The sequence below is a fragment of the Apodemus sylvaticus genome, chromosome 1, assembly GCF_947179515.1.
Source record: "Apodemus sylvaticus chromosome 1, mApoSyl1.1, whole genome shotgun sequence".
NCBI classification, from domain to species: domain Eukaryota; kingdom Metazoa; phylum Chordata; class Mammalia; order Rodentia; family Muridae; genus Apodemus; species Apodemus sylvaticus.
The window spans coordinates 170,306,375-170,426,106 of record NC_067472.1 but is presented as its reverse complement, the minus strand read 5'-3'; the positions used below and the strand labels follow the sequence as shown (position 1 = coordinate 170,426,106).

Sequence of the window (119,732 nt, the reverse complement as noted above, 5' to 3'; positions counted from 1 at the left end):
AACACACTCAACATACCATCCTCAGAGACTACACACACACACACACACACACAAACACCCTCACCATACCATCCTCAGAGACTACACACACACACACAAACACACTCACCATACCATCCTCAGAGACTACACACACAAACACACTCAACATACCATCCCCAGAGACTACACACACACACACACAAACACACTCAACATACCATCCTCAGAGACTACACATACACACACATACAAACACACTCAACATACCATCCTCAGAGACTACACACACACACAAACACACCCAACATACGATCCTCAAAGACTACACACACACACACACACACACACACACACACACACACGAACACACTCAACATACCATCCTCAGAGACTACAAACACATACACACTCAACATACCATTATTAGAAACTTCACACATACACACTCAGCATTCCATCCTCAGAGACTACACACACACACACACACACACACTCAACATACCATCATTAGAAACTATACACACACACATTCAACATACCATCCTCAGAGACTACACACACACACATACACACTCAACATACCATCCTCAGAGACTACACACACATACACACTCAACATACCAGCATTAGAAACTATACACACACACACACTCAACATACCATCCTCAGAGACAACACACACACATACACACACCATTCATTGCCACACACCACTGATTACTGTCTCGTCAACTGTCTTCATGACTACCCATGCCCCGCCACCATCCCCTGCTGCGTCCTCAGCACCCAGGGCAAGAGCAGTGAGGGGTAGGCTGTCCGCAGACCGCAGACCACCTAGAGCAGATGGAAGGCTGCCCAGAGCTCTGCGCTCTACTGGGCAGGGCCCCTGTCCCCACAGTGCCCCCTTGTGAGAACCTGCATGGCTGAGAGATCCCCACCACCTGTTCCCACTGTAGCCTGGGCGCTCGGGGCTCTAGGAGCATTGACAGGATTCTCTCTAACGTGTGACCGTCGTGGTTATGTGTGTAGGCTCAGGGGAAGAGTCTCTAACACAGGGCAGGGACAGTAAGTGGTCCCCATAGGCTGGAAGAGGAATCTTCCCACTTGATTTTATTTAGATGGATTGCTTAGTTTGTGGTGCTGAGGGTGGAGCTTAGAACATTTTGTTTTTCTTAAATCTGCAGTTACCCCAAATGGGCTGGACTCCACACTCTAACTGAGCGTGTGGCCCCAGGGTTACTCTGGTCTGGTGACAGGCCACCAGGCCCTGGAGAAGTTGGGGTGTGGGAAGCAGAGTGTGGATGGCCACCCCTCCGTCCCCTCGTCTTCTCCGGAAGCTGGGCTCCTTAGTGCGGAAGCTCCCTTCCCCATCCCATCCCCCTCCTGCCCATAGCCACCCTCAGATGCTCACGACGGTCTCTACCTTGCTGCTGCTGCTGCGACGGCTGGCGGTGGCAGTGGTGTGTGTGTGTGTGTGTGTGTGTGGTGGCAGTGGTATGTGTGTGCATATGCATACCTGTGGTCAGAGTCCCATCCTTTGTGTCATTTGCTGGGAGCTGTCCACCTCACTTTTGAGGCAGGGACTCTCACAGGCCTAAAACTCACCAAATCAGCCAGGCTGGCTACCCAGGCGACCCTGTCGCCATTTCTCTGTGCCAGGATCACTGTCGTGAGCGACACACCTAGTTCTTTATTTTGCTTTCTCCCTGCGGAGTGATCTCCGTGGATGACTTCCTCAGGGAAAGGCCTTCAGACCGTGTGTGCATTTAACTTAGCAAAGTACAGCTGCCTCCACAGAGGCTCTATGCAGTCCTTCCACCATGACCACTGGAAGGAAAAGGAAGGTTCAAAGACCTCCCATTTGAGGATTGGCCCAACCGCCAGCATCCCACATCTAGCAGTGCGTTTCCCATGCTGCCTCTGCACAGCTATGGCTAGGGAAGGAATTCCCCCACACCCTCTCCGTGAATTCTGCGTAGGTATTTACAGTGTGGTCTCAAAGAGGATGGTGAGACACGCTGAAGTGCCCTATATATGACGTTGAACTCTTAGTAAGGTGTGGAGCTAAAGAACTGACTAAGAAGGCTGAGGCAGGGGCATTGCCAGGAGCTTGAGTCCAATGTGGGCTATCTAGTGAGATGCCATGTCAATCAATTGCTCAATCAATTTTACTGAGATTTCAAAAATAGGAGGAACTCCAAATGATTCCCTAGTAGTAATATTTTAAAACTTTTGAGGGAGGGGGTCTGGAGCCATGCCCCAGCTGTTAAGAGAACCTGCTGCTCTTGCAGAGGACCTGGGTTCAGTGACCAGCATCCACATATTATGAGAACCTCCTAACTTTAATGTCCTTTTCTGACGTCTGAGGGCACCAAACACACACATGGTACAAATACACACACACAAGCAAAATACACATATACATAAACGATTTTAATTGCTTTTGCTTTTTTAAAGGGTTGTTCTTGCAGAAGACCTGCCTTCAGGTCTGAACACCCACACAGCGGCTCACAACCACGTGCAACTCTAGCTCCAGGAGGGGCTGACATTGTCCTTTGGCCTTTGTGGGCACTGGACAGAGGTGGCATACATACATGCATACACACATACACACATACATACACACATACACACATACACACATACATACATACATGTCAGAAAACACCATCCACCTGATGATAAATAAATCCTTTTCAATGTTTTTGTTTGTTTGTTTGTTTGTTGAGACAGGGTTTCTCTGTGCAGCCCTGGCTGTCCTGGAACTCTCTCTGTAGACCAGGCTGGCACTTGAACTCATAGAGATCCCCCTGCCTCTGCCTCCAGAGTGCTGGGATTAAAGGCATGCGCCACCACCCAGCTAGAAATAAATCTTTTAAAGAACCATTTCCCAAATACTACCCATGCTTCTCTCTCAAGGCTGCTCTTTGTGGGGAATCTAACTCCTCCTTCGTGTCCTGTCTTCTCAGTGTTTGCTCACTGAGAGCCTCCAATCCGCAGGCAGGACAAGGGACTGGAAGGAGCGCAGGACAAGCCCAGTGTGGTGGCCAAGGCCTGGCTTCACTGCGCCTGCCTAGAGACCCCCAGTGAAGGGCTGGGTGTGGCTCAAGGGTGGAGCCCTGCTGGAGATAGAGGAGGCAGAGGCTGCCTTCTGCTGCTGACAGCACCTCCTTCCCACACCTGTCTTGGGGGGGGGAGGGTCACACACCCCCTCCTGCCACTGAGCTGTGCTGGGTCAGGTCTTTTCTTCTCCATTCCCTTCTTTTTCTTCTTTGAGGTAGGGCTTCATTTACCTCAGGCTGGCCCTGAACTCACTGCACTGCAGAAGACAGGCTTGAAATCCTGATCCTTCTGTCTCTTCTCCTAAAGGCTGGGATGACAAAACAGGGCCACCACGCCTAGTTTATACAGTGTGGGGATAGGAGGCGGTGAGCACGTTACCAGCTGAAGTGTCCCAGCCCCACCCCTGACACTCTGTGTGTGTGTGTGTGTGTGTGTGTGTGTGTGTGTGTGTGGTATGAAGTGTCTGTGTTTGATGTATAAGTATGTGGAGCGTATGTGTTTTTGGTATGTGTGTGGCATGTGGTGTGTGTGTATATGTGTGTGTGTGTTTTATGTATGTGTTGTGTATGTGTGTATGTGTGTGGAGTGTGATGTGTGTATTGTGGAGTGTGTGTGTGTGTGGTGTGTGGTGTGTGTGTGTGTGGTGTGTGTGTATGTGTATTTTATGTATGTGTAGTGTATGTGTGTGTGTGTGTGTAGTGTATGTGTGTATGTGTGTGGAGTGTGGTGTGTTGTGGAGTGTGTATGTGTAGAGTGTATGTGTGTGGAGTGTGGTGTGTGTGGTGTGGAGTGAATGTGTGTGTGTATGTGTGTGTATGTGTGTGTGTGTGTGTGGTGTGGTGTGGGCTGAGTGCATGGTGTGCGGTGTGTGTGTGGTATGTGTATGGTATGTAGTGGTGTGTGGTGTGTGGTGTGTGTCTGTGGTGTGGTGCATGTGATGTGTATATGGTGTTTGTGAGGGGTGTGTTGTGTGTGTATGTAGTATATATTGTGTATGCATGTGGTATGTATGGTGTGTGGTGTGTAGTGTGCATTTTGTGTGTGAGATCCTGTTTGCATGTGTACTTATGCATGTGTGGAGGCCAGAGGACGACTTCAGACACCAGTTCTCTGGTAGCAGCCACATCCTGTGAGGAAGAGTCTCTCAGTGCTTGACGCTCAGCTCTCAGGCCAGGCTCCCCGGGAAGCAGCGAGCTCCAGGGATCCCCAGCCTGAAGTGACAAGCACCTGCCACCACACCTGCCTTCTTTTTAATGGATTCTGAGAACCAAACTCTGGCCCTCCTGCCAACTGGGCATGCACTTTGCTGACTGTGGGTAGGGAGAACTGAAGTAGAGTTCTATTTCATAGCCCAGGCTGCCCTGCAACATCCCATAACCCTCTTGCATGGCGGGTCTACAACCATGAGACAGCTTGCCTGCCCTTCCTGTGAGCTCAGGGCCATCCCATCCATCCCGTGCCCTGACCCTGTAAACACTGTGACCAAGAGGTTCTCCAAACGCTGGCACCGGCCTCCTCCTGGGGCTCCTCCCTCCTCCTGGGGCTCCTCCCTCCTCCTGGGGCTCCTCCCTCCTCCTGGGGCTCCTCCCTCCTCCTGGGGCTCCTCCCTCCTCCTGGGGCTCCTCCCTCCTTCTGGGGCTCCTCCCTCCTCCTAGGTCACCCTCCTCACCAGTTCATCTACCCATCAGCCCCCATGTGCTGTGTCCAGGGACATATAGGGTCCACTCTCAGCCTCAGGTGTATTATGGAAACTGCCCAGACCACACACACACACACACACACACACACACACACACACACACACAATTCATCCTGGGTGAAGCGAGGATAATAAGCGCCGCTGTCAGAGCTACTGAAGTCTGGGGGCTTGGGCGTAGGGGCGTGGCCCGGTTGCAGAGGCCTCACCCACAGCCTGGCTGTGTGTGTCCCCAGCATGGCATGAAACAAGGCCTTGGTGGCCCTCACCTCTCATCCCATCTCCCTTGATGCAGCTGCCACACTGGACACTTGGGACTGTGGTGTCCCGCAGCTCCTGATGGCCTCTGCCTGACGGCCACGCACTCCTCACTCTAGACTTAGGCCCTGGAAGTCAACGCAGGGAGCCATCTTTCCCAGCCTGTGTTTTCTCACCGTCGAGGAAGGAGGAGGGGGACCAGCCGTGCAAGCCCTTCCTCAGCACAGACAGAACACCGAGAGAGAGAGAGAGAGAGAGAGAGAGAGAGAGAGAGAGAGAGAGAGAGAGAGAGAGAGAGAGAGAGAGAGAGAGAGGCGCTGAGGGGCGGTGCCTTAGTCAGGAAGTAGAATTAGGTCTCAATTTTCTCAGCACAGCTCCTCCCACTTCCTAGTTCAGGTCCCAGGCCCTGGCCACAGCCACAAGGGAGGGAAGGAAGGAGACCAGTCCACGCCTGGGTGACTAAGGTGCCAATCTGGTGCCAACACATGGCCCCAGCCATGTGCTGTCTGTCCTCCCAAGACTCCTGTGGAAGAGGAAGGCATCTTGTCCAAGGATAAGAGATAAGCACGAGATGCTGCCATTGAAACAGCTGGGGTTTTGTTTTTGATTTTTGATGTGTGTGTGTGTGTGTGTGTGTGTGTGTGTGTGTGTGTGTGTGTTGTTCTGTGGGTATAAATGTGTGTGTATGTGATATGCATATATATGTATGTGTGCACTGTGGGTGTATTGTGTGTGTGTTTGTGTGGATGTGGTGCGCATGTGTGTGTGTGGTGGGTATATGTGTGCGTGTGTGCTGTAAGTATATGTGTGGTATTTGTGTGTGATGTGTGTGTGGTGTGTGTATATGTATGAGTGTATGTGTTTGTGTGTGGTGTGGCAGTATATGTGTATGTATGGTGTGTGCATGTGTGTATTATGTGTGTGTGCAAGTGTCTGTGTAAGCATGTTGTCTGTGTATGGTGTGACTATACACATATATGTGTGCTATGTGTATGGTATGGTGTGGTGTGTGTGTGTGGTATGGTGTGGTGTGTATGCGTGGAATGGTGTGATGTGTCTGGTAAGGTGTGGTTTGTGTATGCTGCGGTGTGGTATGGTGTGGTGTGTGGTATGGTGTGTGTGGTATGGTGTTGTGTGTGTGGTGTGGTGTGTGTGGTATGGTGTGATGTGTGTGGTGTTGTATGGTGTGGTGTGTGTGTGATATGGTGTGGTATGTGTGGTATAGTGTTGTGTGTGTGGTGTGGTATGGTGTGTGTGTGGTATGGTGTGATGTGTGTGGTGTTGTATGGTGTGGGATGTGTGTGGTATGGTGTGGTGTGTGTAGTATGGTGTGGTGTGGTGTGGTATGTTGTGTGTATGTGTGTGGTATGGTATTGTGTGTGTGGTGTGTATGTGGTATGGTGTGATGCGTGTGTGGTATGGTGTGGTGTGTGTGGTGTTGTATGGTGTGGTGTGTGCGTGGTATGGTATAGTGTGTGTGGTATGGTGTGGTATGTTGTGTGTATGTGTGTGGTATGATATTGTGTGTGTGGTGTGGTGTGTGTGTGGTATGGTGTGGTGTGTGTGTGATATGTGTGTGGTGTGTGTGTGATATGTTGTATGTGTGTGGTGTGGTATGGTGTGGTGTGTGTGTTGCATAGGCCAGAGGTTGGCATAGGGCGTCTCCTTCTGTCCCACTCCACCGTTTTTACCTGAAGTTCACTTACGCAGCTAGATTGTCTAGTCATCCAGCCTCGGGTCAGCCTGCATCCTCCTCTCTGCGTGTAGGGGGTTTTGTTTGTTTAGTTTTTTTTGTTTTTTGTTTTGTTTTGTTTTTGTTTTGTTTTTTGGATTTGGTTTTTTCAAGACAGGGTTTCTCTGTGTAGCCCTGGCTATCCTGGAACTCACTCTGTAGACCAGGCTGGCCTCGAACTCAGAAATCCGCCTGCCTCTGCCTCCCAGAGTGCTGGGATTACAGGTGTGCACCACCACCGCCCGGCTCTCTACATGCAGTTTTTTAAGTGGGTTCTAAGGATCAAACTCAGGACATCACGCTCTGTGTGGCCCGCACCTAACTGGGTCAGCCAGCTCTCCAGTCTCGTATCCTTTAAGCTGGAAAACAAAAATTTGTGTCACAAAACTGAAACAACCGCAACCTCATAAGCTTGCTCAACCTTTTTGCCTGCTTCATTACATTCAGCACGTATGAAAACAATTTATCTTAATAGCATTAGGATGAACGGTCCACTTAATCATTTTCCTACCACAGTTAAATTTTTAATAAAGGATCTCCTGACAGCTTGTTTTCTTAAAAGCCCTAGCAGAACACAGTGTGATTTGCTCAACGCCAGTCCCGGTTGCAGACTCGGCGAAGTCCGTGGTGCCCTCAGAAGCCAGGCTGGGGAAGGGCTGGGGCCAGGCTCCCTTGCCTGACTCTCCACCGCTCCTCAGCTCTTGCAGGGAACCAGGCAAGAATCCGCAGTTCTAAAGGACTAGGGGACAGATGTGGCTAGCTGGGGTCTGTCATTCCAGAACCTGGTCCCCTTTCTCCTTTGTCATAGCAACGTTGGGTAAGAGGCAGAGGGCTCCTTGCTGCAAGAGTCAATCACCATGGTGTCTGTCAATAGTATGTCTAGGGTTCTCTTGGGGACAGAACTGATGGGATAGACAGACAGATAGACAGACAGATAGACAGATAAGACATGTTAGAATGGCTTACAGCCTGTGGTCCAGCTAGTCTAACAATGTGGTCCAGTCTGTCTACCAATGGAAAATCCAAGACTCCAGTAGTTGTTCAGTCCATAAGACTGGAAGCCTCAGTTGCGCCTCAGTGCGCACTGGGATCCTGACAAAGTAGACTTTAATGCTAGTGAAGGAACAGACTTGCCAGCCAGAGCAAGCAGGCAGAGAGGGCAGGCCGCCTTCTTCCGCGTCCTTTATATTGACCATGCCATTTTGGGCTTTCCCTGGGGACAGATGTGGACAGGACAGACACAGTCCTGACTTCAAAGAAACCATAGTACGATAATTAATCACCCATTCGGTGTGATTGCGGAGCTTCCGGCCTCAGTAGCCCAACACCATCTGAAGGCGTGGCCCAGATTACAGGTGCTTCTTCCCACTTCAGATTAGAAGTAGGTCTTTCCATTTCAAGTGATTTAACTAAAAAAGAAGAAAAAGGGAAAAGGGAAAGGAAAAGGAAAAAGATCCCTCTGAGTTGTGCCCAGCCACTCGAGTTTTAGTTAATTCTAGGTGTAGTCAAATTGACAACCAAGAACAGCCATCATAGAAGCCTTGTGACTCTGACCCCAGCCTCGGAGGACATCTGGAGTGTTTCAGATGCTACTGGGGTACTGAGGCCCATCACCCCAGCATGCTGGTACTGCCACAATTACACCATTATACATTATTAATTACCATACTGTGGGCTCTGTCCTGTTCATATCTGTCCTGAGGGAAGGCCCAGAATGACACAGAACCTCTCAGAACATCCATCAAAGCCAGTGTGGTGGTGCCTGCTTGGGGCACCAGGGCACTCCAGCCAGGGCAACTAAGAAAAAAGACAGTGTTTGTCGTGGTCAGTGTTCTATTGCTATGAAGAGACACCATGACCAAGGCAACTCTTATAAAGGAAAACACTTAATTGGGGCTGGCTTACAGTGTCAGAGGTTTAGTCCATTATCATCACTGCAGAGGGGCATGGCAGCATGTGGGCAGACATGGTGCTGGGAGTTATACATCCTGATTAGCAGGCATCAGGGGAACAGACAGACAGACAGACAGACAGATGGACACTGGGCCTGACCTGAGCATTTGAAACCCAAAACCTAGTGATACACTTTCTCCTACAAGGCCACACCTCCTCCAACCAAGCCACACCTCCTCCAACCAGGCCACACCTCCTCCAACCAGGCCATACCTCCTCTGACTAGGCCACACCTCCTCCGACTAGGCCACACCTCCTCCGACTAGGCACACCTCCTCTGACTAGGCCACACCTTCTACGACTAGGCCACACCTCCTATGACTAGGCCACACCTCCTAATCCTCCAGTAGTGCCTCTCCCTAATGACCAAGCATTCAAATCTGAGCCTGTTAAGGACCATTCCTGTTCACGCCACCACAGTGTTTCAAGGGCAGCCACTAGAGAGAAAAGGTCAACTATCATTCTAAAGCAGTAGAGGGTGAATGGAATCATAAGAAATCCAATCCACAGGAGAGGCGGGAAGATAGGTGCACGCATTGGGCAGCGTGGTAGAAGTAATTCCTGTGTGTTCAGGGTTACAATAAAAGCAAATGAGCTAAGCTTTTTACCAAAAGGCAGGGACTTGGGGTGGGCTTTGAGTTGAGTTCCTAGAGTGATTGCCTATGATGCGTTAAGCCCTGAGTTCAATCCCCAGTCCTGTGTAAACCAGTCACTTACAGTTCCAGCACTTGGGAGGTGGAGTTCAAGGTCTTCATTGGGCACAAAGTAAATTTGATGATCTTGGCTGAAACTCATAATCCTGCCTTCTTGAACTCATGGCAATCCTCCTGCCTCAGCTTCCCAAGTGCTGTCACTAGGCTTCGCTCTCTGGCATTGTCTCCCACACTGAAAGATGAGCAGGCAGTCACCAGCATCCCTGCTGCTGTCTAGCAAGGGTCTGTGTTGATAACGTTTCTCCTGTTATCAGAGAGTATCTGACAAGCCACTTCAGGGAAGAGGGTTTATCTTGACTCTCGACCCACAGTTCTCTGGGTGCTGTCCAACAAGTCGGTAAAGGCATGGTGGCAGGAGGGGGAGGCAGCTAGTCACCCCGTATCCAGTCCAAGGGTGCTCAGCTCAGGCTCTTTTCTTCTGCCCAGAGCTCCCCAGAATGTAGAAGGGCATCACCCACAGTCAGGGTGGGTCTTCCACTCCAATCTAGAAACCCCTCCCACATGTGCCGAGTCTTGTCCCCTGAGTGACCTAGTTCCTGTTAACTAAGTACCTTCCACATCACAGGGTCTCACTCTCCCTGGCCTAGTCACCTTCAAATCTAGCTCAGTAACCTCAGCATTGCACTGAATGCTGTGCACGCAGACCTCATCGCCACGGTCTCCTCACAAGACTCAAAGTAAGTCCAGACAGGAACATGGCCTGTCAAACCAGTGGCAGCCAGTGTAATGGGACTGGGAAAATCTGTGATAAGTGGGACCATGTGGGCTAGGTGAGCAAGCAGATACCAGAGATGGCTCTCCTGGGATTCCCGGGGAAGAGGAGACCATCTCAGGAGAGTGCCAAGAACTCAGAGTACGACCAGTGAAGGGGACCCATGTGTGTCCCTGGTGTGAATGGAGCAGAGGAGAGGTGTGTGTGTGTGTGTGTGTGTGTGTGTCTGTCTGTCTGTCTGTCTGTCTCTCTCTCTCTCTCTCTCTCTCTCTCTCTCTCTCTCTCTGTGCACATGCACACTGAAGTCACTACGCTCAGAACTGCGCCTTGGATGACTCTGGCCACCAACTGCAAAGGAAGATGTTGGGGAAAAAGCAGAAGCCAAAATACAGGACAGGCATTGATCATGATCTGCTAAGTTGAAAATTTAGAACCAAGTATTTCTGTGGGATTGCAGTCACTACTCATCTGACCACTGAACACAGAGCCTCACATATGACAGGCAGGCGCTCTACCACTGAGCCACACCCAACCCTTCACTGGGAGAGTCTAGGGAGATCCACTACCACTGAGCCACACCCCCAGTCCCTCACTGGATTAAGCATATATTAGTAGGTCCAAGCCTCATGACTTCCTGGTCTCTGGATGTGGGCTTTCCTAATCTCTATCTGACCCACCTACCAGGATTAAACATCATTGGGATTGGTGATCCCAGCACACACCTGTATTCTCAGCTACTCAAGAGGCCAAAACAGGTGACTTGGCTCCAAGGCGAGGCCTACAAAGCAAAATCCTGTCTCAAAAAATTCCAAGGTTTAAAGTTTAATCATCTATAATTTTGTACACATAGAAAAGTAGATTGAGAGCTGGAGAGACGCCCGGCACTTAACAGTACCTGCTGCCCTCGCAGAGACCCTGGGTTCAGTTCCCAGCATCTAGTTCCAAGGGATTCAACGCCCTCTTCTAGTCTCTGTGGGTAACACACACACACACACACACACACACACACAAATAAATATTTTTTTTCTAAAAGGAGGAGGAGAATGCGTGGGCGTGCTGAAAGGCTAACACGACTGAACTCATGTGGTCCAGGCTTTTTTTTCCTTGTTGTGTAGATTTCCTTAAAAGGAGCACAGATGATTCCCACCACAAGAAAGAAGGGCTTGTGACTGCTTGTCCTGTGTGTGGTTCGGACTGGGTACCCGCCTTCGCAGTGTGTCTTGAGGGACCGTCTTTCCTCTTCAGCCCCCTTCTCTGTCCCTTACACTTGAAACCTTAGTAGACCCCTGCCAAGTAACCCCCCTCAGACTCCCGGGAGTGCTGGGATTAACTATGTGCATGAGTCCCCACGCTCTGCTTTCCCATCCCTCCTCATCTCTTTCCCGTAAAACCACAACAGCTCCATGAGTCATCAGGGTCCCAGGCTGTTGGTCAGTGCCCTCATGGATGTCCTCATGAAATGTGCTTGTAGCCCAGTGGCACAGGGAGGAGCTGGGGGTGTGACTCTGTGCTCTGATGAATCTGAGGGCCCTCTAGGCTCGGGGTTCTCCAGCACTGAGAAAGCGGGTGTCCTACACGGGAGTTCTGAGAGGGGCTGATTTCAAAGTCATTCCATTGCAGAGGGGAAGCTCTGCTCTCATAAAGCCAGAACCAACGGGGACGGACACACAGCCACACGGGCACCTCACACCCGTGAGGGATACAGCCAAGACATCCTCCAGAGCAGGCATTCCTGCTCTGAGCACGGAAAGGGTGGAGGACTTGGCCTTGAGAGGTAGTAGACTGGAACCTGGAGCCTGAGGAACAGCAGGTACACAGGCTCGGGGGCAGCAGTGAGCCTGCAGTTCTGAGGTGCTTGTCAGAACACGTGATACAGAGAAAGCATGAAGGAAGGGGGAGCGGATGGCCGGGGGTGGGGGGGGAATGAACTCCTTCAAGCCAGGACCATGGCTCCTTAGGGCATCTTCAGCTGGGATACAGTTGGTAGAGTGTCTGTCGGGCATGCAGAGAGTCCAGGGTTGCAGCCCCAGCACTGCTGAATAAATCACATGTTGGAGAGGGTCTGGAATCTCAACACCAGGTAGTGGAGCAGGAGGATTCGGAATTCAAGTCATCCATGGCTACGTGCAAATTCTAGGCTAGCCTGGGCTACATGAGACCCTGTCTCAATAATTTTTTTTTTTTGGTATGGGACATCACTGTCCCTGGTCATCTAGGTATGCAGCTTGTATGGGGTAAGGGAATATTGTGGCGAAGTGTGAATGGGGACGTGCCGGGTTTGTACATCTAAACACCCTTGCAGGAGATGGGGGAGGGGTGGGGATGGGGGGCGAGGTGGAGGTAGGCATGGAGAGGAGACACAGACTTGAAACAGTGAAGGAAGGCAGGGCTTCAGGGCTGGTGACCTGGTGCTGCAGGTGCTGCTGTGATGAAGACTGTGGGTTAGCAGGGCCAGGGCTCTTCTCCCTAGGGTGCCACGCCCTCAAAACCCGTGAGGAGCACAGTCAGGAGCCGGATGTGAAGAGGAGACTCAGGAAGCCCCAGCAGCATGAGCGCATGGTCGCAGTCTCTCGGCAGCTACCTGCCTTCTGCCGCCCTCCCTCAGGGGTTAGACCCTGATCGGTGGTCATCGGTGACAGGCCCCACAGCCAGGGAGGCAAGGCGGGGCTGGGAGAGGACTGTGGTGTCCCTTACAACTGCAGCCTCGGTCCCTTTATCTGTCCATCAACACAGCCAACAAGAGGGAGGCAGGCCCGCCCAGCTCAGCACCCAACAAACCCGGTAGTGACTTGCTCTCCTCTCCGCCTTTCTGAACAGAGAAGTGTAGGATTGTTGAAGGGTGGACGGCAGGTGCATATGGGAAGGATCATGGACCACAGAAAACGCACCAGGAAGGCAGGCATGGAGGCACAGGCTGTCATTCCAGAGTCAGAACCTTGGCGAGGAGAAGTTTGCCGCCTGTCTGGGGAGCTTAATGAAACCCTGTCTCCAAATACAAAATCAAAAGACAAGCTGGGGATGGAGGATAACTGAGAGCGCCTACCTAGGCTCCCCGGTGAGGGAGGGGCTGGGGCGTGGCTCAGTGGCTGTGGACCATTTAGAATGCTCCAGTGAGAGGCAGGGTGTGGTTCAGTCATAGAGCCCCTGTCCTGCACGTTAGAGGCCCTAGGTCTTGTCCTTAGCACCCCATAGTGATGGCTGAGTCTCACTGTCCTGTGTGAACGGGAGAGTCCCGCTGCCCCCCCCCCACCCCCCGGCTTGTCAGGTGCACTGACACTGGTGTCCCCGCAGGTGATCCGCACCGACACATTCAAGCACCTGCGACACCTGGAGATCCTGCAACTGAGCAAGAACCTGGTGCGCAAGATCGAGGTGGGCGCGTTCAATGGGCTGCCCAGTCTCAACACACTGGAACTCTTCGACAACCGGCTGACCACAGTGCCCACGCAGGCCTTTGAGTACCTGTCCAAGCTCCGGGAGCTGTGGCTGCGCAACAACCCCATCGAAAGCATCCCGTCCTACGCCTTCAACCGCGTGCCCTCACTGCGCCGCCTGGACCTGGGCGAGCTGAAGCGACTGGAGTACATATCGGAGGCGGCCTTCGAGGGGCTGGTGAACCTGCGCTACCTCAACCTGGGCATGTGCAACCTGAAGGACATCCCCAACCTCACAGCACTCGTGCGCCTGGAGGAGCTGGAGCTGTCGGGGAACCGGCTGGACCTAATTCGCCCCGGCTCTTTCCAGGGCCTCACCAGCCTGCGCAAGCTGTGGCTGATGCATGCCCAAGTGGCCACCATCGAGCGAAACGCCTTCGACGACCTCAAGTCGCTGGAGGAGCTAAACCTGTCCCACAACAACCTGATGTCGCTGCCGCATGACCTTTTCACGCCCCTTCACCGCCTGGAGCGTGTCCACCTCAACCACAACCCCTGGCACTGCAACTGTGACGTGCTGTGGCTCAGCTGGTGGCTGAAGGAGACCGTGCCCAGCAATACCACATGCTGCGCACGCTGCCACGCGCCCGCCGGCCTCAAGGGCCGCTACATCGGCGAGCTGGACCAGTCGCACTTCACCTGCTATGCCCCGGTCATCGTGGAGCCACCCACAGACCTCAATGTCACCGAGGGCATGGCGGCCGAGCTCAAGTGCCGCACAGGCACATCCATGACGTCGGTCAACTGGCTGACCCCTAACGGCACGCTCATGACGCACGGTTCCTATCGTGTGCGCATTTCCGTGCTGCACGATGGTACACTCAACTTCACCAATGTCACCGTGCAGGACACGGGCCAGTACACGTGCATGGTGACAAACTCGGCCGGCAACACTACTGCCTCGGCCACGCTTAACGTGTCGGCCGTGGACCCTGTGGCTGCGGGAGGGCCTGGTGGCGGGGGCCCGGGGGGTGGGGGCGGTGGAGGGGGCGCGGGCGGCTACACCTACTTCACCACGGTGACCGTGGAGACGCTGGAGACGCAGCCGGGGGAGGAGGCCCAGCAGCCCCGAGGTACTGAGAAGGAGCCCCCGGGGCCCACGACTGATGGCGCGTGGGGCGGCGGCCGTCCTGACGCTGCAGCCCCGGCCTCGGCGTCCACCACGGCACCGGCCCCGCGCTCCTCGAAGCCCACGGAGAAAGCTTTCACGGTGCCCATCACGGACGTGACAGAGAACGCGCTTAAGGATCTAGACGATGTCATGAAGACCACCAAAATCATCATCGGCTGCTTCGTGGCCATCACCTTCATGGCCGCCGTGATGCTGGTGGCCTTCTACAAGCTGCGCAAGCAGCACCAGCTGCACAAGCACCACGGGCCCACGCGCACTGTGGAGATCATCAACGTGGAGGACGAGCTGCCCGCCGCCTCCGCTGTGTCGGTGGCCGCGGCCGCCGCCGTGGCTGGAGGCGCGGGCGTGGGTGGGGACAGCCACCTGGCCCTTCCGGCGCTGGAGCGAGACCACCTCAACCACCACCACTACGTGGCGGCTGCCTTCAAGGCGCACTACGGCGGCAACCCAGGAGGCGGGTGCGGGGCCAAAGGCCCCGGCCTCAACTCCATCCACGAACCTCTGCTCTTCAAGAGCGGCTCCAAGGAGAACGTGCAAGAGACACAAATCTAAAGCCAGGCGCCCGAGACGCAGGACGCCTGCCCGAGATGCTCCTGCTTGCCGAGCAGCCCTGGCGGCGCCTGCGCGCCCTGCAATGGGAAAGGACCTGGAGATCAGGAGAGGTGGCCCCGCCCTCCGCCTTGCCGAGTCCTCTGCCCACCTGCCCTGCCCGCCACCTTCCGGGGGGGTTGAGGAGCTTCTTCGAGGGGTACCCTTTCCCCTCATCCCAACAACCCTCCTTTTATGCCTCTTTCGTTTTCTTTTCTTTTTTTTTTTTCTTTTGCAGTTTGACGCCCGTCCTTCCCTCCTACTCCTTCACCCTCAAAACACAAGAGACAGACAACTTCACCAGAGCCCAGGGGGCAACTCCGACAATGTCCCCAACAGCGAGCTCCACTCGCGGCCCTGGCCGGCCCACCCCACCCCACAGACTCTTTTGATACTGAAGGGAGGTTTGCGTCAATCACTACCTGCTCTGTAATTACTTTAAAAAAAAAAAAAAAACACGGAAAAAGTAAAAAAAATTTTTTTTGGTCATGAAAGTATTGAAGAGAAAGAGAGCACAAAGCCCCTGTGGGTGGGACAAGGAGAGAATGGGTACTCCAGTTACAGCTCTGGGGCTCTCCATCCCCAAGATTCCAGAGAGGAGGAGCAGGCTCGCCCAGCTCACCGCAGCACGGTTCCACCTGCCCGCTGCCCTTCCAGGGATCTGCTGGGGGCTCCGGAGCTGCCCTGCCCTTCCGTGTCTCTGTATTTGTCCTCATCTCGAGCTGTTGTTCCTTTCTGACTCTGGTGTCTCCCCCAACACACACACACACACACCACAGAGCACACAACCCAAGCTAAAAGGGCCCTAGACCTGCAAAGCATGGAGCGGCAGAACTGTGGGGCACTGGGGTGCTGAGTGCTGGGAGCCCAAGGCCACACTGGCAGGGCGGAGCTCCCTTGAAGTGCGGGCATGAGAGCTGCACCCCAGCCTCCCCCGCGTGCTCCATGTGTGCCTCCCCTGAAAAGGGATGCCATCATGCTGTCCAGGAGCATGGCCAGCAGCAGAAGCTCTCCTCACCGGACCATCTGCAGGCACGGCTGTCCAGGAAGGCCACCACTGACAGTCTGGGTGACACTATTGAGCAAAGGGCCGTGTCCTCACAAGAGTCCCCTCCATTTCACACACACCCCTGGCTACTTGGGAGACGACGTTTGTACAAGGGGTGCACAGAACAAACAGGTCTGGACCACATGAGGGACACTGTAAGCAGACCAGGGCACATGGGCGGCAGAGTCACCTGCAGCATCCACAATTACCAAGGACAAAAATGTTCAGCCAGGCCAGGATTAGTGCTAGAGTGGGGACATTAATGACATTTCAGAGTGGCCGTGTGTCCAAGGTTTAACCTCCAGAGAACTAAAGTTACCCAGGAGGTCTGAGAAGGCCTAGGGAAACAGAGGTAGCCAGTTCAGCACACAGCACCTGGCCTCCTGGGCCGGCCTATGCAGCCTGACCTGTCATCCACACATAGAACTAGACCCTTTGTGGACATGAAAGGCCCCAGGGTGCACGCCTCTACCAGGGATGGGAGAGCAGGCATCTCCCCTCCGACTCCTGCACACTGTGCTCCTGCCCTCTTCTCCCTGTCCCCACCTCTTAAGTGCCCCCAGCTCTCCATCTTCTCTCCCTCCCATTGCTAAGGGATTCTTTATCTGTGACAACTGTCAGGTTCTGGCCCTGTCTCCTTCCCCATCCGGCTCTTCTCTGCTGATGGAGCTGGGACAGAGCTGTTGCGCATGCACTTTAGCTTCTCCATCTTTTCTGCTTTCTCTGCAACCATCTCGGCTAGGATCCTGGTTACCATGGCAACACTGCGGCTGTACCAGGTGGCAATGGGGGCAGGGAGCTGGCCTGCTGCAGCCTGCCACATCCCATGCCAGGCCTGCCAGCCAGTGGCTGAGCTCACCATGGGACACTTAGAGACTCCCCCAGCCATGCAGGTCCCTTCTTCATGGATGGGACAGGAGACAGGAGGGGGGCAGGGGACCAGGAATACAAAGAGGCCTGAGAATGCAGCCTCGAGGTGGCATGAATGTTGGACAGTTAAGGTGAGCTCAAGGGCAGTTAGCCGCTGGAGTGAAGGACGGGACTCCAGCTAGGACTGAGGGGCACGGAGGACTGGGAAAAGCAGGACACAAGCGGGTATGCAGGACCACAGCCATTCCAGTCAGAGCTTTCCACTCAGAATGCAGGGGGAAAGGAGGTCAAGAGGTCTATAAGGAGCCTGGTGGAAGATCTAAGGTCCTGTCCCCGGTTCTTCTCCTATCCCAAGCAAAATGCAGTCTCCATGACAACCTGCTGGCCAGCCTGAGGAGAGGGCACTGCAAAGGGAATTTTCTACCTCAACAGTAATGAGAGAACATGGGCTGTCCTGGAGGCAGTGGGGTAGTGGGCACACAGGTCCAGGGCAAGGCCTAGCTTCCAAGCCACCATGCCAGCCAGCACGAGGGCAGAGGGCTCCAAAAGGATGCCCTCCCCATCCTGCTCCCTCCCTCAGTGGAGAGAGTCAGGGGTCAAAGTCCAAAGATCATTCACTGTCAGATCTGACACAGCGGATCCCCCACAGCAGGATAGCGTGTTAAAGACCATGGCCACCACTGTGGCCCCTCGAGTTCCTCACAAGGTGGGGGTGGTAGGCTATGGCCGCCTGGGTGAGTAAGAACTGGCCTGGGGCCTCCCTCTGTAGCCTTGTTCCTAAAGTTCCAGAAACATCTGTACTCCCACATACCTTTCACCCCAGCCTGCCAGCCCAGACTGCCTTCTACCCACTCAACCGGGCCGCTCTGTCTCTCTCTCTGAGAGAGTGCTTATCTCTGGGTGTCTGCCTCTCTCCAGGTCTCTCTGTCCTTTTTCTGGGTCTCCACGGTCTGTCGGTCTCTCCCCTTCCCCTCCCCCTCCTCTCCCTCTCTCTCCCATCTTCCGTCTTTCCTCTCGCTCTCATCTCTCTGAATGTGTCTGGGTCTTTGTCTCTCTATGTCTGTCTCTTTCTAGGTCTCTGTCCCTCTCTGTGTGTCTCTGTCTCTATGTGTCTCTGTGTAAGTGGAACATCTCTGTCTCTCCTCTCTAAGTTTCTATGTATTCTGTCTGTCTGTCTCTCCTCTCTGGACTTCTGTGTATTCTCTGTCTCTTTCCGGGTCCCTGTCCACCCCCCCCACCATCTCCCTGACCTGGGAGGGGGTCTCTGCACTTTCCTCGCTCCCTAGCCCTCCCTTCTCTGCAGGCCAGTCCCTTGTGTCCCGCCTTCTGACTCAGGGACCAGAGCTGGGCCTAGAACTTGTTTTTGTGTGGAACCGTGACCCTGGACGAATGGCAGGGAGCGTGCCCCCTGCCCTGCAGCTCCAAGACCTCACTGCCCTTGAGGGAAGGTCAGTGCCTCACAGGAGCCTTCCCAAAGCTGTGTCCTGCCTCCCAGGGTCAGACAACCCTTTGACCCTTTCTGAGTCTCCCTGCACATAAAGAGAACCTAGAATGCACCCACCACCCCACTTCCCAACCCCCACCCCCAAGCCAGAATAAGCCTTGATATCCCTCCAAACCCTGAGGAACCTGAGAGACAGGAGACCTGATTCTTCTCCGAGGCCCTCCCCTCCATGTCTCTCTTTTAGGCACCCTGACCTTGTGGTAGAAGTGGCCCATCCAAAAATAATCCATGAATCCGGGGCACAAATCCTTCGCCATGCAAACCTTCTGGTGAGCCTCCTCCCCCCTCAGTGAGCCTCTCTCTGTGTTGGCTGCATCCCACCCCCCAGCAGTGATCTTGGTCTTGCCTCTCTCTACCATCCATGTCCCAAGGTGGGATCCCCCTCAGCTCTGGCTGACCGGACCACAGAGCAGCAGCTCCTGGAGGCTTCAAACCACTGGGGCCACACTGTGTTTGTGGCCCGAGGGGCCCTGTGGGGGAGTGAAGACATCAGCAGACTGGATGCAGCCGGAGGCCTCCAGGTGAGAACCCTCTGGGCTTCGACCAGAGGGAGCATGTGAGAAAGAGTCTTGGGTCTCCTGAACCTGCCATTACTTCCAGAGCCTTCGAGTCACCATGGCCACACATCCTGATGGCTTCCGGCTGGAGGGACCCCTGGCTGCAGCACAGTGTAGTGGGCCCCGCACAGTGCTCTATGAGGGCCCTGTGCGCGGGCTCTGTCCCTTGGCCCCCCGAAACTCTAACACCATGGCAGCCGCCGCTCTGGCTGCCCCCAGTCTAGGCTTCGATCGTGTCATCGGGGTGCTTGTGGCTGACCTTAGGTGAGCAAAGAGACTGGGTGTCATAGCTGTGTACGTTCTGGATGAACTGACCGCCCTCCTCTGCTGGCTGCAGCCTCACCGACATGCACGTGGTGGATGTGGAGCTGACAGGCCCACCAGGACCCGCAGGCCGCAGCTTCGCTGTGCACACCCACAGAGAGAACCCAGCCCAGCCTGGTGCTGTCACCGGCTCTGCTACTGTTACAGCCTTCTGGCGCAGCCTACTGGGTGCGGCCAAGCCCCCCCACCACCACCCACACCCCCACACCCCCCACCAACGACCCTTGGCGTTTGTGCTCTGCAGAGCTCCCACGTTGAGTGTCCCACCCCAGTTTTCTGTCTTTGCTCATCCTTAATTCTCACTCTCAGGCTTTATGAACTCCCCCTCCCCCCCCCCCCCGCTCTACTTTCTCTCAGCGTCTGGGTCCCCCTCTAGGTCTCTCCATCCACATCTCTTTCTGAGGATCCTCTTTGGGTTGTACCACATTACCATTTTCAAAACCCACGTTTACCATGGCCACCTGCATGTGTCTGTGTTGTCATCCTAGTTTTTCATTCTCCCCACAGGCTGCTGTCAGCTCCCCTCCAGACCTGGGATCCACCTCTGCTGAGTCTCCTCCCCTATTACCCTTACAGTCACCTTGACTACTATGGGTCCCAGTAAACATCAGAGTTCTGCCAGCTGTTCTGTTTGGCCTCTTTGGTTCCTTGTCCCCACTTCTATGACGTCACGCTTCAGATAAACACTGTGCATGACGCCATAGCAGCAGCGTGTGAACGCATACACAAACCAGCCCTCTGAAAGCTATCGCGAGATCACTAGTTACTACATCTCCCAGAAACCTCTAGGCAGCAGTGAGCTCTGGGAGAGAACGAGAAGCGGCTGCGTCGTCCGATGGGAGTTGTAGTCCCTCGCGGCAGAGCGGCCCCGGAGGACTTCCGGACTGCGCGTCCTATTTAGACGCCCTACAGAGGCCTTCGGGAATCGCAGTCCGGCGCGCGCAAGTCGCCGGGAGCTGTAGTCCGTGTCGCCTGCTCAGTCAGCGTGGTACCACCCGGTCCGTCGCCGCCTAGGGAATGCGAAAGCGGCCGGTCCCGGGGAGCGCAAAGGCCGGCGGGGTGAGGGCCAGGCGGGCGACAAGCAAAGGCGGGTGGGAGCGTGCCTGGTTGCCAGGTGACAGGAAGAGGAGAGGGGCCCCTGTTGCTTAGTAACTGGGAGAGGGCCTTGTTGCCAGGTGAAGGGAGGAGAGAACCCTGGTTATTGACGAGGGGAAGTCTTTCGTTGCTAGGCGACCAGAAGAGACCCTGTTACCCAGAGACGGGAAAGGAGGAGTCCTCCACTGCTAGGTGATCAGAAAACGGACCCGGTTACCAAGCGGGTGGGGTTGTTCTGTTGCTTGGGAACCAAAAAGGTATTGTTTCCTAGGGACAGAAAGGGCGATGGTCCGTTGCTAGGTGATGATGATCCGGATCCTTTTGCTTGGAGACATGTAGGGGGTGGGTCTCTATTGCCAGGTGAGCAGATAAGCTATTACTCCCCCGACCCTCAGGACTGGGCTCTAAAGGTGTCTCTGTGCTCTGGAGACAGCCTAGGAAATAGGGTAGGGGCCTCGCATCCTCCTAAACTAGCCCCAGTGCCCATCTCAATGACCATTACCCAGGGACACAGGAATCTAGAGAACCGGATGACCAAGATCCGAGGTGCCTAACACCTCCTTGTCCCACCCGCCAGCAGGAGCTGAGGCGGGCATGTCTCAGGCGCCGGAAGCGAGACCGAGTCCACCCTCAGTGTATCACGAGCGGCAGCGCCTAGAGCTGTGCGCCGTCCACGCTCTCAACAACGTCCTCCAAGAGCAGCTCTTTAGCCAGGAGGCTGCCGACGAAATCTGCAAGAGGTGACTGTCACTGTGTCCTGGCCCTGGAAGACTGGGGCTCAGAGAGGCACGGGAGACTGCCTGGGACCCTAGCAGGGGCAGGGCTCAGATCCAGGAGCTGTTGCCCACTCTCCCACCTGCTGCTTCTCACAGCCTCAGCCCCAGCTCTGGCCTCAACCTCTCTGATCTGAGCCTCTGTCACAACCTCCCAGCTGTCTGTCTTTCTCCTCCTGTCCACCCTACACAGCCCCGCAGCTGCCTGCCCCCTCCGCTGCTTCTGTCCCTCTCTGGTTCCCCATGCTCCTAGGGAATAGCCCAGGTCCCTCAGGCTGAACTCCGAGGCCTTGAGTGCTCCAGCCCTTGCTGCCTTTCTCCTTCTCTGCTCTCCTAGGCCCAAACAGGCTGTTTCCGTGTTACACGGGGCTTTTTTCTTCTTGGTCACTTGGGTACTCTCTTAAGAAACTTTCCTAAGAATCTCTCTCCCCATTCCCACATCTAGGCCGCAGGGTCCTTCCATGAGCACACAGACACCCCAGCCTGTAGTCCTGGCCCACACCCAGGGGCAGGCCTTATCCACAAACTTCAGATTTACGTTAGAAGATCCGCATCTCTCCTGGCACCAGCTCTTTCTCCAGGGACATGCTGAACAGCTAGAGCTGAGGCAGATGTGATGAGGGGAAGGGAAGCTGTGGACACGAGTGGGTCCCGTCCGGCAGAGGAGCAGGGCCACAGAGCTGGGGAGAGCTAGAGGGAAGGCTTGGGCACAAGGGGCAGTGGGGTGGGTAGCGGCTAAGAGCGGGCGCTGAGGCTGTGCAGTGCCTGCCTGCCACTGGAGGAAGTGGGAGTCTGTCCTGGGGTGGCAGGGCACTAGGGAGGGTGCTGAGCAGGGTAGGACAGGGTATTACCAAGAGAAAGAGCCACCCCGTGTCCAATACAGTAGCATGAAGATAACTGTCACCCAGGGACTCTGAGCACAGTCTTGGGTCTGAAGGCCCCTCTCCCAGAAGTGACGTCTGAAGCTGGTCTGGAGAGAGACCGTGATGAGGGGAAGGATGGAGGAGCCTTTGTTCCGGGCACTTGGGAGTCACGGGAGAGGTGGAAGTGGTGAGGGGCCGGAGGTGGGCTGGAGGGAGAGACTAGAGCCTGGGATGGGTGGAAAAATATAAGAAAGGCCTTAGCCGTCCAACAGTGCAGGGCTCCGGTGGGAGGGAGAACAGGACGGGAGGCTGAGAAGCTGTGTGGGGATTGAAGAGAGACGCATCAGAGGCCAAACTCTGGTTCTCTCCTATCATGGGGGAAGGTGGAGGCCTTTCTAGGATTTCAAACCTTGGCTGTGTCCCCTCACCCCCAGGCTAGCCCCTGATTCCCGGCTGAACCCCCATCGCAGCCTCTTGGGTACCGGCAACTATGATGTCAACGTGATCATGGCTGCCCTGCAGGGCCTGGGCCTGGCCGCTGTGTGGTGGGACAGGAGGAGGTAGGGCCTAGGCTGTGAGCTGCACTGGCTCTGGGCGCGTGACTTGAAGGTAGATAGGGGAGGGTTGAAGGTGGATAGGGGAGGGTTGAAGGTGGATAGGGGAGGGTTGAAGGTGGATAGGGGAGGGTTGAAGGTGGATAGGGGAGGGGAGGCTATGGCAGATGGGGTCTGACTGAATGATGGATTGAACTTATAAACTTGGTACCAATCCAAAGGGGACTTAGTGACTTAGGGGACTCATGAGCAACTCATGGCTAAGGTGGGAAAGACAGAAGTTAGGTCATGAGTGGTGGAGCCATCCTGTTGGCCCGAGGCAAGACTGAGTTGGAAGCCAGCCTGGACTGCATATGGAGACCCTGTCTCAAAGGGCAACAAAACGTTGAGGAGCCGGGGCTCCATTGGCGGAAGCTTACCCAGCATATACAAGGTCAGGATATCACCCCAGCACTCTATAAACTGCTGTGGTGGTTGATGCACATCTGGGATACCCGAGACCCCGCCTAAGCAAACCAAAGCTGGAGTTACCAGATAAGAGAGGAAAGGGTCAGTGGGTGAATGGACGCTCATTCTGGGGAAGGAACCAGGATCCAAGTGCCTCTGTGGCCCACAACCCAGACCTGGGTGCCTCGGGCTCATGCTGTATCCCTCCCCTCCCCAGACCCCTGTCCCAGTTGGTCCTGCCCCAGGTACTGGGCCTGATCTTGAACCTACCCTCTCCTGTGTCACTGGGGCTGCTGTCTCTGCCACTGCGCCGCCGACACTGGGTGGCGCTGCGCCAGGTGGACGGCATCTACTATAATCTGGACTCAAAGCTACGGGCCCCTGAGGCCTTGGGGGACGAGGATGGAGTCAGGTGAGTAGAGAAGAAAGGGACAGGCTGGGGCCAACCCTGGAACTGCCCTGCGAGGAGATGGACCCGCCTGGACTGCTGAGACCTCCACCTTCCACTCTCCCCTCAGGGCCTTCCTAGCAGCTGCCTTGGCCCAAGGCCTGTGTGAGGTGCTATTGGTGGTGACCAAGGAGGTAGAGGAAGCCGGCCGCTGGCTGCACACTGGCTGATCCACTACCTGGGAACCGCTGCCTGCTGCCACAGTCCTAAGTGTCCAGTGCCTGGAAAGGGCCTGCACCCCGGGGCTCAGGAGGCCTGCACCCTGCCCTAGGGTCCCCACTCCCCCCACCACTGCTGCCTCAATAAATCTGCTCTTTTGTTATCTGTGCCTGGGCTCAGCTCCTGGGATCGCTCTCAGTCAAAGGCCAGAACCCACAGGGAGACAGAAACGAAAACTCAACATGTCGCCTTCCAAAATCAGAATATAAGCTAAAGCAGTCCCCAAAGATGACCATGGGTCCAGCAGCCTGTGACCACACCCCTTGACTTCCCAGGTGCTGGGGAGCTGGGCAGCAGGCAGGACTGGCTATAATCAGCTCCCTCGGGAGCAAGGCTCCTGGGTGTGGTGGGCGGTTGGGTGAGGTCACAGGGCCCTGAAAAGCAAGAGAAGGCCAGACTCGGAAGTCGCTGATGTGCCCAGAGTGCTGCGGCTCCTCTGTCACCAGCAGTTATTTGGGGATGTGCTGACTGACAGGTCTGTGTATATAGGGCAGAGTGGAAAGGGACTGGAGCCAGGGGGAGGGCCCAGACAGGAGCACCCTGAGTGACCCAGGTAATAGCACCAGAGTCACAGAGAGGGGAAGGACATGGCCAGACCTGCCTTTGAGGCCCGCGGCCTGTGGGAAGCAAGCAGAGAGATTGCCCTCAGCTGATGGGGCAGGCCTGGGCAACAGGGACCCAGGAGACCCATTTGGGGATTATAGGAGAGGAGGGGCCCAGCTTGGGGCATGACCCCACTGTGACCAGGATCTACCCTAGTAATTAATTCATCTGGGGACGCAAGCCACACCCCAATACCACGCTAGTAAAAGGATTCAAGGCGCTGCCATCATGTGAAGGACATAAACAGGGCAGATCCCAAACTAGCCATGATCCTTCGGCCTCAGCCACCCAAGTGCTGGGATCACAGGTGTATTCCACCACACCCCACTTCCCCATCCCTTTCCACGGCTCTGAAGACCCTCTGGGTCTCTGGGTGGGCCTCTCACCTTCCCTATGCCTCTATCTCCCTCCTCCCCGCCCACCCTGTCCACCTTCACCCCTGCCCCACCTGTCCCTGTCTAGTCCCGGGTAGAGGACAACTGGCAGGACTCCGAGTGTTTCTATTCTTGGCCTGAGTGGTGCAGCCTGTGACAGCCCAGGTGCACCCTCCACTGTGACCAAATAAGGTCCTAAACGAGCCTGTGGAGGGACGGGAGTCAATGCCGCCTGTTCGCCTTTAGTGCAGACTTTGTGCCCCCACTGACACCTCACTCCTGGGAGCACCCTTGGCCCTAACATGCCTGACAAGGCCTGTCCTGAAGCTAGGGGTTCACGAGGCTTCACTGCTGTGGGTGGGGGCCTCCATGCTGACCCCCAGGGGCCTGGGGCACAGGCCATGAAGAGGGAGGTTGTGGCACAGCCGCCTGTGCAGCTGTCGCTGCTGGTGCTGACAGCTGAGGCTCGATTTAGCTGCAAGGCCCGGGTCTGGCCAGATAAGGTGTGGAAAGGGGCAGGGCCCGCCCCTGGGATGCCCCTTAAATTGCAGGGCTTTGGCTAGGGTTGGGGGCGCAGATACCAAGGCCAGGTGAGACGGTCCTGCCGCGCTGGGGCCCACAGGCGCCCGGTGTCTCCACCTGTCTCTTTGCCTCTCCTAACTGGGCTCCTGCCTCACACTCTGTCTCTTCATCTCCATCTTTCTGCCTCTATCTCCTTTCATATCTGTGTGTGTGTGTGTGTGTGTCTGTTGTATTTCTCTGTGTCTGTCTGTCTGTGTGTCTGTGTGTGTCTCTGTCTCTCTGTGTGGGTGTATCTGATTTCCCCTGTCTCTTTCTCTCTCTGCCTCATGCCATCTGTTTCTCTCTCTCTGCCTTTGTGTCTCTCCATCTTTCTCGCCGATTTTCTAGCCCCCTTCACCTCTCTGCCTTTCTCCATCTCTGTCTCAGCCTATTTTTCCTGTCTCTGGTGTTCTTCCGTGTGTCTGTCTGCCTCTTGATCTGATTTTCCTTCTCTTTGCGTTTCTCTTTCCATATCTGTCTTTGTCTCTCTCTTGTCTCTGCCTTTGTCGCTTTCTCTCTCCATCTCTCTGTCTCTCTTTGATTCCCCCCTCTCTATCTCTGCCTGCTTGTTCCCCACCCTTCCACCACATTTTCGCATTTTCTGTTTTCGGGTCTCTCTTCCTCCCTCTCTGCTGGGGCCTGCGCCCTGTGTTCTTCCTGAATAAAGCTGGTTCTGTCCTGGCTCCCCCCTTCTCTGCCTCCGTCTTTCCTTCCTCCTCTCCCCCCCCCCCGCCGCCCACGCCCAGCCCCAATCCTGGTTGAAGGGCTCAGTCCTGGCATCTGGGGCATCCCCTCCTGCCCTACAGAACAGGACATGGGGGTGGAAATCAGGGACTCAAGGCCAGAGAGGCAGAGAGCAAGTCAGCCCAGATGAAGGACAACAGGTCATGGGAGGCAGAGGCCAGGCAGCGCCTACTCCCGCAGCCCAGGCTCCCCTCCCCCTCGAGCCAGGCTGTGCCAGCACCAGGACAATGAACCCTTGTCTCCTACCCTGACAGCTGGGGGTTCCTGACTCCGCCTCCTTCAGAGGGGCCAGTGGCTCTCTGCTCTGCCCTAGGCAGGGGAGTGACCCTAGGGACCAGGCCTGGGGCATTTACAACCTCCAGCCTCCCGTCCCTGCCTGAGTGAGCCCCAGGGCTCTGTCACTCTTCTGGTTACCCTGGGTGTTTGGCCACCCTTTTCTGTGTGCTGCCTCTGCACTTCCTGTCCTAGCTCTGCTGTCCCTCTACTGTGGTCCTTTCTCCCCTTCTGGGATGCTAGGCCCCTCCTCACTAGAAATCTTGTAAGCACCTGCTGGGTAATGGGTCCCAGACTCCAGACTCCTCTCCTCCTGAGCCTGCTCCCACCCCCATCCCCCACCCTTGCCCATCCCCACACCCCCACTCCCCCACACCATCTCTTATTTGTCTCCTCCCCTTTCTCCCCTCCTGGGAGAAGGAATGAACACACCTTGAGCCCCTACTGTATACCAGGGACTCCACTAACTTCTTTACCTCATCACATCTTCGCCCTCCCCCTCCTCCCCCTTCCTCCCTCCTCCCCTTTCCTCCCCCCTCCCCTTTCCTCCCCCCCCCCACTGTTTTCTCCACTCTCATCCAAGACAAAGGACACATTTATTGAACACAGTTCTGGTAGCATTCTCTCTCTTGTCCCCCATTCTTCACTGACACAGGTCTCTGCCAGCCTCTGCTTCTCTCTGCCTGGGGAATATGGGCATACATTGGGCACCAGCTGTGTGCTGAGCTTTTTATAAACACTTCCTTCTCTTCCCCTTCTGTCCTCTGCTTCCTACTGGCTCCCCTCACCCCGGAAAGGGAAGGGGCACCGATTGAGCACCACCTGTGTGCCAAGCCACCCACCCCTAAGCCTCTCTTGGCTATCTAGCTCCTCCTCTCCAGGGGAAGCGGCAACTATTTCAGGCAGAGGGGTGAGGGGTCCTCTGGGAGCACGGTGAGGGTGAGGATGGGCCAATGGGCTTCAGGGCTAAGCAGGGACCAGCACTCCCTTCCAGGAACTGATGCAGAAACAGGCTGGTGGAAAGAAGGAGTGGCCCCCACAGCTGGCCTGGGTTACTTCCCTGAGGCCCTCCACCCCCCATGATTCTCCATCTGTGCCTCTATCGCTCTGTCACGTGCCATCTTCCCTTGACCTCTTCCCATCTCTGCCCACATGACATGGCTACACGAAGGGCCTCGCATTCAGCACAGTCCCTGATGTGTGGGTACCCTGTCATCACAGACACTGCAGCCTCCCCACAGGCCAGCCATGCCTCCTCCCCCTCCTCCTCCTCCCCTCCTTCACCTCCTCTTCCTCCCCCTCTTCCTCCCCTCTCTCCTCCACCTCTTCCCTTCCTCCTTTTCCTGCTCCAACTTCCTCTTTTCCTCTTCTCCATCTTTCTCCTCTTCCTTCCTATTTCCTTCTCCTCCTGTACTTTTATCTCCTTCCCCTTTCTTCCTCCTCCATCTCCTCTGCCTCCCTCTCTCCTCTTTCATTTCTTCTCCCTCCATTCTCTGCCTCTTCTCCCTTGTCTTCCTCCTCTTCCCCTGCCTCCTCCCTCTCTCCCTCTCTTTCTCTTTCCCTCTCCCCATGTTCTTTTGCCCCTCCTTCTCCTCCTCCATCTTCTTTTCCTGCATCTCCTCCTCTTCTTCCTCCACCCACACTTCTTCATCCTCTCCACCCCCATCTTCTTTCTTTTAAGATTTACTTATTATTATATGTAGGTACACTGTAGCTGTCTTCAAACATACCAGAAGAGAGAGTCAGATCTCATTACAGAAGGTTGTGAGCCACCATGTGGTTGCTGGGATTTGAACTCAGGACCTTCAGAAGAGCAGTCAGTGCTCTTAACCTCTGAGCCATCTCTCCAGCGCCCCCCATCTTCTTTCTGCTCCTTCACCTTCTCCTCTTCTTCCTCTGACTCCTCTTCCTTTTTTCTTCTCTTTATCTTCCACTGTTTTCCTCCCTCAGAGCCTCACCTGCCCCTTTCCCTCCCCCTCTGCCCCTATTACATCCTCTGCTTCCTCCTCTCCCGCCTTGTCTTTCCTTGCCCTCTTTCATATTCTCCTTCTCTTCCTCCCTCGTTTCTTGTTTCTTCCTCCATTCCCTCCATGTCTTCCTTCTCCTCTTCCTCCAGCATATCTTCCTCATATCTTACGCACTCTTCCTTTCTTCCTCCTCCCCATCACACCCTTCCACATGTCCTCTCTCCTCGTCCTCTGATTTCCTTTCCGTCTCCTTTTCCTTCTCCATATTTCTTTCTCCATCTTTTCCATCTCTTTTCTCCTCTCCCTTCTCTTCTTCTTAGTCCTAGATCTGCATTTTCTTTTTCTGCCTTCCTCCTCCATAGTCCCCCTTTCCTTCTCTTCTAACCTCGTCCTCATTTCTTTCTTTCTCCTTTATTCTCCCCTCCTGATTCACCCTTCTCTTTTCCTTCCGTCTCTTCCTTCTGCCGGCTGACTTCCATTCCTCCTCCTGTCCCCACCCCTCTACTTCCTTCTCCCCCTCCATCTCCTCCTCTTCCATACCCTCCCTTTCATCATCTTGTCATTTTCCTTTTTCTCTCATTTCCTCCTTCTGTCATCTCTTTCCCTCCTAATTGTCTCCTCCCTCTCATTCCCTGTCTCTTTCTCTCCTTCACCTCCTCCCTTTCACATCCTCTTTCCTCTTCCTCCTCCTTCTCTTCGCCCTTCTTCTCTTCTTCCCTCCTCTACTCACGTTCTCTTCCTTTCCCTCACTTCCTCAGTCTTTGTTCTTTCCTTTTTCATCTCTTCTTTCTCCTTTCCTTCTCCATCCCTTCTTTCTTCTCTTCTTCTGCCTTCATCTTCTTTCTTCTCCCTCCTCTTGTCTCCTCCCTCCTCCTCTTCCTCCCTCCTCCCTCCTCCTCTTCCTTCCTCCTCCCTCCTCCTCTTCCTTCCTCCTCCCTCCTTCTCTTTCTCCCTCCTCCTCTTCCTTCCTCCTCCCTCCTCCTCTTCCTCCCTCCTCCCTCCTCCTCTTCCTTCCTCCTCCCTCCTCCTCTTCCTCCCTCCTCCTCTTCCTCCCTCCTCCCTCCTCCTCTTCCTTCCTCCTCCCTCCTCCTCTTCCTCCCTCCTCCTCTTCCTCCCTCCTCCCTCCTCCTCTTCCTTCCTCCTCCCTCCTCCTCTTCCTTCCTCCTCCCTCCTTCTCTTTCTCCCTCCTCCTCTTCCTTCCTCCTCCCTCCTCCTCTTCCTCCCTCCTCCCTCCTCCTCTTCCTTCCTCCTCCCTCCTCCTCTTCCTCCCTCCTCCTCTTCCTTCCTCCTCCCTCCTCCTCTTCCTTCCTCCTCCCTCCTGCTTCATCTCTTCTCCTGTTCTACCTCGTCCTCTTCATTCCCCTCCTGCTCTATCTCTTCCTCTGCTTCCTTCTTTTCCCTCTCTTGCTCCGCTTGTATCTCCATCATCTCATCCTCCTGTCCCCCTCCCTCTCCATCTGTTTCCTCCTTCGCCTCCATCTCTTCCCTCATCTCTTCTTCCTCTTTTTCACCTCATCTTTCTCCACCTTCTTCTCTTCCTCCCTGTTTTCTTCTACCTCTATCTACTCTTCTTCCTCCTTTATGTCTTCCATTTTCTCTTCTGCCACCTTTATCCTCTCCTCCTTCCTTTGTCTTCCTTCTTCTCTTCCATCTTTTCTTCCTCTATCTTCCTTCTCCTCCCCTTCTCCTCTTTTTCTCCTCTATTTTCTTCTCATCATTGTCCTATTTCATTCTTCTTCCTCACCCTTCATACCTTTCTCCTCTATCTTGTTCTTCCTTCTACATTTCCTCTTCCTGCCTACTTCCTCCTCCTCCTCAACTCCTAGACTTCATCTCCTTTTTCCTGTCTCCTCCTACTCTTCTATATTCCTTTACTTCTCCATCTACTCCTCTTTTCCTCCTTCATCTCTTCTTCCTTTCTTTCCATCCATATCTTTCCTCCTCCACCTCTTTTTCTTCTCCATCGTTCCCTCTGCCATCTTTCTCAATTTCATCCTTCTACTTCTCTTCCTACCTACTTCTCCCTCCTCCTCTTCCTCCTCCCCCATTGCCTCCTCCTCAATACCTGCTTCCTGCTCGATCTTCTCTTTCTCAGCTCCTCTTCCTCTTCCATTTTCTCCTTCTCTGCCATCTCCTTCTCCTCCTCCATTTCCTCAGTGTCTCTTGTTCTTCCCCTAGCTCAGCCCCTCCTCCTCCACCCATTTTCACCATTTCTTCCTTCTTTCTATCTTTCTACCTCCTCCTCCTTCACCTTGTCTCCTACTGCTCCTTCACCTCCATCTTCTCCGTCTGTCTCCGTCCCCTTCCGTCTCCTTTTCCTCCTTTTCCTCTTTCTCCTCTAGCTCTTCTTCGTCCATCTTTCTCCCCAGCCTCCCCTCGTCCCTAACTCCACAATCTGCTCACTCCTGTCACACTCCATCTCCCTCTCCATCTTTTTCAGTATCCTCCTGTCCTCCTTCTTCTCATCACCTCCTCTCCGGTCTCCTCCATCTTTTCCTCTTTCACCTCATCGCCCTGCCCCTCCAGCCTGTCTCCTTTCCCTTCATCACCGTCTTCATCTACACCTCCGCCTGCGTCTCTTCACTCTCTGCTCTTCATCTCTCTCTACTCCGTCTCACCGCAGCTCACTCATGTGGCTCTCTAGTCTTTCTCCTTCGTGTCTTCCCTACCCTGCTTCTCTTCCTTTCCCTCCTCTCCTTCCTACCCCACCCTCTACCTCAGCCCCCGCCGCCCTCCCACCCTCGCCTCGTCGTCCTCTTCCGTCCTCTTCATCTTCTTCTACCTTCTCTTCCTCCTTTATCTTCTTCTCTTTTCCTACTCTTCTTGTCCTCCCTACTGCTCTCTCTTCTCCTCCACCTCGTCCTTCTCTTCACCCTCACCTCTTTTCTCCCCAGCTCCTATTTTTCCTGCCATTCTTCCTCCTGTTTCCTCTTCTTTATATCCGAATCCTCCATATCTTCCTCTTGTATCTCCTCTTTGTTCATCTCCTCCATCGTCGCCATTCTCTATTTCCTCCTCCATATTCTCCTTCTTCATCTTTCTCCTACTTCCTGTTTCTTTTCCTCTCATTTTCTCTTCCATCTCCTCCTCTATTTCCAACTCCTCTTAATCCTTCCCATCCTTCTACAGTGCCCTGTTCCCCCCTCCGCCCATCGTCCACCTCCCCCACATCTCCCCTCCTTCCATCTTCCTCCTCCTCCTCCATCTCTTCCATTTCCTTTCCCTCCTTGCTCCTCCACCCCCTTCTCGTTTCATCTTCTTATTCTCCTTCCCGCTTCTGTCCTTTGCTTCCTCTCCCCCATCTCCTGCCTTTTCATTTACTGCCCTCTCCTCCTTCTCCTCTCCTTCAATCTTTCGTTTCTGGTTTTTCCTGCATCCTCTTCCTTACCACCCTCTCCTCCTTCTCCTCTCCTTATTCACAGCCCTCGCTCCACCCAATCTCCTCTCCCCACTTCCTCTCGGGCTCCCCATGTTCTGTCCCCCACGGCCTGAGCCGTCTTTCCTCCTCCCACCCTCCAGCTGTCTCCACTTCCTCCTCCTGCTCCCCTCTTCCTCCTGCTTCTTCCTTCTCCATCTTTTCCACCCCTGATCTTCCTCTTCTTCCTCTACCTCCTTGCTGTTCACCCTCCCTCCTCGTAGCCATCTTTTTCTTCCATCTTCTCCCCGCCCCACCTCTTCCCCTCTCTGTCCTCCCCCTTCCTCCCTCCTTTACTGGTCCCTCTCTTTCCCTTACATTCTCCCTGCTCCTTCTTTTCATCCTGTCTTCCCGTCACCATCTCCTTTCTAGCTCCCCCCCCCCCCCATGGCTCCATCTCCCCTCCCTTGCCCTCTTTCTCTTTTGTCTTTCTCCTCCTGTCCTCTCCTGCTCCGTACTCTTCCTTTCCTTCCTCTGCCTCTTCTCTTTCCTCATTTATTCCTCAACACCTTGCCGTCTCCTACCGTCCTCCTCCTCCTCCCTTGTCTCCTTCCTTTGATCTCGTTCACCCTTCCTTCTACTTCTCTGGTGTCTAAGTCCCTCCACCTTCTCACCTCACCCTCTTCCTGCATCTCCTCTCTCCCACTCTTCTCCCACCTTCCCTTAATCTCCATTAATCTTTCTCCATCTTCTTGCCCTGTCTGCCTCTCTTCTCCATCCTACTTGCCCTCCTCCACTTCCAAATCCTTTGTCTTCAGCTCAGCTCCTTTCTCTATTCATCTTCCTTTCCCTGTGCCCTCTTCCTTCACTTCCTCGTCCTCTCTTCCTTCTTTCCCTCATCTTTTTTTTCTGCAGCTCCAGTTCTCCCATCCTGTTTCTCTTGCTCTTCTTCCTTCCAATTCTCATTTCCTCCCTCCTTTCTCTTAGTTCTGTCCACCACTCGGTCTCTCCCATTTTGTCTCTTCCTGCGCTCACTTCCCCTTGCCCACTCACCTCCTCAACAGTTTCCCCTTTATCTTTACTCCTGTACAGCCCCTCAGTATCAGCCTTTAGTAGTTTTCTTTCCCTCTTTTTCTTCTTCCAGAAATCCTCTCCTGCCTTCCTACCCATCTTTTATTCTTCCTTTTCTCTTCTCCATCATTAATTCAACTCCTTTCCCTTCTGTTGCTCAATTCTCCTTCTCCCTGCCTCTCCTTCACTTCTTTGAATACTATCCATCTTCATCCCTCTCTCATTCCTCTTCTACCCCTCCACATGCATTCCCGTGGTCTTCCACACATCCTCTATCTCCTGTCTCCCCCTCCCCCTCCATCTTTCCTTGGTTTCCTCTACAGTGTCTCATCCAATATCTCCAGCTGTCCTTCCTTCTCTTGTTTTCCATTGTTTCTGCTTCTTTCTCCTATTCCTACTCCATCTCCTCTCCTCTTTTCCCTTCCCTCCTTTAACTGCTCTATCCCCTCCCCTCCCCTTTGCTTTCTCCTTCTTCATCACCTCCATAACCTTCTCCTCAGCCCCTCTATTCCCTCTCCTGCTCCTCCTTTATCTTTTCTACCCCTTCCTCTTCCTCTCATTTATTTCAACTATCCCCCTTGTTCCCCATGACTCTCTTCCTGACTGCCTTCTTCCCCTCCTCTTCTATCCCCTTCTCTTCCTTCATTCCTCCTCTATCTCCTCCTCTGCTTCCTCTCCCCCAACTCGTTTTCTCCTTTCCTGTCTCCCTCTTCTCTCCCTTCCTCTCCTTTCTTATCTATTCCTCCTTTTGTTTGCCCTCCTCTACCCATCTATTCTTTCTCTCCTTAATCTCATCTGTACCCCTTCATCCTTCCCTCCATCTCCCCTGCCCCTCAGTCCCTCCTCCATCCTGTTTCCTCCTCCTCCTCCATTCCTTCTTCTTCCTTCTTCTCCTGTATCTTCTCTTCTTCCTTCCCCTTATCATCTCTATTTCTTTTTCTTGCCCCCCTTCTACCTCCCTTCCCCCATCTTCTTCCTTGCTTCTGTTTACAACTCTTCTGCCCTGTTCCTCTCCTTGTCCCTCTCTTCATCATTTCCCTTCCCACCATCTCCTCCTCTTCCTGCTTTGTCCTTCTCTCTCCTCCCAGCTCACTCTACTCCACAACCGTCTCCTCCACCATCGCCTCCCAGCCCCTGCTTCCCTCTCTGCCCATCTCTTCCTCCCTCCTTCTCCCTCACCTCCTGCCCCTCCTTCTCCCTCTCATCTCCTTTGGCGCCTTCACACTTTTCTTTACCCCTCTCCCTTTTCTTTGTGCCTTACACATACTCTAATCTCTCCATCTCTCCTCCTCCCCTCCCCCTCCTCTTCCTTCTGATTCTTTAAGAGAGGGTTTCTCTGTGTAGCCAGGGCTATCCTCAAACTTACCCTATAAATGAAGTTGTAAATGAAGTTGGCCTGGAACTCAGAGTCCTGCCTCCTCTGCCTCCTGAGTGCTAGGATTAAAGGCAGAGCCAAGCCCCCGGCTCATTCTCCACCACAACTGCTGTTCCCACTTCCTGCTCCACCTGCCCTGCCCTGCCCCCACCTTTTCTCCTCTCTCCGGACTCTTCCCTCTCTCCTGCTAGCCCAGTCCTGGTCTCAGAGGACGTGGGGCAGGACACCCAGGGCTTGCTGTCCTGCTGGGCCCTCCCCACGTGCAGACTTAAGGACCATGGTGGAGAGTGCTCAGTCCACTCCGCTCCCCACCTCCTCTACCAGCCCTGCCCTGCCCTCCTGGCCCTGTTCTCTATCCCTACCTCCTCCCCCACCCTAGGCTGCCCATCCCCCCTTTCTAGGGTCTCTGTCCTGTTCTTTTCTGCCCTTGCCCTCATGCTCCCACTGTTCTGTCTGGAATCTTGTTTTGTTCTGTTCCCCATCACTTTTCCCCTTCTTCCATTTTCTTTACAACCCAGGCTCTCCCAGCAGCGCTGTAAGATCACCTCCTCCCCTGATGTTTCTCCTTTCCTCATGGAAACTTAGAAGCTGCCTCTGTCTGTCTCCCTCAGCATTTCTGCTGTTTATCTTCCTTGAGCATTCAGGCCCTCTTTCTTGTCTCCGCTATTCAGTCTCTCCTCTCCTCATATCTATTCTGATCCGTGGTGCTGATCACACTCACACACACACACACACTCCCTTTCTGGGTGTCCCTCACTGGTCCCTCCTGTCCCTCATACTCCTGCAGTCCTCCTTCTGGTCTTCCTCTCTTCCTTGCACTGTCTCCCTATCGTCTCCTGGTATGTGTGCGTGTGTGTGTGTGTGTATGTGTGTGTGTGGTGTGCGTGCACGGTGTAGGACAGAGGTCAGCCTTAGATGTTACCCATTTAAAACATGTTTATTTTGTATGTGCACGTGTGCATATGGTGTGCTCACCTGTGAGGATGTGTGTGGAGGTAGGACATCAACATCTGCTGTCCTATTGCTTTGCACCTTAATTTTTGAGACAATGTCTCTCACTGAACTTGCAACCTGCTGATTTGGTGAGTCTGGCCAGCCAGGAAGTCTGGGAAGGCCCAGCACCAGGGTTCCGTACAGGCACCTGCGGTAGTGTGGGTACTGGGACAAAAATTTGGATCTTGCTACTTGAATAACAAACCCGTGTCAACAAACCTGTCTCCCATTTATTTCTCTGTCTCTTCCGCCCCCTGACCTTTGACCTCGCCCCTTCCTCTTCTCATCCTCCTCTTTATTCCCCCTCTCCTCTGCACCCTCCTGCCTCCCCTCCTTCTTCCCCGGGTCTCAACTCCGAGGCCCTCTAGGTGGGCTCCTCTCCTGCTCTCCCCAGGCCCCTGCCCTGGTGCTGTGAGGTCCTCAGGCCCCGAGAGGGAGGTGGGTCACCAGCAGGCACAAAAAACGTCATGGCAGGAGGCTGATCACCAGAAGCTTGGCTAAGTCTGACCCAGTGTGGCTGGGGCTCTGTGACACTCTTTGTTTTCTGTTTGTCCTGGACACTGGACACTGGCTGGAGGAATCAGGCCTGGAAGCAGGAAGCCAACGATCAGCTCGGAGAAAGGGACAAGAGGAGCGGGTAAGAGCCAGAGCTGTGGACTCCTGGGCTGGCCGGCGATGGGCTCTGGGGCTGTGAGATTGATTGAGGCTGCTCTGTACCCTGCCAGGTGCATCAGCAATGGAAGGCCTGGCTGACCTCACTTTTCCAGATGAAAACATCTGTACATCATCCCTGAAGACGGGCAGCCGCTAGGACATAGCCATCTCAGGACTCACCTGCCTGAAGGACCCTCACCTCCCAGCATCAGCCCCTTGTGTGTGCTTAGATCGGAGCTGACGGGATTCTGTCGCCACCTGCTGGCCCAGCGTGGAACTGCAGCCCAGCTGTATTTGGCACTGCAAACTGTTCCCAGTAAAGAACAGCTGGGGTGAGGGGAGCTGTGGAAAATTCTGTAGAAATAAACATGTTTACTCCTAACACAGTAATGTTCACAGCGAGTGTCTGAGGCAGGGAGGGCCCCTTGCCGCCCAGGGTGACCTTGAAATCCCTATGTCACCAATGATGACCTTGACCCTGTGCTCCTGCTGCCCCTTCCAAGTCTGCGCCAGCACGCCTGGCCTGACTTCAATCAGATCCTGACTGTGGTCTTCCACCTCTGCGGCTCCTTCACACCGAGTCACTCAACGGTGAGTGTCTACATTCCAGGGAGTGGACCCGCGTTACCAGGGGATAGAATGGGAAACAGGTCTTTGATTATGCAAACATGCTGCAAAATGGAAGGTGGGTGCAAGCCACAGTGGGTGTTTCCCTTAGGGTTTCTATCACCGTGATAAAACTCCATGACCAAAAGTCAGTTGAGAGGAAGGGGTTTACTCGGCTTACACTTCAGCTCTGTAGTTGACTACTAAAGGAAGTCAGCGCAGGAACTCACACAGGGCAGGCCTCTGGAGGCAGGAGCTGATGCAGAGGGCATAGAAGGTGCTGCTTCTATGGAGAGATGGCTCAGCCGTTAAAAGCACTGTCTGCTCTTCCTAAGGTCCTGAGTTCAATTCCCAGCAACCACATGGTGGCTGACAACCCTCTGTAATGAAATCTGATGCCCTCTTCTGATGTGTCTTTAGACAGCTTCAGCATACTCATATAAATAAAATAAATCTTAAAAAAAGAAAAAAGAAAAAAGAAGAAAGAAGGGTGTTGCTTACTGATGTGCCGGTCGTGGCTTGCTGAGCCTGCTTTCTCATAGAACCCAGGACCACCTGCCTAGAAACTGAACCACAGGCTGGGCCGGGCCGTCCCATATCGATCATTAAGAAAATGCGCCAGAGCTGGGTGGTGGTGGCGCACGCCTGTAACCCCAGCACTCTGCGAGGCAGAGGCAGGCGGATTTCTGAGTTCGAGGCCAGCCTGATCTACAGACCTACAGACTGAGTTCTAGGACAGCCAGGGCTATACAGAGAAACCCTGTCTCAAAAAAACAAAAACAAAAAACAAAAAACTAGAAAGAAAGAAAGAAAGAAAGAAAGAAAGAAAGAAAGAAAGAAAGAAAGAAAGAAAGAAAGAAAGAAAGAAAGAAAGAAAGAAAGAAAGAAAGAAAGAAAGAAAGAAAGAAAGAAAGAAAGAAAGAAAGAAAGAAAGAAAGAAAAAAGCTAGGTAGTGGTGCTGCAGACTTTAATCCCTACACTTGGGAAGCAGAGGCAGGAGGACTCTGAATTGGAAGCCAGCTTGGTTTAGAGAGTGAGTTCCAAGATAGCTAGAAATACAGAGAACCCCAATCTCAAAATAAAATAAAATAAAATAAAATAAAATAAAATAAAATGCCGCTGGCATTTTCTCAATGAGGTTCCCTGCTTTCAGATGATTGTAGCTTCTGTCAAGTTGACAAAACAAGCCAGGACCGTGGGGAAGCAGCTAGAAGCCCAAGAATGGCCCCTGTTCTTGTCAGAATGTTTCCCCAGGGTAAGAAGCCTCCAGAACTTCGGGAGCTACAGTGGGCAGCAGTGTCGTAGCTAAGGACAGGCTGAGTGCCAGCCTGAGGCTGGAAGGCAGGAAGACGCAGCTTTCTGGGGGACAGAGAAGGGTACCTGCATGGGGAAGGGATGAGGGGCAGCCCAAGCCCAGCTGCCATCATCTTATGCCTGAGGCTGCAAGCTAGGGAGGGTCCAGGAGGGAGGACCAAGGGCTGGGCTGGAGCCAAGAAGTGGGAGGGATGGGGCGTCTGCTGCACCAACTATGGGCATCGAATGCCAGGCCAGGGCAAGGTGGGCTGGGACGTTGCCCTGGAGGTCCTAGAAGCCACGAGGGCTGCAACGAGGACAGCTATGGTCAGCCCACGGTGGGATGGACAGCGGGGGAAGATGCCCTGGGTGGGAACGCAGGGAGAAGCTTGACTGAAGTCCATAGCCGAGGGGGGCAGAAGCTCCGGGTGGGTCTCCTGCCACAGGGCCACCTCTACAGCAGCCTGGAACGGCAGAGACAGCAGGGTGGGGTCTGGAGCAAAGGCTGGACCAGTGGCAGCATTTCTAAAATGATACAGAAGTCACTGCGCGGGGAGCTGGGTGGCAGATGAGGCTGCAGTCTGGAGGACCTAGGGACTGTCAGGGAAGCAAGGCAGCCGCGGCCACTGGAGGGAGTGTGGCTGAGGCAGCCCACGGCACGAGCGGGCGTGCACATGTGCACACGCAAGCTCACATCTCAGCCAGTCATCTGGCCAAGCGTCCTGCAGACGTGGTAAGGAAACAACGCAGGTGCACAGGGCTCCTGCAACACCAGGTAAGCAGAACAGAGACCCATCGATGACTGGCTGCAAAGCTACAGGCTTTCACAAAACCATCCTGCAGGGATGCAGCAGGGAGCAGAGAGCCCGGAAAGCTTCGTGTGGAGCTACTGCACCCGCATCCTGGGCACCCTGGACAGCGAGCTCTCCAGGGACCAACAAGAATTAGTTTAAGTGGGACAGGCCGCAGGGGGACAGATAGTCAGAAGCTGAAACACAGGAGCCCTGGCTGAGATCAGCCTGAAGAGGGAGGAAAGCCAGGCTCTGGGATGTGGAAATGGCTCTGCAGGTGACCGCTGGCAAGATCTGTCAGACTTTCAAAAAAAAAAAAAAATCCCAAAATATGTACACTGCTTTAAATGATTACACACACACACACACACACACACACGCCATCGTGGAAGGCACCTTCACTGGCTGTGCCCGGCAGCCCTAAACACGGAGCTGTATGGGAGCACATCCCCCCCCCACACACACACACCCGTCTCCCCTCCCCCTCCTGCTAGTCTTGGCCCTTCTGGATAGTTTCACTCCTGATCATCCCTATAAAATCTAGGAACCCCAAATGAGAGGCTGCACAGGATCTCAGCCAGGCTTAATTCGTGTACGCGATTGTCTCGTGGCACCCATTTTCCTGTAAAGAAGGGTTCATTCTTTACAGCTGAGAACAACTCTGTTGTGTATGTTTCCCTCGTCCACTTCTCTGTCACTGGACACAGAGGGCGCGTCCACGGTCTGCAGAGATGGGTGCAGGAGCTCCTCTGTGGAATCTGACTGCCAGGCCTTCAAGGAAACGCCCGTGGGTGAAGAGGCGGGTTAGCCTAGCTGGTGTGGAAGGCCCATCACCAATTTCTTGAGACCCTAAGTGTTCAACATCACAGGCGCCCTCGCCAGCACTTGTCTTAGCTAGCTGGGTGGGGCAGAATCTCAGTCTAAGCTTTTCTGTTTGACCCCAGGGCCTCCTGGGTAATGGGCAGGCACTCTGCCTGAGCCACACCCCAGGCCTCCCTTGCCTGTCAACCTATGGGCGGGCATTCACTCATCTTTACTGTCTGTTTCTCGAGCCTTGAGAGCAACCTATTCATTAATTCCTATTAGTTTTTTTTTTTTTTTTTTTTTTTTTTAGTTCTTTAATATTCTGGATTGCTTGGCAGTGCTGGAAATGGAACTCAGGACCTTCCTTACACACGGTGGGCAAGCATCTAACCACCAGACCACACCCCAGCCCAGAGAGTGGCACCCAAAATTAGACCAAGGGCTCAGATCAGTGAACTTCCAGTCAGTCTGGGTCTCTGTGGGAATCAAGAAAGAGGTGGCAGAGTGGGACAGGAGGTCCGGCCTCCTCGGCTGTCATCCTCCTGCTCACCACGGAAGTTACTAAGTCAACCTTCACGGATAGCAAGGGGTTGGAAACTAGCCAACCCCCCCGGGGCCAAGGTTGTGCCCCACTATGGCATGGAGGGGTCTGAGCAGCCGCATCACCAAGGGACACTGAGGGCACGGGGCTCCAGAAGGGGCAACACGAGCGAATGCCCACTGTGAGCTAATGCCGAGATGGCAGGCCTGCCTGAGGCGCCAGCTGGACAGGTGACACAGGTGACTTCTGCCCTTTCCCTGGCCACCGACTGCCAAAGCTCACGCCTGAGGGTGGCCTTCTGGGGAGGCCTCAGGAGGCTTTCACAGGACTGGAGCACTGTGTCCTGAAACACCCGCAGCATGCTCACGTCCCAGCTGCCGCTCTGAGCTCTGGAACCCAGCTGGAGAAAGCAGACCTGAAGGGTGGGCCTTGACTGGTGCTGCCCGACCAGACTGTTTCCCTCAGCTTCCTGTCTCCCCACACGAGCAGCCTCCATCCCACTTTGGCTTGCATGACCTACGCAGGCCTGTCAGTCTAGCCCCGAGGGGATGAGGCACGGCCTCTGAGCCCAGGAGCCAGCCAGCCCCTCCTCCCTTGAGCGGCTTCTGTCAGGCACTGCATCTCCACCACAGACGTGACTGGAACTCCAGGCCACACAGGCAGGCGTTCCTGAGGAAACTGGCCACAGGCAGGTCCAAAAGGCAGAGGACAGCCTCGGCTTTGGTTTTCTTCTTTGATTTGAGACAGGAGTCTCACATAGCCCAGGCTAGTCTCAAACTTGCTAAATAGCCAAACAATACCATGAACTTCTGATCCTCCTAACCGAACCCCCCAGAGTGTTGATCATGAGCATGTGCCGCCAAGCACAGGTGGCTTATGCACTGCTGGGGACAGAACCCACAGCTTCGTGCACGTGAGGCAAGCACTCTACCGAATGAATCAATGGTTCTAAGACAGGGCCTTGCTGTGTAGCTCAGGCTAGCCTTGAAGTCACTCCTTTGTGGCTACTTCCAGGCATCAACTAGAATGCTGGGGTTATAGCTGATGCACCACCATGAGGCCCCAGCACAATCCCCGCGTGAGGACAAGGAGCACGGGAGGACGAGGGGTACGGGAGGAGCCTGCCCAGCTGCCGCACCAGCAAGTGTGGATGTGCCGGGAAGGGGACGAAGAACTTTGTCAGGGGTCGGGAAGCAGCCTCCGCCTCCAGTTCGGAAGGCGTCCTTGCTCCCGGAAACCTTCATCCGCCCAGGCATCCCTCGGGAACATGCCCTAAGAAAGCCACTCAGACACAAACCAGGTGAACGGCAGCCGCAACCCAGGACTGTTCCGAGCACAGAAGGCAGGAAGCGAGCTGAAGAGTGGCTGTTTAGGGGACAGTTTAATCAACAGCCACGCAACACGGCTGAGGCCCCACAGCAATCCCCGTGCCCATGGCCACGCATGTGCAAGAGCACAGCCATGCCAGCCGCTGTCGAGCAGCGAGCGCAAAGCCGGCTCTCAGAACCTGCACACAAGTCACTAGTGTGCACTCACAGAAGACAGACTAACGTGGAGATCCACAACCCTCTGCTGGTGACCGACCCAGGCTGGGACAGCCAGACACAGAAAGGATAGTGGTGGAAGTCACCATGGTGTTCTGGGCACCAGAGAGGGGGCAAAGAAGACAGCAGGCCACATGGAGAGTGGGCTGGAGGCCACCGAGCCACTACCAGCAGAGGCCTCTCCACAGATCCTGGGCAAAGAGCCTAAGGCTGACAGCGAGGGGTGCATGGGGCCTGCAGGGCAAAGGCACGGAGGCTGGAGAGAGCGTGGCAAGTTCCCAAAGTGTAGGGTGGGGTGGGGTGGGGTGGGGTGGGGTGGGGTGGGGCAGGGGTGGTTGCTGGGTGTTTAACAGACAGAGGGATACAGTGCCACATGGTGGGACACAGCTGTAGTGCCCAGGGAAGCCCTGAGCTGGCTACAGGGAAGCACACCCAAGCTCTCAGTCAACAGCAACAGAGTGGCTCAGGGACAGAACGAGGGACTGACTCACAGGAAGGCCAGACGGCTCATGGGAAGGGACCGCCTCCCATAGTCATGCAATGGGGAGACGAGGGACAGGACTCCTTCTTGGGCTGGCCAACGGCAAGAGGCTCTGGGAGGCTCTGGGTGGCACAGCTGCTCACCGGCTGTTGCCCCCGCCCCCACCGCCGCCCTGGCCCCCGGCGTCCGGCGCTCCCGACATCATGAGGAAAAGCACGACTGGAATGATGTACATCCACTGCAGGCAGACAGACGGACAAAGAGACAGGCAGAGAGGGAGGGAGGTGAGTGATGAGGCTGGCCCAGGCCAGGGCCACAGAGGGGAGGGCTGGGTCCCCTAGTCACTACAGGCAGGGCCAGGGCAGGGGACAGGAGGGGCAGGAGGGCACGGGCAGAGGGCAAGGCGGGCAGGGGACTGGGTCCTCACTTAGGCCTCCGCTGGCGCTGGCGCTGGCCCTGGGGCAGCAGGACGCAGGGCTGTGAGCAACACGGCCCCCCCCAGGATGAGGTGCCACTGAGGAGGGAGGGAGGCAGGTCAGCGGCCTGGCCATGGGAGGGGCCGGCCCTCAGGTGAGTGCAGAGGTGCAAGGGCTGAGGCTTGCCAGACCTCAGTTCCTGAACTGGGGGGCCTCTGAGGCCCCTAGGGGAAAGTCGGCTCAGGGTCCACGGCCTCAACCCCCACCCGCCTCTGCCTGGAGCCCCGCTGGCCTTGCCGGGTGCTCACCTTGTGGGGCTGGCACCAGTCTCCAGCCTCGAGGGATGGAGGGCTCCCTGTGGCCGGCTCCTCAGGAGGGACTCCCCCTCCACCCCCCAGCCCCACTCAGGAAGCCTGGCCATTAGACACCTAGGGCTGGCAGGCTGCCATCCCGGGCTCCTCCACACCTCCCCCTGCACCCACTCCAGGGCCGCCTGCTCCCAGGCCCTGGGCTCCCTACCTCTCTGAACTCGGGGCTCCCTTCCCTCTGGCCCTCCTGGCCCTCCTGCATACAGTAGAGCTTTCCTGCCCCGCCCAGCTACCTTCCACAGGGCTCTGCTCCCAGCAGGCCTGGGACGCCTGTACCTGCAGATTCCCTGCCCAGCCCAGGCTGTGGGGCTTCCAGAGCCACCTAGCTCTGGACCACTCCTCAGGTGGGGTCCGCTGCCCTCAGCCCCCCAGCAGACACCGGCCACCTCAGGGGTCAGCGGGCCATACTCACGTATTTGGCAAAGAAAGACTTCTGTTCCTGAGGGTTCTTGGCCTTCTGGGCCTGCTCCATCTCCAGGCGCTCAATGAAGGCCGCAGTCTCGGGGCTAAACATGGGAGGGAAGACAAGGTGAGGGCGGAGCCGGGGCACCTGGGCGCCTGAAGCAGCCGCCTGCCCGGTCTCCCTCCAGCTCTCACCCTGGAGCAGTGCTGGGAGGCCGCAGCTGAACTGATGTATTGAACAGCTCCAGGTCCTCATCTTCCACCTCAGAGCCGCGGCAGCCCCCGGGGTGCACCACCACTGACAGGCCCACCACGTTGCCGGCCACATCCACATGCAAGGTCAGCTGGTCCGAGAGGTGCGACTCCACCAGGGAGCACTGTGGGAGATGGGTGGGTGTGGGTGGTCGCGGGTGGTCAGAGAGCTCCCAGGTTCTGCTGCGTTCCCCCATGAGTGCACAGGCATTCTCCAGAACCCCACCCCATCTCCAGGTCCCCGACCATCACCCACTGCGGCAGTTCAAGTTCCTCAGGGCCCTACAGGAAGGGCTCCAGACGGCTGGGGACACTGAGGCAGCCCGTAATGAGGACGCAGGCAGTCCTCATCAGTGACTTACCGCAGGGACAAATGAAGACACATGGCCGCCAGCTTCTGAACCATCAAGTGTCCCAGGCCGCCTTGGGACCCGGACCCTGTAGAGGCCATTGACGGCAGCCACATCCTGCAGGTTACACAGAGTCCCATGAACTGGAGTGCCAGTCCACCAGGCTAGTCAGGAGATTGCTCCCCTAGCCTTGTCCTCACAGCACTGCCCAGAATGCTTCCCACAGGGTTGGCCTATCTACCAAGTGAGGCTGAGTCATCTGGGCTGCCCTATCCCCAGTGGAGAAGCCACCTAGGACCTCAGCAACCGCATCAGCAACAGTGTGCATCAGCCACACCTGTCCCCGCCCCAAGCAAGCTGACACCCAGGTGCTACACGAGTTGCCTGTGGGGCAGCTAGGCAGGCAGAGGCAGACAGCAAGTCTCCTGCCACCTTTCTGCACACAGAAGGCATCCAGGCACAGGGCCACTACCGCAAAGCGAGCTTCCCTGACACCCTCACACTGGAAAGAAGTAAAACTGCAACACAGCAGCTTCTGGTGGAAACAAGGACAGAGCCCACCCCAGGCAAGGCTGACACTGGAAAGGAGCCTGCTGTCTAATGACAGCTGGTCTGGGCGCTGCAGGGGGCTCACCCGGAGTCGGGCCCGCTCCTCCTCACTGAGCTGTCGCTGTGTCGCCGACAAGGTGCCATCTTGCTGGTTCCAGAGCAGTGAGCCGCGCTTCTGGAAGTTGGCTCCATCACCTGTGGGGGGCTGGGCTCGTCTACAGCACGGCCTGCCCCATCTGGGTGACAGGCGGCGGCTCACCTACCTGTTTGCTATTAGGTACTGCACAACCCAGGCCTATCTGTCACCGTGCCTGACTCTATTAAGGAGCTGTGGGCAAAACTACGGGTTAGCCTGCTCTGACAGCAAAGCTCACAACCCCTTTAGCCAGGCCGATGCTGGCCCAGCTCAGCCTTCCCTGAAAGAGGGGGTCTTGTGGTGCTGCCCCAGACCTCTTTCCTCTGCAGCAAAATGGGCCGATGCTCCCACCACTGCCTCACAAGGCTAACTAGGGCTATCTGGGGAGCGGAGGCAGGACACTCGTCAGAGGCTACAGAAACCTGTCCAGACATTCCTTCTTCAGCTCACTGGGTTGCTCCTACAGATCTGGGGGCAAGAAGGAAATAACTATATACACAGAGACATGCAGGTTATCTACTCTTGTGTGCATGTATGTATATGTGTGTGCACATATATGCATGTGTATGTATACACATGCATGTGTCCAGGTGTGTACATGTTATGTTAACTTGTATTTAACTTCTCTAAGAGAAATTAAATACAAGTTAGCAATACAGATTATGGTGGGAGATCCTGTCTAGACTGACAGCTGGCCACATGAGGAAGAGTAGTCAGGGCCCGGATGGCTAGTTCTAATTGCCGACCTGACACAATGTAGAATCACTAGAAGAGTTTCAGTGAGGGATGTCCAGGTCAGGCTGGGTTAAGGGCATATCTGCGGGTGAGTGTCTTGCTCACATTCACTGAGGTAGGAAGGCCCACCCACTGTGGATGGCTGCAGCCCTAGGTTTGGGCCCTGAATTATATTAAGTGTAATAGAGGAGGCTGTGTGCATTAGTTCTCTCTGCTCTGGACTAGGATGTGATATAACCAGCTGTCTGAAGTTCCTGATTTGATTCCCCTACTATGATGTAACTGGAACTGTGAAAGAAAATTAAATTTTAAAGGTGAAAACCACAAGAGGACCTACGATACTACACAAGTAGGCAAAAACTGTTCTGTTCTGCCAAGGTGAGGCAACTCAAAGCAGTCTTTGAGCATCTGTGTAAGCAAGTTATAAGAGCCAGAAAAAAACTCCAACTAACCATATCATAATAAGAAGATGGTCACAGCTATACATTTTTGGGTGGGAGTCACTAAGAACCTATCTTCCAGGCACTAGAACCAGTGACAAATGGCTAGTGGGTACCAAGATGGCTGCCTGGCATAAAATAGTTTCTTTAGCCATCACACATAAATTAAATTTATTTATTTATTATTTATTACATGTATAATTATTTTAATAGTTTAATAAATTATTTATAAATGCACTTATTTATTATGTGCAATGTATATGTGAATACATATGTGCATATAGATGTGCAAACATACATGTGTATGTATGTACATACATGTGATGTATGTGTATATACTAGTATATGCATATATGTGTATGTTTATAATTTTCATTAACAGAAATGCAGTCCAGGCCCTGGGCATGCCTGGCACTAAACCCTTGAAACCTTGAAGCCACAGGTATGGGGCATCTAAAGAGAACTTCTATCTCCTATCTCCTATCTTCTCCTATCTCAGTCCTCTCCACCAAAGGATATGTGGAAGGCTAAAGACACAGGCATCTCACCAATCTCAAATGAGTGCTCCAGCAGCAATGCCACAGTGCCACAGGCCTCCGCTTCACGGCCATCAGCCCCAGTCTGCAGGGGAGACAAGGATCCCAAGTAAGAACCAGTCACGCTCCAGACAGGGCAGACTCCACTGGCCCCAGGACAGAATGACAGACTGACGGACAAGCCTTAACTTCATGCTCACATCCAGTCACAGGTGCTTTCCCCAGGTCTGCCCTCATGAATATTCACATAGTCGATTTCCATAGCACAAAAAAACCCTACAAGCTGATACTCTCGTGTCCAATGCCCAGGTTTGTTTTTGAGAGTCTCAGTGCATAGCCCAAGCTAGCCTCTAATTCACAATTCTGCCCCACCTCCTAGTGCTGCGATTACAGGAAAGTGCCACCTTGCTCTGCTCCCTTGGTCACTGTCAAGATTTTCAGTCATGAGCTCACAGGCACTGGCTTCCTTTGCACATGTTAATACCCTGACCACTCACACCGTCAGGAAGTCCACTTCTCTCTAGTACATCCTAGATCCTACACTTTTTCCCCCATGTTCTGAAACAGAGTCTCACTAAACCACTCCCACGCTGATCTAGGCCCAAACGATCCTCCTGCCTACGTCTGCTGAGTGCTTGGGATTACAGATATGCACCACCACCATCAACTTAAATTTTTTTGTGGTTTTTCATTTTTTAAATTTTGTGTAGAGGTGATTGCTGCATCTATGTATGTGCCCCGTGTAGACGCCTGGTGCCTGGTAAGCCAGAAGAGTGTCCAATCCCCAGGAACTGAAGTTGTGAGCCTCCAGGTAGGTGCTGGAAATCCAACCCAGGTACTCCAGAAAAGCAGTCAGTTCTCTTGACCCCTGTTTCTCCAGTACCCTATTTTTGTTTTTATGTTTGTCTTTTTTGTTTTGTTTTTTGAAACAGGACCTTAGACAGCCCAGGGTGACCTTGCACACCTAGGATGTCAGGATTGCACCCCACGCCCAGGCCTATGCCTTAGATGTCTTGATTTCAAGCTTCTCCTACCCAGGTAGGAGAAGCTCCTACAACACTCTGGGCTCCTGAAGGACCTGGGTTCCCCATGCATATTCAGGAACGTGACTCCACCCCTAGCACTTGAGCGCTGCTTCTTTGCCATATCTTTATTATTTACTTATTGAATCAGGGTCTCACTGTGTAGGCCTGGCTGACCTACAACTCCCTTTGCACTAGGCTGGCCTCGAACTCAGAAATCCACCTGTCTCTGCCTTCCCAACAGGAGTACTGAAAGCGTGCACCATCACACCCCCATTTTTTTGTATTTTTGAGACAATCTCAAACAGTTCAAGCTAGCCTCAAACTCCTTGATCCTCCTGCCTCAGCCTCCTGAGCACGCACTGAGGTGATAGGCTGGCTAGCACCACCACCCGACGACGCAGCCCAGGTTCCGAGCAAACCACTTCCTCTCATGAATATTCATGAAGGGCCCCTCTAGAGCCCACGGAGGCCGCCCCCGGCCACTAGCACTCACCCCGCGCGCGGAGGACCCGACCCGGCAGCCGCTGCCTCGGGCTCTGCTAGGAGCCGCGGCTGCCATCAGCAAGAGCACTAGCAGTCGGGTCACCTCGGCACCCGCGGCCGCCATACCGAAGCGCTGAGAAGAGCCGAGCGCCATACAGCACGCGACGGAACTGAGAGCTCATCCTGAGGCTCCTGCGCCTGCGCCGCACGCCGCGCCTGCGCACTAGCTCCCGTTCGCCGGCTACCGCAGTTGAGACAGCCATTTCTCCATCCGGGTCTCTAGGGCTCACAGGTTCCCGGTGACACCACCTGGGAAGAGAGGTGACGTTCGTGACGTCACGGAACGCTGCCCCCCCCCATTGTAAAGTCACAAGTTCTAGGCCCCACCCTTTATCTGTCTGTCCCTGGCTGCACCCGGCGTTCCTACCAAGGGCCGGGGCGTGGCGATGAAGGGCGGGCGAGATCTTAAGCCGGCCCCCGGCGGCGGAGCAGGTGAGACCCGGTCGGAGGGGGATGGAAGATGATGAAAGGAGTTCCTCCCGGAGGGGTTGGTCCTAGAGAGGGAGCCGGGGAAGGCATGGGGCCCGCCATGCGGAGGCCGCTGCCCCGCGTGCGCCCTCGGTCAGAGTACTCGTACCTGGCATCCTGGGGTGGATGCCAGCCCTTCGCCCCTGCAGACCGCCCCCTGGCTCCAGCCTACGCCCCGTGCCGCCCTGGGCGCCTCCAGCGCCACCTCCTGAGCGGCGAGTTCGACCAGCTGCGCGACTTCCCCATCTTTGAAAGCAACTTCGTGCAGGTGTGGAGCCCCGGACTTCCGACCCCTCGATGCACGGAGCCCCCCTCACTCCAAGTGCTCCGCATGACCTCTGAGCCCCGGGGCTCTTTGTGTCTTCAGAGTCCTTTGTCTCAGTCTCCTTGACTGTACACACATATGGTTCTTGTCCTTTAATCCTAAAAATCTCTGGCCCACAACTTTTTGGGTTTTTTTGTTTGTTTGTTATTTTGGTTTTTGTGGATTTTGGTTTTTTTCGAGACAGAGTTTCTCTGTATAGTCCTGGCTGTCCTGGAACTCACTCTGTAGACCAGGCTGGCCTCGAACTCAGAACTCCGCCTGCCTCGGCCTCCCAGAGTGCTGGGATTACAGGCGTGCGCCACCACTGCCAGCTTTTTTCTTTTTAGTGGTAATGTGGGTGGTAACCTGAGCTTCACCCATATTAGGCAGGGGCTCTACCCCTTAGTCACACCCCCAAACCTTCCCCCCCAACCCCCGCACTGGGGGATAACTGAGCCACATTCCCAGCCCTTAATCTACTCTTCATCTCCCCTAGTTCATGACCTTCCACTCTGTCATGACTCCCGACACCCATCACATCCTTGTTGAATTCTGTTCTCCATCTATCGTGCCTCTAACCTCTGGCCCCAGGTGACCCGGTTTGGAGAAGTCGCCAACAAGGTCACTATGGGGGTGGCAGCCTCTAGCCCTGCCCTGGAGCTGCCAGACCTGCTGCTGCTGGCCGGCCCTGACAAGGAGAACGGACACCTGCAGCTGCTCGGGTGACTGCCCCTCAAAGTCCCAACTTCCTCCAACCTCCCTGCCGCCATTTTGCCACCCAGGCTCCAGGGACCAAGAGCACTACCAGACCTCTCCACTAAGAAAAATGACAGGGCACTTCACAGAGGTCAGGAGTCAGACTAGATGAGGGAGGACAGTCCTCAGTGATCACTGGGTCAGGATGGTGACAGGTCCTCCTCTGCCCCAGAGAGAGATAGTAAGGCTCAAAGACAGCCCACGGCCAGAGCCCCTCAGTCAGGACTGGAACCTGAGCTCCTCCCAGGCCACTGCTCTGCTCTGCTCCTCTCACTGAAACCTTGTGAGAATCAGTACCACCAAGTACAAAGCTCACACAGACCATCCCTTTCCCCAGCCTAGGCCTTGCCCTGCCTCAGCTGCACACAGAAAACACTTACTCACGTACAGTACATGCACACACGCTGGGATTTTTGGAGACCTGAATCCCTTCTCATCCTATCATGAGAGACAGGGAGAAAATAGGAAAAGGCCGAGCCTCATAGTACAGACCTGTCATCCCACAACTTGAGAAGCTGAAGCAGGGGGATTACAAATTCAAGGCTAAAGTGAGTTATAATGGTGGCAACCTGTGTGTGTGTGTGTGTGTGAGAGAGAGAGAGAGAGAGAGAGAGAGACCCAGTCAGTAGAGTGTCTGCAGGGCAAGCATGAGGATCTGAGTTTGAATCCCCAACAGCTATATAAAAATCCAAGTCCCCTGGTAATCCCAGTGTTGGGAGAGAGAGAGGCTGATCCTGGGAGCTGGGAGTGCGCTGCTCAGCCAGTCTGTCCAGTCATTTGGCTCCAGGTTAAGGCGAAAACGCTCTCCAAAACTGAGGTGGGACAGTGGTAGAGGAAGGAAGACCCTTGGCATTCACCTATGACCGCCACATGCAAGTGCACATACACATGCAGATCACTGACCTATGACCGCCACATGCAAGTGCACATCACATGCAGATCACTGACCTATGACCTCCACATGCAAGTGCACATACACATGCAGATCACTGACCTATGACCACCACGTGCAAGTGCACATACACATGCAGATCACTGACCTATGACCGCCACGTGCAAGTGCACATACACATGCAGATCACTGACCTATGACCGCCACGTGCAAGTGCACATACACATGCAGATCACTGACCTATGACCGCCACGTGCAAGTGCACATACACATGCAGATCACTGACCTATGACCGCCACATGCAAGTGCACATACACATGCAGATCACTGACCCATGACCGCCACATGCAAGTGCACATACACATGCAGATCACTGACCCATGACCGCCACATGCAAGTGCACATACACATGCAGATCACTGACCCATGACCGCCACATGCAAGTGCACATACACATGCAGATCACTGACCCATGACCTCCACATGCAAGTGCACATACACATGCAGATCACTGACCCATGACCGCCACATGCAAGTGCACATACACATGCAGATCACTGACCCATGACCGCCACATGCAAGTGCACATACACATGCAGATCACTGACCCATGACCGCCACATGCAAGTGCACATACACATGCAGATCACTGACCTATGACCGCCACATGCAAGTGCACATATACATGCAGATCACTGACCTATGACCGCCACATGCAAGTGCACATACACATGCAGATCACTGACCTATGACCTCCACATGCAAGTGCACATACACATGCAGATCACTGACCTATGACCGCCACATGCAAGTGCACATACACATGCAGATCACTGACCTATGACCTCCACATGCAAGAAAGGGAGGGAGGAAGGAAAGAATAGAAGGCCTTTAGCTGGTTCACATGTTTAATCATAGCCCTTGGGAGGCAGAGTCAGGCAAAGCTCTTGAGTTTTAAGTCCAGCCTGAACTACAACTCCAGTCAGCCAGGGCTACATGAGACCTTGTCTCAGAAAAGAAAGCTGAAAGAAAAAAAAATGCCTGAATTCCCCCGATTGTCTCCTTCCCTACGTGGAGAACATTACTCAGTTTCCAGCAACAGGCTTTGTTAAATGCAAACCTGGATCTCTGACCCAGTCCTTGCCTGCCTGCAGCCGACAAAGCGGTACAAAACTTTCAGAACTGTAAACCCAAGACTCAGAAGGTCAAGACAGGAGGATCAGACTCAGAACAACTAGCTCTAGGCCAGCCTGGCTACTGAGTACTTGTCAACAAAACAAACCCTGTTAGCAGTTAGCCCCAGCACTACTACAGGTTCCTGGAACCAGGCTGAGTCAGCGTGACTCCCCTGTGGCTGGAACGTTCTTGATCCCAGAGCTTAGAATCAATCCTGCCTTCATTGTCCTTTTTCTGCACCTCACTCCCCTCCTCTGGAACACATGGTGATGGGAGAGCCCTTCCTGAAGCGCATGTGCACGGCGTGAGCAGTTTATAAATGTTATCAAGAACTGTTACATTTCAGGAAAATCCACTGTCCAGTAAGGGACACCACAAAGCAGAAGGCATGTGTTATGTGCATGTGTGTGCACGGGAATAGAGGTTGGAGACATCAGGACCTAGGAGCAGTAGAACCAGGCCAGAGGCGGTGTGGAGACCCCTCACTGTAGCTAACAAACCCCAGATACAGATACGGGTTTTGTTTCCACCCCTTGCTGTGTGGCCTGAGCCAGGTTACTCTCTCTGGACTGTATCTCCCTTTCCTTTGTTGGGCCTTGAATGTAGCTGAAAGTGTGAGCAGTTTATTTATTCAAATATTGTATAAGCAACCTTCCAGTGGTTAACCATATCAGGAAAAACAACATAATCAGCCTAGAGTTCAGAATCCAAGGAGCCACTGGTGAAGTCAACAGGGTAGATGGAAAACTGTCGCATAGAACGATCAAGATTATAAACAGGCCAGGGGAGACCCCTCTGTCCCCCTTTCTCCTCGCAGAGGAGCTCTGGTCCACAGTGTCCCCCTTCTCCCATGCAGAGGAGCTCTGGTCTGCAGTGAAGACCCAGCCTTGACTTGATCAGGCCAAACTAGGCATGGGGCTCAGGTGAAGATATAGGGATTTGAGGTACAACCAGAAGGTATAGCTGTGAGGAACTGGTGATAAGACAGGACCAGGATGAGAGAGGAGGTTGAGGCAGGGGTCTGGTAGCTGCCACCACACTCAACACACAGTCCAACCAGTGGGAGTCTGCAGCAGATGGCGACGGGACTAGAAACACAAGACCCTGACTGAGCCTCCCCCTTCTCTCTTCAGGCTGTTTCCCTTGCAATTTGTGCAGTTGTTTGTGCATGACGTGAGCCGCCAGCAGCTCAAGGTGAAGTTCCGAACAGGCCGTGCCTTCTACCTGCAGCTGCGCGCTCCGCCGGAGACCCGCGACTGTGAGTTTGGCCGCTGGGTGCGGCTGCTCTACCGCCTGCGATTCCACTCGCCCACCTGCGCAGTGCCCTTCACGCACGAGGACACTGTGCCTGAGGAGGATGAGGATGAGGATGAGGTCGAGGAGGGGCAATTGCAGCCCCCGGAGGTGAGGGCGGGACCTCGAGCCCAGGGATGTTGGGCCAGGAAGGATGGAAAGGGACCAGGTAGGCCTGCTGGGGCCTGGACCCCTGGGTCTGAGGGAGGAAGGCTGGATCCTGGACCCCCGGGTCTGAGGGAGGAAGGCTGGATCCTGGACCCCTGGGTCTGAGGGAGGAAGGCTGGATCCTGGATACCTGGGTCTGAGGGAGGAAGGCTGGATCCTGGATACCTGGGTCTGAGGGAGGAGGGCTGGATCCTGGATACCTGGGTCTGAGGGAGGAGGGCTGGATCCTGGATACCTGGGTCTGAGGGAGGAGGGCTGGATCCTGGATACCTGGGTCTGAGGGAGGAAGGCTGGATCCTGGATACCTGGGTCTGAGGGAGGAGGGCTGGGGCCCCAACCCCTGGGTCTGAGGAAGGAAAACTAGTCCTGGATCTCTAGGCCTGAGAGAGGAACTCCTCCCTTCTGCCATCATCTTATGGGTTCTAAGGAGAAGGCTATAGGGTGGGTCTGCAGCAGACTAGGGGCTGTGTGGCTGGTATTGCTAGCCCAGGTGCCCTCAAAGCACACAGCCCTCTCCCAGCCTCTGCTTGGCACCAAGTGGGTTCTAGGGAGAAAAGCCTCCTCACTGAAGGGGTGGGTTACACGTGGCCATTCGTGCCTAGTTCCCTAAAAGGGGAACAGGAGAGGACAGCTGTGGAAGGTGAGGCTTGTTCCCAGGACACCCACGGGCCCACCCATCTCAAACCCAGCCCCTCACACTGGTCAAGCTCTCAGATGTACACTCTTCTCAGTTTCAAGCCACAGAGGCCAGGCTCGACCCACAGGTCTCAGAACTCTGGGGGCTCTGATTCAGACAAGATCCTTCCAGATCACCAAAGGACCAGAAATGAAGCCAGCTCAGCTCAGAGCCAGAGAGATGGATTTTTAAACTTAATAAAGATCAGGCTCTTAAGAACCAACACCCAAGCCCTGGTCCTTTATGTCACAGTCACAGAGGCCACAGGCTGCCTCCAGGACTTCCTCTAGCCTTCTATGCCTTGGCGCCTTGGTATGCAAGGGTTTTCCAATTGGCTTCCTTTCTTTCCCTCTGCTGGAGGTGAAATCTCAAGCCTCCACGTTCTAAGGAAGCACCCCACACTAAGCCACACCAGATCGATCCCCTCACTCTGTGGTCTAGACAGGGGCTCCACCACTGAGTCCCCAAGACCTCTTTTCACTTTTTACTTTAATGCAGTAGTATCATTGAATTGCCCAAGATGTCTCTGGCCTTTCTACCTCTGCCTCAGCTAAAATGGCAGCTGTACCCAGACCTGTCTTGGTCAGTGTGGATGTGCTGTCCTTTGTGGGTGGTGACAGGCCTGTCTCCTCTTCTGTGTAGGTAATGTTCAAGAGAGTTTAGGTCATGGGGCATGAGCTTCACCTTTGACCCTTGAAAATGCCACGGCAAGAAGTTCCCTCAGCAGACACCATCTTCCAAGATGGCAACCTCAATGAGATTTGATCTTTAAGGCTACCTTGTCATGGTAGCTGTCCCTTACCCCAAGAGTGACTAACCCCACCCACAAGGGGACAAGAACTACAGACTCTGGAAGGATAGACACATGATAATTTGAGCAACAGTACTTTATCACAATGGTTATTCTAAAAAGATGACTGCCATCCCAAGGGTTGCTGCACTGGTGTCCAGGTTCTCATGACTTATTTAACAGGTGATGAGCTGTCACTGTGGCACTGCAGGAGAAATGAGAGGTGGGTAAGGCAGGGTAAGATGGCTGCACCATGTCTCTACCCAAAAATCCCCCAGCAGAGGGAGAAAGAGAGTTCCTATCTAGCGGCAGTCAGCAAACACCAGTGTAGTCATGGTCATATCTCCCTCCCTCAGCAGAGCTGCATGTAGCCCAGGCTATCCTTGAACTCAGATGTGTAGCTGAGGATGTCCTTGAACTCCTGGTCCTCCTGCTTCCGCCTCCCCAGTGCTGGGATGACAGTCATCCACCACTAGGGCTGGTTTAGAGTGCTGGGGTGGAGCCAGGCTTTGTGCTAGACAAGCACTGTCCCCACAGCTCTTCTCCAGACCCACAGAATGAGAACGGGTCTCGTGGCATCCAAATCCCATGAGGTGGAGCCCCTTGATGTCTCAGGCGCCTGAGAACTACAGCTACAGTTGCGCTCTGCCGTGCCTGGGTTTCCTTTTGTTTTAAAATATAATCAGTTATTTTGTGTGTGCATTTGCCTGCTTGTGTTCATATGCATATGTGCATGTGGTCTGAAGGGAGCTTTGGAGCCCCCGGAACTGGTGTTACCAATGGTTGTGAGCCACCATGGAGTCCTGGGAACTGAACTCAGGGCTCTGGAAGAGCAGCCGGTGCTCTTACCCACCAAGCCATCTCTCCAGCGCTTGGTTTTTCATCTTATAATGTTTTGACAAGACCATCCTATGTAACTCAGGCTGACTTAGAATTCACTCTGGAGCATACATTGGTTTCAAACTCATCCTAGTTCAGCTTGAGCATTCTTGGGTGCTGGAATGACAGATGTGCACCACGCCCTAGACACTTTAAACTCAGTTTAAATCCCAAGTGGGGATGCTCAGAGAAACTTCCAGCTGTCGGAAGTCAGCGGGAGTCTGCCGTGAGCATGCTTCTGAGCTGACTTAGTCACCCACAAGAAGACCGCAGAAGAGGGGGGCATCAGCCTGAATCCAGAATGCAGCCAGTGGGCCTTCCTGAGGGGCTGAAGGCCCGGTCTGCTAAGCTGTCACAGGACCAGGACTTGAGCATTGTCAAGTGTCTCCAGATCAAGCAGGTGCTAATATGGACTCTGGGACACCTGATCTGCCACCTCCAGCAATGTCTCGTGGTTGCATCCAGCAAAGGATATGAGGAAGAGTTGTCTTGGAAGATGGCTCAGCATATGCCAGAGGCCAAGAGAAGGGACAAATGTGGCCACTGTGGTCCTACCAAGACCAAGGCACTGAATTCCGGGTTGGAGCAACTGTGGTGATGGTGGGGATCTGAGAAGTAGGGGAGTGCCATCTCAACTCTGGTTGAGAGTTACCCTGGGGTCCCAGGGCAAAATAAGTCCAGGGGCAAAGGACAGGAGGAGGCTTGCCAGAGGAGGGGTTGCAGGTGGGGCTCAGCTAGAACTGGTCTCTCAACCCCAGGGCCTTTGCACGACCTGCATCGCCTTCTTGCCTGGGGCACCTAGGTAGGTTTGCCTGGGGCCCTGGATTAGGGTCGGTCAGTGTGGGACCGTTCTCTCCTCACCTCGGACGTCCAGTTTGCATTCAGCCAGGGCCTCCCCCAGTTCGTTGAAGGCGCGGCAGGAATAGGTCCCAGCATCAAAGGGCGAAGGCCGGCGGATGTTCAGCGTCAGGATGCCCTGGTAGTTGGTTATGAGGAATTTGGGGTCTTCATGGATTTCCATCTTGTTCTTCATCCATACCACCTTCGGCTAGGGAAGGGGACCGGAGAGAAAGTTGATTTAGAGGGATGTCCTGCAGAGAAACCATGCCACTACCTGGATGGGTACACAGAGGTGACAGAGGACTTCTTGTCCTCAGAATAAGGACCCCAGTCGGCTGCCACTACTCCCTTATCCCCTCCCACCTTTCCTCCCCTGGGCTCCAGGCGCTGCTCCTTCTGGGACAGACCAGATGATGGGCTTCCCACCCAGGGCCCTGGGACTGTCTGCTCCTCTCCCAACCCTGCAATTCCTACCTGCCCCATCCTTCCCTTGCCAGCTGCGTCCTGACCAGGGACGCCTCCTTTACTGTCTCAGACCTGTCTATATTTCTCTCATGCTTATCACCATCTTGGTTTTGTATCATTTGTGAGATGTGACATTGTGAGACCAATGTCATTCTTCCTCCAACACAAAGGAACTTCTGTCCCATTTGTGAAGCACAAATGAAGTTCAGGAAAATATTTGTGGAATGAATCATGTGATTCATCAAATGGAATGAATGAATGAGCTGAGAAAACTGAGTAGATTGGGTAAGAGCTAAATGACATGGTGGATGGGTTTATGAATGAATGAATGAGTATACCCAGGCCTGATGCACTATAATCCCAGGGCTCAGGACATGGAGGCACAAGAATCTTGAGTTTAAGGCAGGCCATCCTAGACTACATGAACCCTTATTTAAAGAAAAGAGGATGGGGCCTAGAGAAACGGCTCAGCAGTTAAAAGTGCTTGCTGCTTTCCAGAGGATATGGGTTCAGGTCTCAGCACCCGCGCGGCAGCTCACAACTGCCTATAATTTAATCACCAGGGAATCCAACGCCCTCTTTTGGCGTACAGGAGTACTGCACACATAAAGTTCACATACAAACAAAATTTTAGGGTATTTTTAGAGAAAAGAATGAAATCCTGTCTGGGTAGCTCAGGAAAACCTCAGGGAACTGTACAGGTATAGATGTGTCCCCCCCCAACTCCCTGACATTTCTCAGGGAATGATACTGTCTCCAAACAGGACAGGAAAGATGGGCCTCATGGATGAACTGGGCCTGGCAGTCAAGAGGCAGGAAGTTCAGAATTGTCTGAGACTTGGCCTCTGCCTGAGGAGACTGCAGGGAGGAACTGCTGGTGTGGTGGGTCTGGAGCCACGTGCTGCTGAGGGTCTCTCCAGACCCCTCCCTGGCACCTTGGGGTGGCCTCTGACGGCACAGTTGAGAGCTGCGGCATATCCTGCCACCACTACCCGGTCCATCAGGGGGGTCAGGAACTTGGGGGCCGTCCGGAAATCATGCTCCTTGTACTCCAGTGGTTTTAAGGTGATTCCTGGAGAATGAGACACACCCATAAAGTAGGTGAGTCCCACCCCAACATTAGCCAGGGGCCAACAGCCGGGAGCTGCAGCTAAAGGCCCGGCAGCTGCACCTGTACCTGTCTTGAGGATTCGAGCTGTGTTCTTGGAGACACCTGGTGAGTCACTGAGACCACAGATGTTCTCGCTGAAGATGCGGAAGTAGTACTCATTACCCACAATGAGGTCAGACACCGTGCAGCTGGTGTGGCGATTGTGCTCATAGACATTGAACCACTCCTGGAACAGGGACAAGTAGGGAGCAGGACAGGCAGGTGTGTGGAGGACACACATGGGTACAGACTCACAGTCACCCAGTCTCCTAGCCTCAGTTTCCCAGCTGTGAAATAGCTCAGCTCTGCTCTGTCAAGGCCACTAGCCCCTCAAGGCCCCTCTGACCCCTCACCATGGTTTTTTTGTCAGCCTTCTGGACAAAGTAGCCTGTGATCTCACTGTTCCCGTTGTCCTTGGGCGGCTGCCACTCCACCAGAGCATTTGTGCCCCACACCTCCTTCACTATTACATTCTCTGCTGGCCCGGCTTTTTCTGGAAGGAGAGCTGGGGGTTACAGACCATCCGAGAGGCCCTACGGCCTAGCTTTGCCCCTCCCTTCCTTTCCAGAGTTTTTCCTTTTCTTTTTGTCAGTAGCCCAGGCTGATCTCAAACGCATTATATATCCCAGGATTAAACTACTGGTCTTCCCATTGCTACCTGAGTGCTGAGATTATAGACGAACACCACCACACCTTGTTTATCAAGTGCTGGGACGGGCCCTAGGCAAGCACAGTACCAACTGAGCCCTTCCTGCCTCACCTTTCACCCTTCCTGCTTCAAACATCCCTCTGCCACCCCCACCCCGGGCTCCCGCCTCCTCGCACCCACGACCCGGATGCGGATGGTGGCAGTGTCCTTCATGTTCTCAATCTGCACACTCAGCTCATACTCTCCGGAGTCGGAGCGGGCCGCCTGGCGCACGAAGAACACTGTGTCGAAGTCACTAGTCCGCACATTCACACGGGAGGTATCCAAGGGAGCCCCGCCCTTGGTCCACACCACCTGAGGCCGGGGCTTGCCCTGGCGGAGGGAATCAAGTCAGGTGAATGGGCTCAGAGGGCCTACATCACTGCCCCTAGGCCTGACAATTTCCTGGACTTGACCCTAGTCCAGGCCCTGATCCCCACCAAACTGGCCATGGCGCTGTTTGACCCCAGCCCTATCTCTGAGCTCCACTCTGATCCCCGCTCTAACCCCGACCTTGATCCCTGCCCTGACCCTGGCTCTGATCTTAACACAAACAGTGGTACTAGCCCTGAATCTGACCCTGTCCATGGCCCTGCACCCAGCTCCAGCTCTGACCCTATCTCTAGCCCCGGAGCTCTGACCCTATCTCTAGCCCCAACCCCAGCTCCAAACCTGGCCTTGACCCTGATCCCAGATCCAACCCTACCTTGACCCCAGCTCTGGCCCTGGCCCTGGCCCTGTCGGTAACTCAAGCCCAGCCCAACACTGATCCCGGCTCAAGTACCTGAAAGGGGATGACGAGGTTGAGGGCCTCCCCAACTTTTCGGATATAAGTCTGACGAAGATGGCGAGGGAGGCGGATCTTAGGTTGCTCTAAGGGTGTAAACGAGGGTTCGTGTTGGGCTGGGAACCACTGGGTGGGGATGACGTCATCTGGGGGACCCTAGTTTGGAGGACACTGAGTAGAGCCTCAGGAGAGCTGCGTCAGGGACTGAGTGTCACTCACCAACAATCTCCCTGATAGTGACCGGCTGAACGAGGGTGGCTGGTTCACTGCGCCCCGCAATGTTGACCCCAACAACCCGGAAGAGGATCCTGGCTCCCGTTGGGAGATCCTTGACAGTGAAGCCACACCGTTCCACTGGCTCCTTGTTAGCCGGGATCCACTCCTCAGCTGGAGAAAGGAGGCACGTGTGGACCGCGGCCGCCTCGGGTCCTCTGCACTGCCCCCAGTAAATAGCCCCAGTACCGTGAGCGAGCACAGCCTCAGTGGTAACAGCCCCTGCCTGAGGACGGATGGCAGGGAGGACCACCCCACCACGCAAGGGCAGCACAGCTGCCTCAGCACTATAACCCCCACTTCAAGGAGGAGGAATCTAGGGGCCCAAGTAGGCTAAGATATTTGACGTCACACACCTCAAGAATGAAATGGTGCAAAGATGGGAGAGGTAGGGGGTGGAATGGGGAATGAAGAAAGGAATGCTGGGAAAAGATGGGGCAAGCTGGGGAATGAAGAAAGGAAGGCTGGGAAGAGGCGGGCAAAGAAGCTAATGGGGGCCATATTATCTCTTCCCTACATGAGGAGGAGGAGCAGACAGCAGGGAGCCACTGCTGCGTGGAGGTGGGCAGAGGGAGGGAGGCCACCCAGCCTGAGGGGTCCAGCCTAGCCCAGGCACCGTGCCAGCCCCATGCCAGCCCCAAAGCTAGGGCCAAGCAGCACTCACAGTCCTCCAGGCAGTACTCCACCAGATAGCCGTCAATGCCGCCAGCGCCAATCCGATCGGGAGGCCTCCACTTAAGTGTGGTGGTGGTGTCTGTCACATCCTCCACTGTAAGGTGCTGCGGTGCACTCGTCGGGGCTGCAGAGAGAGAGAGAGAGAGAGACAGAGAGAGAGAGAGAGAGAGAGAGAGAGAGAGAGAGAGAGAAGGCCAGGAGCCGATGAAGGATCAGAAGTCCAAAAGAGCAGGCAGGGGGCAGAGACTAGAAATGGTATCCGTGTGGTGGACCAAAGGTCCGTGAGCAAGAAAGGGCAAAAATCAGGGGAGGCAGAAGTTGGTGGATCTCTAAATTCAAGGCCAGCTTGGTCTACATATCAAGTTCAAGACCAGCTACTACTATACAGGACATATTTCAAAAAGACTTTAAAAAAAAAAAATGCTCCTCAGAGTCATTTAAAAAAAAATGCCTGCCTAGAATCCACCAGTAAGGAGCTCGGGATACGGCTCAGTGGTAGAGCCCATGTCTACCATGTCTAGAATCCCCCCAGTGAGAGGCTGGGGTTTTATGCAAGGTCCAGGGTTCCATCTTCAGTCACACACACACACACACAGGAGTTCCAAGCTCTGTGGATCAAAGGCCAGGCATGGGAACGAATGTAGGGCAGAATGTGTGGGAAGAGCAGGTGGGGACAGAGAGGCCGTCCTACCGATGGGCATGAAGGGCTTGGTGTTCATGCTGGGCTGAGAGACACCAATGGCGTTGACAGCAAAGACTCGCATCTCATAGAGGACACCCTCGATCATCTTTGTGGACTCATAGGTCGTGTCAGTGAAGACCTCGAAGTTGAGCTTCATCCAGCGCTGGGAGCCTTTCTTCTTCCGCTCCATCAAGTATCCTGTGGTCCCCCAAGCAGAAGGGTTTGGGGCATCCTGGTGAGGTCTAGAGTCACAGTTGGGACAGGCAGGATCACATAGGAAGGACCACATGACCCCCATCAAGTTGACTCTTAGCATCTCAGAGCTTTCTGCGCTACCACACATGGCTTTGGGAATCAAGAAGCCAGGGTTGCAGAAATCCCCAGACTATGAAAGCAAAATGAGACTTCTTTCCAAGTCACTGGGGAATAATGAATCCCAGGAAAGATGAATAGGATCGATCAATAAGTGACAAAGGGATAGGCGATGGTGGCGCATGCCTTTAATCCCTGGGAGGATTAAACTCAGGAGGGAGGGTCAGGGGCCAGGGAACACAGGAGTCACGGGGACACTGGTATGTGATGCTAACCAGTCACTGGCTGTCCTCCATCATACTTGGGCGGCTCCCAGACCAGAATGGCCCAATCTTCTCCAACCGAGGTGATGCGGACAGCCTCTGGAGGGTCAGGAACATCTGGGGGGGGGGGTGAGGGACAATGAGAGTCAGAAGCAATCCTGGAGGCCGCGGAGAGCCATCTCATGCTTTACCCCCTTACGCCCCTGCTTACCCACAACCCTCAGGAAAATGGAAGCCACGTCCTCGCCCACAGGATTGGTGACTTTGATGGTGTAGCGCCCTTCGTCTGACCTCTCCGCACTCTCGATCACAAAGCTGCTGCAGTCCGGCCTCTGCTCAATGCGCGTCCTGCCTTCTGTGGCTGTGAACACCTGCACACAGCCAGCCAGCAGCTGGGCTCGCATGGCTTGCCCAGACCACGCCTGCCTCGATGCCTCAAGGTCTTGCAGTGGCTTCTCTGTGGCCACACGTATGTGAGTTCTGGACTCACCCCGACTTTCCTCCTCCACACCCTTCTGCCCAACACACATGTCCACTGTCACTACACTTCTGTCTTGTTCCCAAGAGATCAAGTCACAGTTTATCTGTGTACATACTGCCTGGCGCTCTCCCTCTCTCTCTGTCTCTGTCTCTCTCGTGTGTCTCTGTGTCTGTCTCTGTCTGTCTCTGTCTCTGTCTCTCTCTCTCTCTCTCTCTCTTTCTCTCTCTCTCAGACAGGGTCTTGTAATCTAGACTACCATAAGCCTTCCTATGTTGCTGAAAATGACCTGAACTCCTGTTCCTTCTGTCCCAGTGGCAGAGATGTCAGTGTGAACAATCATGTCTGATCTGTGCAGTGCCATGGATAAAATCTAACAGTAGAGCCCCTGCCAGGAATCCCAGTCACTGCCTCGGCTCCTTAAGGCCGCCTGGAAGTTATCACTTCTTCCAGGAAGTATTTTGGATGCTCTTAGCTAAAAGCGACAGCACGTTCCCACAACTCCTACTCTCTGCCCCACCCCCATGCACGTCTCTGTCTCAGCCACCTTGGGAAGCTGCCGTGTGGGTTTGTGTCACCTCCCCTAAAGGGAGAAGGCAGAGAGCTAGGCCCGGTGAGGGCGGCTGCGCCTGGTGAGGGCGGCTGCGCCTGGTGAGGGCGGCCCCTTTAGTGGTGAGCTGGTGGGGGAGTGGAGAACCAAGCAGCCATGCTGTCCGTGTTCCAGAAGAGAAGACCTCAGTGCTGCTACACATCAATGTCACCCGAAGACCCACATCCTGAAGGCTTGTCCCAGTTCATCTCATTACTGGGATGCTAGGACCTCAAGCCAGGCAGTGGTGGCTTTAATCCCAGCACTCAGGAGGCAGAGGCAGGTGGATCTCTGTAAATCCGGGGCCAGCCTGGTCTATATGGTGAGTTCCAGGACATCCAGGGCTACACAGAAAAACCCTGCCTTGAGAAGCAACCAGCAGCAAAAAGTGATGGGGCCCTAGCAAGAGAACATCCAGCCATTGATGGGGGGGTGACATTGAAGAGGACATTGGGACCCAGCCCCTTCCTCTCAATGTGTCCCTGCCATTGTGAGGAAGCATTTTGTTCCAGAATGTACTCCCCACCAGTGTTCAGTATGGCCAAAGAGCTAAGCAAAGGAACACTGGCCAGGGGCTGAAAACAGCAGTACTAGATACACAGATGGACAGATAGACGATAGGTAGGTAGGTAGGTAGGTAGGTAGGTAGATAGATAGATAGATAGATAGATTGATTGATAATCTAGTTCTGGTATTGGTTACATTCATTGAAAACTGTCTAACATTAGGAGAGGTGAGAATCTGACTTTCATGTGTGCCAGAATAGACAAAGAGTAAACAGACAGATGGGAGATGGATGAATAGGTGGGCTTTTCAGGGGATGGATAGATGGAGGGAGGGACGGGTGCATGGAAGCATGGATAGATGAATGAATTGTGGATGGGATCGATGAGTGAATGGGTGGGAGATGCACGAGTGGCTCCATCACAGAGGAGTGCGTGGATTATGGATGATATGGGTTGGTGGAAAGATCAGTGGGTGAATAGGTGGCAGGTGGATGGGTTGTGTAAAGATAAATGGGCTGTGGATAACGGGTGGGTGGTGGTAGGAGGGGGTGGATATATGGATGGACGGGTACGTGAATGGGATGGGGTGGGAATGGATGGGTGGATGTGTGGATGGATGGATGGGTGGATGTGTGGATGGGTGGGTGGATGGGTGGATGGATGGGTGGATGGATGTGTGTGTGGATGGGTGGGTGGATGTGTGGATGGGTGGGTGGATGGGTGGATGGGTGGATGGATGGATGGATGTGTGGATGGATGGGTGGGTGGATGTGTGGATGGATGGGTGGATGGATGGGTGGATGTGTGTGTGGATGTGTGGATGGATGGGTGGATGTGTAGATGGGTGGGTGGATGGATGGGTGGATGTGTGGATGGATGGGTGGATGGATGGGTGGATGTGTGTGTGGATGGGTGGATGTGTGGATGGGTGGGTGGATGGGTGGGTGGATGGATGGGTGGATGTGTAGATGGGTGGGTGGATGGATGGGTGGATGTGTGGATGGATGGGTGGATGTGTGGATGGATGGGTGGATGGATGGGTGGATGTGTGTGTGGATGGGTGGATGTGTGGATGGGTGGGTGGATGGGTGGATGTGTGGATGGATGGGTGGATGTGTAGATGGGTGGGTGGATGGATGGGTGGATGTGTGGATGGATGGGTGGATGTGTGGATGGGTGGATGTGTAGATGGGTGGGTGGATGGATGGGTGGATGTGTGGATGGATGGGTGGATGTGTGTGTGGATGGGTGGATGTGTGTGTGGATGGGTGGATGTGTGTGTGGATGGGTGGATGTGTGTGTGGATAGGTGGGTGGATGGGTGGATGTGTGTGTGGATGGGTGGATGTGTGTGTGGATGGGTGGATGTGTGTGTGGATGGGTGGATGTGTGTGTGGATAGGTGGGTGGATGGGTGGATGTGTGTGTGGATGGGTGGATGTGTGTGTGGATGGGTGGATGTGTGTGTGGATGGGTGGATGTGTGTGTGGGTAGGTGGGTGGATGGGTGGATGTGTGTGTGGATGGGTGGATGTGTGGATGGGTGGGTGGATGGGTGGGGGGGTGGATGTGTGTGTGGATAGGTGGGTGGATGGGTGGATGGATGAGTGGTGGGATGGGTGGATGTGTGGATGGATGGGTGGTGGGTTGATGGGTGGGTGGTGGGATGGGAGGGTGGGTCGTGGGATGAGTGAGTGGATTGATAGGTGGGTAAGTGGTGGATGGAAGGGTTACTGAGATGTATAAACTGGCAGTCTTCACTAACTAGCTGCCTGATGAAAAGATCAATGGATGGAGAGATCACCATATGTTGGGCCCATGTCTTGTAGACCGACACAACCTGCAGCCTCCAGAACTATACCACACAGAAGGAAGACCTGACCTCATTTCATAGCATATGAAACTGAAGCTCAGAGAGGGAAAGTCCATTGCCTGAAGCCACGTAGCAGAGGGAGAGTGACCGGGGCAGAAGCCTACCTCATCTCCCCTTAGCCAGGTAGCAGTGGGAGGTGGTTCTCCCGTGATGGCCACGTCCAGCCGCAGCTTGTTCCCAGCCACCACGACAATTGAGTTGTCTGAGGTCTTCCCTGAGCAGTCCAGGTGGATCTTTGGGGGCTCTAGAGGCACAAAAGAGGCACTGGGGACCTGGCCTCCCAATACCATCATCGGAGCCCCAGAGAAGCAGCACTCTACGTCCACCCAGCCTCCTCCCTCAGACACGAGTCACACTGGGGCCGCCCTGGCTCCTACCTTGCTTAGGTACGTACTCCACTTTGATTTCTGGAAGGACAAGGAGATGGAGGGTTAGAGCTAAACTCTCAGGTCCCTGCCTCATCTTTCCTTCATAACCAGCGGCAGAGAAACCTCTGGAAGCAAAGCTGGGTCTGGGGTCCTAGGGAAGGGGACAATGCCCCAGCCAGCCCGAGTGCCCATGAATGCGCATCAGCGTGTGCCATGCTCTGGACGTCTCATGACTCTCTCCGTGGGCCCCACAGACGGTTGCTATGACCTCCATTGTAGAACTAGGGATCTCAATCCAGGAGGGAGGCATTCTGGGATCCTGGAGGTCTGGGAGGGTAGGTTCTCCGTCCCTAGTAGAAAAGAAAGGCTGTCTCTACCTAAAAAGTTGAGCTTGGCTGAGAGGGATAGGGCGTAGCCATCGGGCACAAATGTGTAGTCTCCCTCATCCTCAGGGCGGACGTCATCGATCACCAGCTTGTGGAATCTAGAAGGCAGAAAGGAGGTGGGTGGGGCCAGGCCAGACCGCCCCATATGCTTCTGTGAATGCCAGCATGAGAAGCATGTGGAGTGCAGGGTCCGCCTCGTGTGTCAGTCCTTAGGCACCATCTACCCTTTTCTTCCCTCAAGATTTATGTCTACATGTATGTGCAGTACCTACAGAGGACAGAAGAGGTCACTAGATCACCTGGAACTGCAATTACAGATGGTTGTGAGCCATCATGTGTGTGCTGGGCATTGAACCTGGGTCCTATGCAAGAGCAACCAGTGCTCCTAATCATGACTTCTCTCCAGCCCTTCTCCATTTTGAAGCAAGGCCTGGTCTCATCAATTAAGCTAGGCTGTCTGGCCAGCAAACTCCAGGGATCCTCCTCTGTCTGCCTCCCCGGTGATGGAACTACGGGCACACACTGCGATGCCCAGTGTTCCATATGGGTGCAGGGAATTGAACTCAAGTCCTCACGTTTGCACAGCCACTGCTCTTATGTAAGGTTTTGTGATGTTCTGGCCTGAGCTTGGGCCCCACTTCCTAGCTGTGTGACTTTAGGCAAGTCACCAAACCTCTCTGAGCGTCAGTGTGCCTTCATCCATAGACAGAGGTGATGACCCTATCTTAGAGTTGTGAGACATTTAGGGGGGAGGTGGCACTCAGGAAGTTCCCCGTCAGCATCAAGACGGGCACCATTGCCATCCATGCCACCGGCAGCCACAGTCCCCCATGAAAAACAACCCCAGGAGGGTGTGGTACTGGGCGACAGCCATGGCTCTCGGACATCCAGCAGATGAGCAGGTATCTACCTCAGGTGCTCACACACTGCCTGCTGAATTCCAACCTCTTGCTCTCCCGTGCACCCCAAATATGATCCTAGTTGCCTCTCCCCACACCATGCCTTTGCAGCGAAAGATCTTGATGTCCCAACCGACCCACAGACTCAGATTAAAGCAACGCTTCTTCTAAACGGGTGAGTCTACCGTCCCGCCATAGCTGACTGATACACGTGCCCCACTCTGCCAATCCAAGGGTTCACACACCGCACTGTCCCTGCTGCTGTGCCTCACCTGCCCACATGGGAGATGGTGATCCTCTTGCTGGGTCGCACCTCCACCCCGTTCTTGTACCACTTGCCCGTCACCTTCTCGTCAGACACTTCACACTTGAACACGGCCTGTTCCGAGGCCTTCACCGTCAGGTCTGCGATGTCCTGCAGGACCTCCAGTTGCTTCTCTGGGTAAGGAGGAAGAAGGGTGGGAACCCGGCCACTCCAACCAGGCCACAGAGACCCCTGAGCACCCGCTGTGTGCTGAACGCTGTTCTGGAGATGTAATGGTGAGTTAGCGTCAAACCACCTACTGCGCAGGGAGGACCACGTTCGAGTGAGGGACAGTGAACATGGAAATTCCAAGAATGAGGACTGAGGTGGCCTGAGAAGGGAAGTGCTACAAAGAATGCTGAGAGCTTCCTAGGAAGAGTGCGTGCAAAGGCCCTGAGGCAGGCTGGGGCACGCCCCGAGCCTCTGCCTGGAATCCCCCGCTGAGGGGCTGGGCTGTAGCTCACTGTGCACTTCCCTTTGTTTAATGGCCACACATGGAAAAACTTATTTGTTTATTTGACCAGAAATGACATGGATTTTTGTTTTGGCTTTCTTTCTTTCTTTCTTTCTTTCTTTCTTTCTTTCTTTCTTTCTTTCTTTCTTTCTTCCTTTTTGAAATATAGACTCATGGGACACAAAATCTTATGGACTCCACATCAACTGGAACACAGACCTCACTCAGTGTTGCCGGTGGTGAGCAGGGGGAAGGAATGTCAGTGCAGGAAGGTCCTGATGCTACACCAGTGTGCGCACAAGATGGAGAGTCTGGCCACACGGTAGAGAGGCCTCACTCTCACCGGGAGCCCTCACCCAGCCTTCTGAGACGGAGACATACCTTCCACGATGAGATCTGCCTCACACTGGCCTCCATTTGTTATGACCTGATAGCGGCCCCCATCCTCCTGGGCCACATCCGAGTAGATGAGGATGTGCCGTTTCCCGTCCTTCTTGAAGCGGTAGCGCGCCTTGTAGGAATCCTCCCGTGTCATCTCCACACCATCTTTCATCCTGAGTGGAGGGAAGACAGGACAGCTGTCTCGAGGTGGCAGGGTGGATGTGGATAGAGCAGGGATGGGTGGGCGTGTGGTTGGTTTAGATGGGGACGGATGGATGAGGAGTTAGGGCTCGGTGGGTGAAGGAAGGAAGGGATGGTTTGACAATTTTTCAAAGAAAAGTTGAAAGATGATAGGGGAATGGCTGGATGAGCCGATGGAAAGGAGGCTGGGTAGGGACAGATGGAGGTGAATAGACGAAGATATGAGTGGATAAATAGATTGATGATGGGTGGATGGAAAGAGAAAGGGATAGAAGGATGGTGGATGGGTGGATGAAGCTGGATTGATAACGGACGGGCGGAGGGAGGATGGATAGATCGGCGAATGCATGGTGCAAAGGTAGACTGACAGTGGTGGGTGACAGGATGATAGGGGAACGGATTATAGAAGGATGCATGGCTGCATCAGGATGGAGGGGTGGTGGGTGGAATGGAATGGAAAGATGGATGCATGCAGGCATGGGAGGTGGGTGGTGGATGCTGGATGGGTGATGGGAAGCTGATGGGTATGTGAGAGGATGATGGACAGGTGGATGACAGACACAGATGGATAGATACATCCAAGGGCAGATGACTGGCTGATAGATGAGTTAATGTTCAATACAACAGGAGGGACGGGAACAGATCCTGAAGAGAACGGAACAGACAGACAGAGGTCAGTTCTAGAATTGAGGTCAAGAGTAAAGCAGGAGTTTTAGAGATTAACTGGGGTCTCAGGTGCCCCCTGAGTGGGCAGTGGAGTCTCCCAGGGAGCTTGGGGAGGGCTAGAGACCAGGTGAAGAACCTGGGGGGGCTGTGGTGAAGAACCTGGGGGGGGCTGTGCTGAAGAACCTGGGGGGGGGCTGTGGTGAAGAACCTGGGGGGGGTGTGATGAAGAACCTGGGGGGGCTGTGGTGAAGAACCTGGGGGGGGCTGTGCTGAAGAACCTGGGGGGGGCTGTGCTGAAGAACCTGGGGGGGCTGTGGTGAAGAACCTGGGGGAGGCTGTGGTGAAGAACCTGGGGGAGGCTGTGGTGAAGAACCTGGGGGGGGGGCTGTGGTGAAGAACCTGGGGGGGCTGTGGTGAAGAACCTGGAGGGGCTGTGGTGAAGAACCTGGGGGGGGCTATGGTGAAGAACCTGGGGGGGCTGTGCTGAAGAACCTGGGGGGGCTATGGTGAAGAACCTGGGGGGGGGCTGTGGTGAAGAACCTGGGGGGGGCTGTGGTGAAGAACCTGGGGGAGGCTGTGGTGAAGAACCTGGGGGGGCTATGGTGAAGAACCTGGGGGGGGCTGTGCTGAAGAACCTGGGGGGGGCTATGGTGAAGAACCTGGGGGGGGGGGCTGTGGTGAAGAACCTAAAAAGACACCTGTGCTCGGCTCAGAAACCGAAGCTCAACTCACCACATGACCTGTGCACCCTCTTCAGACACCTCTACCGACATTTCCACTCGGTCACCCACAAACACCTGCTGGTCCTCCAGCGGGGTGACGATCAGGACTGGAGGCTCTGTGTAGTGAGAAAGAGGAAGCCGGCAGTTTCAGGACCCACTGGATTCCCTCCCTCCCTCCTTCCCTCTCCTTCTCCTTCCCTCCTTTCCTCTTTTCCTCCCGCCCTCCCTTCCTCCCCCCCCCCCCCCCCCCCCGCTCAGGCTGGAGCCAGCCCCACCTTTGACAAAGAGTTCAGTGAAGCACTTCTCGTCTTTGACTGCTGCCTCGTATGCGGCATCATCCGCCAGCGTGCACTTGTTGATGGTAAGAATTCGTTTCTTCCCCACATTCTCAAACACATACCTGGTGTGAGAGTGGCCATTATGGAGGACACGACCAAAGGGAAAGGTTGGAACCCACTCATCTCTGGGCACGCACTCCACGCCGCCCTCTGTGGCGCAGCGCGCTGTACACACTTGCTGCTGGGCTTGATCTCCTGGCCATTCTTGAACCACTTGAGAGGGAGGTCTGGGTCGCTGATCTCCACCACCAACTTGATCTTGTTGCCCCTGTCCACTTGGTAGGCTGGGTCCAACTTCTTAGTGAAGGCTAGTAATGAAGAGAGGACCACAGGTTAGACCAAGGGATATGGAGATGACCAGCATTAAGGGCAGGAGACAGGGGCAGAGAGGAGAGTTAGTTCTCTGTGTTTATCATCTCTAGAGGAGCCAAGTCTTCCTCCCAGACCGTAGTCTCTCCAAGGTCAAGTCTGGAGGCTCCCGCGGGCTTAGAGACCCTTGAGAGTGAGGTCAGCCACTTGCCAGGTGAGGCCCACCGGAAGCGGGGTCTGGCTGTACGCCCCCTGTGTTGAGGACTTGGGTCAGTGCTGACCTGCACTCTTCTTGACCTCCACCTTGGCCTTCTTGAGCCGCTTCAGCATGCCGCGGAGGTCCGTGATGCCGTACTGGAAGGCGATCTTCTCGTACTCGCTCTTCTTGGCCCCTTTCAGGAGCTCCCAGATCTCTGGGGGTATGCCCAGGTCGTCGTCATCTTTCTTCTTCTTCTTTTCCTCCTCCACTACTTCCCTGGGGAGCAGGGACACCAGTGTCAAGGAGATTTAGGGTTTCCCCACCCCCACGGTGCACTTTGTTATGTGACCGGCCATCCATGTGCCCTTTCATTTTTTACCCATGTACCCATAAACACATCCACCCATCCACCCACCCATCCATGCCTTCACCTCTCTGCCCATCCACCCACCCATCCTCCCACCCACCCACCCACCCATCCACCCACCCACCCACCCACCCATCCACCCACCCATCCACCCACCCACCCACCCATCCACCCATCCACCCACCCACCCACCCACCCATCCACCCACCCACCCATCCATCCATCCACCCACCCACCCACCCACCCACCCTCCCACCCATCCACCCATCCATCCACCCATCCATCCACCCATCCACCCACCCATCTACCCATCCATGCCTTTATCACTCATTCACCTATCATTTATTCAAAAATATTCATCAGTCACCTTCCTTTCCTAGGTTTTCCACCCATGATCCCCACAGAAAATTTCCAACAACCACATCAGAAAGCCATCTCTTCCCTCTTCTAAATATTGCTATGGCTCCCCACTGCCTCTAGGGGGAGCCCCAGCTCCTCATTCTGGCAATCACTAACCTACCTACCTTTCCATCACCACCACTGTAGCCATTCAAACCAGCTTCATGCCCTGTCCTTAGCACTCCAGGCTCTTTGCTGCTTCCAGCCTCTTACGCTCCGCCTTTGTGTCCTACAAACCTTCATGCCAGTGCTATCTTCTCTGTGAAATATCTGTGGCCATTTGACCTACTTCCCCCGAGGTCTCAGAGCCTTGCAGACACCTCCTCCAACCACCAAACTGCCTCTTGTGTGTCTCTGTCTTTGGACCTGCTTTGTCTCCCCAAGGCATTGAATGAGTCAGGCCAGGATCAAGTGGGGCTTTTCTGTGCCTCTCAGCCCAGTGTCCAGTGGACAGAAGGACTCACAAGAGGTGAGGTGCGTGAAGGAAGGGATGTATGCAAGGATCTTCAAGAAGGAAGGGACAGAGAGAGGTGTGTGGGTGGACTTGGGACATGGATATTGTATTGGTGTCTAGAGTAGAGGGTAAGAGGACAGAGAGACAGATGGTGGGTGGAGAATAGCAGGGTGCACTCGCTCATACACAGCTAGGAGGGTTGAACAAGAATTGGGTCAGAAGTGGCTACAGGATGGCCAAGCCTGTGGCTGGCTGGGAGAAGGCCCACAGGGGACTAGTCAGTAAGCGGAGCTGTCAGTGGGATAAAGGAAGCCACGAAGGGTGGACACATGGCCAGTAATATGGCGGACACCTGAGAGAGAGCAAGTGTTCTGAAGAACAGTAATACATTGTCACAATCTGTCCATTCTGCTGTGTGTGCGCACGCGTGCATGCATGTGTGTGTACACGTGTGCATCTATGTGTGTAGCCAGAAGCTGATATCAACTCTTTCCTCAATCCCTTCTCCACCTTATGTTTTAAATGTTTTAATGTTTGCATTATGTGTGCATGTGTGTCCTGTTTGCTCACATATGCATGTGTTTATGTGTGCGCACACATGCATGTGCACTCACACACTATAGCATGAGCAATTTCCAGGAGTCCGTTCTCTCCCCTGTTGTGTGGTTTCCAAGGATGGAGCGCATGTCCTCAGGCTTCGGGACAGGAGCCCTTACCCGGTGAGCCATCTCCCTTGGCCAACCTGACTTTTTGAGTCACGGTTGATCTCTACTGAACCTGGAGCTCACTGAGTTGTCTGAGATGGTTGGACAGCAAATCCCAGGAATCTATCTATCCCCATTTCTCTAGCAATGTGATTTCAGAAGCACGGCTCTGCACCTGGCTGTGCATATGGGTGCTGGGGATTTGAACTCAGGTCTTCACACTTGTGCAGCAAACACTTTACTGATTGAGATGCCTTCACAGCCCCAGTGCAAATATATATATATATATATATATATATATATATATATATATATATATATATATATAAAACGGGCTGGGTGTGGGGGGTGGAGAGACCCAGATGCCCGGACCTCGCTGGCTTGCTCTTACCCAGCCTATTGAATGCCAAGCTCAGTGAGAAAGTCTGTCTCAAAAAATAAAGTGGGAGGCTAGGCATGGTGGTGCATGCCTTCAATCCCAGCACCCGAGTGTCCAAGGCAAGTAATCTCTATGAATTCAAGGCCAGACTAGTCTACATAGCTAACTCCTGTGCTGTGCTTTGCAAGGCCAGGCAAAGCGATATAGTGAGACACTGTCTCAAAAATACATACATGCATACACACACACACACACACACACATTCAGTGGAGTGTGATAGAAAATACTAGAAATCAACCTCTGCCCCTACACACACACTCATACACCACATGCAAAAGAAAAGGAAAAGAGGAAGGGAGGGAGGGAGGGAAGAAGGAGAAGAGGGGGATGAAGAGAGGAAGAAAAGGGAGGGAAGGTGGACAGAAAGGGAGAAAATTCAGGGAGGTTCATAAGGAGAAATGAGCTGTTGGTACCTTGGCTGCTGTCCCTCTCCTGTGAGCCCGCCTGTCCCCTCTGCCAGCTAGGCCAACTCACCTCTTCTTCAACAAGCCGCTGAAATCCAGCTCGCCTGCATCTTCCGACTTCCCCTCACCCCTGTGGGAATGGGAATAAGAGTGGGTGGGAATTCCACTAAGATCTATCCCAGGGTCCCCACTCCTTGTCCCCCATCTCCACCTCCCTTGATCCTCAGCCTCTGTGAGGCACGCATTACCAGAACCCAGAGGCACTCACGAACGCTTGAAGCTCTCGAGGTTCTGACCCAATGAGTCCTGACGGGGTGCTGGGGACAGGTGATGGGGGACAGTGAGGCAAATGGAGACCAGGATGTCCCGTCAGGGCATTCACAACTCACAACCTCTTTGGGGACACTCTTCTCCCTCTTTTGAGCTAACATACCCTCTCTGCAGAGACAGCTCTCTCTCTCTCTCTCTCTCTCTCTCTCTCTCTCTCTCTCTCTCTCTCTCTCTCTCTCTCTCTCTCTGTGTGTGTGTGTGTGTGTGTGTGTGTAACAGAGACCTTTCTTCATCTCCCTCTCATTTTTTAACTTATTATTTTTATTTATTTATTTTGAGACAGGACTTCACTGGGTAACCCAGGCTCACTCAGGGCTGGCACTAACCGTCCTGCCTCATCTTCAGTGCTGGGCGAAAAGCATGTAACAGGACAACTTCTGCACTCTTCAGGGTGCCCACTCCGCTGGTCGCCATGCCCGCCCTCCAGCCAGCAGGTCCTTACCCCCCAGGCCAGGGCAACCTCATCCTGCCGCCCCTGCTTTCAAGCCCCACACAGCGAGCTGCAGAGCCCCAGAGGCTGCAGGATCCCTGCTTGCTCCTAACCTGCCCGGGCTGTGCACCTCTTCTTGAGCCCATGCACCCAAATTCTATGAGTCAGGAGGCCCTGTCCACCCAGGCCTCCAGCTCACACAAACCTGGAAGCCTTCTGAGCTTTTGCATGGGCACCCCAAATTGCTAAACACCTGTACCTCCTATGCAAAGCCTGGAGACTTTGTCTCCCCTTTCCCATTACTGAGTCTGGACCCTGTCCTCCAAGAGACTATGAGCACCCGACCACCACACTGCATCCATCCCAGCAGTCTAGAACCTCCCGCCCCAGCCAGCGCCCCGGCCCCGCCTGCGCCCCCCCAACCCCCGCCAGCTCACCCTCCACATCCACGTTGAACGGGCAGCTGTCGCAGACATCCTTGGCTTTGACCTCTAGACGGTAATCCCCGCGGTCTCCTAGGACCACCTTCCCAATGTGGAGCTCCACGGTGTACACCTGGGGGCCAGGGTGGCGGGAGCTTGAGACTCACAGTCCCCAAGTTCCCACCCCGGCCCCAAAGCACTGCGCCAGCCGTCCCTAGTTAGTCCAAGCTATAGACCGCAGCCACCCTCTAGGGGGCGCCCGAGCTCCATGAGCACCGGCTCGGTAGCCGGCCCCTCGGGGCCCGTCGGGGTCTCACATTGCTGGCAGAGTCGTGGGATTCCTTGAAGGTGAACCGGGCTCCGCTCTTGCTGCCCAACTCCTGCCACTTCCCCTTGAACCACTTGATGGTGGGCTTGCCTGGGAGCTCCTTCCCGTTCACCTTGGCCAGAATCACCGCATCCTTCCCTGGAGGAGAGAGGCAGTGAGGAACCCAGCTCTCCAGGGATGACCCTGAGCTCAAAACCCAGCCCTCCTTCCTCAGACCCGGGGAGGGGGGGGGGGCAGGCCTAGCTCTACACCCTCAGATCCAGGAGTCCTCCCTAGTCCTCCTCCTTCAGATCCACACTGAACTCTGCTCCTTCAGACTCGGGTTCTAGACTGTTCTTCCCAAGTGCTCACCAGTCTCCACTGACACAGAGTCCGGCTTTTTCAGGAAGATGCCTGTGGGCTCCTCCGCAGTTGGGGATTGGTCCTCAGGTGGGGCCTCTGCTCGGGGGGGGGGGGGAGGGGGAGGATTAGGGGTCAGCAGTGATCTGGAGGGGTCAGTAAGCGTCTCTGCTCAGAAAGCAGAAATCATGGGAGTGACTTGGATTTTAATCCAGAGGACATAAGTTTTCCTGGGCTCCCTCAGCCCTAGGGCGTCAGTTTCCCCATCTGTGGACCAGCAGGTTATGGTCAGGATGGTCTTGAGTGGACTTGGGGGTAAAGGGTATGTAAATACGGACATGGGCTTTGGGAGCTGGGTAAGAATTGCTTGAGACCTCAGTCAGAGTGAGGTGCCAGCCTGGCATGCGGGGAAGCCGGGAAGGACTGTGGTCTGACCTGTGTGGGAACAGCTATAGCAAAGAGACAGGGAAAGTGTAGAACGGGGTGGAGAAGGGCCAGCGGCAGGCGGCCGCAGAGCCTCACCTTTGGGGGACTCTGCAGGGGTCTGCTTTGCAGGGGCCTCCTTTGGGGCATCCTTGCCTTTGGGGGCCTTTTTGGCCGCTGTAACATAAGAGATCGAGACTTCAGCATAAAATGGTCCTCTCCCTAGAGTCCAGAGACCAGACCCAGACCTCCGTCCTCAGAACCAGGGGTCCAGGCCTCAACCCTTCTCCTTCAGATGGAAGCAGGTATGGTGGGGTCCGGACCCCTATTCCAGGCATAAGTTGATCCCCACCTTGAGGATGGAGTCAGGTTCCCCCTCCCCTGGTAGCCTCAGGCCAGCAGCCTGACCTTTCAGGTTTGGGGTATAATTAGCCCTTCCCTTGGGCTGGAAACTAGACACTGGTGCTGACCACAGCAGTCTCCCGTGTGTGGGTCACTGACCCGTGGCTTGGTCTGTGCGAGGGAGCTGGTCTCTACCTCAACAGGGCTAGGATGACCCAGGGGACCAGCCACCTCAGCGTAGTGACACCGGGGCTTGTGTGCAGTGTCCATTTCCACAAAAAGAGAAAGCCCCGACCAGCATATAGACCGTCCCCGCCTCCCCCCCCCCCCGAATATGGCTAACTGAAAGAAGGGGGCGCTGGGACACGGCCAGTGTTTGCCAAGCAGGTGGAAGGCTCTGGGCTCCATCCCCAGCATAGCAGGAAAACGAGAAAAGAGAGCTCCAGTCATGGAAGAGACACATCATTCCCTCACAGAAGCCCGACTCGGCACACACCAAGGGGGGTCTTCATATTTACACAGAAGAGTGTTGCTCCATGCAATGGAGTCCTGTTGTGTCCATAGAAACACCCCATGATCCCCAATCTTCACTCAGAGAGGAGACTCAACGACCTTGAGAGTGCTGTCCCTCCTGGAGAGGACCCTATCCCCAAGCTGAGACCCAGCAGTGCACAAGCAAGATCTCATCAGCCTCAAGAAAAAGACACACACACACACACACACACAGAAAGAGAGAGAGAGAGAGAGAGAGAGAGAGAGAGAGAATTGTATTACCAGGCAGTGGTGGCACATGCCTTTAATTCCAGCACTTGGGAGGCAGAGGCAGGTGGATCTCTTGTGAGTTTGAGACCATCCTGGTCTACAGGGCAAGTTCTAGGATGGCCAGAGCCAGGGATACACAGAGAAACCCTGTCTTGAAAAATCAAAAAGAAAAAGGACGAAAAGAAAAAAGAAAAGAAAGGAAGGAAGGAAGGAAAGAAGGAAGAAAGAAAGAAAGAAAGAAAGAAAGAAAGAAAGAAAGAAAGAAAGAAAGAAAGAAAGAGGCCCCAGCAGGGTGTGGTGACACACACGTCTGCCATCCACTCTTGGTAGACTGAGGCAGTAAGATTCGTACTTCCCAGCCGGCCTTGGCTCCAGAGTGAGTTTGGGGCTAGCCTGGGCTGCAGAGTCTGAAGACAACCCAGGGGTGGGGGTGGGGGTGGGGGCGGGGTGAGGTGAGGGAGCAAGGAGAGAGAGAGAGAGAGAGAGAGAGAGAGAGAGAGAGAGAGAGAAAGAGAGAGAGAGAGAGAAGGAAAACTGAGGCCAGTTTATAATTGCACAACTGAGATTTCTACCCAAGAGGGGTCTCCCAGTCCCAGAAGAACGGGGACTCAGGACCCTACACAGACAATAGAACTCACCGTCCTCCACCAGGAAGGAACCGGTCTGTGCGCACAGAAAGGGCCCCTCTTCCCCAAGCACACTCTACCTAGATGTAGGAACAGGCAAAGGACTCCCGTCTGCACCCTACCCTCCACCCCACCCCCACCCCACCTGGTTTAGCTTCGGGCATGTCGTCGACCTTCTCCTGCTCCCAGGGCTTGGGACCGCGGTGGCTCTAGCCAGGTCCTAGCAGGGACAGGTGGGTCTCCAGGAGGAGCCCTTTATGGAGTCTCGAGGCTCCCAGGAGGCAGCGCAGGGCCGCCCCGCATTCCTCTTGCATGCTCTAAAGGGCGAGAAATAGCGAGGGGACGGGCGTGGAGGGTGCCAGGGCCTAGTGGGGATGGGGCGGGGTGCTCGGACACCTGCGAAAGCAAGACTGCGTGACCTCAGAAGGAAGGGAACTGGGACCCCAGAGTCTGGGGGCGCAGGAGTCCAGATCCTTAGGTCCTGGATGGAAGAGGAGGAGGAGAAGTGGGCAGAGCAGAGGATGGGGAGAGGGAGGAAGCAGAGAGGGCACTTGTGTGGGGGCAAAGACAGAGGAGGAAAGGAGAAAAGGAAAGAGGGGGGGGGGGAATCCTGGGTCCTGGGAACGGGGGAGGGGGCGCTGGGAGTCTCAGGTGCACGGGGAGCGGGGACGGAGGGGGGCAGGAGGCGGGGTTCTGGAAGCCTTTCTTAGCCAGCCCCAGTCAGTTTTCTAGAAACCGGAGCCGGGAAGGATAGTCCGATTTCCCCGCGTAGGCAGGACGGGTGCCTGCGTGGGGAGGAGGGCTCGGTGCCCCTCCCGCCCTGCTCTGGTCCGGGTCCCCATGGGAGCGGCCTGGCCGGCTGCCCGTCACCGGCCGAGTGCAGAGAGGCCGGGAAGGCCCTGGAGGGCTGCCCGGGCCCGGCTCCTTCCCAGCACCAGAGGGGAGGAGCGGGTAAGGAGGAGGGGAGGGACTTGGGGAACCGCAGGTGTGGCCGCTCCCGAAGGGCGTCAGAGGAAGGGGCTGCGTGAGGGCCCAGGGGACGGAAGACAAGCTACCCTCCCTTTTTACTCTGTGCGCCCCTCCCTCCTTTCTACTTTCAAAAAATCCCCTAAGAGCCGGAAGTGTCCCTGCTTCTGGGGGCAGTAAGCCCTGTAGTGCCATGGGTTGCGGTGCAAAAACCTCCACCTCGCTCCCAAGGGGGCAGGCACGTTGCACAGCGACCCACTGTAGTGACACATCCCTGTATCCCGCAATTCCGGAGCCTGAGCTGAGACAGGGCCATTGGCGCGACTTCAAGACCAGCCTGAGCCACAGTGTAAGGAAGACCCTATCTTCAAAAAACCGAACACACAGAAGCCAGACGTCTGGGATGGAGGGGTGAGCAGAAAGGAACGGTGGGAAACAGCGATTCCCCATTCAAGACCCAGCCCGGCCCCTCCTTCCTCCCCCATCTCCCCCCTCCCGAGAACTACCGCAGTCTCTGGAGAGCTCAGGTAGAGGGGTGGGGCCAGTTCCGGATAAAGGGTCCCAAGACGGCTTCATTTTGATGTAGGGCTTTATTTATTATGCAGGTAGAGTGGGTTTTGAAGAAATAATTTTATTTGGTACAGTTTAGCCTCGACTATATAGATATCTGGACCCTCCATGATCCTTCCCCCCACCCCACCCCAGGGCCACCCAGAGGTGAGTTCTGGGGCGTCACCGTCAGGGTTGCAGAGTTTTAGGGGCCTCTTCATCGTCTCTTTCTCAGAGGGACGGAAGCCTGGGTGGCCCAGCTTACTCAGGTTTCAAAGCTCTGGGTTCTGATTCTGCCACGGACGCCCAAGAGAAGCGCACAGTTTGAGGCTGCCTGGCCTGCAGCACTTGAAAGGCAGGGTGAGAAGTGACCGGTGCGGTGTGAGGCGGGCGGGCGCTGAGCAGGGTCCCGCGCAGACGCCTGGCCAGAGGCTGGCCAGAGGTCCCCAGCTGTCCAAAGCTCCACTTTCAGATGTCTGGATCGTGGGAGTGCTCTCTAGTTTGAAAGATCACTGCGAAAGCGGCCTTCCCTCTGAAGAAGGCACCGACAGGGACTTCATTTGCCTGCCTTGTGGGTGGGGGGGTGACCAGCTCTAGAAGTCTGTCTAGCCATGGCGTGGGTAAGCACAGTGCGGTAAGACACGTTTGTCGTCCTAGTCCTCCGGACACGGAGGCAGGAAGAGTGTTGTGAGCGTGAAGCCGGCCTGGGCTACACAAACAGATCTTGACTTAAGAAAAGGGAAACAGTCACATGGCGCTGCGTGAAATCTAAGCATTCTGGCTGAGGCAAGGGACTCAAGGTTATCGTCAAGAGAGTTCAAGGCCAGCCTGAGCTACAGAAAACCCAACCTCAAGAATAAAAGGCACCAAAAAAAAAAAAAAAAAAAAAAAAAGCCTCACCACAGCCGTACCTCTGCCACACATCCCAAACTGCCCAGTATGACCTTCAAACACCACGCACAGGTCACACCTCCAACAGGACAGTCACTGTGTGAATGCAGGGCTGCTGAGAGCCTAGAGCGCGTCCCACATGATCAAAGGATCCCCAGAAGGGCTGGCCCAACTATAAGATCCACTGAGCCCCACCCGCACCCTACCCAACGGTTCATCTCAGACATGGATCCCAGAGGGTCCCAAGGGATGACTGAGGCAAGAGGGATCACCACAAGCTTGAGGACAGCCTGGGCTACGGAGTCAAACCTTCTCTCTCTCAAAAAAAAAAAAATAATAATAATAAAGGAAAAAGCCTGGTGTGATGGTGCACCCTTGTAATCCCAGCACTCCGGAGACTGAGGCAGGACAACTGTTACAGGTTAGGGGCCAGCCTGAGCTTCATAATGAGACCCTATCTCAAACAAACAAAAGCCATAAATGGACACAGAGAAAAGTCACACACAGGTGGCACAGGGTTCTCAGAGAGCGCCAAACATAACTAGAAATCAGAGCTAACAAAGGCCTCAGGGGACCTCAGGGGACCCATCCGGCCAACACACAAGGGTTTGGGGCGGGGGCTGTAGACAGCGCCACCTGCTGGTTAGATGCCATATGAGATCACCGGGCTCGCAAGAAGTATCTGCGGATTCTGGAACCGTAGACAACACCAGGTCCCCACCCCACCCCACCCCCAGAGAAACCTGCCATTCTGAAACCGTGCAGAATGGCCAGTGAGCCCTGAAACACGCCCATCCTGGACTGGAATCCCATACATAGCACAGGAAACTCTGGGGAGGCCCTAGGGAGAGCCGAGGAGCTGGCGGCGCCCCCATACGGGGCTCCATGGGCACTGGGACTTAGGGGCCAGAAAGGGGTCCTGGCGGAGCGCTCAGGCACGCCGGGCGGTTGGCAGCAGCGCGCTGTCAAACTGGTAGGTGAGCTTGCGTTTGACCTTGCGGATTTCGCCTGTCTTGGCATAGTTGCGCAGCGCTCGGGCCAGCTTCTGATACGTCATGCGCTTGCGGTTGCCCTTCTGCTGGCCCCAGCGGCGAGCCAACAACTCCTTGTGCTTGGAGGAGAACTGGAAGACGCCGGCACCTGGCTCCACCCACCACACGCACTCGCGCATGTCCCCGCGTAGGAGCAACCCCAGCAAGAACTGGTAGAGGCGCAGTTTCTTGCGTGCACCTGCAGGGTGTTGGATACCAGCGTTAAGAGGGGGAAGTCCGTTAAAGGAACCCCCAGATCTACGGCCCTTTTGCCACACTTTAGTTTTCACAATTGAGTTGGGCCTGCTTGGCTCGAGACCTATTATTCCAACTATTCCAGAGGCTGAGGAAAGGTCACCAAGTTCAAGACCAGCCTGGGTAACTTAGTGAGCCTATCTTTTAAAAGTAAGAAGGTGAGGATTGGCTCAGTGACAGAGCCCTGTGCCTAGAATCCCTCCGGTGAGTTCGGGAGTATAAATAAGATGGCTGGTTTTACATACGGGAAACCGAGGTCCAACAGAGAATAATTTGATTGAAAGGCTAAGCACAGAGGTCTAAGGAGAGGGGGATTGTGGGTATGCACTGGGTTTCCTGTGACTGTTACTGTGTCTATGTGCACCATGGAAACAAAGGCACAGAAAGGCCAATGTCTTTGACCAAGGTCACACAGGCAACAAGCAGCAGAGATCTGGGGACTTCCTTGGGAACTATCAGTGTTTAGGGAGCTCGGGTTCCAGCATCCTCTCCCCCACTCCCAGTCAGCATCCCCACTAAATCTCCACCCCACATACCTGCCTCGGGTCCCCTCCCCTCGGAGCCAGCCAAGAGGGCCTCGTCTGACTCACTGTCCGAGACCTCCAGGGCAGGGCTGTCCAGCAGAATGTCTTCTTCCTCCGATAGCACAGGGCTGGGGTACGGAGCATAAGCCAAGGAGCCCAGGGTCTGTGGGAGACCAGGGTCCCCTGCACATCACTCCGTCGGTCCTCCCCACCTCTGCCCAGAGTCCCCTGCACATCACCCCCTCGGTGCTCCCCACCACTGCCCAGGGTCCCCTGCACATCACTCCGTCGGTGCTCCCCACCTCTGCCCAGAGTCCCCTGCACATCACCCCCTCGGTGCTCCCCACCACTGCCCAGGGTCCCCTGCACATCACTCCGTCGGTGCTCCCCACCTCTGCCCAGGGTCCCCTGCACATCACCCCCTCGGTGCTCCCCACCTCTGCCCAGGGTCCCCTGCACATCACCCCCTCGGTGCTCCCCACCTCTGCCCAGGGTCCCCTGCACATAACCCCCTCGGTGCTCCCCACCTCTGCCCAGGGTCCCCTGCACATCACCCCCTCGGTGCTCCCCACCTCTGCCCAGGGTCCCCTGCACATCACCCCCTCGGTGCTCCCCACCTCTGCCCAGGGTCCCCTGCACATCACCCCCTCGGTGCTCCCCACCTCCGTGGCTCTCATTACTTGAATCTATATCTTCCTATACAGTGTGGACCCTGGCCTCAGTTCTTGTCCCAATACACAGAGAGGTTGAAGCTATACAAGCAGTAGATGGCATGGACAGGAACTGTTGTAGAGTAGGGAGCCCAAGGGACACTTGCGCTACCTTGGAAGGGTATTCTCATGCCTCCCGTCCCCAATCCAGAAGTTCATTTCAGGGGTTATACAAGAAACGTGAGGTGGAGACTCTCCCTTCAAGCAGCCCCTGCTCCTCACCTGGCTTGTGAAGTCCTCTGAGGGGTATCCCTGGAGGCCAGGCCCCGGGGCCTCCAAGCTGGGGGCTGGGTCGAGGGTCCCCACGGGGCTATAGGTGGGGGGTGTAGAACCATGGCCATAACAGAGCTGTACAGCCTGTGAGTGGGCAAAGGCAGCCGCAGCGGGGTCGAAGGCTTCGTAGGGAGCGATGGCAGGGCCGGGCGGGGCCTCTGTCCAGCCCCATGTGGAGTCTGGGAGAAGGGAGGGTCAGAGTGAGTAGCTGAAGGAGATCAGAAGACCCGCACCCTCAAGGCCCCACACAGAGGGGCCTTTGTAAGCTGTGCAAATCTCCGACCCCAGAATTTGCATGGGGGAGCAGATGGGCGGGAGGTGGCTTGGGGAGGGGCTGCCGTGCTGGGGGAGGGCTCCCATGAGCCTCAGTCACCCTCTGTGAACTGGACCCGAGGTGGTGTGAGGCTGGGGGGGTCACTTACCAAGGCCCCCGTCTGAATCTGGGTAACTGAAGGGCTTGCAGCTGTCCAAGTCATAGAAGACACCTTCGGGGTACTGGCGGAGTGAGGACAGGGTCATCTCGGGCCTTGGAGACATACCCTCCCCAACCTTGGGGAAGACTGACAGACAGGTGAGAGAAGGGAAGGGCTGATGGGGACAGAAACAAATAGAGACACGGAGAGGAATCCATGAAGAAGACACGCCCAGAAGCCAACATCACCATGGCGCTGACCTTCAAGGAAACCTAGCAGTTTCCAGTAAGCAACTGGTACCCAGACACTCACTCTGTAGCTCAGGCTGGCCCAGAACTTGGAGCAATTGTTTAGCCTCATCCTCTGAGTATGGGGTGACAGGCATTCCCCACCCTCTGTGATCCAGGACGCCAGCTCATCTATCAACTCTATGTTGCTTCAGCCACAGCCACTGTAGAGGCAGTGGAGACTAGACCTGAAGCAGATGAGAGCTACGCATCGACTCCTGCAGCCCCTGTGTATGCACAGAGCATCCGCTCTGCTCAGACCCCTGAGCACAAGCATCTCAGCAAGAGGGAGAAACAAGCAACGGCCGCCTGGTGGGCGGTGGACCATGCAGCAAAGGGAAAGAACAGGTACCTAAAACACCATGGAAGGAAAGAGGTCAGGTACCCAAAAGACCTCTGTATAAGCCACTTTAAAAGTTCAAGTGAAGCCGGGCGGTGGCGCACGCCTGTAATCCCAGCACTCTGGGAGGCAGAGGCAGGCGGATTTCTGAGTTTGAGGCCAGCCTGGTCTACAGAGTGAGTTCCAGGACAGCCAGGGCTACACAGAGAAACCCTGTCTCGAAAAAACCAAATCAAAAAAAAAAAAAAAAAAAAAGAAAAGAAAAGAGAAAAAAAAGTTCAAGTGAACCAGTATAAAATATCGGGCGAGACTGCCTGGGAAGGGGTCCCAGAACAATGGAAATTGTCTAGCTCCGGGTCTGGTAATGGCTACAGAGGTATATACATACCATGAAGGCACTTGCTGATGCACACCCAAGACATCAATTTTAAATAACCTACAAATCCCCGGGGACTCTGAGGGCCAGCTAAGGAGTCTGAAAGCCAGACAGAAGAAATCCTGCCTCAATTAAAACAAAAGCAAACCAACAAAGGCCAACAAAACTCAAGGCAAAAGGGCTTTTCCACCGCCATAGGAAATGTCTCTTTGTTGGGTTATGAGTTCAAAAATGGTTGGAAAAATAGAGTCCAAAATACAACAGTTAAAAGATATAAGATCCGTGACCCCAAAGAAGGGGCTGTTTGGAAAGAACACGGCATAGACGGGTACACAGGTCACGGAAGTAGCCCCGAGTTTGAGAAAAACAGCTAAGAGGTGTGGTGGGGACAGGGTGGGGGGTCAGGGGAGACAGAGGGAAGTAGAAGATCTTAGGAAGGTTAGTTCCCATGGGCCATGCCGGGCCACTACATACCCGGGGGGCATCCAACTCACCAAACAGCTTAAGTGTGGGCCGTCCAGCCTGGCAGGAGAGAGACACAGGGTCATGTCACGGCCGCCCTCCGCCACCTGAGTCTCAAAGTGGTTGTGGGTCCCAGAGGCGAGGTGGTGGCAGCTGTGACCACCCACCACAGCTCTGCAGTCTGTGGGCTGTCCTTGTGTGAGCCCAGGCTTCCTCCCAGTCCCCCCCCCCACCCCGACACCCCTATCAGGACAGGAAGTAGGGGGCGGGTGCCAGGCAAATGTCCCCCACTCTCCCTGGGATTTGCATGCACAGACACTGGGGGGAGGCAGGGAAAGTAGGGGAGAAAGTCCCCAGACAGCTGGGGACAGGGTAGCCAGAGAGCTGGGGTTGAGTGTCTCAGTTAAGTCTGGCTGAGTCTGGGAACAGCAGTGAACTGAGGAGCAGGGCTAGCAAGGAACACAGTGAGGGGACGAACTAAGCAACACATTCCAGTGCCCCACGATGGGCAGCAGGGGCAGGACCAGGCGCCAAAGGAAACGGCCGGACAGAAGAAACTAGAGACAGACAAAACCCCAGGCGCAGAGGGCCAGAAAATAAGCCATGCCATCCGGTGTCGCGGACAGGTGGCACACCTGTGAGGACCCAGGCAGGATGGAGTGTCCCCAGAACGTGCCATCTCTGGAACCCTGTCTAGGAAGACAGCTGATGGAGAACTGTCTTCTGAGGAAGAATCACCTCCTCATCACCTGCCTCTGGGCGCCACAGAAGCTGAAGATGCAGAGTGGGGTGGGGTGGGGTCCCTAGAGCGGGTTTGGGGATTGCCACTTACTGAGCAGCGTCCAGAGCAAGCATCGTGTTTCAGAGCAGGCTGGGCTGGCTCTGGCCAACACCCCTATATATATCTGGCCCAAACCCCGCCCTCCCAACCCCCCAAGGGCGGGCCATGGGGGCCCTCCTCAAAAATCCCCTCTGGGAGGGGTCTGGATTGCACAAGCCTTTGATCACGTGGCAGGGAGGGTGGGCCTAGGAGCCATCTGGATTTGGGGATCCCCACCATTGGGGATGGAAGGCTGACACCGAGAAATGGAGAGAATTGCTCAGGAAGGGGAGAAAGGCCTTGCCGGCCTTGGGATAGGATGTCAGAGGGGCCAATGGTGACCAGGGCAGGATGGCAGGGGGCAGTGAGGCCCAGGGACAGTGTGAGGACTGACAGGGAATCTCCCAAGAGCTGAGGGGAAGCCCAGGCAGACAGACCACCAGGACCCTATGATGGAAGCACTTCGGTGGCTATGCTGCAGCCGTGGCGGGGAGGGTCCCAGGCTGCCCTACAGTGGAAGCCCATGTGCTAGGGGGTGCCCCAGGCCTGGAGGAAAACAGGACCGCACCTGATGCCAGCTGGGTGACCACCAGTCCCCTGGGGAGGGGCAAAACAGAGTAGGAGGGTCCCACCCATATTCTGTGTTTCAAAGGGAAAACAGAGATGCCAGGCCGTGTGGACACAGACAGAGGCACCGGGGCTCCACGGGGTTATCCTGTACCATGAAACCCAACCTGTTTCCAAAGACCACAACACAGCCAATAGCAAAAAGTCTGAACTTTATTCGGTGCCCTGTCAGGTCACCAGGCCTCAGGGCCGGGAGGTCCAAAGCGCTGCAGCAGCCGTTCCTGGTCCTCCAGGTCCTTGCGCACCTTCTTGCGCATGTAGAAGATAGGACAGTCGCGGCTGCGGAGGATGGTGGTCAGGGGCTGTTCCCTGGACTTTGACCCCTTCCTGCTGCCCACCCAGGGGATGGGGGCTGTTTGCTCAGTGGGCACAGGGAAACCGATAACAGCAGGGCCCTGAGAGGTAGCCAGCCGTATATCAGCTGTCACCTGGCGTGGGAACCCGCCCCGCCTGCCTGCTCCCTGGGGAAAGCCCGGCCCCACCCCGGGGGAGGCCAGGCAGACCCTGCCCATTCTGCAGTGAGATCCCACAGCCAGGTCAGGAGTCTGGAAGCAGGAGGGGGGGAAGGACACCTGGTACAGATGACATCCTCGTGCAAGCTGCCCTGGCAGCGCTGGCACTGCGTCCAGAGGCGCGAGAATCGTTCCTCCAGGGCATTCAAGTGTGACACCTGGGGACACGGTGGCTTGAGCAGGGTGGTGTGGATCAGGCACGCTCCAGCTCCCACCCTGCCTCACTCACCTCCTTCTGATAGAGCTCAGACTCTCGCGGCTGACAGAACTTACACACGGCTCCTGGGGGGTGGGGTGGGTGGGGTGGGTGTCAGCACAGAGGTGCTGGGACCAAGCCAGGTCCTAGTCTCCATCCCTGCATCTCTGTCCTTCTCCACCCGCTGCCCATCCCGCCTTCTGAAAGTCCCCAGAGGCAAGAGAACAAGGGCCCAAGTGTGTGGGGAAAACTCCCCTGGGGAACCCCGGGGCAGGCAAGGACCCTCCGCCGGAGTGCAGGCAGAACGGAGTCCTGTGGCAGGGCCCCACCAGTGGGCATAAGGGCCGTAACTCGGGTCTCACCTTGATGGTCGATCACGGAGCGGCAGCCAATGCAACAGTTGCGGCGCTTGGTGAAGGCCAGGAGGCCGCCCACCTTGCTGGTGAGCACGGTTTTGCAGCGTGTGTGGTCACCGCCTACAGGAGGGGAGCTGAGTGGCCTTGTCCCTGCCTCTGCCCCTTCCCCGCCCACACGCCCTCGTGGGGGGGGGGGGTCCACTTACGCAGCAGCACAGACTCTGCACGGCTCTCACCCAGAATGGGTTCAAAGATGCGCAAGAGTGGCTTGGCCAGCTGCTGCTCCAGGTAGTACTGAGTATCGATGGGCAGGCTGTGCTCTAGCACAAACAGGGGGTCCTGTGGGCAGGCCGGGGTCACCCATGGCTGCAGAGGGGCATGGGCCGGGGGCTAGGGGGCTGCAGAGAAACACCTGCAGGCTGTGATCAAGGGATGGGCCTGGAGCTGGACTCTGGTCTGGGTGGGGGCCCTCAGATCACCAAGAGTCAGTTTCCCCAGGGGAGAAGGGCCGTGGAAGGGGTGCAGGGGTCAGAAGCATCAGGGCTGAGAAGTGGGGTGGCTGAGAGATGACAAAAACAAACAGAGCTGGCACCCGGGGTGGGGAGGGGTGGAGAGGGCACAGCAGTCACCTCTGCACAGGGAGGCACTACACAAAGGCTGGCCCAGGGGCAAGACCGCCCGGGGAAAGCAGAAGTGAGATTCTGGGAGGGGCACAGCCCAGGTGGGCCTGACCTCCGACTTCATGTAGGCGGCCACACCCTTGGCGGCACTGATGATCACGTAGGGGACTCGGTCGCCCAGGCTAGGCGCACTGCCGGGGTCGCGTTTCCTCATCCTGCGGATAGGGGAGTTGGGTGAGGTTTTGGGGCAGGCTGTGTGGACCCAGCTGCAGGCGGCTCCGCACCTCTCCGCCAGCTCCACGTGGGCCTGCTTGCCGGCGTAGTCTGCGGCTGCGCGGGTCAGCTCTTTGGTGATGACCAGCTGGGAGATGTCTATGCGGTTGCACAGCAGGTCCGAGATGACATCCTTTGCGTGGGCTACAGCACCGTCGGGGTCCCTGAGACAGAGGATGTCACCAGGCACTACTGAGGACGGGGCTTTTTACCAGCTAGGATCTAGGCATCAAGCACTGTGGGCTGATAGTGGGGTTGGGGTTAAGTGCAGAGGCGGGAAAGACCAATCACAGCTGCCAGCCTGACTCACCACCACCCCACCCCCAAGCCACCTGTGTTCCCAAGGTAGGGTACACCGGTGTGAGGTCCCTGGGTCTGAGGGAGGCTGACTTCTTGGTCTCCGTGGGAGACTCAGACACCACACACACACACACACCGATCCACGAGGATTCGGCGCAGAGAGGATGTAACGAGGTTGGCCACCAGGGGACAGTTGTCCCTGCGCACAGCCTCCAGGCCCTTGCAGTCCATCCTGTCGTGGGCATCAGGGCTGGAGGAGAAGAGGAGGCCGGCATAGCGCTTCTTGCTGATGAGCAGGTATGGGAAGTAGACCTGGAAAGGACCCACGGGTGGTGACCCTGCGCACTTTCCTTTGCCCCAAATCCCGAGACCCATCAGAAACACAACAGGCAAGGAAGGGCCCTGGACCCTGGTGATACGAATCCTCAGAAGGCCCAACGCCCTCCAGCACCCCAGAAACCCACTCGGCACAATGCCACAGGCCTAGAGCTGACCCTAAATTATAAAGCCCAGACAGGTAACACTGTAAAGTCTTAGAGCCATGGGAGGAAACAGCAACAAGCGAGTCCTGAGCTGAGATGGCCCTGGGTGAGAAGCCACGGGTGTGTGTGAGCATCTGGTGAGGACTGGGGCCACACACGTGCAGATCCAAAATGTACCACTGGTTTGCACACAGAGGCCTCAGCTACAACCCAGAATGCTGCGAGACTCCCAGCCCGGGGACCCGCACACTACTGCACTGTCATAAGAGGCCATCACCAATGGGTAAGACCCCCGATGTCTCCACTGAGCTGAGGACAGGGGGTACCCGCACCTTCTCAAACTCCAGCCGGATGGGTGACGGGAAGTGGCTGGAGACCCAGTCTGCGGCCTCCCGCCCCAGAGACATTGCCTCAGCCACAGAGGAGACACCAAAGCGGCACATCACGGAGTCAGTGTCACCGTAGACCACCTGCCAGGGAACATGCGTGAGGAACGCCTCTTCTCAACCCAGGAGCTGCCATGGTAGGGAGCCCAGGGACCCTGGGCGGCGGGCAGGGGTGACCACAGGGACCCTGGGCGGCGGGCAGGCCCTGACCTTGGCGTTGGCATCGTAGCCATTTTCCAGGGTGTACTTGGACTCCACAAGCTGCTTGGTTTTCTCAATCATCTGCCGCCCGAACCCAGTGACACTCTGTGAGGGGTAAAACCAGGGAGGCTGAGAACAGAGGCCGGACACGACAGGTCCAGCTCGGGGAGGGCACACCCCTGCCACTTGCCAGCATCAAGGACCGCACGCAGTCAGCCCATCAAACGGGACTGCTGCCCCCAAGTGTGCACATTCTCAGAGGACAAAGAGCCACTCCCTCCCGGGAATGCAGCCAGTGTCTCATGCAGAGTAAGTAGAGACTTTACCACTGGGCCATACCTGTCCCCTCACTGGGGGACTGTAAGCAGGGGTTGTACCACTGAGCTATCTCAGTCTTCTTTTTTCAAGATAGGGTGTAGGCTACCCAGCTTTGAACTCCCTGAGGCCTAGACAGGCCTCTCATCCCGGCCTCACAGCCTTACAAACGGATGGAAGTCTAGGCTGACATCATCACGCCCTGCTGTCTGTGCCATATTACAGGTGGGGATGAGGCTGGGTACGGAGGTGTGACAAGCAGAACGCCCTCTGCCTGCCTGAGTGTCATCAGGTCACGGGACATCTGGGGACCCACACCTGACCTGTCTTTTGTGCACCTGCTCTGCTCCTCTTTTTAAGTTTTATTCTGGAATGACTCAGTAGCCTGTTATCCTGCCAGACAGGCCCGAGAGGAAGAGACAGGGTCCCAACACCCACCCCATCTCTATGGGACGCTAGGAGTGAGGAGGGCAGGCGGGCAGGCAGGCAGGAGGTGACTGCGGCAGAGGCGGGTCTGGCTGGGGGCCCAGCTCCTGGGACACACCCTGTGAGTGCCTGGGCATCCTTCCAGGCAATCAGCTTCCCTGAGCCCTTGAGTCACACCAGAGATCTCTGCTCGAAAGGTGAGGTTACGGGGACTCTGGGATTCTGGGAGCTGGGGTCAACAGCAGCTCCTGTCAGGTACTCGGCCTCTGTACCCTGTAACCCATCCTGTGAAAATCCTGCCGCCTTGCTCTGGGCATTGCCTAGCTAAATGCTCCTGACATGTGACTCCTCACTGCTGAGATGGCCAAGTACCAGGTCTGTGACCAGACTGGGGAACAGCACCTCAGGTTACCTCACAATAGGACCAGCCCCAGGCCACTCACGCTGCACCTCAGGCCTCACGTTCTCTCACTGCCAGTCTGTTTCTGTCTGAACCCAGAGATGCCAAGATGGTGAGGGAGGTGGGGGCAGTTCTTTCTCATTCCTGTTCCAGCTGGTACTGACCAAGGTCCTCACTAGGGTCCTCACACTTGGGACAGAGGACCCGGTGCTTGAGACAGAGGCCAACATCAAGTGACCACCAAATCCAGCCTGGCCATGCCCTCCCCCCAGCCCTCCACAGGACGTGGAAGAGGTGAACAGAGGGGCAGCTGCTGGGGGAGGGGCGTCCAGACCCAGCATCCTGAGCACACCCCTCACCTGGGCCACCGGCAGAGCCTTGCAAGCTATAGTACCACAAACATTACCTGACCAACGTCCCCGTCCTACTACACTGTGAGCAAGTACCAGGGACAGCGTCTCGCCGCTGCAGACTATATATATGGGGTACAGAGCATGGCCTGACATCTGGGGTTCCTGCCATACTGGCGCACCCCCTGACCCAACCGACCCCACAATGCAGGCGGACAGTAACCCAGCTGCCCATCAGGGTCCCAAGGGCTCACCTGGGAGATCTCCAAACATGGCAGCTTGCCCACCTGGGCGCCAGTGAAGCCATACACAGAGTTGGCGCTCACTTTCAGTGCCAGCTGCCGTCCGTCCAAGACCTGTCGCCGCAGGGGGTCCGTCTCCTTAGCCAGCTCAGCCTTGGCCCTAGGTGGGGGCAGGATGAAGGCTATTTGGGGGGGACCGGGGCTCTCTGGGGGCACCCAGGCCTGGACACTGGGGGGCAGGGCAGAGCTGGATGTGCTGTGCCCGGCTCAGGGCGCAGGCCCGCTAGACACGAGGATGGCGCCTGAAAAAGCGCCTCGTGTAATGCAGAGCCGGCTGCAGGGTACCAGGGCTATGTCAGCACAGGGAGCTGAGCGCTAAGCCAGGGCGAAGCCCACAGCCCACCTCTTCCGGGCACTCAGCAGATTCTCCAGGATCTGGGGCAGGAGGCCCTTCCGCACAGATGATTTCACAAACTCGTCCCCAGTGGGCGTCTTGATGAACTCGTCTGGCTTAAGGCTGGGGAAGGAGACACAGAGGCAGGGCTCGTGAACTACCTAGCTCTCCAGCACCAGCCTCCCCAGTTCCCCCAGGCCTACCTCTTTCCACAGCCCCCTCCACCCCCCAGGACCTGCTTCAGCCTCCCAGCCAGCCTCTCCACTAGCTGCCATCCACAGCCGGTGCAATCCCTGCCTCTCACGTCTCCCTTCCCCTGGGCCTGATCTATCAAGCCCTGAAACTAGGGCTCAAGGTGGTTTGGGGGGCATCCTGGACAAAGAAAGGCAGCATACCCCAACTTCTGGGCAGCCCCAGGCCGTAGCAGCGTGGTGTAGCAGAGATTATGGGCCATCATGATGGAGGGGTACAGAGAGGAGAAGTCCAGGGTGGCAATGGGGACATCGTAGTACCTGAGGAGAATGTGGGGAGTCAGCCCCACCCAGCCCTACCCTTGGGCCCTGACTTTTTAACATTCTTACATACAGGGTCTCGAGTAATCCCGGCTGGCCTTGAACACCTCCTGAGCGCTGGGATGACAAGTGCCCCACTGCGGCCTGCAGGGTCCTTACCCTTTGAGGGGCTCAATGACCGTGGCTCCCGTGTAGTCCTCACCTCCCTCGGTCTTCACCACAGGCATCAGCAGGCCCTGGCGCATGGCCTGGAGAAAGGGTGGCGTGAGTATCCAGGGACCAGGTTGGGTGTGCACCCACGAGTATCCAGGGACCAGGGAGGGCATGTACATGCGTGTATACGTGTGTAGCCAATCAGGCTCAGCCACTCACCTGGCGCAGCAGCTGAGACACGACCTTGACCTGCTGGCCGCGGGTGAGCAGGTACCCAAGGGGTACGCCCGTGACGCGCGCCATCTCCACGTTGTTCACCAGCACCATAAGGCGCTCGAGAAGTCGAAGTGGCAGAAAGGCATCCTTCAGGCAGTACACGGCCAGGCGGCGGCGCGTCTGTTCATTCCCATTCTGGGGACGGGCACGTGGGGTTAGTCGGGGGCACAACCGGGGTGAGGTGGGGAGGGGCTTGGCGGGGTGGCAGCACCTGCAGGTCGGTGATGATGCTGTGCTGAACGTCCTCCTTCTGCTCACCCAGGAAGTGGAAGCTCACAGCATTGAGCGTGTAGGAGCGGAGCTTGTATTCCCGCAGCAGCACCTGGGCGGAGCGGGGTGGGGCGGGGCCTCAGAGGTGTGGGGCGGGGCCTCAGAGGTATGGGGCGGGGTCTACAGGGTTTGTGGTACTTAGGTGGGTGGGTCGGGGTGGAGCATGAGGTGGGTGGAGCTTTGGGCTTAGGGCGGACTGTTGGGGGAGGGGGAGAGTAGGTGGGTTTCCTACATACCTGCAGCATATCCATCTGAACGCGACCAACCATGCTGACCACCTTACTGTCCCGCCGGCCGACCTGCCTTGACTGGAAGGAGGAGTCACGGATGTTGGAGCGGAGACCAGTCACACGGCCCAGGAAAGGGAAGCGGTCCACCTGGAGAGGAACATCGGGGAGAGCCTTGCTGTGGTGCAGACCAGTCAGGCTCGACTCTGCACCTAGCCTCGGGACCTCGGAGCAGGGCCGGAGAGCAGCCATGACACTCCTGGGTCCGGAGGAGGCTAGCTGCGGGCACAGACCGCTTCTATACCGCTGATGAGGTAGAGATCAGGGACAGAGTTGAGCGCTATAGCCCTGGGGAGACTGAGACTGGGGTCTGATGAACTAGATAGAGACACGGACTTTGCCTGGAGGGGGGTGAGGAGAGCCAACGGGGTGGCGCTGGGGTACAGACAGGAAGAGAGAGGGAGTCTTAGGGAAGAGGGGCAGACGGTCAGGCACCCAGGACACGAGGACTAGTGTCTCCCTGCAGCTGGGCAGTAAAGTCGGCTAGGCATACTCCTCAGCAAATGGGCTACAGATGCAGAAAGCAGAAAAATGATATAGTATATCCTATTCAGGCTGGAATGAACCCCCAAATAATGCTGATTCCCCTCTTGTAACAGAGCTTGTCCTTGAAGAAGGACCACGGGAGACTTCACTGAGGCAGGCAGATGCGGGCCAGGAAGCATCCAAGTAGAAGCAGGCTCAGGAGGGCCTGCCTGCCCGCAGGCTCACGGAGCACCAGAGGTTCACCCCTGCAGCCTGTCCCCGCCAGGCGAGTGTGCAGTCACTGGCACACTCAGGGTCACTGGCATGGCTGGGGACACTAGCGCAGCGGCTAGTGTGAGGGGGCTCACACGCCGCCTTTCCGCAGTACCCAGCTTTGCCGTGCACCCCTTTCCTTCTTCCATGCCCGACTTCCCCTCACCCCTCAACAGTAAACTCTAAAGAAGGTCTAGCTCCAATGGCAGCGACACTGATGGTGTGGAGGGCTGGCTTCTCAAGGTGCCTCCTGTCAGCAGCGACACACTTCTGGCTCCAGCTAGAGTGAGGTAAGGTACCCCTGGGACTCTGGAGCAGCCAGCGGCCCAGGACAGGGACGCCCGGAGGGAGGGCGTCCAGCTTCCCTCACCTTTAAGGTTTGTGCCCGAGAGATGAGGTACGGGAGGTCGAAGTTCTGAATGTTGTAGCCAGTGATCACGTCGGGGTCCATGGCCAGGATGAAATTGGCCCAGGCCTGCGGAGGGGGCAGAGGTCAACCAGGCACCCACTGCCTCAGATACCTTCATTTCCAGAATATTCAAGATAGCCTTCACACTTACAAATACACCATGGAACTCAGGAAAATATCTAGCCCAAAATTCACAGCCCCAGGGGCACTATAGAGAAGGGTCACTGGCATGGCTGGGGACACGGGCGCGTGACGCATGAGGGAGGGAGGGCCCACCTGGAGCAGGTCTTCTTCCTGTTCATAGCTCTGCACTTTGGCACCCAGGATAGGGGCACAGGGCCGCAGCGTGAGCGCCAGGCGCAAGAACGGCTCTGGCTCGCCCCAGCGCAGCCCCAGGGAGCAGATCTGGATCACGGGGTCACGCTCAGGCTCGGGGAAGATGCCTGCAGAGAGGAGGACACCGGGACCTCATTCCTGCAGGTCCCTGTCCCCACCGCCTTGCAGTTCCAGCTCCGTTCCAGCCATAAGGGTGGGCCAGCCCCGGGCCTGGTGCCTTTCTTTGTACCCAGGCTCTCCCTGTGGGGAGCATTCCTTCCACCCACTCACCCCTCCACAGGGGCCTGGCACATCACCAATGTCCAGAGAGAGAGAGAGGAGGAGCCCGGGCTCTCGGGACAGACCTTTCCGGCCGGCACACTCGATGTCAAAGCTAAGCACGCGCAGGGGTGCGATGCGCTGCCACTGCCCTTCTGGCTGGTGACTGATCACATCCGACCACAGCACATCCACCTCCAGCTGACACAGTGTAGCCTGGGAAAAGGCACGCGGTGGTGGAGCAGCGTGGCACGGAGTCGGCTCCCCGCCCCTCCCCCTGCGCCAGGGGCCTCTTACCTTCTCTGCCCTTCGAACGTACTTTCCAGCGGGCAGCTCCAACCAGTTGCATCCCACAATGTCAGCATCCACCATGAACCTGGAAGAGCGGCGCGTCAGCTGCCAAAGGCCGCCTGAGGGGGCTGGGGCAGGGGAAGGGCAAAGGGGACACAGGACAGCACCGGATCTCAAAGTCCACGTTGGCTTCATAGGGTGCGAAGCTCGGGGTGCCCAGGCCCGGCACCCGGACACCCTGCTCCAAGAGGCGGCGGGCTGGTGCCACAAGGCGGGGCAGCGCCAGGGTGATACGGAGAAACGGAGAAGGGCCGTGACCGTGGTACCCAAACATGCCTGCAGAGAAAGGAGGTTGGCACGCCCCTACCAGGGCTCCCCCCTCCCCCGTCCCACCTCGGACCACACTCACTCTCCCGGGAGCACAGCTCTATAGCGAGCACGGCCGGCCCGGAGAGCTCCTTCCCACCACGCTGGTCCCGGCCGATGGCTGCGTTCAGCTCCCGCTGCAGCTCACTCAGGTGCTCTGCCCCAAAACCTGGTGTGGGAGGGAGGCTGGGTCAGAAGGGCAAAAGAGGCTGTGGAGTCCAGGGACACGCCCCACAGGTTGGGACACTCACCCGGAGGTGCAGGGGTGTAGAAGTAGGGGGCAAAGCCGTGGATGTGGCAGCACACGGAGAAGCCCTCATCGGTGACCCCAAAGGCCCTCAGGATGGGCACCGAGTTACGGGATGGTGGGGGCCCTTCTGGCAGGGGCGGTGCTGAGCCTAGGAGGGTGGGTCAGAGAAGAGCCCTCAGGACCTGAGGCTTCCACGAGGCCTCGGGACCTCGTCCTTCACAGTCCTTCCTGATGCCCTTCTCCACCCACAGGGGCAGAGCTGGCATTAGGGCGAAATCCAGTTTTTCCCTTGGGGTGCTGGGGATAAATCAGTGGCTGTTTAAGAGCCACACCCCAGCCGCACTGAGGGATTCCAGGCAGGAGCTCTCCCGTGGAGCTGTGTGTATCTCAACCCCCACAGTGGGACATTCTAATAACATTTATTTGCTGATGAGCGTGGGGGCCGAGAGACGCCCTTGGGAGCTGGTTCTCTCCTTTGACCGTGCGGGTGCGGTGGTGGCTAGGATTGGAAGCAGGCTTGGTATCAAGTGCTTAGCCCAGTTCACAGTCCTCTGAGCCCGGCTCCGACACTGGGGATGAATGAGGTGAACGCCCTCCCACCGGGCTTGGCTCAGCCAAAGCAGTGGTGGCTGTGGGCACTACTGGGGTCGGCGCAGCCCCTGCCCCCCCCCCCCACACACACACCCGCAGACTCACCCACATAGTGGTCAATCTCCAGCTGCTGGAAGATGAGAGGCTCTGTGCTGGGGTCCAGGGGACGTAAGGTGGGCCGCACCCACCTTGGGTCAATGTCTGCAGTGGAAAACTGCCCTGGATTGAAATGAGAGGCTCCATGCAATGCGAGGTCTCCCACGGAAGCAACTACCCTTCACTCGCGGTGTGTGTGTGTGGGGGGGGTCAGCTTGGGGGTGTGGTATGTGTGTGTGTGTGGGGGGGTCGGCTTGGGGGTGTGGTGTGTGATCTGAGTTAGGTGGTAAGAAAGCCAGGGGTCAAGGGCTCAACCTGACCAACCAGAAGTGCAGCCTAGACACTGGAGAGACTGAGCTAGGAAAATTACTCAAGTCTAGGAGTTGGAAACCAACTGGCAAAACCAAGACCGCCCCTGGAAAACAAGCTGCCGGCCAGACGGGACCCCCACTGACACAGGGTCAAAGGAAACCCTTCAGAGGTGGAAGCCACCTCTCAGTCTCTCTATCTGCGGGTGGGATGGGGCGGGGCAGGGTAGGGCCTACCACCCACAGCGCCCCCTGGGGGCAGCTGCAGCTCCTCCTCCGCCTCCTGCAGCCGGTTTTCAGCCTCTATCTCCTCCAGCAGGGCCAGGTTCTCCTCAAACTGCGAAGGCGAAGGCTCGTCTTCATCCCAGAGGCCCCCGCGAGCCCGTTTTGGGGGCACCCCAGAGCCTGGTCCTTGTCGCCGCTTACAATCCATCTGTGGGCAAGGTGGTGCTTGATAAAGTCCAAGTGGAACTCATTCCCGTTCTCTCCCTCTGACCCGGAGTTGGCCGAGCAGCCCAGGGCTCTGCCTGTTTCTGCCTCCCCAGTGCTGGGGCTGCGGGTTGAACTCATGCCTGCACCGCCGACACTTTAGCCGTCCACTCAGTCATCTCCCCAATGCCTGGACCTATAAACGCACAGCTGACTAGGTGATGGGGGACGCCAGAGGAAGTAGGTCTCTGGGAACCTGCCTTTGAAGGGTGGCTTGTCCCCTGCCTCCCCAACCCCTCAGACCCAGCTGAGCCCAGTGACACAAACTGAAGCTCTGAGGCAATCTGACCCAGCTGTTTCTCTCAGGTCTGAGGAAGCAACAAGTAGTCGCCAAGGTGAGAGAGAAAACGGTTTACAAAACTCAAGTTGGAGAGTGCCTGAGGCAGGATATGCAGACCCCACCTCTGCATCCACACACATCCACAGATGAGGAATCCATCACGTGTCCAACCATGGAGCTACTTGCATGGCTACCCATCTCCCCGGTGTCCCCAGCTGGGGACCACTCTTACCAGAAAGCAAGTAGACCTGGACACTAATACACGTAGGAGCACATCTGCCTACCAAGCTCTCACACGGCGGACTACAACCCCAAGTGAAGCCAGGGCTGCGAGAGCTGTGTCAACAGCTAACACCCCAAAGCCAACTGAGGATCACTCGGGTAACAAACTCGGTGTTTCTGGCGGCGGCTGCCTGAGCTGTGGACACACAAGCAGCCCTCTCCCCCACTGTGACGCCACCACCTTACGTACCCAGTCAACATCGTTGCTGCAGTCTCTGCTCTTAGAGAAGTATGATGGTTCAATCGCCAAAAACAAAGACCGCATTTCCCTGCTGTCCCCTCGGCACACATTGACTAAGCATAGCTTTGGCTTGTAGTACATTAGAACGTCATGAAAATGGCTGTTAGCAGGGCAGCCACCCATGTTCCTGTAAGCAGCCCTGACTAAACTCACTAGAACTTAAAAGCGGGACCTGTGCTGAGTTGTGCTGGGGCACATCTTGAGGCGCCTTGAGGCCGGCCAGCCTGATCTACAGAGCGAGTTCCGGGACAGCCAGGGCTACACAGAGAAACCCTGTGTGTGTGTGTGTGTGTGTGTGTGCTTAGAGGGACTCAACACGATCGATCCAGCACTTATTACACCATATTGGCCTTCCTACAGTACAGCACGTAATAAAATGAGGTTGTACTGAATCTCTAGTGATGGCCTGTGTACCCGTACTCCAAGGAAATTGGGCAACCACCAAAACTGGCACATGGTATGCACCCAGGCCGATGTCACTGCATGTGTGTTAAGACCTGAAGTTCTTATGCGACTGAGTAAAACAAAACGCACATCAGCAGAGCCTGCAAGGGTCCCATGTGTGCTGTGACTGTGACAGGGTCAGCGTGCTTTCCTTAATGGAGGGACAGTCACTGACAATGTGTCAAAGACACATGTAGTCAGAAAAAAGAATATAAAACTTTTTCTTGTTGTTGTTGGTTGAGACAGGGTTTCTTTGTGTAGCCCTGGCTGTCTTGGAACTCAGAGACCTGCCTGCCTCTGCCTCCTAAGCCCTGGGATTAAAGGTGTGCGCCACCACAGCCCAGCTTATAAACTTTTTTAAGTAATTAAAAGTAAGGCTTGCGGGACAGTGGTGGCACACACCTTTAATCCCAGCACTTGGGAGGCAGAGGCAGGCAGATTTTTGAGTTCGAGGCCAGCCTGGTCTACAGAGTGAGTTCCAGGACAGCCAGGGCTACACAGAGAAACCCTGACTCATAAATACAAAAACAAACAAACAAACAAACAAACAAAAAGTAAGGCTTGGTCTTCAAAAGAGAAAACAAAACTCCTCTTCCAGGCACCACCAACAGACTGTCTGTAAGGCCAGCTCCAGGGCTTTGCTGCCCTCTTCTGGCCTCGGGGCAAACTGTGCACACACAAACAACTAAAAAGAAAATACATTTTAAAAGAAACTTCTTGGGGGCTGGCTCTCCGGCTCAGAGCACTGGCTGCTCTCACGGAGCTCCTGGGCTAGGTTCCCAGCAGCGGCTCAACAGTAACTCCAATTCCAGAGGATCTGACCACAAGGGCTGCTTCAGGCACTGTGTGCACACCGTATGCACACACAGGCAAACACTCAAAGCATACATAAATCAATCTTTAAAAGTTCTTGGACAAAACGGGTCCTGAGTACCTGCCACAAGACTGCTAGCTTCTAGAGAGTGAGGAGACTGACAGAATCCAAGGGTGTACCAAGGAATGTTCTGGAAGGTCTTTGCCTCCCTTACACTTCTGCAGTTGACTAAATATAAATCACACCTCAGTCAAAAAAACACAGGTGTCAAAAGCTGCAGGCAATTCCACATGTGAGGGTTGACCCCACCAGGTCAGGGCATGTGAAGAACCTGCTTTTACAAGGTTATTTCCGGTACCATTGTTTAAAATCCCAAAGGACTGGAAACCACCTAAATGCCCTCCTCAGGGGGACAGTTGCAAGAGTCCCTTAGTAGCGTTCAATGGAGTACTATGCAGCTGTATAAAGAAATGAGGAAGCCACACAGTATTATGAAAGGTTTCAAAGAGGCTTTGTCTCTGGTAGGGTAAATCAAGGTGTGGAATGGCCTGTTTCTACTTTTGTTTTATATTTTCAAAAGACAAAGACATCTAAAGAAAGGATTATCCTACGGCTAGTCACCTGAGAAGCTGATTGTGACTTCAAGCTTAGCCCCATGCTGCACTGCAAGATCAGATTTTAAAAAGCAGGGAAGTACGGCTCTGGGTTTGGAGGAGGGGCTGCGGGTGCCACATCAGTTCCCTAAGTATAGAAGAAGCCACTGAGACAGCCAAGGAGAGGGAGGCAGGTGTGGCTAAGGGCCAGCTGCGTGCCAGGAACAGCCTGTCACGACTGCTGATGCAAGTGGACTGGACGCTGCTCTTAGGGGACTCTGGGTAGGGTGCTGGTGGTGAAGTGTCACGACAGCCACAACTTCCAAACAGTTCAACCGAAGACAGGTGCGTGCACATGCGGCACAAGTAAAACCGGTGGACACCACCGAGGACCACTGACTCCAAAAAAGGGGGACATGGCTTTGCACTGCACAGAAAACATGCATCCTTCAAGCCTTACCAGGTCAGGAAGCACAGACACACTTCCTGGGGGGAGCGGGGGAGCTGGTTCCCACAGACCGGAGAGTTAAAGCGTGCTGTAACCAATGGCTTTGCCAGTCAGTCCCTCCCAACATACCTCCCGGATATAAACCACTCCACACTGGGTCTGGCAGCACCCACAATCCAAGCTGTATACCTCAGGGCAAATTCAAAGCCAGATCTGAGCTATAAAGCCTGAGCCTCAAGAGCCAGTAGCGGTCTGGGGATTAAACTCAGCAGGGCTCAACACTGAGTCACACCCCAGCCCCTCACTGAGGGACTCTAGGCTGCACCACTAACTACATCCCTGGCTCTCTTTTTATTCATTTTGAGACTAGATCTTACTAAGTTGCCCTAGCAGACTTAGAACTTGCCATCCTCCTGCCTCCAAAGGCTGAACAACTGTTTCATGTCACCTCTCCTGGGGCAGCCAGATTCAAGTACTCCTGTACCTCTCCTGGAGGGGTGGCCCCTCAAGCATCTGCCACTCCCACGAACTGCTTGTTACCTCAGTCCCCCCTTATCCTGGACAGGGATGTTCCCAAGATAACTATTGTGAAGGCACAACTTTCCCTTTCCCCTTCCTCTCAGGACAGTCGGACCCTGGTGCAAACCCCACTCACTAGAGGGATGCTCTCTGAAGCTGCAGCATCCTGCGAGACAGGTGTCTTGACTTCCACTCCCACTGTGGTGGCAGTGTTACACTAACCCAGTAACCATTCATTTTCCCCAGGGTACCTCACACACAGCCAGCTTCATACCTGGCTCCTCCCCTAGGACCCTGCAGTGACAGCTGCTCTGGGACTGTGGGATTCGTATCACCTCCCCCACCAAACACCGGGCTGGGTAAGCAGACTGCCCCATCTAGTATCAGTTTGCTTGTTACATTTATTTTATAAAGCATTACATGGGGCCCGGCGTGTCAGCGGAATGGATAATTGAGCTTGCTGGCCAAGCTGAACAGTCTGAGTTAGATCACAGGGAACCCGCAAGTTGGAAAGAGAAAGACAACGCCACAAAGTTGTCCTCAGGTCTCCACGTGTGCGCCATGGCGCACGCGCGCGCACTGAGAAGGAAAGGCTGAAGCATTGCTTTTTCTCCCATTCCTACTTTTTTAAAGAAATTTGGACTTTTGAGGCAGGATTTCTCTGTGTATCCCTGGTTATCCTGGAACTGACTCTAGACTAAACTAGCCTCAAACTCGGAGATCCGCTTGCCTCTGCGGGGAATAAAAGTGCGCCACTATTTCCGGCTCATTCCTGCTGCTTACTGGACCTTCTGATACTGTCGCCTTGCCTCTCGAACAGCGAACAGGCACAAGCGTTCTGCACCTCCCGCACCTCCCGCACTCCCGCCCGGCTAGCGTGCACGCCGTAGAGCCCACGCCCGGACAGTCGAGCGCACCCCGGTCCTCAGCCCCAGGGGTCTGTCCTGTGCATTGCCAGCCCTGCTCTATCCTGCTCCCAGCTGCAGATACTCCGCGAGCCCTCCGCTCGAGGCGTCAGCGGCGCGACCGAGCGCCCCACACTCTTCTTCCTTACTTACCGCGTCAAACAGCTTTTCCCGCCACAAGGTACGCCGCCGTGACCCCTGAACCCTCTGCGCGCAGGCCCAGAGCCGCGGCGCGCTCGCTGGGTCCCGCCCCTGGCCGGCTAGGGCGGGCAAACCACATCCCACTCTGGGAGGATCCACGACCACGCCTCTCGCAAGTGGCCCCGCCCCATGACGTTAACGGCACGAGGACACACCCCCAGCATCCTGGCTCAGCGAGCGGGCTTGACCTGCGGTCCCCGAGCGCCCCCTGCAGGAACATGGGAAGATTACACAGTGGGTGCTACCCTGCTGCTCGGTTTTCCTCAGAGCCCCTACACGCCCAGGTTCGTGTATGACTTCTGTTGCCCCACAAATCACTTCCTGAGTTGATTAGGACACTCATGGCCAGATACGCAGTCCCCAACTTTGAAAACCTGGCCCTAGCTAAGTGTCCTTTTGAGACCCTCCCCATAAAGTTCCTCTTCTTTTCCCACTGGCCTCCAGTGTCTCCAACTCCGCCGTATAAAGATTACCTGTCTGCAGTGGCCCAACCCCTGCCTTGTGGTCTGAACCTAGACCAAGAGCAGTCACCTGGGCAGAGCTGGCCACCCCCTCCACACTGGGCTCAGGAATGGCTGGTACTCAAACTTTATTTTTGTTTTTTTATTAAATAAAAGGGGCAGAAGAGGGGGCCTGTGGTCTCCCAATTGGGGGGTCACCTGCCCTGACCTCTGTCCACTCAAGGTGCATGGTGTGGTAGGCTGAGGTGTAAGCTTGGGTGGGAGGGCAGCTGAGAGAGATCAGAGGCTAGGGCCTGTGACCCTCGCCACTCCTGGAAGACTTGGTGGGTGGGGTGGGGCCTTCTAGTGCCAACTGCCGCTCAGCTTGAGGCTGAGCCCAAGGGGCTGGGCCGTGACAATGTCCTCCCCCCCCAAGGAGGAAAGGCGAAGCGTCCGTCTTCAATAAGACACGGCCACGGCTGGGGCCCTCGCGGCGGCCCCTACTCGTGCACATCCCAGATCTCGGACAGCAAGGGCGGCAGCTTCTTGTCCTGGAGTCGCAGCGCAAAGACCTGCTCGGAGTGCACGGAGCTGAGGGTGCGCAGGCTCACCAGCTTCATGAGCATCCGCGGGAAGCGCAGCTGGTCCTGCGGGGAGAGGAGGCCAGGAGACCCGCTGGGGGCCCTGCCCTGCCAGGCCAGCCTCGTCTGGAAAGCCAGCACTCAGGCTCGGGGCCTGGGCCACTAACAAGATCTGAGAAGGCGGAGCCCAGGCTCAGTGTGCCCCAATGTGTGTCACCTGACCCCAACCCTGAGACTGCTCAGGTAGGAGACAGGCAGCTCGCGTACCTGCGGCCGCTTGATCCTCGTGTAGGAGAGGAGGGCCTCCACATACGGCTGCTGCAGCGCCTCCACGCGGCTGGGCTCCTGTACGTTGGGCCGGTCGGCCGAGAAGATGTTGATGGCGATCAGCAGGGCGTACTCCGCATCGTCCAGGCCCAGCCGACGCATAGCCCGTGAGAACTCGAAGATGGGGTTGATGAACTCCACCTGCAAGCCTGCAAGAGCGGCCCCAGGCCAACTTCACACGTGGGCCAGTGACAGGGACTCCGGCCCCCTCCCCCCCATATGGACCCTGTGAGCGCCTCTGACACAGTAGCATCCCCCCTCCCCCGGGCATCTGGCCCCGCTAAACATGATCTTTTCTTGCCAGCACATGGCTTGGAAGACCAGCGGGCCAGAAACCCCAGGACCAAGTTAGTGCCTTCCACAGACCTGCGCGGTGGAAGTCATCCTTGCTGTAGGTGAAGTCCTTCAGGAAGGTGATGCACTCTGTCTCGTGGTTGTAGCGCCTGGCTGTCTCTAGCAACATGATCTGGAGGTGACAGGGCACAGGCTCTTCAGCTGCCCCACAGTAAATGTGCCAAGGCCGACTGGCTGCCCCCTCTGCCAGGCCAGGCCTTCTTAGCTTTCTTTCCTCCAATTTCCCACCCACTGCCCCATCCAAGGACACAAGGCCCACATGGTGAGGCCCAGGCCAGAGCTCTGATTCGCAGAACTCTGCACACAGCTGCCTCTCAGGACTTCCTCGCTATCCTTGATTGGCTCACGTATCCCTCCCTCTGAGGTCTTTGGGGCGGATTTCCTCGTCAACAGTCCATTTGATATCCTCTATCATTGTCTACCTCAGCCCGCTTCCCTTTCCTCCCTGGCCGGCCCACTGGACCCTCCAGCTGACCACACCCCACAACGGTTGGGACATGCCTGCACTGGGCTCAGCTCTGTTCTGGAGCCTAGTTGTTACCTCAATGGTGGATGCCTTCAGGAGGGCGATCTGGTCCTCCCGGCCCAGCTGCAAGAACCCTGGCACCTGCTTGGCAAAGTCCACGATCTCCTGGACCGAGATGATGGCTAGCTCGGTGAAGTGGGCAAAGCGCTGTTGGCGGGCATCTCGGGACTGAGGGTCTGCACCCAAGGGCCAGGGCTGGGACACAAAAGACCAGGGTCACCTGGGGACTCAAAGGCTTGGTCAAAGCCCTCCCTACCCACTGGGCTGGGCAGGGCGGTACCGTGACTTTGGGCTGGTCGGAGAAAGAGCGTTTGTTGCACTGCAGCTGCGCAGCCACTAGCTGCTGGATCATCAGCTCCTGGGCCGCGGTCAGCTGGATGCCCTCTCCTTCCCCGGAGCCCTGGCTACTCGCTTCCGAAGTGCCAGGGGAGGCTGCGGGCCGGGCGGAGCTGCTGGATGCTGGCTCCGTCAGGGGTGGCGGCTGTTGCTGTTGCTGCTTCTGAATCTTCTTCTTCCGAATCTGCTCCTCAGAAAGCACGCCTGCAGGAAAGACAGCCTCAGTGGCGGCGCGGGCCCCCTCACTTACTCCTCCCTGGGAGATGACCCGCGCTCCCTCCAGCCCCACCCCCGCACTCACACTGCTCCCGCATGCCAGCCTCCTTGCACTTGCGGAGCCGGCAGAGCTGGCACTTGCGCCGCATGAAGGCGTCCATCTGGCAGGTCCCGCTGCCCCGACAGGCATAGCGCCCCGCCCCGCCGTGGACCACGCTGCGCCGGAAGAAGCCTTTGCAGCCTTCACAACTGAGCACGTTGTAGTGGAAGCCCGAGGCCTTGTCCCCGCACACGCGGCACAACTCGTGGCCCAGCATCTTCGGGGCCGGACCCTTCTTCCTCTTGCGCTCTGGCTCATCCTCTGGCTCTAAGATGACTTGGGGTGAGCAGATGCCATGAGGGAGAGCCACAAGGACAAACTGCAGCCTGGGGACAGGCCGGGGAAGTCCCGAAGCCAGGGTGAGAGGACAGGGCTGCAGGGCCAAGGGAAAGATCTGCAGGGCGGCGGCCTCCCAAGAAGGAGCAGGAGAGGTCAAGGGGAAAAGAAAGGGAAAGCGGACCAAAAGACGGGGGGCCACCATTCCCCACCCTTCTTTCATGACGCCCCACAGCCCTGGTCCTGACTCCCTGTCTCACCGACGATGTAGGCAGAGCTGGACCCTTCAGAGCCTGGAGGGGGTTCAGTCTCCTGCCCCTCCTCCTTAATGGTGGGTGAAGTGGAGGAGGTACTGGGCCGAGGGGAGCCATTCCCTAGGAAAGGGAAGAGGGGACAGTGAGCGTCTCCAACACTGCGGGAGGGGCCGGGGAGGGAAAGCCCGTCACTCACCAGGCACGGGAGTGTCCAGAGAACTTGTGGGGGAAGACATAGTGGGTCACGAAGCAGCCTGCTGAACATAGGCGACCCAGCCAATTACAGGGCATATAATAAGGGTGTCTCTCCTTCCAACGCTCAAGGACTCTAGAGACATGATCTCATGCAGCTCAGGCTAACGGAACTATGTGGCTGAACATCTTGAGCCACCTCCCAAGTCCTGGAACACACTACTCTGGGCTGTCCTGGGATATTCCGCACTCCTGCCTCGGCCTCTCAAGTGCTGGCATTACAGGACTGTGCCACCACACCTCGGCGTTCTTACTTCTAGATTGGCCCCCACTCCCAACCCTTGTCCCTTACAAACATCACCCATATTAACGATGCCCAACCACTTCTGCTTCAACCCGGCCCCCGGCTCCCTCCACATCTCTACGAATCGCGACCTCCCCTGACAGTTCCCACTGCTCTAACACTAAGAGAGAACCCAACAACTCTAATTCCTCTTCTTTGAGCACCAACTGCGCTCTTATCATAGGCGATCCTAACTTGGTCCCGCCTCTCCCATCAGGGCGCAACCATTGCCCTCCTACCATAGGCTTCTTCGAGGCTTTAACCCACCCCAATCCAGACCCCAGACCCTACCCGTCCCATCAGGTCCCTGGCCCCTCCCCTTCCCATCCCGGCGCAGATACCCAAATTCCGCCCCCTCCTCCTAGGCTCCGCCCCCTCATGCTCCAAAAGCCAATCATAGTTCTTCACTGTGCCACGCCCTCCACGCCTCTGCTCCCCCTCAACTCCCGCAACAAAGATCCAAGTCCCGCCCCAAGAATCAAGAGCCTTCAATCGCAGACTTTATCTACAGCATGCCTCCCGCCCATCTGTGTCCCGCCCCCGCCCACCAACCACAGGCTCTCCCTACGCTCCGCCCCTGGAGCCACGCCCACCTCGTTCCAGGCCCCGCCCCTCTCCTTGCACCAGGGGGAGGCGGGGCTCATGACTGCACCAGCGATCGTGAGGGGGGCGTAGGGGGGTCTCCTACTCCGTTGCCCTGGAAACGGCCGTGGGAGGCGGGAGCTGCGACGAAGTGAGGGAAAGAAGCGCGCGCTGAGCGGGACCCGCGGCGATCCGCGGCCCCGGGTCAGCCCCACCCGCCCGGCTGCCCGGCGCACTTGCCTCTGCGTCCGCACCGCTGATTGCTCCTCCACAGCACTTCAGAAGTAACTTCAGAAGCCTGGGAGTAGCTCGGACCAACAGCGCTTGCTGAGCGAAAAGCAAAAGTAACTTCGCCACTTCTTCCGGCAACCCCGCTGCGCGTCACTTCCGGAAGTAGGCGGGTCGGGAAAGATGACAGACTTCCGGTCTGCCTAGGCGGCACCGAGTGAGAGGCCTTGGCCGGAAGTGGCACACCGGAAGTTTATTTTTTTCTGGTAGTTCCCTCTGGGACTCAGAAAAAAGTTCTGTAAAGTACTTTTGTTTCTTTCCACACTTGGCTAACGAAACACATTTTAACCTTTCTGAGTAGTTTAAAGTTCTCTACCTTTGTAGCAGCGCTGCATCGTTGCTTTTTTAAAAAAAAGTTTTGTTTTGATTTTGAGACAGGGTCTCATATTTCAAGGTTGGCCTGGAACTTCTGAGCTTCCTGCCTCTACCTCCCCATTATTGCGGTAGCAGGTCCACTTTCAGCCCTGTATATTGGTTCTAAATAAGTTAAATTTGGGGCTGGCGAGATGGTTACAGGATGGTTTTAAGCCTAAAATGCTTAAAGGTGCCTTACCTTAAACTTATCCAGCTCAGGGGTTGGGCTGCCCTTCCCTATATAACCCAGCCGTTTTGATAACCGGGTCCTTTTTTCGCTTACCCTTTACTCTCCTGGCTCGCCTCTCTCTCCTCCTCCTCCTCCTCTCTCATTCTCTGGATCATGTTCACTTTGGACGCTCATGATGTCCCCACCTCGGGAACTTTTATATACAAGAATTTATTTTTGCATTCAACCTCATCATAGGAAGAAGTAAATATAAAAAGGCAAATTGGGTGCAGGCGCATGCCAGCAATAAGCAAACAGACCCAGGCAAGAGGGTTGCTCTTAGCTGGAGGCCAGGCTGAGCTAGGGAGTGAGACCTGGTCATCAGCTAAATGTGAACAAACAAGGAGCCTCGACCCCTTTCCACAAAAGTAATGATACCAGCTTTTCCACAAAAGATTGAAATACTTGTATGGATCTCAGATGGAAAAGATTCAGAGATTTTTTTTCTCCACACACTCCACTTGTGGACAGTCGAGAATCTTTATTAAGCACAAATGCTTGGTTTTACTTAACTTTTGTTGCTGCTGTTCTTGTTGGTGTGTTTGTTTTCTGAGACAGAGTTTCTTTCCGTAGCCTTGGCTGTCCTAGAACTGTTTCTGTAGACCAGGCTGGCCTCCATCTCATAAGAGTTGGCCAGGGCCTCTGCCTCCCATGTGCTAGGATTAAAAGCGCATACCACCACTACCTGGTTTAACTCCCCCACCCCCCCTTTAAAAGCGTGGTCTCACCATTCTAGCTATCCTAGAACTCTCTATGTAGACCAGGTTGGCCTCCAAGTCAGAGATCCTCTTGCCTGTGCCTCATGAGTACTGGGATTAAAAGGGCCATGCCATGATTAACCTAATGCATTCTTACAAAGTTGAGGCTAGAGCTCACACTACCTCAGTCATGCAACAAAATCAGTCTACTCCTGAGATCCAGCCACTAACCCATGCTTTTTTTCAGAAATAAATGTTAGGTCTCAATAACAAAAGAAACCAAACACTCTGGACAAATGGCTGAGGTGCATATTAATATATCAAAATGGAGTCTGGGCGCCAGTCCTTCTCAGTATCACCAATACCTGTTAGTATATAGTTACCCTACCCTCAACCCCTCCCGCCCCGGGTTTCACTTTTCTTCCTCCAAGATTTTCTCTCCTATATAATCCAGCTGTTTTGGCGACATGCCTCTTAGCTCTCTTGGTCCTCTGTGTGTCCTGGTTCCCCCCCTCCTCTCTCACCCGTGACCCCACACCCCGAGTTAGTCTGGACCCTTGCAGATGCTCCTGGATGCTTACTTATATCTACAGTAAACCTTCTCAACCATACCTGGGAGCTATCATGTCCTCGTTGTTCATTCAACGTATGTATATATACACTTATGTGTATGTGTGTTTATGTTTACATACATATCTAACATACATTATATTAGTAAATTGTCACATGCCGTTTGAATTTACTGAGGTGCTGTCACTGGAAGCAGGGTTGTCCTCCCACTCCAAACCTAAACATCTGACTTAGTGCCCTCTGGGACCCCTTATCTGAGGGTGGACTGGTTCTCTAGGCCCTCTGAAACAGGGAAGGATAGCACCTCCTCACAGTAAGTGACCCAGCCACTTTTATCCCATGTGTGTGCATGAGTATAGTGAGAAATCTGGAATTTTGGTTTCTTTAAAAACACCGAAATATTATACAATATGTTTTTTGTTTTAATCCCGGGTGTGGGGATATGGGGCTGTTTGAAACAGTTTACTGATTTACCTCCTGCACTAGCAGAGGCATAGTTTTGCCAAATGCAGATAGTTTCTGTAATTGTATGATCTTTAGAATTCTGGGAACTTTTCAGAGGGTATATAAATGTTAGGGCCGCCCAGAGGTAGGTCGGTTGTTGTTAGTGGCAGTTTGTTAAGTAGTCGTGGGCAAAGAAGAAATTAGCTATCCTGAGGTTGAAGATCAGACTTGCCCCAAGGAACTCAGCAACCCAAGTCAGCAGGAAGCAGCCTAACGGTGACATCACCCCCTTCCGACCTCTGACTTTATTCAGGGGTCTCTTTCCTTTCCTCTCTATCCTTTTTTTTCTCTCATATCTAGTGTTAGGGGGTTGAAAGGGTGGAAGAAAAGGGGGTGAAGGGTGGGAGAAGGAAGAACCCAAAAAGTAGCAGAAGTCAGCTACAACACGAGTGTGTGTTCCATATTGTTCTGCAACCTATCTCGTCCTGACCATGGTGGGCGAGTAACTGAGGGTTACTTCAGCGCGCCCCTGTTGGGAAACCTGTCGGTGTTCTGTCTAAGCTCCACCCGACACCTACCTGGCAATAGCCAGGTATGCCCCGCCCCAGAGATCTGGCCCACTATAAGAGGGGCTACTTGCTCCTCCTCTCTCTCTTTGCTCTCTGCTCTCGCACATACTCTGACCTCTCTGCCCCTGGGGCTCTCCTCCCCCACCATGTGGTCATGGCCGGCCTCCACTCCACCCCACTTCTCTACTCTCTCTCTCTCTCTCTCTCTCTCTCTCTCTCTCTCTGTGCCTTTCTCTACCACTAACTCCCATCCCCTACTCTGAATAAACTCTATACCATGCCTGTGTGTGTATGGTCCCTCGGGGGAAGAAGTGCCTGGGCAAGGGCCTGCCTGGGCACCCCCTTCCCCCACACCGCTGTGCCACACTCCCTTAACCTCCCCATCCTCTCTTTTTAAGCCCTCACGAAACCATCAGGTACGGTCCATAGCTGTGATGGCTGTGTGATGACAGAGACAAAGGAAGGCTTGCATGGACGTTGGCACTGGCCAGGCCAGGCTGGCGCTGGTCGACCATCGTCTAAGACCTGGCTCTGCCCGCTCCTGCTGGCATCTTTGATACTTGAGTGGCACGTGTGTTTTATTTTGTACAGGGTCTTGTGACGCAGCCCAGAGAGCCCTCCATCTCTCTCCTCCCTCAGCATCCTCAGTGCTCGGGTTACAGAGAACTCATCTCCATGGGGAGTTTTGGTTCTAAGCATGAGATGCTTAGGTGCAGGGCTTGCTGATCCTGGGTTTTTTTGTTAAATGTATAAATGTGTTTGCCTGCATGTGTTTTCTTAAAAGGTTATTTATGCTATGTGCTGAGTGTTTTCTCCATATGTAGTTCCACATACCGCCTGCCGGCCCTGTGCCCATGGACGCCAGAGGAAGGCGTCCGATTCCTGCAACTGAAGTCATAGACAGTTGAGAGCCACCAGATGGCCATGATAATTAAACCCTGGGTTCTCTGTAAGAACAGGCAGCTTGTGCCTGCAACCGCTGAGGCGGCTCTCCAGGCTGTGTTCCTGCGACTTCATACGCACTGTGAAAGAGAAAGAACAAGAGGCAACAGGCCAGAGGGATAAAAATGAAATCCGACATGACAAGGACAGGAGCCTCCATCAGGACAGTTTCAAGGGGCCCACTCAGGCAGAACAGTTTCAAGGGGCCCACCCAGGCAGTCTGGTTTTGTCATCTGAGTTTCCTTATGCACCAGGTTCTGACCCGTAACACATCCAGTACATCCTTGCTTTTTTGTTGATGACTTTGTTGAGATTTAACTCATGGGACAGTTGACCCATTTTGAATTTTACCACAGCAAAAATGCAACTTTTAAAAGAGTGTTCCTCTTTCTCCACATCCTCACCAGCACCTGTTTTCTCCTGAGTTTTTGATCTTAGCCATTCTGACTGGTGTGAGGTGGAATCTCAGTGTTGTTTTGATTTGCATTTCCCTGATGACTAAGGATGCTGAACATTTCTTTAGGTGCTTCTCAGCCATTCGATATTCCTCAGTTGAAAATTCTTTGTTTAGCTCTGTACCCCATTTTTAATAGGGTTATTTGGTTCCCTGGAGTCTAACTTCTTGAGTTCCTTGTATATATTGGATATTAGCCCTCGGTCGGATGTAGGGTTGGTGAAGATCTTTTCACAATTTGTTGGTTGCCATTTTGTCCTATTGACATTGTTCTTTGCCTTACAGAAACTTTGTAACTTTATGAGATTCCATTTGTCAATTCTTGATCTTAGAGCATAAGCTATTGGTGTTCTGTTCCAGAACATTTCCCCTGTGCCCATATCCTTAAGGGTCTTCCCCAGTTTCTTTTCTATTAGTTTCAGTGAGTCAGGTTTTATGTGGATGTCCTTGATCCACTTGGACTTGAGCTTAGTACAAGGAGATAAGGATGGATCAATTCGCATTCTTCTGCTTGCTGACCTCCAGTTGAGCCAGCACCATTTGTTGAAAAGACTATCCTTTTTCCACTGGATGGTTTTAGCTCCTTTGTCAAAGATCAAGTGACCATAGGTGTGTGGGTTCATTTCTGGGTCTTCAATCCTATTCCATTGATCTACCTGCCTGTCACTGTGCCAATGCCATGCAGGTTTTTAACACTATTGCTCTGTAGTATTGCTTGAGTACTTGTCTCCTGAGTGCTGGGATTAAGGGTGTGTGCTGCCATTGCCTGGCCATTTGGGTAATTTCTATTGAAGGCTACAATGCTGCAGTGAACCCTGATACACAAGGGATACTGATAATGTATCTAATTTAAAAAAAGAGAGAAAAAAAAGTGTTCACAATGATTTGGGACCTTCACTATAATGGATTTTAGAGCATGCTTGTCATCCCACAAAATAATCTTGTGTCCATTAGCAGTGGCACCCAAGTCTCACACCCCACACCCCACACCCCACACCCTGGGCAATCATTGACCAACTTGCTGCCTCTGTGGGGTTCGCCCATTCTGGATATAGAATCCTAGAACAACTTATTCTCTGCAAATGGCATTTTTGTTGTTATTCGTTGTTCTATTCTCAAGGTTCATCTATGTTGCCTCATGCATCTTATGAGTATTTTTCTATCTCTCTGTAGTTGTATAATATTCTACTGTATGGATATACCACACGTCAAGATTTACCAATTGGCCAACATTTGATAATTTTTCTTTCTTTCCTTTTCTTCTCCTTTCCTTTTCTTTTTTTGAGATAGAGTTTCTTATGTAGCCTTGGGTGTCCCTGAACTCATTCTACAGATCAGGCTGACCTTGAATTCACAGACATCTGCCTGCCTCTGTCTCCTGAGTGCTGGGATTAAGGGTGTGTGCTACCACTGCTGGCCATTTGGGTAATTTCTATTGAAGGCTACAATGCTGCAGTGAACCCTGATACACAAGGGCTGGTGGTTTTCTTTTGTCCTGAGGCAGGGTCTCAGAAGCCTGATCCTGAAGAGCTGGCTGAACAGCTAAAAGCACTGATTGCTCCCATAGAGGACACAGGTTCAATCCCCAGCACCCACATAGCAGTTCCCATCTGTAACTACCAGGCCCGGGATCCAGAGCCCTCTTCTGACCTCTGCAGATGCCAGGCACATAGGCAACTGCACACATACACATGCAGACAAATACACCCATATGCATGAAAAAAATAACATTTTAAAACAGCACCAAAGGCATCATGATACTCCTGCCTTAACCTCCTTGTTGGTGTTGGGATCAGTAGTGTGCACCACAACGCCCAGTGTTTTTTTAAGGTGGCATCTTGCTATTTTGCATGAACTGGCCCTGAGATCTAGGAGACAAGCAGTCCCTCTGCCTCACCCTCCTCAATAGTAGGTCACCAGGTGGGTGTCGGCATCCTGATTTCCCCACATTATTACATTATTTTCCTTTCCACCTTAACCTTGCTCTGGATGAGAAGTCAGAATTCACTCTGGTTTTAAATTTGCTCTTCCTGGTAAAATGTGTGTCAACGGGCAAATTACAAGAATCCAAGTAGTTTTAAGTGTGCTGTGGTGGCATGGTCCTACAGTCCCAGCACACTGGAGGTAGAAGCAGAAAGGTCAGGAGTTCAGCTTCAGTGTGAGTTCTAGGCTAGCCTGGGCTACAAGAGACCCCATGTGAAGAAAACAATACCAATAAAAATAGATGTGTGGGGCTGGAGAGATGGCTCAGCAGTTAAGAGCACTGACTGCTCTTCCAGTCCTGAGGTCCTGAGGTCCTGAGGTCCTGAGTTCAAATCCCAGCAACCACATGGTGGCTCACAGCCATCCGTAATGAGACCTGATGTCCTCTTCTGGTGTGTCTGAAGACAGTTACAATGTACTTACATATAATAATAAATAAATCTTTATTTAAAAAAAGATGTGTGTGTGTGTCCATCTGTGTATCTCTTTGTGTATGTGTTTATACATCCCAAGTGCTAGAAGGATCGGCATGCACTTGGTCTTATTTTTGATCCTAGAACTGACCAGATTTCCATCTACAGAAGAAGAAATGTCCCTGAGAGGCAAGCAGAGGGAGATGCTTTCTGCAGAGGAACAGCAAAAGAAGCAGAAAGAAACCCGCAAAGAAAGCGGCTGGGTTGTCCCACCACCGGCTGCTCTGGCTTCTCGCGCTGGCTGGCTGGCTGGCTGCTCGGGCGGCTGAAGCAATTGCACCACGGTGACAACTTAAGCTCTACCTCTGCGGCCCAGAGGGCAGGAGGAGAGAGCCAAGCACTGTGTGTCCTCCTCTGACCTCTCTACACGCGCTGTGGGTGCCAGGTGTACATACATGTGTATAAATAATAAATAAAGATGGGGAAATAATACACAGGAAAAAAATACCCAAGAGACCTCAAGGGGGCATCAGGCAGGTTGGAGCTGAAACTGCAGGCATTTGGGGGCCTGCTGAAGCGGGTGCTGATATCGGAACTCCAGCCCTGGGATAGAGCAGCTCACAAAAGTGTGTTTTAAAAAGCACAGCACATGTGACATTTGAAATGATGTGCACACAGTCACGAGGCTAAAAGTCCGCAGAGTGGCACCATCTGTCCCTAGGTTTGTCATGATAACACGTTCCTCCCCCACAGACATGTCCCGTAGGCTGGGGTGGGGCCGACGCTGTATAGCAGGCAGTAGGCAGCCCCAAGAGGTAAAATCCACTAAAAAGACTTTGAGCCCGTGTGTGTGTGTGTGTGTGTGTGTGTGTGTGTGTCTGTCTGTCTGTCTGTCTGTGTGTGTGTGTGTTCTTCAGGGCACAGGGGCAGACTGGACAAAGTCGCTCAAGGAGGAATAAATCCAGTATCATCCAGTAAGGCTAGCGTGGGTGAAGACTTTGAGTAAAGACAGTATGCAAAAGATCTGAGAAGGAAATGGGTCAGACTTGGACATCCTGGCTCTCCAAGAGTCTGAGGCAGGAGGGTCACCAGTTCAAGGCTTGCCAGGTTAACAGAACAAGTTCAGTTGAGCCTGGGCACCTGTCTCAAAATAAAAAGTAAAAAGGCGATTTAGGATGTGGCTCGGGTACAGTCCCTGCCTAGAATACCCCAGTAAGGGGCTTTGGGCATGGCTCATTGGTAGAACCCCAAAGATAGCATTGCCCTTGTCTCTGGGTTCCAGCCCCTTGGGTGAAAGGGGGCTGTGACATGGTCCCGCTTGCCCGGCCGTATGCGGAAGAGCATTTTCTCCCAGGTAGCTTGGGCGACACTGCCAGAGAGGAAGAACCTACCAGCGATGGGTTTGGCTAGACGCAGCAGAGGTTTGCGCACCTCCCCACAGCTAAAGCCCAAGATATCACAAAGGTGACCCCAGGAAACACAGCCCCACACTGCCACCGTGTGGCCATGTTATGATTTGCAGACAACACTCACAAAGTCCTAGTCTGAGACGTGGGTCTCAGAATGAGGGTGACAAGAAGAGGTGAATGGTCAGGGTTATTTAATGAAAAAAATGAGGCTATGACTGCTCCCGGGTATGGTTGAGGGGAAGAGAACAGGCCAGAGGTGTCTGGAAGAGTCCAAACTGAACCAGGCCAAGAAAGGAGCCGAGGACTGAGAGACCAAGAAGAGACTGAGGAACCAAAATAGCTGAGATTATATAGGAATCAGAGAAACTGAGGGAAGGGAAGGGAGCTGGGGGTGGGGCTGGAAAGGTTCAGGGTAGGGGCCACTGTGAAAAACACTGAGAAGAGCCAGGACTCTGTAGCAGGTATTAATGGTAATGAGACAGACGAGCGGCCAACATCCACCTCGATGTTAAATAGGCACCTCAGCCATTTGGGTTTCGTTGAGAACTAACAGTTGTAACTGAGACTCTGCCTGCTGTTTTGTTCTTTTTGTTTTTGTTTTTGTTTTTTCGAGACAGGGTTTCTCTGTGTAGCCCTGGCTGTCCTGGAACTCACTCTGTAGACCAGGCTGGCCTCGGACTCAGAAATCCGCCTGCCTCTGCCTCCCAAGTGCTGAGATTACAGGCGTGCGCCACCACTGCCAGGCTGTTTTGTTCTTTTAAATCATTTATCATTGGGGCTGGAGAGATGGCTCAGCGGTTGAGAGCACTGACTGCTCTCCCAAAGGTCCTGAGTTCAAACCCCAGCAACCACATGGTGGCTCACAACCTTCTGTCATGGGATCTGTCATGGGATCTGACACCCTCTTCTGGTGTGTCTGAAGATAGTGACAGTATACTTATACGTAATAAATATTTAAAAAATCATTTGTTATTGATTTTATGTATATGAGTACACTGTCACTGTCTTCAGACACACCAGAAGAGGGCGTCAGATCCCATAACAGATGGTTGTGAGCCACCAGGTGGTTGCTGGGAGTTGAACTCAGGACCTCTGGAAGAGCAGCCAGTGCTCTCAACCGCTGAGCCCTCTCTCCAGCCCTGTAACAGAATATTTCTTCCTTCTTTCTTTCTCTCTCTTTCTTTTAAGATTTCTTTATTTATTTTATGTGTGTGGATACACTGTCTCTGCATGCTGTTTAAGAGAAGGCTGGGGCAGGTAGGGGTGGGAAATCCATAGAATGTCTCTTACCAGTATTAGTGGGTGGTGGCTGTTTCTAGGTGCTAGGGAAGTGTTCAGGAATCAATCCATTATTATTATTATTTGGGTTGTTTTTTTGAGACAGGGTTTCTCTGTGTAGCCCTGGCTGTCCTGGAACTCACTCTGTAGATCAGGCTGGCCTCAAACTCAGAAATCCACCTGCCTCTGCCTCCCAGAGTGCTGGGATTAAAGGCATGCACCACCACCGCCCGGCCAATCCATTAATTTTTAATTTTACTTATGCGTGTGAGTGCAGTGGCCATGGAGGTTAGAAGACAGCATCAGATGCCCTGGGTCTGGGGTCTCAGGCTTTTGTGAGGCGCTGGGGGCTAAACCCAGGTTCTCTGCGAAGGCGGCCAGTGCTCTTCACCACAGAGTCCCCTCTCTGGTTCTATTTTATTTCAGTTTTTTGTTTTGTTTTGTTTGGGGTTCTTTTGGGTCTTGTGTAGCACACATTGGTCTTGAACTCTCTATGTGGTGAGGATGACCTTGAAGTTTTGATCCGCCTGCCTCCGATCCCCAAGGGCCAGCATGACAGGCCCATGCCGCCACATCCTGCTCCAGCACCTTCCACACTAAGTGACGTGGCCTTTGGTCCTGTCCCTTGTTGCCTCTCCTCCTTCCTTATGCAGCACAAATGTGACACACCATTAAGGTGACATTTCATCAGGAAACATTGTCAGTTGCCTAGGGAAACAAAGAAGTATCTGTTTACTCCATCTATGGAGGGCGTGGATGGGCCAAAGACAGGATCCAGGATCCCACCTTACTCCCATCTCAGACAGTCCAGAAACTCCTGCCTGGGATTGGTGCCACCCACAGTAGGCTGGGTCCTGCAAAATCTCTTAATATAACCAAAACAAGCCCCCTACAAACAAGATCACTCTGATTTAGATACATTCCTCATAAAGACTCTCCTTCCAGATGGCACTAACTTGTGCCAAATTCTCATTTCAAACTGACCGTCAAAGCTACCATAACATCTCGGTTCCCGACTCACCTTCTGCCATTTTTGCGACCCCAGGGACAGAGCTGCACGGCCCAGCCATGGTGGCTGTCTTCCTCTTTCCCTCCTAGTCACCCATAATCCCCCAACCTTGTCTACCTTGCTGGCACACTGAAGCTTTTACCCACTCCAGATGCCAATGCTTGAAATCTTGGTACAGCTTTGAGGTCATTAAGAAATCCCATCTTGGGCTGGAGAGATGGCTCAGCTGTTAACTGTGAACTCAGGGCCTCTGGAAGAGCAGCACTGACTGCTCTTCCAGAGGTCCTGAGTTCAAATCCCAGGAACCACAAGGTGGCTCACAACCATCCGTAATGAGATCTGGCGCCCTCTCCTGGAGTGTCTGAAGACAGCTACAGTGTACATATAATAAGTAAATCTAAAAAAAAAGAAAGAAAGAAAGAAAGAAAGAAAGAAAGAAAGAAAGAAAGAAAGAAAGAAAGAAAGAAAGAAAGAAAGAAAGAAAGAAAGAAAGAAGAAAAGAAAGAAAGAAAAAAGAAACCCCATCTTACGAGGGACTGTCCCCGAGTCTCCCCAGAGTTTCTAACAGCTCTGATGAAAGAGTCCAAGCCAACCACTCCCGTTTGTGGCCCTAGTGTGTCAGCCTGCGACAAGTCAACTCCAGTGAAGTGCAGTCAACTGCTCCTTCCTCTGCCAGGCTCTGCACGGGGTTTCACCATTTTCTGTGCAACCTGCAGCTCCTGGTAGATTCCCTTCCTTCCCATCATGCTCTGGACCAGAGACCTAGAGGGCTGGGGTCACCCTGCCACCTTGTCATCCCCACCCCACCCCTCCGCAACCTAGCACATGCTCAGTAACTGCCCTCGAAGACTTGAATCCACCTAGGCTTTTGATGTAGCTTTTCCTGTCTTTTTTCTGTTTTCTTCTTAAACGGGATCTCGCTTGGTAGCTCTGTCGGTCCTGGAATTCATTCTGTAGACCAAGCTGGCCTCAATTCCCCTACCTCTGCCACCGGAGTGCTGGGGTTAAAATGTGCCACCACCACGCCAGGCTTGATGCGGCATTTCTTTCTTTCTTTCTTTCTTTCTTTCTTTCTTTCTTTCTTTCTTTCTTTCTTTTTTTAAAGATTTCTTTATTGCTACATCTAAGTATACTGCAACTGTCTCTTTTTTTGTTTTTTTTTTAATGTCAGTTTCTTTTTTTTAATTATTTATTTATTTATTATATGTAAATACACTGTAGCTGTCTTCAGACACACCAGATCAGATCTCATTACGGATGGTTGTGAGCCACCATGTGGTTGCTGGGACTTGAACTCAGGACCTCTGGAAGAGCAGACAGTGCTCTTAACCGCTGAGCCATCTCTCCAGCCCTTTTTGTTGTTTTTTTTTGTTTGTTTGTTTGCTTGTGTTTGGATTTGGTTTTTTGGAGACAGGGTTTCTCTGTGTAGCCCTGGCTATCCTGGAACTCACTCTGTAGACCAGGCTGGCCTCAAACTCAGAGATCTGCCTGCCTCTGCCTCCCAGAGTGCTGGGATTAAAAGCGTGCACCACCACCGCCCGACTATCATGCGACATTTCTAAGGGAAACAAAATTCAGTGTTCAGCGTCTCCCTCTCCCCTTTTCCCTCCCCAAGTGATGGCTAAAGTTATGTTTTATTTTAAATTACTGTGCTTAAGGGAGCTATAAAACAACAACAACAAATGCTTCTAACCTGTAAGCCCACTTACCCAAGGACAGATGACTCCCTGGAATGCTGACGTGTAAGGCGACAAGCCCAGCGGCTTTACTTCTGTAAACCAGCATGATTATGTGGCTGTAATTCTTCGGGGGAGGGGGTTCAATGCCCCCTTTTGCTCTCACATAACTGCAGGTCGTTTCTATGTCCTGATTACCCTGTTCTAGCTCCCGAAGAAATGACACAGAGACTTGGTACATTTGCAAACAAGCTCCAGGCCTAAGCGGGGCAGGTTCTGAGCTCTTCTGGCCCTCGAAGGCTGCCGACTCCTGTCCACGTGGTCCTCTGTCTTTAATCCGAGTCTTGCCCTGGCTCCTTCCGGTCCATGTGCGTCCTCGCGGCTGTTCTCTCACTGCGATCTCACAGCGAATCCTTCTGTTCTCCCCACGTGACTTCTCTAAGTCTCCTCCTCCTCCTCCTCAGGTTCTCCGCCCCCTCCCTCTCCGGTCTGTTTCTGGAACTACCCCACCCCCACCCCAACTCCACTACAAATTGAATGTCCCACCCTACTCTTGTCTACCAACTGGCTGATTAGCACTTTTATTAACCAATCTGGGGGTGACAGAAAACAATTTTTACGTAACTTAAAGACTGGAGACGGTTGACCATGCGGTCATCTGGACCACAACCAGAATTCTGGGCAAGAAAATCAGCATCAGAATACAAATGACTGCACGAGTCTCTTGGGATGTGCTTGGCCGCCACACACAGGCAGGAGGTACATAGGCTGGGAGTAGGCCAGGAGGTGTGCTTGCTCCTGACTGGACAAAGGAGGGAAGTGCTTTGTCCTTGTTGGCTTTGCCGTTATAAGCCCCTGACGAAGGTCATTCAGAGCCTTACTCTAGGAATCCTGAGCATGGACTTGGACAGTATTTAGTAAAGCTTGCTTCAAATTTGGCACAAAAAATGTGTTAGGGGTCTTATTCTCACCCCGTGGGATTAACACCTCTCTCCTCCCCCTCTCTCCCTATCGCTCCTCTCATCTGTTTCTCGTGGTTCTAAGGGGTGAGCCTGGGCCCTCATCCCTTGAGCACCTTCGGCAAGTCCTCTGCTGTGGCACAGTTGCCCAAGCTCCTCACAGGTGGAGTCCAGACAGGCGCTCCCGGGTTCAGCCACGCCTCCAAAACGCTCTAATTATTTAGTTATTATTTTTAATAATGCTTTGTTTAATCTTATGCATGTGTATATTTGCTGGCATGTGCGTATGCCCGGCAGGTGGCTTGGACCACGTAATGGACCTTGGAGGCCAGAAGAGGGGATTGGATCCCCTGGATCCAGAGTTAATAAAATACTGGGAGCTGCCATGTAGGTGCTGAGCCGTGACCCCAGTTCACTGTGCCAGGTCCGAAGGGAACTCCATTTTCCCAAGTTCTGGTGGCTACACAAAAGCCTGGAAACTTGCAAAGCCAGCTTCTCTCTACCAAGGAAGCCACTTCTCTTGCCACTGGCTACCTGCAGAGGTTACTTATATAACAGTGACACTGGCCTCAGCCCGGCGGTGGTGGCGTACGCCTGTAATCCCAGCACTCTGGGAGGCAGAGGCAGGCGGATTTCTGAGTTCCAGGCCAGCCTGGTCTACAGAGTGAGTTCCAGGACAGCCAGGGCTACAAAGAGAAACCCTGTGTCCAAAAAACCAAATCCAAAAAACAAAAAACAAAAAGACACTGGCCTCTAGGCTCCCTCAGTATCACGAGCACTGGTAACTGAGTGCACAGCACTGGTAACTGAGTGCACAGCACTGGTAACTGAGTGCACAGCACTGTTAACTGAGTGCGCAGCACTGGCACCCAG

At 54.8% G+C, this 119,732-nt stretch overlaps 9 protein-coding genes and 4 long non-coding RNA genes across 44 annotated transcripts in view; 7 read left to right on the top strand and 6 right to left on the bottom strand.

Annotated features, from left to right (window-relative positions):
• Positions 1 to 15,673, top strand: part of Lrrc4b (leucine rich repeat containing 4B) — a 20,113-nt gene extending 4,440 nt beyond the window's left edge. The window contains exon 2 of the mRNA XM_052178822.1: positions 13,401 to 15,673. Coding sequence (XP_052034782.1) covers positions 13,401 to 15,227 — 1,827 coding nt within the window. The 3' untranslated portion in view covers positions 15,228 to 15,673. The remainder of the gene's footprint in view (positions 1 to 13,400) is intronic.
• Positions 15,674 to 17,851: 2,178 nt separating this feature from the next.
• Aspdh (aspartate dehydrogenase domain containing) lies at positions 17,852 to 20,117 on the top strand. Its single transcript, XM_052178816.1, has 7 exons — positions 17,852 to 17,915; positions 18,485 to 18,629; positions 18,870 to 18,954; positions 19,057 to 19,206; positions 19,286 to 19,506; positions 19,580 to 19,734; positions 20,074 to 20,117. The coding sequence occupies exons 1-7, from the start codon at positions 17,852 to 17,854 to the stop codon at positions 20,115 to 20,117; spliced, it is 864 nt and encodes a 287-aa protein (XP_052034776.1).
• A 293-nt stretch (positions 20,118 to 20,410) lies between these two features.
• Positions 20,411 to 24,068, top strand: Josd2 (Josephin domain containing 2). 5 transcript variants are annotated; one of them, XM_052164383.1, is made up of 6 exons: positions 20,416 to 20,625; positions 20,796 to 20,853; positions 21,242 to 21,401; positions 22,732 to 22,857; positions 23,516 to 23,710; positions 23,817 to 24,068. In XM_052164383.1, exons 1-6 carry the CDS (start codon positions 20,584 to 20,586, stop codon positions 23,914 to 23,916), a joined length of 681 nt encoding a protein of 226 aa, XP_052020343.1. In that variant the 5' UTR covers positions 20,416 to 20,583; the 3' UTR covers positions 23,917 to 24,068. The 5 variants fall into 5 exon arrangements, with proteins under 5 accessions (XP_052020371.1, XP_052020343.1, XP_052020335.1 ...); XM_052164375.1 differs by having other exon boundaries at positions 21,239 to 21,401; XM_052164411.1 differs by lacking the exon at positions 22,732 to 22,857 and having other exon boundaries at positions 20,411 to 20,625; positions 21,239 to 21,401.
• Positions 24,069 to 41,332: 17,264 nt separating this feature from the next.
• On the bottom strand, positions 41,333 to 47,883 carry Emc10 (ER membrane protein complex subunit 10). Of its 2 annotated transcripts, XM_052164330.1 has the most exons (8): positions 47,698 to 47,883; positions 46,192 to 46,264; positions 44,418 to 44,527; positions 43,796 to 43,900; positions 43,377 to 43,558; positions 43,192 to 43,285; positions 42,423 to 42,509; positions 42,138 to 42,233 (listed from the first exon to the last, which is right to left on the bottom strand). In XM_052164330.1, the coding sequence occupies exons 1-7, from the start codon at positions 47,839 to 47,841 to the stop codon at positions 42,423 to 42,425; spliced, it is 795 nt and encodes a 264-aa protein (XP_052020290.1). In that variant the 5' UTR covers positions 47,842 to 47,883; the 3' UTR covers positions 42,138 to 42,233. The 2 variants fall into 2 exon arrangements, with proteins under 2 accessions (XP_052020288.1, XP_052020290.1); XM_052164328.1 differs by lacking the exon at positions 42,423 to 42,509 and having other exon boundaries at positions 41,333 to 42,233.
• A 27-nt stretch (positions 47,884 to 47,910) lies between these two features.
• On the top strand, positions 47,911 to 54,368 carry Garin5a (golgi associated RAB2 interactor 5A). Of its 6 annotated transcripts, none has more exons than XM_052164300.1 (5): positions 47,914 to 48,179; positions 48,365 to 48,483; positions 49,111 to 49,241; positions 52,477 to 52,805; positions 53,536 to 54,368. In XM_052164300.1, exons 1-5 carry the CDS (start codon positions 48,134 to 48,136, stop codon positions 53,670 to 53,672), a joined length of 762 nt encoding a protein of 253 aa, XP_052020260.1. In that variant the 5' UTR covers positions 47,914 to 48,133; the 3' UTR covers positions 53,673 to 54,368. The 6 variants fall into 6 exon arrangements, with proteins under 6 accessions (XP_052020255.1, XP_052020268.1, XP_052020260.1 ...); XM_052164314.1 differs by having other exon boundaries at positions 47,916 to 48,179; positions 52,477 to 52,747; positions 53,536 to 53,673; XM_052164295.1 differs by having other exon boundaries at positions 47,911 to 48,483.
• Positions 50,074 to 51,025, bottom strand: LOC127670060 (uncharacterized). Of its 7 annotated transcripts, none has more exons than XR_007974463.1 (4): positions 50,967 to 51,025; positions 50,868 to 50,920; positions 50,362 to 50,407; positions 50,074 to 50,178 (listed from the first exon to the last, which is right to left on the bottom strand). It is a non-coding gene; the product is annotated as an uncharacterized LOC127670060 (long non-coding RNA). The 7 variants fall into 7 exon arrangements; XR_007974464.1 differs by lacking the exon at positions 50,362 to 50,407 and adding an exon at positions 50,316 to 50,361; XR_007974465.1 differs by lacking the exons at positions 50,362 to 50,407; positions 50,967 to 51,025 and adding an exon at positions 50,408 to 50,453 and having other exon boundaries at positions 50,868 to 50,957.
• On the bottom strand, positions 54,359 to 77,708 carry Mybpc2 (myosin binding protein C2). Its single transcript, XM_052164282.1, has 28 exons — positions 76,869 to 77,708; positions 75,093 to 75,170; positions 74,583 to 74,669; positions 74,221 to 74,369; positions 73,919 to 74,036; positions 72,990 to 73,038; positions 72,792 to 72,851; positions 70,037 to 70,230; positions 69,622 to 69,754; positions 69,384 to 69,508; positions 69,119 to 69,224; positions 67,520 to 67,692; positions 66,653 to 66,818; positions 65,473 to 65,579; positions 65,105 to 65,134; positions 64,832 to 64,971; positions 61,496 to 61,655; positions 61,297 to 61,401; positions 60,719 to 60,907; positions 60,017 to 60,151; positions 59,299 to 59,466; positions 59,077 to 59,165; positions 58,430 to 58,625; positions 57,958 to 58,097; positions 57,632 to 57,791; positions 57,390 to 57,526; positions 56,011 to 56,197; positions 54,359 to 54,475 (listed from the first exon to the last, which is right to left on the bottom strand). The coding sequence occupies exons 1-28, from the start codon at positions 76,885 to 76,887 to the stop codon at positions 54,465 to 54,467; spliced, it is 3,411 nt and encodes a 1,136-aa protein (XP_052020242.1). The 5' UTR covers positions 76,888 to 77,708; the 3' UTR covers positions 54,359 to 54,464.
• A 552-nt stretch (positions 77,709 to 78,260) lies between these two features.
• Spib (Spi-B transcription factor) lies at positions 78,261 to 84,693 on the bottom strand. Of its 5 annotated transcripts, none has more exons than XM_052164215.1 (6): positions 84,633 to 84,693; positions 83,833 to 83,860; positions 82,345 to 82,417; positions 81,872 to 82,101; positions 80,952 to 81,102; positions 78,261 to 80,359 (listed from the first exon to the last, which is right to left on the bottom strand). In XM_052164215.1, exons 1-6 carry the CDS (start codon positions 84,653 to 84,655, stop codon positions 80,061 to 80,063), a joined length of 804 nt encoding a protein of 267 aa, XP_052020175.1. In that variant the 5' UTR covers positions 84,656 to 84,693; the 3' UTR covers positions 78,261 to 80,060. The 5 variants fall into 5 exon arrangements, with proteins under 5 accessions (XP_052020175.1, XP_052020158.1, XP_052020151.1 ...); XM_052164198.1 differs by having other exon boundaries at positions 82,345 to 82,471; positions 84,633 to 84,675; XM_052164224.1 differs by having other exon boundaries at positions 80,092 to 80,359; positions 80,956 to 81,102.
• LOC127669962 (uncharacterized) lies at positions 84,309 to 91,990 on the top strand. Of its 7 annotated transcripts, none has more exons than XR_007974444.1 (7): positions 84,309 to 84,589; positions 88,181 to 88,509; positions 88,602 to 88,882; positions 88,982 to 90,148; positions 91,288 to 91,476; positions 91,687 to 91,795; positions 91,904 to 91,990. It is a non-coding gene; the product is annotated as an uncharacterized LOC127669962 (long non-coding RNA). The 7 variants fall into 7 exon arrangements; XR_007974442.1 differs by lacking the exon at positions 84,309 to 84,589 and adding an exon at positions 87,764 to 88,092; XR_007974446.1 differs by lacking the exon at positions 84,309 to 84,589 and having other exon boundaries at positions 88,411 to 88,509; positions 88,982 to 89,113; positions 89,468 to 90,148.
• Positions 85,383 to 101,104, bottom strand: Pold1 (DNA polymerase delta 1, catalytic subunit). 2 transcript variants are annotated; one of them, XM_052164175.1, is made up of 27 exons: positions 101,010 to 101,104; positions 96,079 to 96,274; positions 95,543 to 95,656; positions 94,848 to 94,994; positions 94,640 to 94,765; positions 94,398 to 94,566; positions 94,237 to 94,315; positions 94,026 to 94,155; positions 93,622 to 93,788; positions 93,307 to 93,411; positions 92,148 to 92,288; positions 91,853 to 91,963; positions 91,585 to 91,776; positions 91,372 to 91,460; positions 91,096 to 91,212; positions 90,710 to 90,823; positions 90,319 to 90,466; positions 88,583 to 88,678; positions 88,319 to 88,456; positions 87,641 to 87,816; positions 87,216 to 87,368; positions 87,044 to 87,146; positions 86,518 to 86,650; positions 86,318 to 86,431; positions 85,989 to 86,041; positions 85,820 to 85,917; positions 85,383 to 85,526 (listed from the first exon to the last, which is right to left on the bottom strand). In XM_052164175.1, the coding sequence occupies exons 2-27, from the start codon at positions 96,272 to 96,274 to the stop codon at positions 85,421 to 85,423; spliced, it is 3,315 nt and encodes a 1,104-aa protein (XP_052020135.1). In that variant the 5' UTR covers positions 101,010 to 101,104; the 3' UTR covers positions 85,383 to 85,420. The 2 variants fall into 2 exon arrangements, with proteins under 2 accessions (XP_052020135.1, XP_052020143.1); XM_052164183.1 differs by lacking the exon at positions 85,989 to 86,041.
• On the top strand, positions 92,355 to 94,047 carry LOC127669977 (uncharacterized). Of its 2 annotated transcripts, XR_007974451.1 has the most exons (4): positions 92,355 to 92,452; positions 92,798 to 93,226; positions 93,670 to 93,825; positions 93,962 to 94,047. It is a non-coding gene; the product is annotated as an uncharacterized LOC127669977 (long non-coding RNA). The 2 variants fall into 2 exon arrangements; XR_007974450.1 differs by lacking the exon at positions 93,962 to 94,047 and having other exon boundaries at positions 93,650 to 93,748.
• On the top strand, positions 94,488 to 97,648 carry LOC127669986 (uncharacterized). Its single transcript, XR_007974454.1, has 3 exons — positions 94,488 to 94,581; positions 96,158 to 96,510; positions 96,637 to 97,648. It is a non-coding gene; the product is annotated as an uncharacterized LOC127669986 (long non-coding RNA).
• A 541-nt stretch (positions 101,105 to 101,645) lies between the features above and the next one.
• On the bottom strand, positions 101,646 to 105,724 carry Nr1h2 (nuclear receptor subfamily 1 group H member 2). 4 transcript variants are annotated; one of them, XM_052164157.1, is made up of 9 exons: positions 105,596 to 105,724; positions 104,664 to 104,795; positions 104,474 to 104,587; positions 103,923 to 104,213; positions 103,566 to 103,825; positions 103,301 to 103,480; positions 102,772 to 102,871; positions 102,346 to 102,554; positions 101,646 to 102,144 (listed from the first exon to the last, which is right to left on the bottom strand). In XM_052164157.1, exons 2-9 carry the CDS (start codon positions 104,701 to 104,703, stop codon positions 101,998 to 102,000), a joined length of 1,341 nt encoding a protein of 446 aa, XP_052020117.1. In that variant the 5' UTR covers positions 104,704 to 104,795; positions 105,596 to 105,724; the 3' UTR covers positions 101,646 to 101,997. The 4 variants fall into 4 exon arrangements, with proteins under 4 accessions (XP_052020117.1, XP_052020110.1, XP_052020101.1 ...); XM_052164150.1 differs by having other exon boundaries at positions 104,664 to 104,724; XM_052164141.1 differs by having other exon boundaries at positions 104,664 to 104,721.
• Positions 105,725 to 119,732: the final 14,008 nt, after the last annotated feature.

Coding starts and splice junctions, on each gene's coding strand:
- Josd2 (XM_052164375.1), top strand. CDS start 20,584: ATGCGAAAGCGGCCGGTCCCGGGGAGCGCAAAGGCCGGCGGG. Junction 21,402..22,731: donor GCCGACGAAATCTGCAAGAG/GTGACTGTCACT, acceptor CCTCACCCCCAG/GCTAGCCCCTGATTCCCGGC. Junction 23,711..23,816: donor GGGGACGAGGATGGAGTCAG/GTGAGTAGAGAA, acceptor CTCTCCCCTCAG/GGCCTTCCTAGCAGCTGCCT.
- Pold1 (XM_052164175.1), bottom strand. CDS start 96,274: ATGGATTGTAAGCGGCGACAAGGACCAGGCTCTGGGGTGCCCCCAAAA. Junction 93,789..94,025: donor CGAGTGTGCCGGCCGGAAAG/GTCTGTCCCGAG, acceptor TCCTCTCTGCAG/GCATCTTCCCCGAGCCTGAG. Junction 92,289..93,306: donor CTCGGGCACAAACCTTAAAG/GTGAGGGAAGCT, acceptor GTTCCTCTCCAG/GTGGACCGCTTCCCTTTCCT.
- Aspdh (XM_052178816.1), top strand. CDS start 17,852: ATGGCCACCACTGTGGCCCCTCGAGTTCCTCACAAGGTGGGGGTGGTA. Junction 18,630..18,869: donor CTCACTGCCCTTGAGGGAAG/GTCAGTGCCTCA, acceptor TCTCTCTTTTAG/GCACCCTGACCTTGTGGTAG. Junction 18,955..19,056: donor TTCGCCATGCAAACCTTCTG/GTGAGCCTCCTC, acceptor CCATGTCCCAAG/GTGGGATCCCCCTCAGCTCT.
- Spib (XM_052164191.1), bottom strand. CDS start 83,886: ATGACCCTGTGTCTCTCTCCTGCCAGGCTGGACGGCCCACACTTAAGC. Junction 82,472..83,832: donor GCCCACACTTAAGCTGTTTG/GTGAGTTGGATG, acceptor GTCTTCCCCAAG/GTTGGGGAGGGTATGTCTCC. Junction 82,102..82,344: donor AGATTCAGACGGGGGCCTTG/GTAAGTGACCCC, acceptor CCCTTCTCCCAG/ACTCCACATGGGGCTGGACA.
- Nr1h2 (XM_052164157.1), bottom strand. CDS start 104,703: ATGTCTTCCCCCACAAGTTCTCTGGACACTCCCGTGCCTG. Junction 103,481..103,565: donor CCGACCAGCCCAAAGTCACG/GTACCGCCCTGC, acceptor TTTGTGTCCCAG/CCCTGGCCCTTGGGTGCAGA. Junction 102,145..102,345: donor CGAGGATCAAGCGGCCGCAG/GTACGCGAGCTG, acceptor CTCTCCCCGCAG/GACCAGCTGCGCTTCCCGCG.
- Emc10 (XM_052164328.1), bottom strand. CDS start 47,841: ATGGCGCTCGGCTCTTCTCAGCGCTTCGGTATGGCGGCCGCGGGTGCC. Junction 46,265..47,697: donor TCGGGTCCTCCGCGCGCGGG/GTGAGTGCTAGT, acceptor TCTCCCCTGCAG/ACTGGGGCTGATGGCCGTGA. Junction 42,234..43,191: donor AGTCTTTCTTTGCCAAATAC/GTGAGTATGGCC, acceptor GTCTGCCTGCAG/TGGATGTACATCATTCCAGT.
- Garin5a (XM_052164295.1), top strand. CDS start 48,208: ATGATGAAAGGAGTTCCTCCCGGAGGGGTTGGTCCTAGAGAGGGAGCC. Junction 48,484..49,110: donor TTGAAAGCAACTTCGTGCAG/GTGTGGAGCCCC, acceptor CTCTGGCCCCAG/GTGACCCGGTTTGGAGAAGT. Junction 49,242..52,476: donor GGACACCTGCAGCTGCTCGG/GTGACTGCCCCT, acceptor TTCTCTCTTCAG/GCTGTTTCCCTTGCAATTTG.
- Mybpc2 (XM_052164282.1), bottom strand. Junction 74,037..74,220: donor CCCACGACTCTGCCAGCAAT/GTGAGACCCCGA, acceptor CCTGGCCCCCAG/GTGTACACCGTGGAGCTCCA. Junction 65,580..66,652: donor ACCATCTCCCATGTGGGCAG/GTGAGGCACAGC, acceptor TCTGCCTTCTAG/ATTCCACAAGCTGGTGATCG.